The sequence below is a fragment of the Hyalella azteca genome, unplaced genomic scaffold (assembly GCF_000764305.2).
Source record: "Hyalella azteca isolate HAZT.00-mixed unplaced genomic scaffold, Hazt_2.0.2 contig17993, whole genome shotgun sequence".
NCBI lineage: Eukaryota > Metazoa > Arthropoda > Malacostraca > Amphipoda > Hyalellidae > Hyalella > Hyalella azteca.
Window position 1 is genome coordinate 64,557 of NW_025947752.1, and position 144,179 is coordinate 208,735.

The following is a 144,179-nucleotide window of genomic DNA, read 5'->3' on the forward strand; positions in this document are numbered from 1 at the left end:
TTTTGATGATGACGTTGCGTTCACTATAGTGCTCTCATCAGCTGCTCACTCAAGAACCGAGATATGCAAATTCAAAACAACATACTTCAATAAATAATTATGATAATGACAGGTTAACATGTAACTGTCGCGAAATAGAAATCTAGTGACGCACGGTAGTACGTGTTGCAATAGCTGATTGAGTACTGATACAAGTATTTAGATGTGGTTAACTCTCTACTGCAAGGTGGCGGCAATGCTCGAAGAGCCTACAAATTTCGTGGCTGCAACTGCAAGAGATGTATCGATAACTCGAGAGCCCGTCACATCAAATTTTGCATTTTATTTTAGCTTGGATCTATTGTGATCGTAGTTGAATCTTCTCTATCAACGTAATTAATCGAATGTAGTTTACCATAAATACATATGAACCAAAAGCTAAGCCTCAGAACTGCAGTTATTTAATAAGATGCCAAAAAATATCCCTCCATTGCCATTGTAGGAGAAATACTGCGCAAAATATAGCGCCACGAAGAAAGCTTAAAATTGAAGGCATCATCACTACGCAGGGGCCTCAGAAAGCATGAAATCCTTTATGCGTACAATAAAAAAAAATATAACTTAGTACTCACTGCAGTGAGTGAAAGAGAGCGCATTTTCTCATTGACGAAAAAACTTGAGGTCAGGGACGGACAGACAGACGGACATGGCGAGCACAATAGTGCATTTTTTCATAAATGAGAAAATGCGCTAAAAAGACTTTTTATACTTCGGAGCTGAAAAATATTTCAGAACAGTTAAAAAACTTGAAAAAAAAAAACAGAAGCAACCAACCTGCGAGGGTAGCGGTGTGCCTGAAAGCTCGCACTTGGGAGTCGGACAAACCAGTGAGCAGAGAGATGACGTTGTCCATGAGATATTGGTCGTAGATGATGGAATACTGACATTGTTTCACCAGCACCTGGGAACAATCAAAACAAAACTTCAATAACATAAAATAATGAATATAAAGTTAATGCGCAAGTTTATTAAAGAATAGATTGCGACCGTGCACTATTGACTTAAATGTTCACATCATTCAGAAATCAATTAGAGCCATCAATAAATCAAGCATGACCTCAAGATCACCCCCCCCCCCAGGTAACATATGCCCTAAGTTTGTTTTTATGGAACAACACAAGGCCATGCCAAAGCACAACCCTCGACGGCTACCAGCGCCCCCCACAAACGAGACCGAGAGATGAACTGAGCCACGACTTAGATTAGCCACGCCACACTTGTATTAGCCACGCCACACTTTAATTAGCCACGCCACACTTGACTTAGAGACGTCACACTTGGATTAGAAACGTCCGGACTTGGACGCAACTTTTCATTCATGACAACATAGGGCAATACAACCAAGAATTGATTCAAATAAGTGCATCACCCACTTGTACATATAATTTCACCACCCACTTGCACAAATAAGACCAGCACTCACTTGCACAAATTCACAGAAGTTGCTGCGGAACTTCTTCCACATTTGGCCGGTCTGGATGAGGGGATATTCGCCGCTCTCTTCCTCAAACNTCAGTAACTGGCTAAAACTAATAGAACAATTCATTTTCTAATAAATACATTTTGCATCTCTGTTATAGGTACTGTTCTAGTTTGACTCAACTGTTTGACTTTGAGCATAGCAATTTGAAGTTAAGTCTTGACTCTTGAGTCATGAGTTGGCAGAGTAGCCCAATATATCCTACCTACCTATTCTGGCTATTCACGGTTCTGTAACTTCTGTTATTCTCAAATTTTTAAAACTAACAAGAGTAACAACCAATAAGTCTATATCCCATTAATTAGCCTATGTGGCATTATGGCATAGGGCCATAGGCTATAGTATAAAGTATTTTGAGTATAGACTACTATAGAAGTATAGAATAATTCAAAAAATAATCCAGACATAAAACATTACCAACTTACGCTTACCAAAAACTGTTGCTCAGATTTAAAGATTTGAATCACATATGCACGCTTTGGAAAAACGGATTTTTATTCTACCAAAGCATTTATATTATTCTTAAATACAGAGGTACTTGAAATAAAACACAATATTCCTAAGAATAAGCATATAGTACCTACAATCCGTCACAGATAAAGTCAAAACTCAAACGATCGCTTCTGTAAAGTGTAAACAAGCTTTCGGCGGGACCAAAAATATAGCATCTTAACATGGAAACATATCGATGTGACCAAGGTTGAGTTAATAGAAAAATTTTCAGACGAATTTTCAGGGCAAATATTTCACGCATAACTTTTTCAAATGGAAACCGATCTTTAACAAATTTAAAACGAATCAATTTAGTCACACTACGCTTCAGCCAGTATAATCTTCACGGAGGCTATACCAATTATTTACCAAAGCATGCTCTTACCTCCCCACTTTGCTTAATTAAGCCATGGTTGAAATTATACATTTGTATTAATTCAACCACGGCTAAAGCCAATGAGGTTAGGTACAGGTCCAGATATGTTCGTTTGGGAGGAGAATCGGGGTAAGTTTGGAGGTAGGCGCATGCCGGGGTGCAGCCTCCTTGAATACTATACTGGCTGGAGCATTGGCTACACTCGATCGACAATTCTACGGACTCGCCAGCGGACTCGCCTGCGGACTCGCGCAACTGGGCCACTCATAATTCCTTAAATACTTAACGGATCTGTATGAATTTTGGAATATGAGTATTAATTATCGATACGCTGGCGCAGGAATTATTACAGATTTTTACATGAATTATTTTTAATTAAAACCAATAAACGTATTTTTTCAGCAACTGGGCTACTCATAATTCCTTCAATACTTAACGGATCTGCATGAAGTTTGGAATGTGAGTATTAATTATCGATACGCTGCCGTAGGAATTATTACAGATTTTTGCATGAATTATTTCCTAACCTAACCTAACTTAACCTAACCTAATAATAAGTCATGTAAAAATCTGTAATAATTCCTGCGGCAGCGTATCGATAATTAATACTCACATTCCAAACTTCATGCAGATCCGTTAAGTATTGAAGGAATTATGAGTGGCCCAGTTGCTTAAAAAATACGTTTATTGGTTTTAATTAAAAAATAATTCATGTAAAAATCTGTAATAATTCCTGCGGCAGCGTATCGATAATTAATGCTCACATTCCAAAATTCATACAGATCCGTTGAGTATTAAATGAATTATGAATGGCCCAGTTGCGCGAGTCCGCAGGCGAGTCCGCTGGCGAGTCCGTAGAATTGTCGATTGAGTATTGGCTACGGACTTGCGGCGTCTGTGGATTCAAGCACATAACTTTGTAGACTACTTTACAAAGTAGAGCTATTTTATTGTCTCATATCATTGACTCATATTGGCACACTTGGAAAATCACTTATGCAAATGAGATCTGAACTGGTTCAATCTTTGTATTATACATTATCATCATTGTATGTAATTCAAATGAGTACTTATGCCAATATTCCTTGACATGTTTGAAGAGCCACTAGTAGAAAACAATTAGGTTTTTCAAACGAATGAGTTAATATTTTTTGAACATAATTTTAGATTACGCCTGCTGACGCTTTAACGCACAAGGCTAATGCCGACGATAGCGACGCAACGCAACAATTTCTTCATTTTTATGAATCATTCATCTTATAAATTGACAAATAAAATCGCTGCATTTATTATTAATGGGAATTTGTTACGTAAAACGTAATATAGGTTGACAATACGACTTTAACCCGCACAGTAAGGAGACCAGATATTAAGAATGTCGAAAAGTTGTGGTGGTTTTAGTGCATGGTTTTAGTGCATACAGTAGTTCGAAATCCGTATTTTATTAATATGAACCAAACCCCAATAAATTGTGCCAAACTTTTTTGTTACTATTCAATTTATTGATATTGGAAATGACAATAAATAAAATGCAAGTGATGTTTGTTTATCATTCCCAACAAACGCAACATTAATAGTAGCCAAGGTTTTGGATGTTAGCAGGAACGAATGTTCAGTTTTCGTTGTTGACATTTTCAAAGGATTCTCGTCAGAATAGCAAACTTTAAAAATAAATTGGCCCTGATCTATGAGATAAGTTTACGTTTAGATTTTCTTGATATTTTATTTTTTAATACTATTCGAATTTGCGAGAGCGAATGTGTACTTGCTGCAGTCACGTTTAAGTAGAGGTTACGGTAAAGTTCAATAATATATAGGGTGTATTACTATTAGTAATTGATCGCTTTAAAATATGTACTGCGTTTATGCTGACACAGCCACCGTTTAATTTAATGCCTTGCACAAAAATAGGTTCATCAATGATTAGTTAATGTAGGAGGTCTTCACAGAGGCACAAGTGAGTATAAACAGTTTGTCGTAAGTGGCTGCGACTTCATCGGGGTTTTGTTCGTTCTGTTTGCGACTTGACTACCTACATAGGCACAGTGACGCTTGTCAATAGAAAATTCGTTCATCTTATTAATTGCAGTCTCTGCCATGAGAATAGCGATAATGATTTTTCTGCATTGACAAACATAAAATTCAAGATATCTCTAGACTGTCGTTTCATTTAAGCAGGAAGGCCTTTAATACCTTTCATTGTGACGTTAAAAATTAATTTCATTCGAGTACGTTCCTGAAATAATCAAGCAAGTATGAACTTATTTGAATATTCAAAGAAACTTATACAGAAGGCTTATACAACCCATCTGAGGCGTTTAATAGCTTTTATTGTGAAATTAAATGCACGTTTTATAAGAGTATGTTCTTAAATAATAAAGTAAACAAATCCACAATAAATTTTACACAACCTTAGAGAATTACGAACATTTTCATCCACCTCTTCGTACAAGTCATGTTTACAAACCCATCCCTCATTCATCACCTTACGTCAAATGAAGGCGCGTATTTAGAGCCTCGGCCTCGAGTAGATTTGATAGGCAGGGGCCTGATGAAATATTTTGCATAACTGCAAAATTATATTTGTCGACCACACGCATATTTGGCGCGCATGCGTGTGGTCGTCCGCTACGGGCCCACGGCGCGCTTGGCAAGCTGCTGGTCCCAGTGATAATTGCTGTCCCGGCACCGCCAGAGCTGAGCAAACATCGGCCATTCGAGAGAGACGAATGTCTCCTGATTACACGTCATCCTTCACAGCAGCCACCGACCAGCAGCCATTAGGACACAGCAGCCTTCATCTTCCATATCTACTATCATATCACATCTACTTATTGAAAAATGCCAGGAAGTGATTGCAAACCCATAAATCTGCTCAGAAGGTGATGAAAACCCTAATTCGATTTGAATGCACCAGTACATGTAATGCAAATTTGTTTTGTGGACTAATATTATTCAGTAAATGATAAAATTGTCACCGTATTTAGAGAACCAAGATGCTATTACAATTGCAGCAACCTAACAACTGACTGGCTTCTTACAAATTCAATGGGCAAGTCTCTAAGAAAGTATCTTTCAGACTAACTCATTTTCGTTTATAAGTAAATTTCGTTCACCGGGCGATGCTTTTGCGGTTTGTCATATTTTATGTTTGAACAACTTTATTTCAATCCTACTTCCGATCGGCTAATTCTTTACTACCAGTTTCGATAAAACTTACGTTGCCCTGTACTGTTTTTCATTATCTGAAACGCTTTGTTCGGCGGTCATTAAAGGCCAGGCTGTCGATGTAAAGTAGCAGTAAATTCAATTTATTGCTTCATTTAAATCGGAATGTCTGCATTGCCTCAATATTTACCTAATTTACTGTTTTACTTCTCTGTATTGCACAACTAACATTGCGTTTTGCGTAATACAGAAAAGCCTCACCGTTTTAATCTTTATAGTGTGGTCTGCTTTCACTGTTTTAATGACGTACAATGAACATTGCGCAGTACGCCACATATAGGAACGTTTCATCCATTTCTATATAAAGTGATTTGCTTTCACTGCTATGTTGCACAATGAACTTTGCGTTGCACGAAATATGTAAGAACGTTGCATCTACATATTTCTACATACCGTGTTCATATTAGCCTAATAAGCCAACAAGACCGATCAGTCCGACAGAAATGAGATTATTCTACGAGCATACATAAATATTTGTAACTAGCAAGGTGGCAAAATGAACTGTCGTCATATACATGAGGTGTTTAGCTCACGGCGTGACAAAAAAATGTTATTTGGTACCGCGCGTGTCGCCCATATTACGGTGCTGCTTCCATCCACACCTAACTCGTAACTCACTTTATCTACTGAGCGACGTGCGTTGCCTGAGCTTGCGAGGTGATGGTATCTTAGCAGACTCGACCTACGGTTTAGTTAGGTTAGGTATGTTTTTTTTCATTTTACGGAGGAAAATATTTTCCCCTTGGAAGGAGTACGCAGAAATTATTTCTGATTTGCTGTGAAATTTAAGTTCACATGAAATGAATTATTGGTAATGGTTTGTTGATAACGAAGCTTGTTGATTCGCTAAGCTCAAGTTGTGAACGACCAAAGCAAGCCGAGTGGCTGCAGATAGTTGCCAGTGACAGGCGCTTCTATCGCACCTCGAGCGTGCCAAATTGCTCACGTCGACGCTTGTAAGTCTGCTAAATATTCTGCAGGCTTTTTATAATGTACTACAACTCTACAAGACGTCGTTACTGGCCGAGCTGTAGGTTGTCATAAGCGGCTTGAAGACGTGCAAACTTTTCGCAACCATGTTTTGTTTTGCATGGCAAACTAGGAAAAAATATAACTCAGTACTCACTGCAGTGAGTGACAGATAGCGCATTTTCTCGTCGACGAAAACTTGAGGTCACGGACGGACGGACAGACGGACGGACAGACAGACGGACATGGCGAGCACAATAGTGCATTTTTTCCATAAAGGAGAAAATGCGCTAAAAATAATGAAGACCGTTCGTTCACAGAGTTACGTGAATTGCAGTTGTTCTTCTATTCGCATTGGTGTTTCTTACTGCGTCTTTATTTAAAATTATCTTGTATTGAAATGGCAATATACATACCTACCTTTGCTAGGTGTGAATTTGTTTAATTAGGTAAGTTCTGTCTCGTATTTCTCTCCCTTGTTGTCCTCACCATTTTTACTTAGAACGAGTCCATATGCTGAACTCTTCGGAATAGTATTTTATTAAACATTATTTCTGTAATGACAGTCTCTTTTTAGAAATATATCATATTCTCCCTCAATCTTATTTTTTAATTAAACAAAAACAGCTAATTTTAGAGACCAATAAAGGTAAAGATTGGCCCCGAAGACAATTAATTAAGAGGAGTGCAAACTTTAATTCCGATGCTCCGCAGACCGTGAAACTTAGAATAAGAAAAAATTTAACTGATTTTTGCAGCGTAACGGCATAAAAAAACGATCCCATGAATTTAGCTGACGACAAGCGTACTTCCACTTATCGATTACTTAGGAGCACAGTCATCTGCGTAACATAATATGAATTATTGAACGAAAAGCGCAGCTATTCAAATAAGTTCGACAATACTCAAGTAAAAAAATCATCCGGTTGACATTTGACGAGTCCAATTGAAAACTTGAGCCATTTTATTCCTCATCTGAATCAAATGAAATTGAATGAATCGATACAGCTTAATTTGGACACAAATTTCATCGGTAATACAGGTCTCGGACAAATTTACGGCCGGACTCACGGCCAATCTCAAAATTCAGTAACCAAGGAATATAGAAGTAAAATTTGAACTTCAATTATTTGTCAAAAATATGCTTGCTTTTCATAATTTATTGGAAACTGAGCATAAACATAATCATATTTATGATGACAAACACAGTGTCTTTAAAATGATGCGCAGTTTGTATGAATCATATTTTTAAGTGGCATCTAACCATGCAACATAATCTTTTGTCCATGTTATACAAAAAGTAATGTAGACAATCATGGCATAATGAAAAGTCAGGAGGTGAAGGTTGTCAAATCTTCCATAAGATCCTCGTTCATTGAAGGCTGCGTCATATCTTCCATAAGATCCTCGTTCATTGAAGACTGCGTCATATCTTCCATAAGATCCTCGTTCATTGAAGACTGCGTCATATCTTCCATAAGATCCTCGTTCATTGAAGACTGGAAGTCTTCACAAGTCTATGGCGATCAAATACGCAAGGCATCAACGGATGAAGGTTATTCTCCAGCTCATCCCCATACTTATTTATCTCTTCTAAAAGCCTTTCAGTAATGTCGTCCTAAAATAATTTTAGGACACGCAACGTCGAAAGATCTTGATGCGTTCATGCCTTGTGCCATTCGGCTCTGATGAAATCTTCTGCAATTGCAGACTGAAGGAGCCAGGCAAGATTTAAGAGGTTCAACTTTATAGCGCCATTAATTTGGTTATAAACTAACGTAGTGCTAAATGACAGTATCACTTCCTCCCATGAACTAAGCATTAATTTTTTGATAAGCTAATGAGGTGGCGCCATTACACGATTAACTCCGAGGCACAAATTATTTTTTAGTTGCTCAAACTTGTCCAAGTAAATTAAAAGAGATTATTTTGTGATTAAAGTACCTATATATATGTACATCGGAAGGCTTTGTGATTACGTATGCTTCCTTGCAATCTGGCGAGTAAAAGAATATTCTTAAACATGATTTATAAACTTGACAAAATTCTAATATTAAACCATTAATTAAGTTACAACTTATGTCTGAACACACAATAGAATTGAATTAAGTTTATTTAGCGCTATGTAACGTCCAAGTCCAATTCCGCAACCTATAGGTCTGACGGGCAAGTGTGGGAAAAGAAATTTTATAGTATTTTTTAGTATTTTACAGTAAAAAATTAGTTTTTGTGTAACATACAGAAATTTGTAACAACGATTGCACTTTTTGACATTATAAAGGCAATTCCATATAAGGTATTTTTTTCTAAACTCTTTATTATACGTTATGATTATATTGTCCATACCCTTAGAGTACTGAAATATAACCTGCCAATAAATTACGATAAAAATAAATCAATCAATCAATATATCACATAATAGATTCAAGTCGTTGAGAAAGTTGTCCAATGTGAGTCGGGTTCGCAAATTTATTCCTGATAACCATTCATGACATAAAGCTTCTGAATGTATGTAGCTTTGAAATCATACACGGTAGCTACGTGAAATGATTGCAGGCAAACGATCACTGAAGCAAAGACGAGCGACTTTGCCATTCAGATTATCACCCCGTGGCTGCACTGCTTCGCAGTCGCTGCCTCTTTATGTATAGCTGCTTAATAGCAGGCCGTCGATATTCATTGGTCTAACTGCTCAGCAGGCTGTCGCTATTCCTTGGTCTCACTGCTTAGCAGGCCGTCGCTATTCCTTGGTCTCACTGCTTAGCAGGCCGTCGACTGCTACTCCGTCTCACTGCTTAGCAGGCCGTTGCTTCTCCCTGGTCTCCTTAGCAGGTGGTCGCTGCTCATAGCTGCACTTAAGCCTGACAATGCCCGAGCACGAGCTCCGTCCACCCGGGACGATGACCTGCAATTCATGATGTGCGCACTCGCTGGTCTGCCGCGTCATAACTCGAAGGCTTACGTGACTCACGGCACGACACACCAAGCGTCAGCACCCTGCTGTGTATCTCAGGCGTACTGCTGGTCACTCCTCAGTACGGTTGTGATTTATAAAGTGATTCTAAATGTGTTTGATGGGACACATCAATAGTCTGAAGGACTGCAGTGATGATCGCAATAATAGATCAGAGTCAATAAAAATTATTTAAAATGCTTTAACCTGATCAGAGTGCGATTTATAAATGATATTAGATGAACTCAATACAAGGCCGCTGCTAATTGGAGGTCACTCCTCAAGGAGATTAGGTCAATACCCGTCAATATGTTTCAGCGAGTTTTACGGAACTTCAAAAATCGACAAACTGAATGCATTGACAATAGGAGCCGTCATTTGTCCTGACATCTTTAAAACTAAGCGATACAAAAATTCAGGTAACGTCTTTTAAAATTGAATTATAATGTTATGATACCTTTACTAGTTCTTTTTTTGTTGAGCTTTCAAATCAAGAAATTTCCGTGAATCACCCTGAGGCTGTATTTTATATTAGCCTACAGAGACTTGATACAGATACACAAAGCCGTCGCCGAGCAGATTGCTTTGCAGGCTTGAATCATTTAAAATAAAATGTCAAGTATATTCCCATTCGAAAAAATTTGAACGCACATTTTTTTTAAATTCATGGCAAATTATTGAAACTTTACTGCAACTTTACTTTTTTATGCGAAGCGATGAACATTTTCATGAGAACATGGTTGGATAGACAAAAAGAATTGAAAATCTTTTACTTCGAAATGAAATTTTGAAACAAAATTGAAAATCGAATCATGGTCAATATTTTCTTCGCTTTGTTCATGGGCAGCCAGCTCTGCAACGTACATGGCTATTGCATTGACGACTTCTCGAACTGACACCCAAAAGCACTCAGCAAGCACAAGCCTGACGCAAACGTCTCACAACAGTTCGTTGAGAACTAGGCTGTCAGCAGATAAGATGAGTTGCATCAGAAAGACTGTAGTCGAAATACGATTGCTAGACTGCGCTAGACGGCTTTTGCTAGACTACTCTTGAAGTAGCCGTCTTGCTAGACTGCGCTGAATCTACGGCTACTTCAACTAATGTCCCATGGTTGAACTATATAAGGTTGACCTACGTGGATTTCAGTCTTTCAGTTCAGCTTACTTGTTACGTCACCGAGATCGAGAAACGTAAACAATCCCGTCATTCCCATGACGAATTGGTTGACATGTTTGATCGCATTTCGGTGAATGGTTTCTATGTTTATGGATCTATGTTATGATCTCAAGACGTGACGTCACTGAGATCAGTGACGTCACAAGCGAACAACGAACTACATCCGCAAAAATGAGCTTCTCATGGGTCAACCAATACAACCATATACCAATTCAACCATGTCGTGTCCAATGTTAAAATAGGATGCGGATGAGTGTCAAGTCATGTTCGACCTGGACCGTTAGGATTTTGTTTTCGCACAAAATTTGTAGCGAAACCGAGTCATCTTCACGTTGCTATTCTTTACAAGCAAATCTGAAAGCGTGCGAAGCCACTTGCGTCGGAAGTGGAAGCACTACCGCTCAAGTGCTTCATGACTCTCCCGAAGCTTCTCAGGGAAATTCTATTTATGGATCTATGTTATGATCTCAAGACGTGACGTCACTGAGATCAGTGACGTCACAGGTGAACAATGAACTACATCCGCAAAAATGAGTTTCTCATGGGTCAACCATATACTAATTCAACCATGTCGTGTCCAATGTTAAAATAGGATGCGGATGAGTGTCAAGTCATGTTCGACCTGAACCGTTAGAATTTTGTTTACACAAATTTTGTGACGAAACCAAGTCATCATCACGTTGCTATTCTTTGCAAGCAAATCTGAAAGCGTATGAAGCCACTTGCGTCGGAAGTGGGAGCACTATACCGTTGAAGTGCTTCATGACTCTCCTGAAGCTTCTTCAGGGAAATTCTCACTTCTTACACTGCTAAGAATTTCCTGTTGTACTCAGGTGAAAGAAGAGCTTCGTTAAGTGAGAGGTAATCTTCCTCTCGGCCACTACTTCGTATCAGAACTATCGGTGCTTCTGTTGATTGTTGAACAGAAAGCTCAAGCAACGCTTGAGCTTTCTAAAATATCTTTAATGAGGAAAAAGATGGCTCAGCTGAGTCAAGTACTAACCTGAAATGTAGGAAGAACGTCGTTTATATTATGCCATCTCGAATGTTGTATTTTTCAGGAATATTTAAATTCGATCCCACCAACATACCTATTTGTGTTGTCTTTGTATCCGCGTGGTTCAAACTACAACTTGGAATTGGTACACACATACTAATCTAGAGTTAGTTCAGTCACGAGGAAAACTCGGGGGTACAGAGTGAAAAATGCCGTGGGAGTTCGTACTAATGGGACTTCAACTTCTTTCACTACCATAAATCTAATGTCTAAACGCGAGCATACTAACTACCAAGGAGCACATCCAGAGAGAAGAAAATGTTTCCTTCAGAGGCGTGTGGGTTGGAATTCGTTGTGCTGTGAAGTAAAATGTAAAAGTGCAAGCTGGTACAGTCGCTGTTCATCGTCCAATAATGACTCAGGCTGCTTAGCATTCGACTATTGAAATACGAGTGTCCGATTGATAATCACAATGCCATTCTAGAAGATTGTTCATACGACATGAATTGGTTGACAAATAGATTATTTGCAATTCTTCTTCGAAAGAAACGGTGCACATTGCACAATTAATGTTTCGGCCGCTGACGGCCCTTCAACAAAGGTTTACCTTTGCTGTGGTGTTAATTAATTAAATTGGTTTCACAATTTTTACAGGCAGATGCAATTTACCAAATACTTTTTTATGTGTACTTCGCATATTCCATGAACTATTCACTTTGTTAGTGAAATACTCACAGCGTGATTCAGTTGTTTCCACAACAATATATATGTTTTTGGTCACGGTGGGCTTTCTTTCTGAAGTTTTCTTATCAACATTTTAAAAAATATATCTTATTCTCCAAATTTTAGTTTAACATATTAATTGAAAAATTCATTTGCTTCTTAAGCGACCCAAATTCGAAATAAATAGAAAAAACTTGCTTCATTGTGGATAAAAAAACGAAGCAGTTGTCTATACGCTAAATAATTTCTGATGCGGTGGCGTGCAAAAGATCTTGGCAGGCTTAGCGGCGCAGGGTGACTGAGGCCCCAAGGCGATTGATTAAAAAGGGACATGGGGGACAACCCCACATCCTCAATAAACAAATAATAATGATTGATTAAATAGCGTGATAGTAAGCATTTTCTCATTTATTCAAGTTGCTGTTAGCATGATACAATGGCTGCTGACAGATTAATAATGTACACTTATGCCGGTTTTTCTTGGAGAACGTAAAAATTAACGAGTTTTTCCCCTTCAACTATTTCGTTGTTACTGGGAAGTTTACATCGATTACAATTCTGAGCTTCGTCGTTAGTACCTTAAAAGTTGCCGTTGGAGACTTGCGAAGATATAATAGGCAACGGCAGTCGGCATACGATCAGCCAGCTATCGTAGTTTACGTAGGAATTGGCGCCAAATGTTGCAGTTTACGCTTGCGGCTGCAGCAACGTGGACTACCGTACAAGAGACAGACTCCCGTCAAAACCGCAGTTAACGCTTGCGGCTGAAGCAGCGTATAGGCTAGAGAGACTCTTGTCAATGCCGCCTGTAGTGCAGTGTTTAGTCCACATTTCTATTCCGCAGCAACAATTGAGAGATCTGTTCACAGAGATATATATCTGTTCCCGAAGAGTACTTATATAACTGGATTATAAAGCATCTGTTTAGAAACCGATTAAATGACTGTGAACTGCATTACATGCATTGTTAAATACATTATATTCGTGAAACGAGTGTTTTTATTGATAATTTAGTCAATATTTACTGGGTGGGCTTTACTGTATTTATGATCAGGATTCAAGCATAGTCGCATTATTATTACTATATACTTTATTTTATGATTAGGATTCAGATATAGTCGCATTATTTTCACATTATCTTTTAGAGCAGCAATGTTTTGGGACAACAAGAATTACAAAACAAATACTATCGTCTGCCTAAGCTAGGATGATGCTGTTTCTTGTAGCGTTCCTACTATTGGGAGTATGACATAAAAAGTTACTAATATTGCTTCGTGGTGCGATGCGATATCGGGCCTTGAGAAACGAGACAGCCCTGGTATTGTGCACACCGTAATTGACGTCTATTATATTTCACCTATATGCTCAAACATTTACATAGCGGCTTCCAACGCGGGCGTACGTTGAATGCGGCCAACAACTGGGTTTAGCTTCTCATGTGGAAAATTCAACCGTTCCTATGCAAATGTGTCTTCTAATCGAGACTTGCAGGAAAAATATATTGCCTCAAATAACACCGTTAGCTACTGAATTGAATTTAAATCGGATATTCCGATGCTGTATTACTGGTATGTAAGAGAAATTGTAAGTTAGCGGGTTAATTTTTATAGAGTACTGATAATGAGTTGCTATGGCTCTTGTTGAGAATTAATGGGCACTATATTTCATCTCCGCTCCCGTTCTTTTAGAGATAGATGGCAACTTACTTTAAAGTTTCAGGCTACAATACTGCGCTGCGTTTCTGCTTTGTACAATTATCAAAACTAGAGGTTTTAAATCAGTAATAAAATGTAAAATAGTGATTTATTCAGATGAGTGATTTCTCCCATGAACGAACGAATCGAGTATGGATATTTATTATCACCATACATTTTTATACATGTTTAGTTTTGCTCTAGATATATGAGGATGAACTCTAATGTTGCCAAGTTCCCTGAATAGTGAAACTTCTTAGATCAATTGTGCATTTCGAACCCTTTGTTTTCTTATTCGACATTTTTTCGTAACTAATTCCATTCAGGACGCATCCTTAGAGTCGATTTCTGATCGCGTAGGTTTTCCATTCCACGGTTGTGGACTAATTTTACCGATGAATATCTGATAAAAGCGGCCTCTCATTGTTCTAAGGTTTATAAAGTTAATTTTTTCCTCTTTAAAATTAAAGAAAACTGGTAAATGATTGTGCATAAAATGTGTCGTAACATATTTCAGTTCTGAGTGGAGATTTACGTGGTATAGTATTCTCTCTCACGAATATTGTAATTTTAAAATGCTCTCCATAACCGAGCGTTCTAAAGTTCTTTACTGATCTATAACTGTCCAGCGATGAAAAAGATAGCAGCTGAAGGCCCTTCTAATAGCAGGTGTTACACTCAAAAATCGCCATTGTTTCTTGGACCATGGTCTTCTGGAGATGATACTGCCGCGATAGCTTTATTAGTAAAGTCTTCTGTTGCCTGGCGCGAATAAACGCTGTGTAGACTTGTCGAGAAAAACCAAACTATTTGATAGACCAACAATAAGGATTTGATTGTCGATAGAACATCTTGTTAGGATTGATTTTGCAAAGAGAAGACCTACTTTACATCTCATTATTGAAGTGAACCTCTCTTCACACTGCTCTGCATCGAGCCCACCAAGCTCAGCTCCTACCTTGCTATGGTTTTTGAACACGCAATAAAAGCCGCTCCTTTGATCTTCGTGCCTTGGCTTGGGCCATTAACGTGCGCTCTAAAATTCCCTCTGATTTGCGCCCTTTATTTCTGCTATTCTTGACCATGTTGAGCCGTTGTCATGCTTCTGATTGTCACTTTTTTTCAGATCCAAAACTTGAAGGAATCCAAAGGAATCAGGTGGGGAATTAATTTTTTTACAACGATGTTATGTACGGTAGTAACATTTTTCGACACAAAAAATAACTGGGAATAAACCTCTTCCGATAAACTCGTAGTGATATATGAGTATTTTACATAATCTGTTTTCATGTAGTATTTTGAAAACATTTTCTGCTGTTTGCATAACACAAGAAAGTCCATGTGTCGGATTATTCCTGTGTTTTTATTCAACGTATTTTCGCTAATATAAACCACACTGTAGTCGAGAATAACTTCGCAGAAAATGATATGGGGTCGTGCTTTCTGAATTACGTGTGAACTGTACACTGTACAGGCAAAACCTTGAATGTATTCTTCACTGATAGCGCTTAATACAGATAATGTAAAACGTCTATTGATTATTGTATAATTTTAAATAGTTTTGAAGATTACACCTAATAATTTATTCTATTGCAATTTAATCTATTTATATATGAATACATTCAAAATGCAATAATTATTTCTCTATGTTGCACGAGATTCTAGACAAGTCCCAGAAGTGTGTTTGAATTTTATTGTACCCACTTCTGTGACTCGAACAGACCAAAATGGCAACTCCTATCAACGCGATGACTTACACCCTTCTGAGTGGAACTCATTTGAGTGCAGGGCCAGGTTTTACGACTTTAGAAGTGAGTAGTAACATTTGGATAATGTATTGTATTAAAAGGTTTACCTGTTCACACAACCACAGCTTTTATTCTTTTAGGAAAATGCATGTGTTTTCTAGGTAACATTCAAACTGCTTGCTGATATACTGTCACAAAAATCAGACTGAAGTGTTGTAATAAAAAGATTCTGATTTGCACGGGATGTTTCTCTCAACCTTATCAAAATTTGACTATTTCAGCTCAAAGGATTAATAGAGTATACAGAATGGATCAACTCATATACGATGCTTTGAAATTTATTTCGAGTGAACAGAATCTTCAAGGATTTTCTTTATATTAATAATATGAGTAGAAAATCAACAAAAAATAATCAACAATCTTCTCTATAATGAAACTGTAACTATTAATATCCAGTAACTTTCGACAAAAATATTTTGGGTAAAAGGATATATTTAGTTTCTTACAGCTATCATGGACCTCACTGTACTTACTGCTGCTAATATGTGCTAAGTACTGACTACTGACTACCTTAGGAGTTAGGACTACAGCAGTAACAGCACGAGCAGTTTTTTTTTTAAGCACGATAGCACGACTAAGCACGTTGAAAATTCAGTTGCTGTTCTGCTGGTTCGTCGTGAGGTTGTGAGACGCGCTGCTCCATAAAGCTCCTGCGGGCGGCTGCTTGGCCGCGGTGATCACGCGCGTAATTTAAAGAACAAAATTTATTGTTCACGTTGAACTTCTACGTCGTCTTACCTTATTGATTTTTATTCGCATACTGCTCAATAAAACTTGATTATTCACAATATATTTGGAATCGATTTTTGCCATTCAATTTTGAATTGAAGTGCGCACTGTGCCGAGTGGACTGTGTCAGTGAGTGAGGAATCGGATGGCAAAACCTTTGATGTACGTACCGTACCTTCTAGTAAACCATCTTTGAGTTAGGGTTCCTCACTAGATCTGATCCAATAATAGCTACTCTTCTAAGAACACGTAGAAAGTTGTTTCAGCACAGAAGCGCTCAACCGACAAAACATACATGAAGTTGAATAAACTTGAAGCGAAGATCTCAAGTAGCCTATTAGAATAAATTAGCTATCTTGTGAAGCCTGCATTTGAGTAATATCTTCTAAGCCCTAAACTGGTTAAAAAACCTCCAATTTATCATCAAAGCGGTCTTTTAATCGAATGTCAGCAATAAAGTGTTGAAGCATCAAACTTCTTTTAACACTATTGAGAATGAAACGTTTATTGGTAACAGCTAAATCGACACTTCTACGAACGGACCCGTCAACTCGTCTGCGGAATCCAAGTCAAACGCAAACGCTACTTCTGCGCAACCGGTCAGCTCACAAGTCACAACTTCACAAGTCCTTCCATTCTAAATGGATATTCTTGACATTTAGAACACAAATAATCATCAGTAAAACGCCACGGTAGCCTAGAAAGTATTACAGATTAATTCGTTATTTAGTTTTCAAACAAGACGATTAGGTATGAGGACGATACCCAGCAACTGTTGATTAACTGAACACTCAACAGGCAAGGATTCGAATAGCTAATTGTGAATCTGCATGAAATTCAAAACATAACTAATAACTACCTTGATTGAGTTTAGAGAAATGTTGATTCCGTCAGGTAACGGGGTATGTATCAAAGAAACGAAGAAGCCAATGTCTAAAGTTTTACATTTCCGAATAGGTACCCAATTGATCACTAACCTTCCCCGACGTTTCTGCCTTGCTGACTTCTTTCTTTAAAGTTTAAACAAAAAATTGTTGAGATTTATTCCCTTTTTTTCTGAGGGTCTGAACACAAACTAAGTAGGAATAATTTATCTGCGATCAATTTCAATGCCTGTTTAATTAAATATGGTTTAGCATCTATTTCTTAGTAAGCTAAACGTTTATAAATGCTATTATTATGAATAAATTAGTTTCGAGTCTCATTTCGATGAGCTTTCGATTAGCATACATTGAAAACGGCTTTACATGAACGTTTCTGCCAATAATTATTACTAAATATCTCAATTATGAGAGCATCATGTAAATTACCGTCCATAGCCTATAATCCTCTCTAGGCATGAACAAATATTGCAGAATTAAATTAATCGCGGCTTAGCTTCGACGGGATGCGTGTGTTGACCATTAGGCATTACTGGCATTAGTGTTTTGTTTGTGGCTACGCCTCTACGTAGGCAACGCCTCATGCGGCGTGCGCTACCGCGATATTGGTTAGGTTGTCTTTCTGGAAGCTTGCTTTGTCGCTCAACAGTTGCTGCCTGTTCGCGTACATATCCTATCAAACTTATTTTAATCCAAATATATAAAATGGTTACCGTATCCACTACCGGTATATATCACGAATCAACCATATTTTCGTATTTGTTTCTTGTTATGATTGTTAGTATTTGTATTGAATGAAATATCATTTCATTTTTGAAAAGATACCTCCTACGTAAATTTTGATTATGCTGTGTATTTCACCATCTTCGATTCGAATTTAGTTAGGTACATTAAGAAATTTTTCGGTGGGTAGAAATTAGCTGAATGTTGAAGGGAGCATGTTGTGTAGTGGGAGGTAAACAGAGGCTCCAATTTACCTCAAGATGGCACCCCTAATCAATTCTTTAATATACTTGAATTTAGAGTCTTCAGTGGAAAACCCCCAATTGTATTAGTTGTCCTTGAATTTTTTGGTGACTCCATCAAGGTGTAAAATTTTGTTTTTATGAGATTTTGGATATTAATTTATTTTCTATTATTGACAGCGCCTCTTTCAATTCTACCGCAAATTTTGCCACATAATGCGTGCAATAACGACAGTCTACGACCAACGACATCTCAACTTATTTCGAACACAAATGCTAATCCATCTTCTGCTTTAGGTCTCGCTAAATGAGTTTAAGCTCGAGTTCGATGAAAAAAGTTGGCTACTAAATTGGCTGGTGATGGCAATCTCAAGGCGAATACGAGCTCTGGTTTATGAGGTGTCCACGCCATGTGTCCTTTGGGCATGTCCGACCATCACCGAGGCATGCATGTCTGCTGATAACAAAAGCCCTGAACAGTTTTATCTTTGCAACACATCACTGTCAAGACGCGTGGTGCTGACAGACCCGTGCTCAGCGCACCGCTGCCAGACCCGTGCTCAGCTCACCGCTGCCAGACCCGTGCTCAGCTCACCGCTGCCAGACCCGTGCTCAGCTCACCGCTGCCAGACCCGTGCTCACTGCATTCAGACAAATTAAACCAAGGTGTCTTGTTAAATTTTTGGGCATGCGTTAGCTAGATCAGATTAATTTCGAATATCAAGTTCGTATGGGAAAATCGAATTTCCCTTGTAGACATTTATTCATTTGTCTTTAGCTTGTGGAAACTGAATAGGTCAAAATTGTTGAATTTTTTTAGAGATTTCAAGGCAGCATAGAAAACGATTAGAGTTTTTCATAATTACATTACTTCAATAGTTGTGAACTCATATTTATCTCATATTATTCATTAGAACTTAGCTGTGGAAGATCCGATTTGAAAACGTGTTGCCCATCGTGGATGCATTTTTCTCTTCGTGCTTGCTCAGTACTCCGATCAAGTTTCGTCAGTAAAATTTTTGCTTGAGGCATAAAAACTCGTATGATGGTTCTAGTTTGTTGTTGTTGTCTGATGAATTTTTTTAATTATCGTAATATGAGATTCGCATCAAGAGATAAGTTCCACTCAGCATTCTAAAATGCATCATTAGGACTCGCCAATCAATGGAAATCTGCGAACCGCCCAGACACATTATAAATTTTTAAAAGTCATTTAAAAGAGAAATATACAATACCGGTAACTTCTAAAAAACGCAAGCTCTGGTCAAAAGCATGAAAGGGATTTTTCTTTTATGCCAGTTGACAGAACGTGGCTGATGGACTGTCTGGCAGCGGAGCTATCCACCGACAATCAGCCTGCTGCCGTTACAAAAAATTGCTTGAATTTCGGGGCGAAGTTCCGTACTGTTGTGAAAGGAATTTCGAAAAAATAATGACATATCTGAAGAAACATAGTAGATTGGTTGCAAGCGATTGATTAATTTTTTGGCAAAATCCCAATTCAAATTCGAAATTTAAGAAAAATTTCCTTTGTGACTTTTTTGGACTTGTGATATATTGCAATTGATTTCATTATAGCACTTATATTTACATTCTTAGGCCTCTTCGTAAAATTTGCACTCTAAAGTTAACGCAATTTGTTATCAGATGCTCATGTCGTTAATTGAATATTGTTGAGTTTCGTTATGCATTGGCGTTTCAGGGGGAATAATATTGTTAATTTGAAGGTGCCATGAAATTAGGTTACACACAATATCATGGTGAAATTCTATTTTTTCAAACAAAGTAATGTTTCGTGAAGAAATTTTGTCGGAGTTATAATAATATTAGCTTTCTAGTGAATTTCGGCTCATGTCCCATGCACATAATGGTCTCGTAGCAAGCGGGCTTTCGTTTCGAGATCTGTATGCACTATATCACTGCTAAAACTTACACCTGGTATTTAGATCTCAAGTTTTGAGCTCCGCAATTTTCGTGATCATAAGCACTGCAGAACACTTGTCGAATTTGGTCAGTAGAACGTTTCTTCTTTGATGCTACGTATCATCTCTTTTGTCAGCCTGACCTCTGATTAGATCTTATCATCCAGCTTTTGTTCCTGAATCATTTGAAAAATGCGTCCAAGAAAGGCGTCATTTTTCTTTTCATTGTAATGCCCGAGCATTGCTTGCAACTTCGAGATGTAAATGAGCGCTGTGCCTCAATTACAAATTCTTTAACGTTGCTGCCATAGTGCTTAAAGTTTGCTGTCATTTTATTGCTTCAATATACATAAGCTTAGAAATCAGATAGCGCTTACAGCTGCTCTGCTGCTCGGATCGAAATTCCGCTCTTTATGAATGAGAAACATTTCTTCCTTTAAAGCTATATACGGCGTCTTATGAGTGGGGTTTTAGTTCATGCGAAAAGAGATATTTTGTTTGCTTGTTAGGAACACGATTAAATTCTTCTCAATATGAATTACAGCTGAATTTCTCATAGAGTTCCATAGAAGATGCTCCAGAGAAAACCATGATCCAAGCTCAATTCATTGCCTCGCAAAGTATAGTCAATGTAAGAAATAATACATTGCACAACAATACGCGTGTGAAACCTTTTTTTTCTGATGCGGCTCCATATGCTATGAACGCCTTAAATATATAGGCTCTCTTCCTTCCTATATTAGAATTGCTCAATGCGACCATAAATGGGCGTGTTGAGAGATGCCGCCCCTCTAAAATATACCTTTGTAGTAACTTCTCTATTTTCCACTGTCAAGATCTTGTCATGTCGACGAAAACATGAAAACAGGACCATTGACTTGTATTAGCTTGAATGCTTACATTTCTGTGAGCTGGTTTTTATGATCAAAAGATTAATTATGGACATGATCACGCAATAATTATCGCACGAGTATAATTATGAACATGCTATAATAATTTTTTCGTTCAGTCGGAAGGTGACTCCATTCCTTTTTTTAGGCCTACTTCTGTGTTTCTAAATTATAATTTATTTGATCTCAATAAGGACGTCTGCTGAAAATTCCAATCGAACGTGTGTAACTCATAATACGTGGTGATCCTGAATTCGTGTTCATTTGGTAAATGGTACGTTTTCCATAAAGCAAATAATTCAGAATTACTATGGTTAATTAGATTCTATTTTCTGCACCACCTTTAGTTTTGCACTCACTCATTTGTAGGCATTATTGATTCACCAAGCACCCACTCATGAGAATTCAAGATCTCATGCTAAAATTTTTCGTCTAATGGCATGTATTTTTAGCGCATTTTCTCATTTATGGAAAAAATGCACTATTGTGCTCGCCATGTCCGTCTGTCTGTCTGTCAGTCCGTCTGTCCGTGACCTCAAGTTTTCGTCGACGAGAAAATGCGCTCTCTGTCACTCACTGCTGTGAGTACTGAGTTATATTTTTTTTAATATATGGACGTGATCATTCATGATGTGCATGGTCTTTCGTTATCATTATCGAACACGTACGTGTGTTGGCGGTGACCTCAAGCAATGACTTCCACTGCTGTGTTCAGCTATAGCGGGGTTCAGTTATTTTAGTTTTGTTGAGCATTGCTTCACACGCTCGAAGTGATTACTGTTCGATTTTTATTGTTATTTGGGCTAAAGGATATTGAAACATATATATCATTCTTTATCTTATTGAAAAAAAATTAATCTAAAATTATGAAAACGATGTCCTTTTTATTTTCATCCAGTGTAATCGGTACTATTTTTAATGCATGTCTATGAAATTTGCATAACGTCCCGCATGAAAATCAAGGTAGAAATATCATTAAATAATTCGAACTTTAACTGTATTAGAGGTCGGAAATTTTCTAATTTGTTACATTTCGCTAGTTGCATTTCGCTCAATTTTGAAATGGATTTTAATGAAGCCTTATTCATTCATATACCTATTATTAATTTCCCTCAATTTGTCCCTATCTCGTTGGACGCAAAAAATTACGCTAGTTTACGCCACATCAAGGTCAATATCCTTAGGAGAACCCACATCGCAAAACTTTGCACCTCTCTTTGCACTCCGAGTGCAGATGTCTACCCATGAGCCTCTTGTAGGACCCATAAGAGGATGAGCGTTTGTAGAAGTAATTAATGCACCGGTTCATAATTATACCTCATCTCTGAGGCTCGTCCTACGGCTGTCTTGCTGCTATACATACTTTCATTGCTAGAGAGCGCCTTCTTTTCATTATGGGCCATTAGATTCATATAAATTAATATAAAATATTAATTCATATATAATATATAATTTATCTCTGAGGCTCGTCATACGGCTATATAGCTGCTATACATACTTTCATTGCTAGAGAGCGCCTTCTTTTTATTATGGGTCATTAGATTCATATAAATTTTTATTAACCTTGGCATGACAGAGACGCGGTTTTAACGACCAACGTTTATTTTGATGAGTGACATGCAGACACCTCCAGGCTGGGTAATTCATTTCTTAATGCTCATTACCATGGTTTATTTTTTGATTTATTGTTTAACAAATTATTCGGAGTTTCAAATTTGAATTTGATGTAAGGGTACCTCGGCTTATTACCAACTTTGGCGACTTATTACCGATATATTCGTGCTCAATATTGTAAAATATATCATACGTCTCATACTTTAGAGCAAATCAATCCAAAACAAAAGCAGCGAATTGGATTTTTTGAATCTCGAGTGTTAAAACTAGAAACTTGATAATAGAAGAACAACGAGGGACATGGAGCTTCAGTGCAGTTTCGATTTTTTAGATTAACCTAAGTGTAAGTTAGCGATTCGCATGGCAGGTATATGTCTCTCACCCGCAAGGATTATTTTTTCTGTGTCTAGCCCGCTAATATATAGCAGGTTTTCAATAGAACTGGTATTTATTTGATCCTGCGCATTTGCTACCAGCTCGAATTCATCGTCCTTATTTATCATCTTATCGATGATTCGGAATATTTAATGATTCGAAAAACTAGATAGCATTCAAAGTCAACCGAAATAAAAATGATATCAAGCCACATTTGATAGTGCAATTTGAAGCTCCAGTACATTTTGCAATGATGCAAGAACTAGTCTCGCATTTGTCGTCGATAGTTTTTTCTGGAAGTGATACTACGTACGACTCCCACGTGTGCTGCATGCCTCTCATGATTCTATATTGTGCGTCAACTCGCGAGTTTTCAATCCACTATGCATTGTTAATCAAGCCAAAGCTATCCATTACTGCGTTGGGTTATTTGTTAAAATTTTCAGATTTAGTACATATTCTGAGCTTGTACGGTATTTGTTCAAAAAATTAAATAATCGAAAAAAATGAGTTGGTGGCGCTTCTGGTGCTGCGTGCTTCCAGTTAGGCATGGGGCAACGGAGGCTGTATTCGAAAAAGTGAATGAGTCATATTGTCCAAATAATGACTTACTTCCTACATGTAGCATTGATACGTCTTTTTGCTGGGCAAAACTGGTCAGTTTGGACTGCATCGCTATTTGGAAAAAGTCTCTCTATTTTGTTGAGTGTCATGCGACTGCGAGAGAAGTGGACTAAGGACCATTTGCGACCACAAATTACGAACTAAATTACTCCTGGGAAGTTCTTGTCAAAATAGTTACCCTAAAATTATGCTAATTATACTAATAACCCTAAATTCTTGGAATTATACTAATTACCCTAAAAATATAGAATTATACTAATTTTACAACTACATTTATGAGGTTTTACAACCTCAATCAACTATTTATTTTTCAAGCGGTTAGTTTGAAAAATTAGGTTCTTGCCTGTAACATTAAGAACGCATGTAAGAATAAATGTATCAGAATAGAATATTATGTTGAAGAAAAGAAGAAATTATTTATGTGTTGATTTAAATTACAAATAATTTTGTTTTATGAAGCTCACTATTTTCTTGTGCTCCACTGAAGCTATGGTACTTATTAGGTAAAGATCTATTACACTATTTTCTCCACTAAGTAAAAGATGCTTACCCTGTTTACCTTCGCTTCAGGGAACTTTTAGAAAACTGTCATGAATTACTTGCTTCATGGACGGTGAAGAATATTTTTAGCAGTGTTCGATACTAAAATCATACTTATCATCTGCAACTGTTGAGGTTAATTTAGGGATTGAGTAGCTACAAATAACAAGATCTGCTTTTATAACAAGCGCGTTTGCGTTTAACACCATTGGTTGCATGCTCGTCTGGGTATTATGTACTTGGGTTCGTAGGAAGCGTCGCTTCTGAACAATAAACATTCTTCACTTGAATTAAAAATGAATAATAAGCACCTTTTCTAACGTATTTTCTCTAGCACCGTTTAACTCATTACAAGACAACTACAAGAAAGATTTTTTGTCTGATTATTTGGCACGCAATTACAGCTCTAGTTTGAATATGTTAGTGAGTTAAGGCTGTTCTAGGTTTAGCGTGTGCTCAACAATTGTTTTTAGAAGTTTACGAGCTCCCTAAGTTAATATGTGTGTGGTTTGGAACTGCACTCTTAAGAAATAGGAATTAGAAACAACAGAGACGGCAATAATATATTTATTTAAAGCTTACGTTTAATAATATTTCTCATCAACACATCTATGTTTTGTAGTCGCGACATTTTCAAATGAAAAAAGACTTCAGTAGCTGAAAATTTTGCAAGCAACTCGAGGAACTCGTTAAAGAGTTCTGTGCCGCATGGAAACTTTATGCTCCGAACAAATATTTATCATGGCAGAAGACAAGGAATTCAATTTATGTTACTGTAATGAAGTGCGATTATGCCTTCATGGCCTCGAGGAGCATGTTTCATGTGCTTTATGAATTCAATTTTCAGAATAACTGATGCACCGCTGTTAGCCGACACCACGTGTTGCAGTAACTTACAATGGTTTCATTCATTACGAAGTTTAGTCGAGTGGTTAATGAACATTCTCATAATTATTTAAGTGACACTTCTTGTTATCAAAAGAACACTTTTTATTTCACAATTTTGATATCGATCTTGAAGCGGAAAAATTAATGCTGTCATCGAAATGGCTGCAATTAACAACTTGATGTTATTCATATTTCTTCATATTACTTCAGTCATCGCCGGTGATGAAACTTTTAGTGAAATTTCTATACCTGACGAAGCCCATTCAGCTCATCTGCTCGTTAATCCCCAAATAGCTCCTAATTATTCAGATGACTTCCCAAACAACGATCTTGGAATAGACTACCAAGCGAAAAGAAATTCTCCTCAAGCTTCTGAATTTTCCAATAGTGTCCATTTCGGTAACTTGGAGAACAATTTGAATCTTAGACCCGATTCATACTCTTCAAAAGCAAGCAAAACGGTTGAAGATTTGCATTTCAATCATGGCCAATCGAGTGGAAATGATCACATAGCATCCGAGACCGAGTCTCGGTCACCCGAACCTAGTCAATTTGCTCCGAATCGACCGATCGACAGCCTGAAACTAGACCCCGACTCCTCAACAACTCAGCCCAAGAACCCGAACCTCGATTTGTCATCGAGTTTGCGTCGTTCGCGCCGATCAGGTGATAGATGGGCGACGAGTATGTCGGATACAGACGACCGTTTCGAGCGCGCCGCCATATCCAGTCACCCGTCCGACAACCAACTACACCGACAGCGCACCAAGAACAGAGGTCAGTAACTTCTCTTTAATATCTACTCGATTAATATCTTGTAATTGTCGTCTTTATGACCATTGACTTGATATGAATTTTTGTTAATTGTAATCTTATCGACACTCTCTTACTACAATAGCACTCATTGCATTTTGAGTGTTTAGGAAATGGCATTCACTTCCGACACAACATCACATCCGCTATGATTAGGGAATTTTTAATATTTCATTTCAAATTTGTACAATAAATTGAATAACAAGTCTTTTTAGCGCATTTTCTCATTTATGGAAAAAATGCCCTATTGTGCTCGTCATGTCCGTCTGTCTGTCTGTGACCTCACGTTTTCGTCGAGAAAATGCGCTCTGTCACTCACTGCATTGAGCACTGAGTTATATTTTTTCAAATTGTATGTATTAAAACCAAAAATGAGGAAATTGAGCATGCAATTAAACTTCGCTGATTAAAATGTATATTTTAAGAATGTATGTTTAAAGAATCTTTATTTTGAGAACGCCAATATATGTATTTTAAAATTAATATTTTAAATAGATATATTTATAACACATTTAAAAAATTTATAGTTAAAAATGTATCGCCAACTGAACTGTTCAAACATAAGGATCTGGCTTAACTAACCTCCACCAAACATAAACCTGAAATGCTCTTGGATTTACACTTTTTATATTATAATTTTATTCGATGTTAATTTTTTTAAATATCTTCAATCAGAAGAATTTGTGATGATATTTTGTCCAGCGCTGACTCACACACGTGGTACAGTGTAATTTTTATTACTACGACACTTAGTTTTTAAATAGATGTGGATCAAGCTTTATAAAATTTTGCCGTTTTGTATGAATGAATTTTTTGTGTTACGTATGACAAAATTTTGCCTTCACGTGGGAGTGTTGTTGCGTATAATGCACATTTTCTGCTACATTCGATCTCTTTATACAATTTTGAGTGATCAAATTGCAATACAGCACTTAACATGGAGATGCAATATACAATATGAGTGAAAATAATGAACTGAGAACAGAAAACAACATTTTTCCCCTGTTAAATGGGTGCCTATGACATTTTGCAAACTTTGCATTAACTTTGTGTTTATGTTCAGTTAGACCGAAAAACTAGTCTCGACCTTGAGATCATTACCTTCGTATACAAATGAAGAGAACCGACGAGCAGCAGTTTGTCAGGAGCATATGATTGTTTATATAACAAGCAGCGAGTTGTGTAAACCTTCATGCAGGGTACGACCGCCCAAAATTGAACTGACAGGAAGCATGCATGGCATCACTTGAACCACTATCTGTGCCACTCTTCGTTAGACTCTTTGGTTTTGTTAGAATAGACAGATGTTATTTAACACACGTTATGCATTATTATGAATGAAGTTCTGCTCGGCCTTGTGTTGGCTCAATAGCTCCTCATAGGCCAATAATACCGAGTATTTATCTAAACGCTTTATGAGCTCTGTTGCCGTGACCGCATGTCTCCAACTCCAAGAGGTGCTACGATAACCGTGCCTGAGTTCCCAATAGGCAGTGCGCGTTGCAGTCTTAAACTGCGCGTGTCAAAGGTCCTCGCTAACAAATAATAATAATAGCACTCATAAAAAATTAAGAGTGCTCATCATGAAAAATTTTCTACAGACATGGAAACAAACTTCCTAAGTTCATCGCAGTACACATCGTCAGTTTATGCGTAGTCAATATCTAATAAATTCTCACTATAGAATTTGAACGGTTGAAATCTTGTGATACTTCACAGAATTGATATTGAATGATTTTGGACAAGTTTGTTATTTCTTTTGTTAACGCCTCTGATTTCATTATTGTTATAATTAAAATTGACATTCCAAATAAAATGTTACGATATTTTACAAGTTGAATGGTGTCCAAGGTTTTTCGTTTTTAGCTTGATTTGTAATAATGAATCAGCCACGTTTATCCAAGGCTCGAGTTCCAAGGGAACTAATCAAGCAGTAGCGCTCAATTAGTTTTCAACTAACCGCGCTTATTTAGTGGTAGTTCCACAGCGTGATGTGAAAAAATCATCCTTGACATCCTTAGCGAAACGTAAATAACTATAATACGTATTGAAAAAAATGTGATCTTAAAACTTTCCTTGAATTACTGAGATCAATCAATTAAATCATCCGCTATCATACGCATTATAAAAAGTAGTCATTCCACGTGTATTAGGTGCAGCGCTTTATTAGCGTTGTCAAAGAGCTGATTCGTCTGTAGGCATTTGATAAGTCAATCTTTAACGTTATTATTATAGTTCAGCCGTACTGATTCATTGATTCATTACCTTGTCGGTGTCTAACTAACTTATATCTCATGAAACATTGAAGATCTCGACAAACATAACACTAATATACAATGTACATACCTCATGAAAAATCGGTCACCTCATCTCGATCGTTGCTAGCGTAAGTTAGCCTCGGAAAATACTTCTCAGCCTTGAGCGGCTATCTTGCTATTCTGCCACCACCTGAAAATCGTTCCTGTCATTATAGTAGCCCTTGGCTGAGTCTACGTTCAGGGGCTGCGGGTCTCTCTATACAAAGTGAACATTATTGACGTAGTGGGAATTTCTGTCACGTCTCAAAGCTCGCTTCCCCTCAGGGGGGACTTCTGACGCGTGTCTGTGTGCGTCAGAAGTCCTGTGGGATTTCGCGTTCCTAGGGGGATTGTTCCTGAGCGCCCATGAGATGCTAACGCTGCTTCTTTCGAGCCAGCTTCAGCGGGCTGGACATTTGAGACCTTCCGCCCCTTGTGGGTGATGAATAATTGAGACCTTCCACCTCTATGGTTGATGTTCATCATGATTTTCGGTGCGAGATAGCTAAATAGCTGAAGCGCTAGTAAACATTTGGCCACTAAACTAACTAACTAACTCAAAGCTCGCTAGCATCTCACTGAATGGTGGTTGAGCTCCTGCCGCGCGCATATCATGCTCTATGCCATTTAATTAATAATTTAATTCAGTTTGTAACCTCCATGTATGCAATGTGGAGTTCTGTGTGCGCATATTTGTATGGCATGATCCCATTCTGCTGCTTTCATCGTGAATTACACGACCACTATGTAGACCTGCTCGCGTGGTAGCCATGATCGTTTATACAAGACAGCCGTAAACATCAATTATTTAGTGATGGAACGTGAGCGTCACGCTGCCATAAAGCTCTCGCCAATTGCAAAAATTTATCCTGCGTAGTGAAGCAACTTGGCGGCTGGTAATTGATGCGGGCTCTACGAGGTATTGATGCCGGCAGCGGGTAAAGTAATGTTGATCGATATTGTTGCGCAGATTTCCTGATTCTTAACGCTTGCATCTGCAAGCAAGCAATTTAATTGCATAAATTCACACTCTGTTTGTGGCTTCAGCTTTAGAGGTTTGTGAACTACAAACACGTTTGAGTACAGAGTCTGCGGCTGATCTTGATGCAGAATTGCATGTGTTGCAAATTGGAGCAATGACTACAGCGAGTCGTTGAAGCCATGTTTGCTTTCACATGCCTGCCTCTTGTCACGAGCTCAGACTCAAGGTACACATGCCTATAAAGAACCTGAGTGCCCCTCTGATAGAGCCACTCTCATTTCTAACTCTGGTTTCAATTTATTGGGAACGATTTCACGTCTTGAATGACCCCCGTCGGAGTGTGCGTCGTGGCTGCGTGAAAAAAAAACATACGTCGATAACTTGGTGCATTTAACGTGGAGCGACCGAGGACCACGTTATGTCGATAATCGAAAATATTTTTGTGATGTAACGTTAGTTGATTTGTTTCAGCGCTGATTACGATTGTCTCTTTCTATGATTTGCTCTTTAGGAGTGCGTTATCATTAGTACCTGTTGGTAACAGGGAGCTGGTAAGTCGAAGGCAGTTCAGTGATATATTGATGTCTAGTAAAAGCTCGTTAGTACCAACTCCATTTGAATCGGACATTTTATTTGTTGAGTCTCTTATGAGTTGTCGAGATATTACAAAATTTATTGTTTATTTTTAGTTAGAAGTCGGTCAAGATTTCAAATCTGACAGGTAAGCTGCTATTTAATTCGATCTTCACTAACGTAATAAAGTTCAACAATCTACCCCAAAGCATCGGTTTCCAGCATCATTTTACATATAACACTAACATCCACTTGCTTATGAAAAGTTAGGTGGCGAAAGGGCTTAAAGATAGAAAATATTTTTAAATTTTACATATAGAATCTTTTTTGTATATTCAGTTTAATGGCATAAATTGATCAGACCAAGTCGCAAAATTCCTCTAACTCGTTTAGAGGAAGAGGTTTACAGCTTTGATTGTTAATTATCCAAGTTTTTTATATTGGTCTCGCACGTTACTCATAGCATAGATCTACCGATCTATGCTATGTTCGAATTTTATTTGCTGAATAGCATTTAATTTAATATATCAAAAACAAGAGTCTAGCTTTGTGAACCATCGGATTTATTGAAGAGTTGACTATGAAATGAAAAATTTGCTGCAGAGTTTTAAACTTTGCAAGCATCGAAAGATTCACTAGGAAAATGTTGACTTTTCTCCTAATTTATTGATCACAAATTAGTTCTTCGTTCGTCAGGTCAGTAATATGTATGATCGCGCTTAACTACCTTCTTGTAAATTTATTACGTTTTTGGTACAGTTAAGTCTCATATTTTACCCTGCGTGTTCAAAGCACGTCTGTTTACGTGGCATTTGCTACACTTTCCTAAATCTCCCTTTTCGTGAGGCGCGCCCGCTTATTTTTGTGAGACCTCAAAATATTTTCGTTGGGGAATGTAAACAAGATATTGGGGCAGCCTTGATCGAGGTAATGAGCGGTGCAAAGCCTCGTTAATTGAAGGGTCTTGACGCCTATACCAAATTTGTGGAATTTGTGCCGTTTAGGCTGCGTGTGTGAAAAATTGAGCTTAAACAACAGAAAATGTCGTTCATTAATTTTCTTATTACCGCCAATAACTGTATGTTAATTATTTTTAATTGAGGCTCTGATCACGCTCATGTATATTATGGAATGCAGTAAAAAAAAAAAATCTTCAATACGTTTAATTTCAACGATTTTGCTACTTCTTAAGCTCTGTTAGAATTTTTTTAAATGGGGTGAATTTTTTTCACGTATTAATTCTAGTTTCCGCGTTTTATGAATGTATACTCAGGTTAATCATGGATATCTTAACGGTAACAAAATCATGACTGATTTTTCGCGTTTATCATTACATGACTTATGTTCACTTAGAGCTAATCTTTTGTGTGTGTGCCGATGGTACTAGTGAATTCTATAGGAATTATTTTTACGAGTCACTTGGAAAGGTCACTTGATCTTCCTTCGATCTATTCGATGACCTTGCCATTAATTTTATGGGAACCCAGGAAAAAAATGTATACAGCCGTTAAAACTTTGACAAATATCTTTTTCATTTGTCGTCGACTAACTTGAAATCGGGAAAGGGATAAGTTAACCCTTCTCTTCCTTAATTATATAGGCGCGACACTCGCTTGCTTCCTTCGAAATATTTCATAATGTTAGTAGCTCTTATTTAATTTATTGCTATTGTTGTCATTACGTCTGTTATTACCAGAAGTTCTCGACGTCAGCGCACAAAAAATTCCTTCTGAATTTTCTCTGGATTTTCATCGCAACACAATGATGAATTTATTCAGTATTAATAAATTCCCGATGCAGTCAGTATTAATAAATTCCCGATACCGGGTATTCTGTATCGCCATTACTTTTGTTATTACCTTGTCCGCAGGTTAATAACCCTTTATTCCAGGATGCGAGGGATACAATACAGGGTTAACAACCATTACGCATTCATTTCAAATTGCGGTATTTGAAAGATCTTCATTTGAATATGTACACGAAATTCAGTGCCATTAGAGCATGAATGGATGAGGGTTGAATGGATGAGGGATGAATGAATGAGGGATGAATGGAAAAGGTATGAATGGATGAGGCATGAATGGATGAGGCATGAATGGATGAGGCATGAATGGATGAGGCGTGAATGGATGAGGCATGAATGGATGAGACATGAATTAATGGATGAGACATGAATTTATGGGGCTGGATGGATGAGGTATGATGCATGAATGGATGAGGCATGGATGGATGAGGCATGAGACATGAATGGATGAGGCATGAATGGTTGAGGCATGAACGGATGATATATAATTCGAGAAATGTGAATCAACGAGGTACCAATCGACGAGTTACGAATGGATGTTATTATACGAGTATCATATACAACATTATATATTAATGTAACTATATGTTATGTAATCTACTTCATAGTTCGTAGCTTATGTTATGGTGTAATGTTATATGCCAACAGACAATTTAAATAAACTTACCCAACGGAATTCGGTGATTGTTAACTTCGTGAAATCAATTCCATCAGCATTCACTTAAAGATCGTCTTGTCATACTTGGCCATTATCCACATTTCAAAAGCGTTTCCATGCATAACTAACTTCGTTTATATTGCATTTCAAATGCACGTTCAAATTTCTAACGCTTATTTTGCTGAATATACATCCAGTAATGGTCCTAAATTTGATGCATTTCTACACGAGGGTCGAGATTTGCTAGCATGATGCGGCAGCTCCGTGTCGTGCCTTAGGCCATAATTCTATTAGAGTAATGAGAGGCTCCGTCTCCCAGGCGCCCACTCAAGACAGACCATAATAGCAGCGGCTCGTATCCATGCATGGCAAGCTCTCTACTCTGTACCTATGTTATCTGCTCGTCCTGGGTTTACGGTTCACGACTCGTGATTGACAGCATTATTGGGGAACATTTTGTTCAGAGGGTGTGAGTGACAGGGTTAATAGGAAAACCTTGTTTTCGGGTGCTGTGATTGACAGGATTATTGGGAATTGGGAAAAACTTTTTTTCGGGTGATGTGACAGGCAGGATTATTGGGGAACATTTTGTTCAGAGGGTGTGAGTGACAGGGTTGATAGGAAAACCTTGTTTTCGGGTGCTGTGAGTGACAGGATTATTGGGAAAACCTTTTTTTTGGGTGATGTGATTGAAAAGATTATTGGGGAACATTTTGTTCAGAGGGTGTGAGTGACAGGATTAATAGGAAGACCTTGTTTTCGGGTGCTGTGATTGACAGGATTAATAGAAAAACCTTTTTTTTTCTAGTGATGTGATTGACCAGATTATTGGGAAAACATTTTGATCAGGTGGTGTGATAAACAGAATTATTGGGTAAAAAAATTCACTCTGGTGGTGTTATTACACGTATTATTGTGAAAATTTTTTGTTCGGGTGGTGTGATTTACAGAATTATTAGAGAAAAAAAATATTCATCACTTGTAATTGACATGATTATTCTGAAACATTTTGTATTAGTGGTTGATTGGGATAAGTGTAGCATCAATGTAATTTATAATGATGAATATAAGAAATTTATGTATAATTATGCAGGATTAATAGGTTTTGATTAAGAAACGGATAAATGCATGTGTTAAGCAGACGCCTTTCACGAAGAGCATTTAATTATCAAAAAGTTACTTTGCACGCTTTCAATTTTTTCAATAACACTACTTATGACAGGATTATTGGGGAACATTTTGTTCAGAGGGTGTGAGTGACAGGATTATTGGGGAACATTTTGTTCAGAGGGTGTGAGTGATGGGATTAATCGGAAAACTTTTTTTTGGGGTGATGCGATTGACAGGATTATCGTGAAAACCTTTTTATCCAGGTGGTGTGATAGGCTGAATTATTGGTGGAAAATTCCCTCTGATGGTGTGATTAAAAGAATTATTTATGTGAAAATTTTTTGTTCGGTGTGATTCACAGAATTAAAAGAGAAAAAAGTTTGTTCAGCTGGTATGACTGAGAGAATTATCGTGAAGACATGTTGATCTAGTGTTGTGATAGACGTGATTATTCTGAAACATTTTTGTTGCTGGATGATTGGGACAAGTAAAGCATCGATGTAATTTATACTGATGAATATAAGAAATTTATGTATACTTATAATAAATTTTGATTAAGAAACAGATAAATGCATGTGTTAAGTAGACTCCTTTCTCGATGAGCGTTGAATTACACCAAAAAGGCAATTTGGACGCTTTAATTTTTTTTTGCAATAAAACTACTTTGACAATTTATTGAAGCCAGAACTTATCGCCAATGAAAAAAAAAATACAAAAATTTTCACAATAAATTGTGATAATTTCGGTCCAGAAATTTTCATCGTTATCTTATCTTACGCTAAATGCCTTATTTACATAAGCACATATATAAGACCTCAATGATGAAAGACTGGAGAACCAAGAGGGAAATGAAAAGTATGACCTGCGATTCACGCATCAGAGTGTCCAGGTTAGCTAACTGTTTAAAAAATTTTTACAATTTTAATTTAGTGAACCGTGTTTGGTACTAATTATTTCTTTGGGCTAACAAAGATTTATCACGAGTATGATCTGAAATAAGAATATAACATGATTTTTTTCCCGTGCTGCACAAAACGCACCATGTTCAATTGTATTCTCGGTGATATTTTTCCAACAATAACATTATTTATAAGTGTTTAAATTTGGACAGACTATAGTTCGAGTATATGTTTACCGGCATGCACATATGATTCTTCTTTCTTCATTAGCCACTATTCATCAAATGTGTCCTAAGGTGTTTTATGACTTTCCAACTGTAATCTATTAATCAAACATTCTATAATGTGCCTTTCTTCATTTATTTCGTGTCTTGAATTGCGTGTATTTTTTTAACGTTCGTCACCCTGCCCATGTTCAAACAATTTCAATACCATTTCGTATTGTAACAACTATAAATTTTTCATAGGAACATGATTGTTTGATCTGCTCTGTTTGATATAGGCTCAAACTTTTTGTTTTTCTGGCAGGTATCGTCGTTATTTTATCTTTTTACGTAATGCTCGTCTAATATAATTATTTAATTATTAACTAACAATCGTTTTTTACTGAAATTGGCAGGCACTACTACTTCTCAATGTTATTGAGGACCTGTTCTCTCGTGTCTGTTTTATGACTTAAATCTGTTTGCGTCCGTTGGCATCTGGAAATGTTTCGTTTTTAGTATTTCTTTTATTTCTCACTCCTTACTATGAATCGGTTGCGCAAATCCTCAGTCTATTTTATCGACTATGGACTTTTAAAAATGAAATGTTCACACTTTGCTTAAAACAATACATCTATGTTTTTTTACTCATTCTCCTCAGTACACTCGTCTCATCATCTCAACTCCATCTTATTTATTAACGCTGATAAATGTCTCCTCTCATTATGTCCTTTACAGTCTCGCTCAACAGAGCACCGCTGATGGTATCACTTCAAGCGAAAGCCTCCATAAAATATCTGTTCTTTACTTGAGAGGCTAATTGTGCATATCGGCGAGCAGTTCGCCGCACCATCGCGGGCCTTCTTATGCCTCAGCCAGATGATATCGACGCAATTTAGTGCTTATCTTCACGCTTTCTTGCGCATTCAACGCATTTAAATCAGCCAGACACACGAGTGGGTTGCTTTACAGTCTCAAGGCTTCTGTAATGCCTAACTCGTTAGTTAAATTTTGTAAATTAAATAAAACATTGTTTACGATTCAGTCGTCATCTTTCACAAAATTTTAATTGGAAATAACAGGAAGATAAAGTAGAGTTAGATAGATTTTTAATGTGAAATTTTTTCCGAATCTAAACGATCTAAACTCACAAGTGAATGTGGATCCAAGTACAATTGTGCATTGTTCAATGGTAAAACAAATTTGCTTCAATTTTTCTTTCACTTCTTAAATAATATATTTTTTTATATGAGATGTAAAAAATCCTACCTATTCTTCATCTGATTATAAAAATTTAATAACATTAATTTCATAGAGTAATCGAGTAATTTAATCAATCAGAATGCTAAAAATTAATTGTCAAACTAATTATTTCTGCTACAACTTTCATGATAGTAGTTGATGCGGATATAATATGTGAATGTTGCATTTTTAAAATTAAACGTTGCATGGTTGGACATAATCATCTGTTGCTACTCGTTCACTAAATCAAAACGTATCTTATCCCGAAACGATGAGTTGATAACATTGGTGCAAACAAGGTTCCTTATAACGATGAGTTGATAACATTGGTGAAAGAAGTTTCGAAAATGAGCAATGCAACGGCATATTTTAAGTATAACAAACCTTTTATCCAGATGAAGAGCCGCACGTCATTTGCACGAGTGAGACCTAAGCATTTTAAATGTACACTGTAGCTTATTACATGAAAGTATAGGGAACCTGATGTAAAATGCCGATTATCCGAGTTTTTTTGGAGAGAGCAACATTTTTTTCAGATTCTGATTTGCTGAAATGATATTGCTTTGATATCCAATGCATCAATTTAACCCATTTCCGTTGTAGTTTTTATTATTTCTGACATATATTGTGCATTTATATCAGTTGCTAAATCTCCTGCTAAGATTGAAGTAAGTTTCATTCGTTCTTGATTTTTCTGGATACGTACAATTGGCTCATTTGTGTGCACACTTTGTTGCGAAGCGAGTTTTTGTTATTTTTGAGTGCGACAAAATGTACTAGACATTCGTGTCATTAAGACGTCTGAAGAAGAATCGAGATGCAGATTTTGAAATGAATGATCTAAAATTTGCGTATCTAATTTCAAATTGGTCTGAGATGAAGGCACTTGCTGAAGTTATTAGCCTGTACGCCTACAATTGGACTTTAGTTAGGGAAAAATTGGCGTCTCACTGGAACTTGAATGTAAGCCATGCAAGATAATCGCTTGCTTGCGTGCAAGCTCCAGATCCGCTTGGTGGCTACGATATCAAGATTTTTGTCTCTGCTAAGAATTCTATTTTATTTCACAGCGATTTTTCTATTGGTTCGTTTAAAGTGCAAACTAATGGAATGGTTTGTTATGCAATCGTTTAATCAGGACATAAAAAACTTATATATATTATAATCTATTATTATTGTTATCAAATTTCACGATAAAATCCCACTAAAGCTGCTGCATGTAAGGTTCGCGGCTTAAGCTAACGTATACACGGGGGCAGCTACAATATCGACGGCTATAACTAGCCGCCTCTAATTTTACGGCAAGTAAGCTTATTCACGAAGCAATTAATAGCTGTCAGTATTTTCTCATTAGAAGCCGCTTGCGAGTGTCTTTAAAGGTCACAAAAAAGGACTAATTAGGGGACAAGTTCAGTAATTGTCATTATACTTTCGCGGAACAGCAACTCCGGTTTCTTCTTTCACTCCTGAACAGGCCAATGAATCATTACTAGGTCATTAGTAGATAATATCCGTTATCAAGCAAGCATTACATCCTGTAATTCTTGCTCGCTGACGGTAACATGTTGCACTATAGCGTATATGTATTACGCTATATAAGGTATATAACGTATGGATGTGGATGGTTAGGGTTCACCTTCACTTATTAAACACAAGCTGCAAAATGGGCTATTATATAATATGTGAAAACTCGTTGACATGCCAATGATTTTTGCGTAGAAATGTTGTATGTGTGTATAACTTGCGCATGTGTAACATTGTGTGAGCAGGCCCCGCAGGGTTGAGTTTCTTTTTAGAATACAAGAGACGGCCGTATCAAGGCCACTGTCTAACTGATACTGATTAGGTTCAATCTACCGTCTCTGGAGCGCGGCATGTCATTAGAATCCTTGATATGAGTTTCGGACGCAGTAGTCCCAAGTCCTATACTTTCAAAAAAGTTAAGAAATCGTAAGTTCATCAGCCAATCATTGACGGCCTGTCGAGCAAAATCCACCAATCATAGACAAGAAAATAGAGCGTAAGTACTTACGTTCACTTGCGAGTTTCGGACGTAGTAGTCCCAGGTCACGCTGGACAGCACCGCGCCGATGGCGCTCGCTGCCTGTACAACTGTGCAGTCGAGACGCAGCATGTTTACCTGCATGGTCTTAATCTTGTTCCTCTTTATAGCGCATTTTCTCATTTATAGAAAAAAAAGGTTCAATCTACCGTCTCTGGAGCGCGGCATGTCATTAGTATCATTGATATGCGTTTCGGACGTAGTAGTCCCAGGTCCTATACTTTCAAAAAAGTTAAGAAATCGTAAGTTCATCAGCCAATCATTGACGGCCTGTCGAGCAAAATCCACCAATCATAGACAAGAAAATAGAGCGTAAGTACTTACGTTCACTTAGCGAGTTTCGGACGTAGTAGTCCCAGGTCACGCTGGACAGCACCGCGCCGATGGCGCTCGCTGCCTGTACAACTGTGCAGTCGAGACGCAGCATGTTTACCTGCATGGTCTTAATCTTGTTCCTCTTTATAGCGCATTTTCTCATTTATAGAAAAAAATGCACTATTGTGCTCGTCATGTCCGTCTGTCTGTCCGTGACTTCATGTTTTCCATTTTTATTCGAACACTGTTTATGTTATGCAAATAGAATAGTTAAGCCTAGTCTTCTTCCTCTTTTTTCAACGCCGTTTTTATTCGCATTGATAATACTTATTATGCAAATAGAATAATTAAGGAGCTTCATGGAATGCTTTTCACGAAACTTTTGTACTTACTTGGTACGATAAACTACGCACATTGCACAGCATCTACCATGTTCGCATTTACCGTGTTTATGCTACCGACGCGAAAAAATGCTAATGAGTTAGGCAACAACAAAACAAAGTCATCTTTTTCACAGCATTATTTACCCAGGTAGTCCCTTAAGACATTCATGGGAGCCAACGTTAATGAATTCCGCTCATTGGTTGTGTATCTTTATTAATTTCCGAACAAAGACGGGGACTGACACTCGTAAATCCATTTTAGTTGCCAGCCTTCAATATACAAACTCTAAATCCGATCCTCAAATTAAGATTATCATGCGTGTCAAGACTGTCACATAAGTTCATGCGATGCAAAAACATCGATATTAGGCAACTACTAACTTGATCTTGATCTTATAGTTTAAGTATGATTTCTATATCAATGTTCTCGTATTATTTCTCTGGAATTGAATGCAACACCAAATTTTCTCTTGAAAGAGGTTTGCGCGTATGTAGATAGGGAATTGTATGGTTGAGGTTTCTTGTATTTGTTGTAGTTGGTAGCCAAGTGATCATGATCTTTTCTTACAGTCGTTCGCATTTTCTGATTCTTTCAAACGAAAATCCATTGTGCAGAAATGTATATAAAACATCTTTCCTATGATTAACTTCAAATTCTTCCAGTTAAAAAGCTTTAGACGTTTTCAATTTAGTGAAATCCATCGCTAGAATAATGATCGTACAAGCGCCGTCAAAATATAAGAGTAAGAACCGACCTGTCAGTCTTCTTATCGTTTTCATGAAGAATAAAGTAGTGAGCATAGCGATTACTGTACCCTTGAAGACCTATTATGCTGTCGGTACATCTCAATCCCTTCTTAATTCTATTTGATCGCATTTTTCGCTAGAGCTCCGCGATCAGCAAAAACCGTCGTCTGGAGGACCGAGTGATAACAACGAGGCTGCTAGCGCTGAGTACTGTTTGTCAGCTCCCTTGTTTGAAGCTTAAATAAAAAAAAAAATTATTCAACGTGCGCGTTTGACGCGGGAAGCAATATGTGAACAATTCCCTATACCGTTAATTTGCACTCTTGTTCTAGGAAATAAAAATTTTTCTTAAGATAATATCACAAATACAGACAGGTACTTACGAATTTTTTTTTTCAGGTTAGTTCAGTCATCATCGGAAAAACGGCTTGATAGCTCCTAGATGCTAAATGTCAACTGTCGTTATCAAAATGTTAATATCTTGTAGGTATATAAATATTATCAACTCGGCATTTCATTTGTCGAGATGAACAGTAAAAAATTTGCTTTCGAAACTGAGAAATGAAATGATAAAGTTATCTTAATATAGTTGAACAATGATCATCATGTTATTATCTTCTTTTTGGCCATCCTCATATATCTCATCCAAATTTATAAAGTTTATTATATATAATTATTAAACACATTTAAATTTAACTTGAGTCTGCTACTTTAAGAACATATACCTAACATAAATTTTACAACGTCGAAGAACCACATCTCGATTGGACACTGTCAAAGTATACGAAATAGTGTGTACATAAATCTTGTGTCGCGTAAGAAATGTGAGGTACACGTCACATTATATTTTTAATTGAGCTTAATTGGGCGTAAATCTCTAAGACCGAATTCCGATGCTTCTTAGAATAAGACGCTAGCAGCCCCCATAGATTGGCATTGTCAGAGCGCTGCTTATGAAGCCTTAACTTATCTTGTTTCTTCTTGAAGAGGAAAACTGGATTGCTGGTTAATGGAGTTTCACTCCACACTGATCTGTGGTGGCTGAACGCAGCTGATATGTTAGTCGCTTTATCGCTGCAAGAATGTTTCACTTTGCACAGTAGGTTATTTTAAATAATCTCAGGTTATACCTCTCATTCACTTGCAACACTATGCGACTGCCATCAAGTGTAAATACCATCAATATCGCATCAAGTGTGATACATTTATACTACCTATAAAGAAAGTCATAACAATTTTATTTTCCATTTATTCGCGATGCAAAAATTATTGGGTGAACGGTATAATATATTGTTTGAAGAATTCGAAGAACATCTTGGCCGCAGCTCGTGATGAAGAAATGAAAAGCGTTTATAGAAAGAGGAGATCAGTTACTTTGCTTGGTTTGTGCTAATATTTTACAGGATCGCGTAAAAGTGACCTCGTAGTGCTTCAAGTAATTCGTTGTGCTCACTGGCCAATGCGATCGTCGTTCTGAAGCTGAGACGCATTCTGTTCGTATAAGGCATTCTTGTGTTGTGAATAATGTATGGATAAAAGATAATGAAAAAATTTTGTGCTACGATAACATCGCATATAAATGCTGAGACTCGTCTTATGTAAAGTCTTATGCAATGTTCGCTAATAAACGTTCTAAGCATGATCTTGATTAGAAACAAGCATTTCATTGTAACCTTCAAATTGTTATGTTCCATGTTAGAAATTTCAGAATTTTCAGGATTAAATCTAATTTTTTACTTTTAATAAGATCTGAACGCCAACCACTTGCTTAACGGCAGCACAGCGCGCAGAATCGTTAGACATGACCCTGATGTTAGTAGCTACTTAATTTATGTGCGGTGCACTGAAAAGTGTAGTTTCGTCAGGCAAACTGCCGTTCTCTGGTGGTGCTTGGTCATTTTTAGACGTTTTGTGTTGGCATCAAAAGTCAAAATTTAGTTTGAATATATTAGCACAAAACAAAACTGGTTCAATATTTCTGTGGTGTTTGTCGAGCAGTTTGTAGCATGATGTGTACATATAACTCGTAGTTAGGGTGCTGGATCATGTATTATGGGAACACAGTCTAGGAGTATTAAATTTACTCAGAAGTGCATTCGATACAACCGCAGAACATCGGACCGCTCTTGTCAAGTACCTAGAGAGTGAAGAGATCAGATCAGACACGTGCATGGCGTGTGATTAGCCATCCTTTGCCAGAATATTGTCCACACGATTGATGTCGGTTGAGTTATAGGATGCCTCGTACCTGGGGGAGCCGAATTCGAAGGAATTTTCAGATAGCCATTTATGAGATTGCGAGTGCGCTGCAGCGTTCTAGGTGCCGCGCCGTTTGCCGTCTCGCTCGACTTGTATATCAGATACACGCCTACGCAGGCTGCTTTAGGTTCCTAGCAGAAATGTGCACTTCACAGAGGGATGCATCTAACACTTGGGAAAATGAACGGGTAATAGTGTCCAAAAACTGGCACTTTGCCGTTGTAGGCTACTTAAAAAACTGGCACTAATACGCCACTTTATCCGGGCCTAACTGGGTCAAGATACTACACACAAGCGCAAAAAAGTGCATCGCTAATTGGTCAATTTCTCACTAATTTCTCTGAGTGTATTGATCTGATTGTGTTATTGTCCGCAGAAAATGAAGACTTCGTAAGAATGTGATAATTAAATCAGGAATTATTATTAGATCATCATTCCTGATCTAATGATAAATGATGCGCAATTGATTTTTTTGCTGATATGCAAGAAGAAAGATTTTGAGCGTTTGCGAATCCCCCTGTAGTTTGTAAACGATCACCCTTACAAAGCAATGAAACGATTATGTAATTATAATATTTGATTTCAATAGATTTTAATGATCTAGAGTTGCTGCATCCCGCTAAAACCTTGAGGATGTTGTCCCCAATTGTGTTCGCTACAGATTAAGTACTTATATTATAATGAGGCAAAGGCAACTTGACCAGACTATATATATAGTGGGATATGACTTTGCACTTGAAATTAATTATTATCAATATAAGATCACTGCATGGGAAGTATATAGCGGTTAAAAATCAACGAACGGTGTCGTTCCGAGAGCCCGTCTTCTTCCCACCATGTAATGCCTGCCATTCAAAAGATATTCGGCTTTTATACGCTGATCAATTTTCACTTAGTTTTCAAAATTTTCTTCCAGAGTTAAAATTTTTTTTGAGTTTCAAATCAGTTTCTGATTGTTTTGATTTTTGTCTAAACTGTTAGTCCAAGCAGCAAAAATTTTTCGACAAGCTCAAATTAACGAGCTATATTCTACTTAAGCCCTGTCTATTAATTTTTTTCGTACTATAAAAATTTTTATGAGTGTCTAATTGATGAATATCTGCCCAATTTTAATTTGTTGAGGCCTGATGATTATTGGTTTTCAGACCAGTTATGTGTATACTTGAATCAAAGAAAGCCAAGACAAAGCTTATTTAGCAACATGCAATCGTGAATAATCAGCAACAATCTAACCTTTAATGATGAAATTTGCTCAATCATCTCGTGGTAGTCGGGCAGTGTGCCACCGTTCATCACAATTTCACTGCTCGATCATCAGCGACTGGAGCCAGCTGCGGACCTGCAGGGCATATACTTTCAAAAAAAGTTAAGAGATCGTAAGTTTATCAGCCAATCATTGACGGTCTTTTAAGCAAAATCCACCAATCAGACAAGAAAATAGAGCGTAAATACTTACGTTCACTTAGCGAATTTTAAAAGTATAGGCCACGTTTCCTTGCGAGCCTACGAGGGCTACAAACTCTTCGCTTGTACTGGATATCTATAGTGATTTATTTTGAAATATTAATTTGTTGATGAGCGAAAGAAATAGGGCGATTGTTTCATGTACAGAAGCCATTTCTTGGTTAAGCATGCTGTTGACTGTCGGTTTCGGGATTTTAAATTCTTGTATATCTTGGTTTTTTGAAAGAAAATCCTATAATCGTACATGTTGATATTTGCTTTTAACATTCGGAGTTGTGGCATCTTTCTACTATAGATCCAAGTTTTTGTTGACTGAACACTTGAGATTCCTTGAATTTAATGTTCCATCGTAAAGCCAGGGTCGTGGTCTCGGAAGGAGTAAAACGTTTCGTACTGTGCTCAGGATAAATGGAGAGGTACAGCAGCAGCGATATGCTCTCAGATTCGTCTGCTAATTTGCATTTGTTTGGGGATTATGAATGCTTTGAATAGTGGAGATGGCTTCACGTTTTGTAGAGCCACGTGCATGGTATCGATGTGTGGAGCAACTATGAAGGAAACCACTGACTGAATAAAAAGTTATTGCGTACTGACTTGAATATATAACCACGTTCGTTTCGGTCTAATTCTTCTGTTGATTGGTGAAAATATTTATTTTTGTATACTCTCGAACAACTTTTATGTTTTTTATGCATCTAATTCCTGCATTTATTGCATCTGCATTTTTTACGTTGTCAGAACTTGTGTTACTCAATAGCGTCTAAAGCGGATCAGACATTCCCGAGACCCTCACAGGGCATTCGTACTCATGCATATTTATGAGCTTGTTTGACGGCAAGGGACAAATTATTATCTTGAAAACATTCGAAGCATCTTCATGCCATCCGAAATATGTCAATAAAATATGCGACAAAGACGTTCCCATATTTTATTTTGGAACACACAATTAGGTGAAATGTTTACATACTAAAAAATCCCGAAACTGAAACAGCGACTGATGTTACATATCCAGGTGCAAAAATTGGAAGAACTTCAGGTTAAATGTCAGGAGCACACGGATTTGAGTCTTAGAAGCTTCCAAGAAATGCAATAATTGCCCAGGGGGCACCGTTCCAGTTTTGATTGACCTTCAGATTTAACGCCTCGAATATCAAGTGATTGATGCGCGTGCACAACGCAGTGACGAAATTGCCAACATCTTTCCTATGATGTTGTTTTGAAAGCTATAAAATCCTGCAAACTAGGTTATTGGTGTACATATATAGGCTGGCTTTCTGCATCAGTGGATCTCGCGAGATAATATCTATAGAATGTAGATCAAATTTCGAAGCAATTTTTAGGCTTTATTGTCTTGACATAGATTCGTAGAGGATTGAAAATCATGGTCCATAATAATCTTGACGCGTAGAATTATGCGCATAATAATATGAATAATAATGATAAAAATAATATTAATTTGATTTTAAACCGTTTTTGCAAAGATTAGGTAAAAGTTTTTTATTTGTGTGACAAGCGAGCTAGCGGCGGTGCTCGCACTATACCTCGTGAATGACCAAGAATGTTAATTATATAGTACATATCGAGGCAGAGAATATTTATCGTTTATCATCACAGATAAAATATCATGTTACATTAGATAAAATTATTTGTTGGTAGTGCCACTGCATGTAGTACCAAATTTACGAAATTCATCCATGCTTATCGAATAACTTGTTTATAGATTATATAATTAAAATTGACCTGAATAGGATGCGTGCTTGGTCCGTATATGAGACGTAATTAGCGATGCTTTTCAAGTTCTGAACAAGTGTAGGAATTTTAATGAGCAAGCGCCGCACTATTGTGACTGCATGATTGCCTCGATGCGCTGTTTTTTATGCCTCAAATTAATTTGATATTGGCTGTTTTGTTGGGAGGATAATTACTCGGCGCCTTTCGATCGCTCTTACTTTTTGGGTGAAGGTTGCATAAAACTCGGTACTCGTTTGCATACAAATCGAGCATTAATTGCTTACGATTTTTGCGCTGGTATTCGACTTGACGTCGTAGTTAACGGGTCTATTCAGTCAAAGCAATCGCTTCTTATAACCTGAGCTAATTGAACTTCACTCTTGTGGCGCAAGGAGGATTGGGTGTAAAAAGAGTGACGATCTCAACGAGTGGTTTTTAAATGTTGTGTCATAATTCTTTTCGATTAACGTTAATNAGAGTGACGATCTCAACGAGTGCTTTTTAAATGTTGTGTCATAATTCTTTTCGCTTAACAGTAATCACGATGCAGGCAAATCGCAACAAATACAGACTTTTGTCTCTTATCAATCGAATTTTCAATTCCTGCATCGTGATTCGTACATTCTATACGTTTTTATCCAAGTAAAATTCGACAATGTGTAATCGTTCTTACGTTGATCTCTCTTCTTCATTGACCTTTCGAACGGGATCTAAGATACTATGTGACGGGATATAAGATACTGTGTGACGAGATATAAGATACTGTGTGACGGGATATAAGATACTGTGTGACGGATCTAAGATACTGTGTGACGGGATATAAGATACTGTGTGACGGATATAAGATACTGTGTGATGGATATAAGATACTGTGTGACGGGATCTAAGATACTGTGTGACGGGATACCCTATCAAGAAGTTGTCTCATACGAGTGCAAACTAGATCATTAATTCAACTAATGTTCAACAATTTAAAGTAATTGCTTGATAGTTATCGTTTGAAACGCTTTGGATGTTAATTGCCTCTTAAGTCTTGAATCCAATAATGTCAGCTTGACTATAATGACTGTAAGATTATGTCGATAATTATATATATCACCTTATGATATCTTAGTTGATCTTGTATATACAAGTGGTATACGGTATCTTGTTAATCGGTTCTTCAGTCGAAGTCTCTCATCTCTACAATTGAGTACTTGAAAAGAATTCAATATTTGATTTATTTTTTTCCTACACGAGTTTTCTGCCCTCATCAAATCATAATGTTTTGAGTTAAGTGTATTGCTAGCATTTTACAATAAGTTAACGATTCATTTCAATCTGCACAGTGGGGAGTTAACGATTATTGTAATCACTTTTATAATAAATGTCCCAGAATTTTAGGTGTTATTTTTTAGCTTTCTTGCTCAAGTTTCCAAATGGGTCATAAGTTTATTTAATTTGTAACACCTTTCACTTGAATATTAGATATTTTTACGTAGATTCCTGGCATGGTTAAATGTTGCTCGTGTTCATTTCTTGTAGGTATAACTCTTAAGTAAAAATAACTTGTGAATAGACAGATATTATTACGCAAGCAATATGGAATAATTATCGAGTGTCTTCAGTTTTTCTCCAGTAGAGGAGCAATCATCATTACAAAAACGAGTATAGTAGAATAAAATACATGAATATTCACGCCGAAATATTTTGCAGCGCCGCCTACTGAATAACTCAAGGTTATACTCCTAAAAATCATGGCCATGTTCGAAGGTGCTGAAGTTTTTACCATCATGTACAAATGCTGGTGATTGGATGGTCGGCAGCGACTCTGCCTGACTCATTGAGCGGCCATCCATCAGTGCTTTAGAACGAATAGATCACAGACTCACTCCATGTAGCCGCGGTCGACAGCCGGCCGCGCGATCCCATGATTTACGGCATTCGCTGCTCTAATTAATCTCCAGCCGGATTGCTTCCTTGCCAATTAGGAGTCATCACTTCTGAGTGCGTTCAGAAAAAATAGTTTGCTATTGTGCTTGAATCTGCGCCTTTGAAATTAGGCCTGGAAAATTTGAGTGGGGATCTGCGTTTTATCCAGCCACTACAGTTTTTTTTGTACTCCAATTCGCTGCGACTAGATGCTTGAATTATGTTTTAAATTGTTGTGTGTCTTTGATTTCACGTCTATTCATTCGTGGTTTTTCTTCCCTGTTTTTAAACGGTTAAAAACAGGGAAGTCTTAACCAGTGTTTTTAAATTGGTTCAACTAGTTAAAATTTATTCTGAGCCCTCCTACGTCGACATATTTTGATACTAATTAACTTATAATTTACAAGCTAAACATATTTTTAAAAATAAATTTATAGGTTGAATAAATCTATAAATGAATTTGATAATCTTATAATGAAATTCAACAGTAGCACAGTCTTAAACTGTAGGTATTATTATCGAATACTTCTTTATTAATGCTATTGTAAGGTTCTGATCTGTATGAAGAGGGTAGCCTTTGCCGCGGGCACCTCTGAAGGCGTTCAGAGCGCGTCTCGCTTGCTAATCCCCTATTTAAGTTATATCTTATATCTTGTAAGCCACAAGGCATACAAACGTTCACACATCTAGTGGCGCAATCACACAAAAATCAAATGATTTCAATCGTGTGAAAACGCAGATTTGTTTGTATGCATACAGATGATCTCACACGTGACGTGTGAGATCATCGTGTATTTGTATTAGTGTATTTACACAAATACACATCGTGTATTTGTACGTCTATTTGCTATTCTGCCAATGCATTATTGGTTTAAAAGAAATGTTTTAAGCAAGCTGGAACTTAAATCCATCATAACGGCCTGTAATTGGCTCGAAAGAAGTAAATGCTATTAAAATTAAATTTAAGTTATATAACTTCAAAAATGTTATTTATGGGTGAGGATGTACAGATGTATTGCAAGATCAACGAATTATCGATCGCAGAACTTTTTGATTAAATTACGATACTTCAACAACAACACCGTCACGATTTTTTTTATCATTGATATTCATTGCTGCATTTTCAGTAAGCACGAATGAACTCCAAACTGAATAAAACTAACAATATTTAATTTCTATCAAATAATAGTCGCAAATCTCGATATATTAATAGAATTTTTTTGAAAATGTTGTATTTCGTTTAATTAAGTAAAATTTATGTACAAAATTAAACTCAGCTTGTATAAAATCGAAAAATTGAAATGAAAATTGCAATGAATTTTTTTCTCATGTGTTACCGACAATGTACTGCTGCTATAATACAAAATATATTATTCTATGATATTTCGTACAGATTTTGTCCAATTAATTGTTCCTCTTGCATTTCTATATATTTTAAAGACAATATACAGTAAAGGCTTTTTCAAAAAATTTATAAATTGGGAATTACAAGATTTTCCGCTCAAGTTGTACGACTTGATCACCTTTCAATTATGATGCCCTCATTCCCGATTCAGAGTAATATTCTATCGTATGGTCGAACTTCTAATTTCAGCATTACAAATCCCCTAAACGCACCCAGTTTTTTTTTGGACTTTTGTAAATTAAAGTTGCTATATTTAAATCTAAAATAATACTTGCGCTTTGTTGTTTATTAATTAATGGTTATTGATTATTATAATTAATTGTATTGTTTATGAACGTCCCCGGCAGACGCGCGACGCCGCAAAGTCCGCGTGACGGAGGTAGAGGACCTCGTGAAGGAAGCCATCGCGGCCACGGTGAGCTCTGCTCTTCGTCAGGAGCTCGAGCCTCTCCACACCGCCCTCAGGATCGTCAAGCTCGACACCTTCACCGAGGGCATCGTCAGGCAGGTCCGTAGGACTTCTGCATGTTTATGATACTAGCTGAATAACATTATTTTTACAATGGTCATTTATTAAATGTTAGCCGAATACCACGCTATTAACTCTGGTCATTTACCATAAAGCTGGCCGAATACCATGTTATTAAACTAATACTGGTCATTTAACATTCAGTTTCCATTGTTTATAGTTACAATTAAGCCTAATTTCCGTTAATAGTTAACGCGTTGCAACTTACGACGAATGCTTTCAGTGAAATGAGCACGTCGAAATTTCTTGACTGTAGGACAAACTTCGATCTTATAGCATAATATATCAGTAGATGGAGAAATGCTTTCAGTGAAATGAGCCCGTTGAAATTTCTTGACTGTAGGACAAACTTCGATCTTATAGCATAATATATCAGTAGATGGAGATTTTTATTACTTAATAGGAGAGACATATGAGGCTAATCTTTTGTAACAATCTTAGAATTGAATCCGATTAACTTTTCAATAAATGAAATTTAGACGTATACTGACTGTTACTATATAGCTGCATGTGAAGATTGTGAAGAGAGCATGATTCGCTTGTGTATATTCGTATCGGACAACTCAGAATGTTTATGATAATTGAACCTTACAATTATTATTATGTATTCTGGTGTTAATGTCGACTTAATGGGTTACAAGTTTTTTTTCAAAATTTGCAGGTTTCTTTACAAGCATGTACTAATTTTTTGTAGTTGTTTAGAAGCTCAGCTCGACTTTGTTCATACGTGGGACGGTGTTATTTATTGATTCTAAAATTCGCTCTGTATGATTTGTACAAGCCTCGTGAATATATGCTTGCACCAGCCAGCAAGCGAAGTAAGCTTCTTACCATCATAATTTTTCAATTTAAGCTTTGCTGCAGGCACACAGCATCGCTTTCTTCCAATTCTTTTATCACATTTGCTTTGTGTTTTTCTTCTGTTGAGTGATAATATTTCGTCAGCCTTCCTCCCATCTTCTTCGTTGTGGGTTTGCAATAGAGTACAACTTGACTATACGCTTTGGCAAGGCTTTCTTTAATCTATTGATTTAAATTCACATCAACTAAACTAACTGTACCATCATTTAAATTCGCCATAGTCTCCATCGTTAAGACGTCTCAGTGTAGTATTGTTACAGCAGACACCATATTTATATACCCCGACATTATTTCAACGTGATAGTGATACTGCTAATAATATATGAATAATGCTTGTATATTGATAACAGCTGAGCACACTAGAGCACATACAGAGCAAGCTGCTCACGGAGTATGGTGAGATGAGGGAGGCCGTCTCCCAGGCGTCCAGAAACGCTCAGGAGCTCGGTAAGTGTACAAGGATAGAAGTGATATATGCCTTCAAGGGATATAAATGAGATAAATATTCTTATCATAAAGTCCTAAAACTCCTAAGGAAATCAGAATCCCTTAATGATAAAATTATATAAAATAAGATATTAAAATTAAATTTAATATATCGAATACTATATAAAATGAGATAAAAATTCATATCCATACAATCATGAAATTCCTAAGGAAATCAGAATCCCTTAATATTAAAATATATTTTAAATAATTTATTAAAATTAAATTTAATATATAATTTAATTTTAATTCAATATATAATTCAATATATTAAATAAGTATTAATATTGAAATAAGATATTTGTTGTAGAATCCTTTAATATTAAAAAAATGTTCTCCAGTTTTTACGTATTGTTAGTTATATATACTACTTAGGAATGAGTGTAGGCACCTGGAACGAGCTTACTATAATAGCATAGTTCATTTGCGTGAACATTTTAAATTAGACAAAGAGACCGCACTTTTTTTGAGGTCTGCGCACTTTCAGCAGTTTCATGAAATTAATAATTGCGAGAGATCATAAGTTTATGTCCATGAATTCGATAACATTTTGTTAGTTGAACGGAAATTCATGTAAGGTTATGTAGAATCGTGATTGTTAGTTCCGGATAACTCGTCAAAAATGAGTGAAAGAATTACAACAACTCGTCAAAATTTGTATTTGATTGTTTTTATTTTTATTTTTTTTATGGAAAAAAGTTAATTTTTCTCTCATTGCTCTTTGCTCGTATTTAGAAAAATATATATATTTATCTATTAGTCTATTACTTATTTATTTGTATATTTTTAACGCATTGTTATTATTTTGTTATGGAAATAAGTTAATTTCGCTCGTAGCTTTTTGCTCGTATTTAGACAATAAATATTTATATCAATTACTTAATTAATTTATATATTTGTCACGCATACCCTCGCGAGCAGCGGTTCAGATCATTGGCCTGGAGGCGAAGATAGCCTCGCTGGCGGCCGACGCTGCGAGCAGCAAGTGAGTTGACAATTAACTCCTACATCCCCAGCGTCATGTTTGTACATCAGGTGATAATTCTTCACAATTAACGACAGTACAATGAAGAATAAATCTGCCAAATTTCTCTTTCTAATACTATACCTACGGTACTATTGACTTTATTATATTAAATGTGAAATCAGAAGTCGCAAAAGTGGCTAGTTTTGCGAGTAGTCTAAAGTTTATGACACGAATGAAAGTTTCGGGGATTTGAACCTAATGTTTAGAAATAAATATTCAAGTCAATACGAACTCAGAATGAAATTTCTTATGCTGCCTGCTACAGGAAAGATGAGCCGCCCTCCAGCACCCGCAGCAGCAGCAGCAGCAGCGCTGAGAGCGGCGGAGGCCCGGCCAAAACTGAAGAGCTCAAAGCCGTCCTCATGCAGGCCTCGGCAGCCTTCTCCGCCAGACTCACGGTGCGTGTAGGCTACATGCCGTACTTTATACTTGGCAACATTTTGTCTATTCATTCGTAATTAACGGCTCCACAGCACGAGTAAGGCTGGGTATATTTCTGTTATAATTTTTTTCTCATGTGAACATCGTATAAGATGAATTATGTTGTGGATGTTATATAATATATACGTACACCGTTCAACTATCAAACACTTTTAGATTGTCAGCATTATGCTAGAATCATTTTCTGCAGGGCCACTGAGCCGTTTTTTTATCACGCTCATCTTCATTGCTAATTCCTTTGGCTGAAATGTAAAAACACAAACGAAAAAATATCTTTAGAACCATATGTTCATTTCTTTCAAACTTAATATATGTTCTTTTCACGCGTCAGCTTTCTGATTACCGAGCGACTAATGAAGAGTTATAATAACAATTTTTTTACCTAGCAATCGTCTCTAGTTTTATAGAATTTTTAAGGAGTACAATTATGGTGTTATTCTCACTATCGCAATACCTATAGACAGGAATGTGTTCAGGTAATGAAATGTCGCTCATGGTCCACATTCAAAGAAAACTATGATTAGTCAACTATCATTAACTAATGGCCAGACAATCTGTTACTATTGCATGTAACTATGTGCATGGGTGTCAGATACGGCAAGGAAACAACCTTAAATTTCCTAATTAATCTTTTATTTATTATACGAGTTCTAAAGTTCAGAGTACCATGATTGGAGCAGAGAGGCGCGGGTTCGATCCCAGCTCTGTGCGCCAGTTTCTGGTCAGAATCGGCAAGGAGGCCGGGCGGTTAAGGGGAGCGTCTACCCTAAAATTGAAAATTTTTACTTTTTCGGTTTTTATACTAATTTTAAAGCTGACATTCTGCCCTATCCAACGGTACCACTGCCATCTCTCTACGTTGATCTATGATTTCACGACATTTCATGAAAGGGGGGCGGGTGGGGGAGTTCTTTAAGATTATTAATTAATGGTTATTGATTATTATAATTAATTGCATTGTTGTTGAACGTCCGTGACATACTGGCCATATACTTTGGCCATACTTTGGCTTTGTTGATTAATAAGTAATTATTATTGATCATTATAATTAATTGTATTGTTGTTGAACGTCCCTGACAGACTGGCCATACATTGGCTCTGTTGATTAATAATTAAGTATTGGTTATTGATTATTATAGTTAATTGTATTGTTATTATAGTTAATTGTATAGTGTATGTAAACGTCCCCGGCAGACGCGCGACGCCGCAAAGTCCGCGTAACTGAGGTGGAGGACCTCGTGAAGGAGGCCATCGCGGCGACGGTGAGCTCAGCTCTTCGTCAGGAGCTCGAGCCTCTCCACACCGCCCTCAGGATCGTCAAGCTCGACACCTTCACCGAGGGCATCGTCAGGCAGGTCTGTAGGACTTCCGTATGTTTATGATGATAGCTGAATAACATTATTTTAACACTGATCATTTACCATAAAGCTGGCTGAATACCATGCTACTAACACTGGTCTTTTACCACAAAGCTGGCCGAATACCATGCTATTAACACTGGTCTTTTACCATAAAGCTGGCCGAATACCATGCTACTAAACTAACAATAGTTACTAATAGTTAACGCTATTAACTAACTAATAGTTAACGGGATGCAAATTACGACGGATGCTTTCAGTGAAATGAGCCCGTTGAAATTTCTTGACTGTAGGACAAACTTCGATCTTATAGCATAATATATCAGTAGATGGAGATTTTTATTACTTAATAGGAGAGACATATGAGGCTAATTTTTTAACAATCCTAGAATTGAATCTGATGAACTTCTAGAATGTTTCAGAGAACTTTGAATGTTTCAGATAATTGAAGAATGATTCAACAACTCAAAATGTTTCAGATAATTGAACCTTACAATTATTTTGATGTATTCTGCTGTTAATAACTACTTAATGGGTAACAATGTTTTTTTTCACAATTTGAAGGTTTCTTTACAAGCATCTACTAATTTTTTATAGTTGTTTAGAAGCTCAGCTCGACTTTGTTCATGCGTGTGACGGTGTTTTTATTTACTCCAAAATTCACTCTGTATTTGTTTAACAAGCCTCGTGAATATATGCTTGCACCAGCCAGCAATTAAGCGAAGTACGCTACTCACAACATAATTTCTCAATTTTGGCTTAGCTTCAGGCACACAGCATCGCTTTCTTCCAATTCTTTTATCACATTTGCTTTGTGTTTTTCTTCTGTTGAGTGATAATATTTCGTCAGCCTTCCTCCCATCTTCTTCGTTGTGGGTTTGCAATAGAGTACAACTCGACTATATTATTTGGCGAGGCTTCCTTTAATCTATTGAACTAAATTCACATCAACTAAACTAACTGTACCATCATTTAAATTCGCCATAGTCTCCATCGTTAAGACGTCTCAGTGTAGTATTGTTACAGCAGATACTATATATATATACCCCGACATTATTTCAACGTAATAGTGATACTGCTAATAATATACGAATAATGCTAGTATTGATGACAGCTGAGCACACTAGAGCACATACAGAGCAAGCTGCTCACGGAGTATGGAGAGATGAGGGAGGCCGTCTCCCAGGCGTCCAGAAACGCTCAAGAGCTCGGTAAGTGTGCAAGGATAGAAGTGATATATGCCTTCAAGCGATATAAATGAGATAAATATTCTTATCCATATAGTCCTAAAACTCCTAAAGAAATCAGAATCGCTTAATGATAAAATTATATAAAATAAGATATTAAAATTATATTTAATATATCAAATACTATATAAAAATGAGATAAAAATTCATATCCATACAGTCATAAAATTCCTAAGGAAATCAGAATCCCTTAATATTAAAANCATGCAGGCCTCGGCAGCCTTCTCTGCCAGACTCACGGTGCGTGTAGGCTGCATGCAGGCCTCGGCAGCCTTCTCTGCCAGACTCACGGTGCGTGTAGGCTACATGCAGGCCTCGGCAGCCTTCTCCGCCAGACTCACGGTGCGCGTAGGCTTCATGCCGCACTTAGGAGCATTTTATTCTCACCAAGATTCATTCGTAATTCACGGCTCCACAGCATAAGTAAGGCTGGGTCCGTTTCTGTTATGAATTTTTTTCCCATGTGAACATCGAATTAGATGATGTATGTTGTGGATTTTATGTAGTATGTACGTACACCAGTCAACCGTCAAGCACATATAGATTAGAATCATTATGTTAGGAGATTTTTTGCAGGGCCTCTGAGCTCTTTTGTTTAGCTCGCTCATCTTCATTGCTAATTCAATTGGCTGCAAATGTAAACACACAAAGAAGAAAATGTCTTTAGACCCTTAACATATATTCAACTTTTTTCAGACTTAATATATGTACTCTGCTCACAGCAGCCTTCTGCATGACCGAGCGACTAACGAATAGTTATAACAATAAAATTTTCCAGCAGCCAATATTCTCCAGTTTTATATATTGTTTATGGAGTACAATTATCATGGGGTTATTCTCACTCTTTTTAGCGCATTTTCTCATTTATGGAAAAGAGGCGCTATTGTGCTCGTCATGTCCGTCCGTCCGTCTTTCCGTCCGTCTTTCCGTCCGTCTGTCCGTGACTTTACGTTTTTCGTCGATTTTGAAGAAATGCGCTCTCTGTCACTTACTGCAGTGAGTACTGAGTTATATTTTTTCGCAATACCCTAGACAAGAATGTGCTCAGGTAATGAAATGTCGCTCATGACATGGGTGTCAGATACGGCAAGGAAACAACGTTAAGTTTACCTTATTAATCTTTTATTCATTATTCGAGTTCAATGCAAATTAAATGACGTATACGCGGGTGCAGCGTAACTGGGCTACGAGAGCGGTTACTGGCCAGGGAAGCTCCTGACCAACGCGCGACGTGCTAGCTCTGCTACCAATGAACTCCAACAGTTTCGTTCCGTGCTGCTAAATAAATACCTATACAAATTTGCATTAAAACCGTCAATATCCATAAAAGTAACAAGATTTTAACTATGGATCTATTATCTTTATAAGTTAGCATTCTCCGTTTAATTTGTCGAGATATATGAATATATCTATTTATTATCAATTATGGACCATGCATAAGTTCGGATCCTTTTAAAGGGAAACTTGAAACCGCAAGCCCGCAATACCCCAAAATCGCTATTGTTGTGCCAGGCAATTTATGTAATTAAAATGTAAAGGAGCACGGAAGTTTATGATGGCACGAAAATTATAGTTTTAAGGCTAGTTTAAGTTCACACTATTAGTTTTAGTTCACTATTTTGTTATCTTACGAAATCTAGAATCTAAATATTAACGCCAACCTTAAAACTATGCTATTTTCGACAACATTTTTAAACAGGAAATTGATAGAAATAATTTCTTCTGTTGCAGGCAACAGAAAGACGTTTCAAAGACGATCTTGGCACACTCGAGAGCCGCTTGTCAGAGACCGTGAAGCGCTCACAGTTGGCGCTCGACTCGCGGCTGTTGAGCATCTCATCGGACACATCCAGACTCGTCAATAAGACAAGTCGGGATGTGGTTGACGCTGCGTCTGACAATAAACATGGCCTTTTCAGCGTAGACGATACGTCTGGCCAGTCTACAAAGTTTCCTTTTGGTCCTGGGCGTCCTTTCGGACCTTCGTTTTCATTGCCGAGGGCCTTCCCGAGTCCAAGTGTGTCTCCGCTGCAAGAAAGCAAAGCCACGCGAGACGACTTTCTGCTAGACCAAGCGGGATCCCAAAGCGAGGTACAGTGTAGATCCATGGGACTGCAATCTCTTGTTATTGTAGACACAAATTGCGTCTTACTGATGACTGGAACATACTAAACTTTCTGACTTGAAAATAATGTATTTGTGTCCAGATAGCCTGAATATCTGGGAGTAAAATTATTGGTAGACTGGAAAGGCAATGCTAAATTTTGAATTTTTTCTTTGAATATTTTGCTAATGTGAAAAGTTTAAGTACAAGTTTCGTAAATTCTCACGTATTGAACGCATTCGCCGTCTCGCGCCGCAGAAATAGACAAACAAACAATGTTCCGTCGTTTGATCAGACAAAAAACTTCATGATTTGAATTTGAGTTTGTCGACAGTTCAAGTTCAAGTGAAACAAAGAAGTGAAATTTTTAATCCTCTGAATTAACAGAAATATTTTTGTCCCGTACAATTTCACGGCTTGCTATTGAACTCGATAAGTTTTATTGTGCAGGTGATTGCTCTCGCTAAGCAGTAGACTCTGCTTGTGTTTGAGGCATTTAATTCTTCTCACTTCATCCTAAAAAACTAGGAACGCATTTCGTAGCATCGTGCAATTTTCCTCCTTTTGGGGTTTTTGAATTCAAAACGACCTTCAATTACATGGCGAAAAAATTGGTATTGGAATTGAAAATTCTTCGCAATTGCGCGTACAATAAAGAATAAATCTACTTGATTTCTGTCTCTAACCTAAAATACTCACTATTAATGCAATTACATATAGCAAATAGAAATTTCCCGAAAATTCCTTTTATCTGTGGACATTTTTACCATCTCAGCTGTGATATGTGATTATAAGTTACTGTAACCGTCCTCAGAGTACGGCCAGGACCGACCACCTGACGGACAGCCTCACCCTCCAGCCGTTCCCCTCTTGGGGTCGCGCTGAGATGGTCAACCTCGCGGTCGTCACGAGACTCGCCGCTGAAATTGCCACTAGGATCTCTAAAGACGCGCTAAGTGAGTCCGCATATTCTGATTATATGGATTAAAGTTTAAGTTTTCTTCGCATTTAAAATTATTGCGTTTGAGATCAGTCAAGCCCAAGTTTGGGTCGATAAATTAACAGTTATGACTATATTAATGGAGTCAATTGTGGCTACAAGCAGTTAACCGACTAATATTAATTATGTTAACTATTGTTGCAGTTGGAAACATAATTCTTCCAGTTTATATTAGTTGTTCCAGTTAGAACAAATCTTTATAAGCGTTCGGCACAGCATAAAGATTAACAATTTACTAACTACGTTGAAAATTATCAATTCTCAACTAAATTATTGAAGTTTAAAAAATAATTTTTCCAGTTAATATTAGTTGTTCCAGTTAAAAATCCTTGCAAGCTTTATGCACAGTGTAAGGATAGGTTGAAAAATGAATCCTCCAGTTAAAATTAGTAGTTACAGTTAGAACAAATCCTTGTAAACGCTCGGCAAAGTGTAAACAGAGTTTGGAAAATCAGTTCTCCAGTTAATATTAATAAGACTGCTCCGACATCGCTGCTGGGGGCGAGGCGAAGAGCGGCGTGTACGTCATCCAGCCCGCCGTGTGCTCCTTCAGGGTGGCCGTCAAGGTGGGCATCATCTATAGCACTTACATTGCTTGCTTGGTATTGATCGCTTAGTTAATTTTGCATTAACGATAAACCACACTTACATTGCTTGCTTGGTATTGATCACTTATTTAATTTTGCAAGCAATGACACGTACATTACTTGCTTGGTATTGATCACTTATTTAATTTTGTAAACAATGACACATTATTTGCTTGGTATTGATCACTTATTTAATTTCGCAAACAATGACACATCATTTGCTGGGGTGTTGATCATTTATTTAATTTTGAGAACAGTGACACATTATTTGCTTGGGTATTGATCACTTATTAAATTATTTAATTTTGCAAACAATGACACATTACTTGCTTGGGTATTGATCACTTATTTAATTTTGTAAACAATGACACATTATTTGCTTGGTATTGATCACTTATTTAATTTTGCAAACATGATATATTAATGCACTGTGTATTTCTCTACCAAACTTAAATGAAGATTCCACTTACATGGGTTTTGATCACTCATTTAACCCTTTTCAGATATTAACTCAATATTTCCGTGTATTTCAATCGAATTTGAATAAAGTTTTCTATCTAATGCATGAATCTAAACAATAACTAAAGTACCGATTGTGTGATTTTGTGGAACTGAAATTATTCGTTCACACAATTAAAAACTCGAGGTGATGTCGAGATTGTGTTTGTGAATTTTTTTGGTGTATTGTTGTGTGTTTACCTGATTTTTGTTCATGAGTGAAATTGATGGACTACGATGTAAGGCACGATAGACTGCTCGTAAGTTATAATAACACGTAAGTTATATAATGAAAAATTAATTACAGTATTTAAAAAAAAGCGAGAAGTACGCGTGAAAATGTGTAACACACAAAGAAAAATTCGAACTATTAGCTGAACTAAAGAAGCGATGCTTGAATATAAATTAAGAATGAATTGGCAATGAAAACTGCTAGAGAAATCCCAAGTAATTTGATCGCTGTGCAACCGAGTCGAGAATTATCTTATGAGAAGCAAGCGNTATAAAATGGTATGCACGTTGCTGGAACGGTTATTTCGTTTATATCTATGCTTTTTCTCTATCAATAAAATTAATCACTAACTTTGATCGATCGGATCGAGAGTTCTATTGACCTAAAAAAAATTGATAATCGGGTTTTCATTGCAGAACCGTCCTCCATATTTGAATTACCTATACTGTGTTGTAATTACTTTCCGTTAATTCGATCCCGTTTCCTTGAAATTAATTTTTTACTTGCGTTTTTTTTTTGTACAAAACATAACAGTATTTATGTCATCGAATAATTTAGATGTAGGCGTTCTTCAAACCTAATGAATTGTTGTAAACACATGCTCATGTAATGACCAATATACTCGTCCCTACGTACAATTAACAAGCTACGTGTCTCTACTTGGTGCGTATTTTTACGATGTGTACAGGAAGTAAGCAGGCCTTATGTTAATTTCTTCCTTCATTGCCGCTCGCTGGAAGCTCGTGGTTTTTAAATTTCAATTGCACACTCAATCATGACAAGTGCAAGCCGTATGATTTTCAAATCCTAATCTCAGTAAATTGTTAAAACTGTCTTTTTGTAGCTGACTGGAGTTTAAAACCATTTTCACAAGTCTTTCCTCCAATGAATAACATTGAAATTAGAATGCCATTTTAAAATTGTAATTGTTTTGTTGCACTGCGTGGGACCAACAACTTCTTGTTAGTCTTACGCTTGACGCACTCGGCGGGATCACATGACGACTCGGGCGGGGGTAAACAAGGACGAGCGAGAGTGAATGCACTGTCAAAGCTGCCATCTCACACGTGCCTCGTGTAAACAAAGTTGTCGTAAACGAATTCTGACCATCATTGTGAGCAAGTCCCGATGAATTCTGACCATCATTGGTAACAAGTCCCAGGAAATTCCGACCATCGTTGTGAACAATTTCCTATGAATTCTGACCATCATTGTTAGCAAGTCCCAATGAATTATGACAATCATTGTAAACAAATCCCAATGAATTCTGGCCATCATTGTGAGCAAGTCCCAATGAATTCTGGCCATCATTGTGAGCAAGTCCCAATGAATTCTGGCCAGCATTGTGAGCAAGTCCAAATGAATTCTGACCATCATTGTTAGCAAGTCCCAATGAATTCTGACCATCACTTTGGACAAGTCCCAATGCATCCATTACAAACGCTGGTTCCGTGTCTCGTCTTAGTGAACTCTTACTGCCGCAACTTATTAAGTTATTGTGAGGGATCGCAGAATAAAATGCGTGTTGAACTGGCCTCTGATTTAACTCTCATCGGTTAGAAGGGCTCTCTTTTATGCTAAACTGTTGACTTTTCAGCCCAAAAGTTAATCCTGAAACTATGTTACCTCGAAACAAGTACAGTTTTTAGCTGATTCATTTCGGATATTTTTATTATTGAAGTATGGGCATTTTGTTTAATCAGTTCCTACTTGCTGGCCTTGAGTAGGTTCAATTTTTTATGTCAGGGCTGCATTGTTATTTCCCTGATCTCTTATATTGCTCTTGTGGTTGTGGAGTTCTATTACCAATTTATTATTTTTCTATTTTCACGAAGCTCACATTTTGGTACGGTCGTTCCATCCTTATTGTAAATTACAAAGAAATCTAACTGTGGAATGAGGCGTTTGTTTATTAATTACGCAAATTTGTTTTTTTTAATTAACGCACTAAATTTTTATTACTCAAATTTGATTTTTTTGTTATAAGCTTAATAGTAATGCAGATGGTTCATTTTTTACATGATGCTGTAAAGAAGCAGGTTTTCTACCGTCTAATTCTAAGCAATTTTCGAATATCAATGGTAATCAACTTGCAGATCGGGTATATCAAAGCAAAATGCTAGGAACAATGATATGAATTTCGCAGCTGTTGCAATTTATGCAGCTGCGAGGCGTAATTTAGTTCGAAACTATTCAATTCAATTCATTTTTAAGTAGGTATATTTTTTATGGGCACTTCTTCAGTGTAGAGCTCCTGCACGCCACTAATAATCGGTGATGTACTGTACTAAAAGCATAGATACTTTTAAGCCCCTACTACTGGAATCGCTAAGAATTCAAACATTCAACAAAGAGCGCGTGAATGCATGCATGCTACCGCTTACTTTGATATCGAAGCATTGTAGAGAAAGAAAAACAATGCATGTGCATGCCTGCGGATAATCTGAGGATGCATTGAGACACGTAATGACGGGTTGGTGCTGCGACTTATCATTAGAGTGCCATCTTGACTACCATCTTGACTGCCAGGCACTTCAAACTTATGAGGTTTTGGCCAAATTTTCTCTATAATGAGAACAGTAAATTATTATTCGCCTGAAAATCAATTTACATAAACACTACGTCGATGTACGTTGGCAGAAAATACCACAGAAGGAGTTTCGTGGATTAGAGCGGCCGGTTGCGAGGCAACAGTGTCTTGCAACAAGGTCGTCGCTAGTGGCAAGATTTTGGTTCTTACGCCTGCTTATTTCTCAAAGAAAATGAGTTCGGTTCAGGCTATAATGGTGACACATTAGAACACTTCACGACCTGGGTCACAGTGAATCAACATCGCTCCACTACGTTTTTTATTATACAGATGAAGGACGTATCAATTTTACATTAACTGTAATCACTGGTGCTAATGAATATTTTCACTAGTCGATCTTACAATAAAAAAATTGAAATAACGCAAAAGATAATGTCGAATTATGATAACAAACAAAAGAAGATTGTAAATTTTCAGTCGTAAAAATAGAAAAAAAAACTTCCATGACTGTTTGGAAGTAGACCAATGCACATCTTCAAGTCCAAGTACGGAAAGCAAAGGAAAAACACCAAATTAGTGCTAATCTTGGATATTTCTGTTTTAACCTAATTTTTTGATTAGAAATTACACAATGTGAATAGAAGTAGACAGATCTTGCCAGATATTTTCATTTGTTATCTTTAAAAAAATCCGTTGTATTTTTTGGTTGCTGTTCTTTTGAATGTTTCGTGTTTATTCTTTCAGCCACCAAACATCCTTCGTGCCAATTTTTGGAAGGGTCGCATTCAATGCCGCATCAAGAGTTTTTTTTAGAGACGGGAATGCTAATTACATCAATAAAAATATTTAAGTCGACGGATACTTGCAGCCATGTTAGAACAACACAATTGGGTAGCCCGTGAACAGAGAAACTGAGATCAACCTTCAACGTAATTTCACGTACAGTCACTTTTATCGTCAAATCACAGATGAAATCTAAAGACATGCTCCTGAATTTAGTGCTTATAAAGTTTACAGGAATATCGTAAACAAAGCGTTAGGTCTTTCATCATTTATGAGTGTTAAACTAGTGAGCTTATCTCACTGCTGTCCTTTTATTGCAATAAACGGTGTTGTCGAAGTTAAAGTTTTCATTCAGCACTTGGCTCCCAGAATGCCCCGAATTTGAATAAGTATAAATGAATTGCAGATTCTTAAACATTTTTTCGTATTGCGTGGCTATTTAAATTTTTATTCAAATTATTACATATCCATTTCAGTGATACGATTGATTTTAAAAAATTTTTGCTATACGACGTTATTTGGTCCGCAAGCGGCCAGCCAACTGATTCACTACTGCCCATGCAGTGCAGAGCGCTTTTTAGCGCATTTTCTCATTTATAGAAAAAATGCACTGTTGTGCTCACCTTATCCGTCCATCCGTCCGTCTGTCCATCCGTTTGTCCGTCCGTCCGTCCGTCTGTCCGTCCGTGACTTCACGTTTTCGTCGACGAGAAAATGCGCTCTCTGTCACTCACTGCAGTGAGTACTGAGTTATATTTTTCTTGCAGGTAAACCATACACATTATATTTTCATCGCAATGCGCTCGGCCTCAAACTAAACAACTAAATAGTTTCTAAAATTGTGGACAAGTGCAAAAATTAAATGTCTCCATCTTAACAATGGTAAACATGTTGAAATTCTAAGATTTATCAGAATAAGAGTCAAAGAGTCTTCGTGTGTATGAGAAGATTTTGATAGCAGGAAGACGAGGAGTGGAAATAAACGTCTATTGATATGTGAAAGGATCTCGATAGTTGTATAACAGACGTAAAGTAGTATGTCGTGTCAGGAATTTCGGGATTTTCCTCAATTGGCTTTGCTGTAAAAGCTGATGAAACCCAAAGAAAAAGCACTGTTATTTCTTATGTTGCCTTAGGTGAGAAAAAAATTCATTCCCAACGCTGACCTAAAAGTGAGAATATCAATAGAGATTCATAATTGAGCTTAGTGCACTAATTTATTATTATTTGGATATAATAAATTGAAATTCTTCAGCTTTGAACTCAAGGTACAAATCTCACGTAACCAAAACCGCAAATCGATTCAGAGCGAATGTATTAAAATGAATGTAGTTATTAAAGCGGCGGAGGAAGTATACTCGTTCACATGTTTTGACCTCATCTACAGCCATATCCAATTACGGAGCTTCCTGTTCACTGTTGACTTTTCAAAGAAGACTGCAGCGTCATGTTCCGTCCTGCCGCTGCTGCTGTAACCTCTACTTAATTACATAGGCTTTTATATCATCAACGTATAAGCCGCTGCTGCATATGCATGCATGTAACCTCACTAACCGGTGGTGCCGCGTCGTTCGTACTTAACATCGGCTTTTATATGTCATCAACGTATAATTTTTTTATGCATGGCGTTAGGTGCAATGACGAATACTTCTTGAATTAAATGAAATAGCGACTCTTTAATTTGCCGAGTAAATTATATTTCATATGAGTTCAATTTATGTAATGATATTTTTTTCATTTTTGCCATAACCTACCATTCACTTCAAATGTAAATTGATCATTTTTTAATGGAAGATTTGAAAATTGACCAAGGTATATAATATATTTCATCTACGGAGTTTACGTTACGCGTAGATATGTTGATACATGAGCACCCATTAATTTAAAATCATATTCGTTTACTTTCGATAAAAAGTAATCCTAAACCTATACTCGATAGACATTAACCGGAAACCTTCATGCTCATCCATCACATTCTGCAGAGCGCGTTAACAACAAACATCTGTCCGGAATTGATTCAAACTTTTACTTTCCACTACGTCTGGTGGCCACTGACGGCTTTATTTATATATCATTTATTTATCGAATGGGCCCCGACAATATAATAATGTGCCTCTAGTATTTGCGTTTAATGTGAAAGTGAAACCGCACTTCTGCATTGTGATGGCAATTCCTCAGCCTCGTTCATACTGTATGTTTAGCAACGGAGCTCATCTCTAAAACATTCCCGTCACTACAGTATAAGTTAAACGTAAGTTTGAAGCTCTTGTGTGCCTTATGTATGAACATATAAAAAGTTATTTCGACGTCATTGCAACACCCCTGATATAGATAATCTCAAGCGTTTCTACAGTTTTGGTGTGCTTCATGTATCAACTTAAAGAAGTATTCTGATTCCGACGTTATTGCAATACACCTGATATGGATATTCTATAACATAATTAAGTTGCCGTGTGCCGGCAGGTTTGGTGTGCCTCAAGTCCGAACATAAACTAATGTTCTCATTCAGACGGCACTGTATCACGCAGGATGTAGATATTCTACAGCATAATTAAGTTTCCACCTGCCAGCAGTGCTGGTGTGCCTCGAATGTACGGACATTTATAAGGAAGTGTTCTGATTTCTACGTTGTCGCAATACGTACGATGAAGATATTCTACAGCGCAAGTTGCTGCATGTTTGCAGATCTGGTGTATCTTCAGTACGGACAAAAATAAGTGATCTGATTCAGCCGGCACTTCTATATCAGATATAATATGATATGGATGTTCTTGAGCATAATTCAGTTGCCGTGTCCGGCAGGTTTTCTGTGCCTAATGTACGAACATAAACAAATGTTCTGATTCAGCCGGCATTGCTGCACATGATATAGATATTCTAAAGCATAATTCAGTTGCCATGTCCGGCAGGTTTGGTGCGCCTTATAGTTAGTTAGTTAGTTTAGTGGCCAAATGTTTACTAGCGCTTCAGCTATTTAGCTATCTCGCACCGAAAGTCAAGATGAACATCACCATAGAGATGGAAGGTCTCAATTATTCATCACCCACAAGAGGCGGAAGGTCTCAATTGTCCAGCCCGCTGAAGCTGGCTCGAAAGAAGCAGCGTTAGCATCTCAAAGAGACGANTGACATAGTGTTGCCATGTGCAGGCAACTTGTTGACATATTGTTGCCATGTGCAGGCAACTTGTTGACATATGTTGCCATGTGCAGGCAACTTGCTGACATAATGTTGCCATGTGCAGGCAACTTGTTGACATAGTGTTGCCATGTGCAGGCAACTTGTTGACATATTGTTGCCATGTGCAGGCAACTTGTTGACATAGTGTTGCCATGTGCAGGCAACGTGTTGACATATTGTTGCCATGTGCAGGCAACTTGTTGACATAGTGTTGCCATGTGCAGGCAACGTGTTGACATAATGTTGCCATGTGCAGGCAACTTGTTGACATAGTGTTGCCATGTGCAGGCAACGTGTTGACATAATGTTGCCATGTGCAGGCAACTTCTTGACATAGTGTTGCCATGTGCAGGCAAATTGTTGACATATTTACCGCCCTGTTCAGGCAAATTGTTGACATAGTGTTGCCCTGTGCAGGCAACTTGTTGACATAAGGTTCCTGTGCAGGCAAATTGTTGACATAATGTTGCCATGTGCAGGCAACTTGTTGACATAGTGTTGCCATGTGCAGGCAACTTGTTGACATAATTACCGCCATGTGCAGGCAAATTGTTGACATAATTACCGCCATGTGCAGGCAACTTGTTGACATATTTACCGCCATGTGTAGGCAACTTGTTGACACAGTGTTGCCATGTGCAGGCAACTTGCTGACATAATGTTGCCATGCGCAGGCAACTTGTTGACATAGTGTTGCCATGTGCAGGCAACTTGTTGACATAGTGTTGCCCTGTACAGGCAACGTGTTGACATATGTTGCCATGTGCAGGCAACGTGTTGACACAGTGTTGCCATGTGCAGGCAACATGTTGACAATGTATTCTTTGTATACTTTGAGCTTTTCTTTTCCGAGTGAACTTATGGTAAACTGGACTTAGTTTATTTGTAAATACATTGGATGTTTATAGATTCTTATTATAAGGTAAAGTACTCCTATTGGCAGGGTACTGGATTTGTCATTAATACAGAAAGTCGATTTCATACAACAACTGTTACTTATACTTAACACAGATGGAATTTTTTAATGGCTGGTGATCATGTTTAATCACTTGATACGTGCTTTAAAATGATTATATTTTTGTCACCCGTGTCCATTGCACCAAAACGTAAGATTGATAGTCTTGCTCGTGAACTGGTAGAATTTACGAGGCGAATAGAACTTCAGAAGTCACCACAGTGTAATCCAAGTAATTAAAATTTGTTATATTCATGTTGAAAGACAAAGTCTGAATTTCCTCGTACTGCTCGTTGTGTAGGACATTCCTCGAGGTCTGGTGAACTGATTTGGCATTCAAGTTTGAACATCATATTGGCCGCAACACTTCATTGCGAACAAGAAATTATTCTTTTGGGTCTGAGGGATATCTTTGAAGTTTATAACCAATATATGGCCTTAACTAATAGAGAGATGTTCTTAAAACCTCATATAGAGTCCGAATTCCCGTTGAATTCGTGGGAATTTCATCATTTCCAGTAATGAGCAATGTTTAATTATTTCTTAAAGTTGCTGTGTTCTTCTTTATTTGACTGAACAGTTTGTAAGCGTAAATAATTTGGCAGGAAATGAACACATTCACCAGCTGACGTCTTCAGGCGACTACGTCCTCCGCATCGAGCTGGAGGACTGGGCCGAGGAGCGACGCTGGGCGACCTACGAACATTTCTACCTCACCGGCGAGACTACNTAACAGGAGTCACGGCGTGCCATGAGGTAACGGGAGTCACGGCGTGCCATGAGGTAACAGGAGTCACGGCGTGCCATGAGGTAACAGGAGTCACGACGTGCCATGAGGTAACAGGCGTCACGGCGTGCCATGAGGTAACGGGAGTCACGGCGTGCCATAAGGTAACGGGAGTCACGACGTGCCATGAGATAACAGAAGTCACGGTGTCTGATTGATTTCAAATTATTTTTTGACCCGAACCTGAACAGGAATGGGCCACAGGCATAACTAACAGAGCCAACATTACAGTACTATATCAAAGCCGTTTCCCAGCAACTAATTCTATACCGTAATTTTACGGTTTTTAGAGTATCTACGGTAGTTAGAGGTGTCAGTAGGGTATTTACAGTATTTAGAGATAGTATTTAGAGGATCTGTAATTCTGAATTCAACATATACGGATCAGAAGGCATGGATCAGTAGGCATGGATTAGTATTCAGTATTAACGGATCAATATTCAGTATCAATGAATCAGTATTCAGTACGGTATCAATGAATCAGTATTCAGTATCAATGAATCAGTATTCAGTACGGTATCAATGAATCAGTATTCAGTATCAATGAATCAGTATTCAGTATCTATGGATCATTATTCATTAACTCCTGTTTAATATCGCCCCAATACCCGCCAGTCGCACCTGAACGGCCGCTACCACCGGTCCCCTCACCGCACCTACGGCGACGGCATCAACTGGATGACGTTCAAGGGACTCAATTACTCACACAAGTCCTCCCTCATGATGGTCAGGCCTGCTGCATATTCCGTGGGGCGCGGCGCTCCTGACGGTAGAGTTGCCGGCGACGCGAGGTCCACACTTAACGCTCCCCCGACCACATAACGCGCGCGTTATCTCCCAATAAAAGCTGGTAGAGTTTTAAGTGGCGTTGTAATTGCAGATAAGCACTAGTGTTATTCCTGTCTGAACTACTTAGTGGTTAATGAGCCGAAAATCTCGTTTTGGTTTCATCGCCTCGCCGAGTGGCCCAGTGGTTACAGTTCAGAGTACCGAAACTCGAGCAGTGAGTTGTGGGTTTGAACCCAGCTACCTACTGGGGTAGAAGGGATAGAGGTGTCCGGGCGTTTAAGCACTGCACAATTGTAACAGTGAATTGCTCTTTCGAAACCCGCAACATGCTGTGAATATTCTGCGATGTTAAGAATTGGTGTCAGGTACATAGTACACGCTGTACTATACAACTATGACCAAGTTAAGTGATTACAATTTCTTATTGTCTTAGCGCTCTGTGACACAAGGAATTTCTATTCGAGGTCATGATTGACAGACGTTCTTTTTTCCCGACAAATTCCGCGAATAATTTTTTTCAACTGGGTTGGCCGGATAAAATTTATGATAGGGGTACTTACTATTTAAATTTTAAAAACTGCGAAATAAAAATTGAATTTTTACACCGGAACCTACAAATATAATATTTTTGGCCTTTTCGTTCGAGGACTTGACCGTTTTTTCGCCCCTCTGGCAACCCTGTTCGAGATAATTGTCAAAACTATGTTTGTTAGCTTCGCTGACTCCTGGAAGCCAAGAAATTCATATACATAGTAATTCTGTGTTTAAACTGATCTTTTATAACTGTTCAAATATTAATTATACTGTTAAATAATGTACGAGTATTATAACTATGAACATAAAATATGTTATGCGACGGTGACATTATGTCTTTGCCTATATTTTAAATTTCTTGTAAACAAGCAAATTTAAAGAGTGTTTGAATTGATGAATCTTACAGGTATGATCCTTCAGAAACAGGAAGTTCGTTGTCTAACAGAAGTTACTTAATATATAGTCGAGTCATTGAGCTGCCAAATTTTGGGAAAGGCTTTGGTATTTCCTACATGAAATTCCATACCCTGACGAATTTAAGTAAAGATATTGAATTATTATTTTTTTAACAGCGACTAATTATACAATACGTGCTAACCTGGACACTGAAGTGGTCAAATGCTCTGATATTATTGCACTCATTGTTTCATTGCATTGACATTTATATAATGAAATATGTATAAACCGTCCGTTGAAAATTAATTGAAACTATTCTATTTAGACATACTTAAATTATAAATACTTATAGAGAGCGTGGAATGAGGCGGTTTTGTTCATGTTGAGACGGAGAATGATCGAGGGCTGTCGTAAGCATCAACCGAAGTATCAAGTGTTTCTGAAAATAAGTTTCATTAATAATTTATCCGTAACATTGCAACGCCGTTGATTCGGTAAGAAAGTTGCCCGAGAAGTTCTCGAGTAGTTTGGTTAGTGCTGGGAGGAAGAGACGTTTCGCTCCCGCGGCTCTTTGTTTGAGAAAAATTGTAAGTTATTGAAGAAGGAAAATCTTCTCGTTTACCATCTACCCGTTGAAAAAACAGCACGAATATATTAATATTGATAATTATTATATTTGAAGAGCATGTCTCTCTTGAATATCAAGAGGGAAGAGTTCATCTTTGTTGTGGACTTGTTTGTAAATTTATTTCGTTACAAACGATTGTGTTCAGTAAAAATATTGTATGATTATAAATGTCAAAAGATAAAAATAATATTAAATTGGCTGGGCGAATTGAGTTACTTTTGAGAAATGACTCGGGTTAGGAAGTAACTTCTTAATATCTTTAAATTTTACATCAGTTCTCTTATTGTTTATCTTTGATTTCATTTATTGATATCGTCTTTCATATTCGAGCGCCGGCATGTTGAGGCATGCTCGTGAATCTTGTTCTAAGTGGCGGTGCTTAGAACTTGTGAATACAAAAAGCTGCTCTTCTATATTTCCAATAACAGCTAAACATTAATGAGGCATCAAATGCAGATGCCTGAATAACCTGTAAATACTTGACGTGTTTCGTAGCGTGATGTACATGTACGGTAGAGCGCGCGATCATATATGTACATACGTTATATCAGTGACATATTGTAACCATGACAATGTTTATCGACTCTTATACTTAGTGTGTGAATGATGGTGAGTGATGTAATCATCAATTTTTCTATTGGTATCACAAGTAGTTTGGAGCTTTAGTACCTTAAAACTGAATGGCCCGACTCCTACACATCGCTATTTCTGACCTTTGGGAAAGCGTTTCGGATGGAGGAAATCTGAAATTGTATCGTTTTGGGCCACTTGTCGTATGAATGTTAGAATGTTGAAGATTATCTTTCAATAATTTTTAATTTGTACTCCAAGTTCCTACGTCAATTATCCGGAAAAATTTAAACATTTTGTTAATTGTTAAAAATTATTGATGTTATTTTATGAAATATATCTCTTGTTGACTGAACAAATTCTCGAAAACAATAAATCTATAAATAAATAAATCTAAGTCTCGATTCGAATATGTAAATAGACGAGGTAATCCAGTTAGCAATTTCTCCTAAACCCAGTATATTTCATGTGAACTGTTTGTTGTTCGTTGAAAGTCACGCTTATATGTTATAATAAACTAAACATATAAAATGTATCTAAAACATCTTTCCATTCCTGCTCAGTAAACATGATATCACGACCAGTGAAAATATGTCACAAATAATTTATTCAGAGCATTCCTGGAAACAAAAGGGACTCATTACGTACTGTGAAAAATATTGTCTTGTCGAAAGATTTGTATTGTTTTCATTGTACCATCGTTCATACAACCTGATTTATTGGAGGCGAGAAAATGAGATGTTATTCCCTTAAACTATATCAGGTGTTGCCATATATACCTGATATGATATCATATGATAGAGAATATGATAGAGAATATAAGACAAATATAACACATTTCCAAAGTTTATTCGATGCCTAAAACATTCGTGGCTTTTAACCCCTACATTGCCTATGAAGCCTTATATGTTCTGCTTCACGAACATCAAGTCTATGGTGATGTTGACTCAAAATATAAGAAAAGTATCTATACGCTTTTCCATCTATACTCACATTTTGCGAAATAACTAGGGGTGAAGAAGTAACTTCTTTTTATTACGTTAAAATTTTACATCAGTTTACTTCTTGTTTTTCTTTGATGAACTTCTTGTTTCTTTTCTTTGCAAATAATATTTTGCAGACTTGAAGGAAGGAGCCTGTGCTCTCCTCGCCGAATTTGTGCAGGATTTGAACTTGTTACTCTACACGAAGGATTCTCGTCCAGAGATCAGGGTAAAGGAAGCAAGGACTTTTAGTAAGTTTCGAGTGAAATGTATTTACCATCGAGCTACATTATTATTTCAATAAGATCAGCAACTAAAAGATTCAACAACTAATGGCACGACATTTAGAAAGGATAGTATTATAGAAATGTTGAATCACGCGTTTTCTAACATTTATAATTTTCTGGACATTTGAAAAAAATTCATTCAAGTCTTATCAGTCCGAAGTGCCAGAGAGTAAGCATAGAACAGAATAGAAGTGTCGGCACTTCAAAAAATAAAATACATAACATAAAATATTACCACCCCAAGGTCGAAGTTATAAAAAGTAAAAATTAGGAGTATTTTTTTGATCGTTAGTATGTCGCCATTTGTAATTAAGCCTTGAACTCGAAGCTTCTAGGCAGATTTTTTGAGAACTTGCATGGATGCGTAGGGCGGTATTCATTTGTCATCCAACAATCCGCCTATGGAAGGAGTAGCAGCTCGTAGCATATCTCGATCTTTAGTTTTGGACATCGTATATATAATTATATACGATGAATTAGTCCATATATGAAAATTATAATTATAATTATAATTTTCATGTTGTATCCTATTTACTTGTATCATGTACTTATCTCTCTTATAAAATTTCTGTATTCAATGCTTCCTGTAACTTGAAAATGAATGTTGTTACATTCGAAACGTCGTTAATAAAGTGATATTACTCCCTTGAACCTGCATTTTGATCAACTAATGTCATCTGAAGAATATTTTTCGACCCTGAAAAATTAAATTGACGAATTCTCTGGCCATTAACCACCCGTGTTGAAACAAGCTTGTTCTGCCTTCTGATCCTAACATATAATTATATATATATGAATATTGCAAACGAATATTATTTTAAGTAAATTGGGTGCCATCGATTGCTGTCTTTAACAATACGAGGTTGTTAAATCAAATCATGTTCATTTCGTTGCCATGTGATCATAAGAAAAAAATATAGTTTTATCCACCAGCAATATAATGCTCATGCAAAATCAGAAGCAACATTAACATGTCAAACTCTTAAGAGTATTCATGATCAAGCGCCGTTTGTACAACAAATCGGAACCATGCAGCCGTCTCGGCGAACTTCAGTATAACAATTAGACGGACAGACTGGACGAGCGTGTACCATACATTTTCTGTTACTGGCTCCGTGATGATGTGAACTGTGTCCCGAGCTCTCCATTTGATGCCGAGGTTCCACTTGGCCGTCATCTCCTACATCGTCGAAGTCATCAATGAAGACATCATCGGACCCTGAGCCCTCAACCGCTGTCGACTGCTGCTGTGTCAGGCTTCCGTCTTTCAATAAACGGGTTGGAGTGACAGCGGTTCTTGCAGAGCTTGGTGGTTGTTCCGCGACTCGGAGCGGAATTTGAATCGGGATTTTAGACTTCAAATGATCATCGTCCAGAAAATTTAACTCGGCAAGTTTTTGTTCCTGCGAAGAGAAAAATTTCTTTAGTTTTTACCATTGTATATAGGCGGAGAAGCTCGAAAAAAAGTTTGCAATAACATTGACTGATCGATAACTAGGTATCAATATTGCAGAGCTCAAGATAATTTATAACCATGAAAATTTTTTTGACCAAACCTTTCTCAATGAATTACGTATTACGTATAAATAGTTAAGGATTTGTAGTTATTTTATCAGGCTGCTCGAAATCACTCACCACAGCTTTTTTGAATTCCAGCAGTTGTGCCAGCTGAAAGAACAAAACGATGTAAATCAGGATATTATGCGATAAAAATAATCTCAATTAGTTAGTTGAAGTCTATTTTTTTAATAAAATTTCTTTCTGCACTATAAAGAACTTTCGCAGGATAAACTTTCATATCTGTTCATCTATAAAGATTGTATTGACAGGCGTACAAGTCAAAGTAAAAATTTGACTACTAATACACTTGGGGAAATTTTATTTTATTATAACTAAAAATGGCCATTGAGGACGTTTACCTCCAAAAGTTAAGCTTTGTCTCAGTGTTTCGATGCAATAGCTGTGGATTGGTTTATTTTAAAGGTTGGCGTTCTTATTTTTGCGAAAAATACAAGATTATGCACCACGATGTTCGAAAAATTATGAAGCAAACAATGTATGTGGCCGAGTCAGTAATTGGACCAAATAACCTTTCACCAAATCCAAGATGAAAAATTTAGCAAAGACTTTAATGTGGCCTGGTGACGCAAGCGACAGTTCATTGTGCCATCTTTGAGATCCGAAAATAACGAAAAGCTCGTAAATAGAGAAAATTCTGCCACATTCTCTCCGCTCTCACGTCATGTAGGCTGTTAAATGACGAATCCATGTAATTTCTGCCAGTACACGACGGTCTTCCACGACATAGACACCTGGGTGCTCCCAAATACATCATGACTTTACTTCAAGCATACCACGGGCATTATCAAGCATCACTATGTCTCTTGAAGCAAATTATAAGATTTTCTTAGATCACACCATGAAGTTTTTTCATGCATAGCACGGATTTTCGTCACTCCACCATTGGATTTATGCGACACTCCTCGCCAGATTTCGTTCAGCCGCGCTCGCGACGAATTTGGACATAGATGAAAGACAGCCTCCAGCACGAGCGTTTACGCTGCTGCATCATTGTATTTGTATCTGTATTTGTATCACTTTGGACTCAACAGAAAACAAAAAAAAATTCATGTATCAATATATGTGGCAAAGGTGAGTTGAGTGAAATGAATGAAATGCGGCTACGAGCAACATACAGCGTATGTTGTTCAGAAAATGAAGAATCGTTTCCAGCGAACAGGCTGACTGCTACAATTCAAACATCGATTTTTATGTAGGATGCCCTAACTTTTTGTTACCCTTGAATCTCTAGGTTGTCAATATTATTTCATTGATAAACATTCAAATGGGCGTGCAATAAAAACAAAACCCCGGAACGCAAGTTGTTTGTGATGTCATTTCGCACCTCCAGCGAGAAGCAACGCTGGAAAGACGCGATGGAGTTAGCCAGGGCTCAAATTTAGAAAATTAAGTAAAACAATTTTCTATGTAAACTTCGATCTTGTTTGCCTGCTATACTTCCATGCATTGTTAACTTTCAACTGTTTAGGAAATTTCATTATGTGTTTGCCAAGTTGCTCTCCGCTCATTTCAATTTTCTCACAATTACTAAATTAAAATATTAAATAAAATAATCATTGTAACAACGCCATGCACCACCATGTTGCCGCACCAGAGTTAATTATTCAGAAAGAATAAATCGACGCAATCGTAAGTTTTAGCGGGAGTGTTAGGATTAACAAAACTCTGGTTTTCACTATGTTGTTTCTTTCTTCGCATAAATATACTGTGATCTTATAAACATGAGCCACATTACATTTATCCTTACCGTTGCAGTGGTGTTTGAGTTAGCTGCCAGCAAGGCCGCCATGTCCGCGCAACAGTCTCCAGATTTTACCTCTTGAGTTATCTGTAGAATGAGAAACTCAGTTTGAAATTAATGATCAGTTAATAATTGAGTCAATTGAAAAGATCAGTTGAAATTAATTCTTATAGGACAACCAAACCAATTGAAAATGCTGAGGGGCAGGAAAGAGCAGGAATGTATGTGTTGGAAAATTCCGAATCGATAAAATATGATGACATTCATGAAAAAAATTATATCAGTACTCACTGCAGTGAGTGACAGAGAGCGCATTTTCTCAGTCACGGACGGACGGATATGACGAGAACAATAGCGCCTTTTTTATAAATGAAAAATATGCACAAAAAATATTTTGAATTCTGTGAAAATTAACGAATAACCCATTTTCCGTGAATATGAGCTCTGGTATCTAGTAAAGGATGAAATAATTATAAAATTAGGAATGTACAGTTCCACATTGAATTTGCCATTATTTTTCCACATTGAATATGCAGTTAATTCTAAAAACATTGTGATTTTTAATACTGTCCTCGGCAGCACACAAAATCCCGGAACTAAGTGCGTTCACAAGCATAACACAAAGAAAGTGCGTTGGGACGCAAACTTATGAGGGGATCAAAAAAATCCTTATCTTTTCCGTTGCCTGATGGAATGTGTGATAAGCCACTTGAGATCGTTCATAGGATGTTAACAGCCGGGTACAACGTCAACCTTTTGTACCTAGCAAGTCATCACATTGGACAGCTTGATTTCTCTAATAAATGGACCACCAAATGAAAAACGGATGTTGGAGACAGGAAATATGAATTGGGGCGGTGTCTTTATCACCGATATAGCGCTAAGGGGATTGGCATTCAACATTATGATAAAAAAGATAGGCGGGATTCACAGCATTGAATACAGTCACACAAATAAAAAATTCTTGCTGGTGTCGGCTTTACATTATGTCAAATATAGTATGAAAAGAATAAAAAATCTACAACATCTTTCCAAAATCAAGGAATAAGTTGATAAGTGGCTTGTCGTGATTCAAATCTGCTAATTAGCGATTCCTCAATGAAAATGATTTAAATTGAAACTTCTTGTCGAAATTTAAGATCATAAGCTGATTAATCATAACTGCAAACAAATACTCACGTTTTCACCGCCTGCTTCGACTGGATTCTTCTGCATCTTCTGCAAATGATAGTAATCAATCAAAATAACGAGTAAAATTGAGAGCCAAATTTTATCTACGTCATTTCTTAAAATGATCCAAATTATTGTTCGATAGGAATTTATGGGCAAGTTTTCACACATTATAAAATGTCGTTTTATATTTTTTGTAAAGCAAGCGTTGTTTGTGTAACGACCAGAAATCTTTTTACCAAAAAATTTTTACCAATTTTTCAACATGAGCGGCAGGGAAATATTTCTCGATTGGGGTAAAAGAAGTACTAACATAATCGAGGTAGAATAACACTAAACAGGCAACCAGGCTGACGATGCAGACTATTTCCAATAAATGCAGAAAGATGAAGCATTTTGAAGCCTTGCGCGCTGCGTTCTTTTCCATTCTTGGCGGCTCAGAGTCGGTGAAATTCCTCTGTAAATGGGTAAACAACAATTAATTGCTAAGCAGGTAGAGGAGAAGCTATTTAAAATGGTAGAAGCTGTGTACTAAACCAATCGCAGCGAAAAAATACGAGAAATTCGAATAGAAGCTATTTGAAATGGTAGAAGCTATGTGCTAAAAAATCGCAGCGAAAAATTTCGAGAAATTCAAATATTTTTGACATAAAAATTTTGGAAACTGCACATGTCATGTAAAGTTTCAGTCGGTGTGATACTATTCCTGACACACGAAATGAAGAGGCATACTTTCCACACGGGCAACATGACTCAGTTCTATAAGGCAAAAAAAAAATTATTAGAAATTTCATTAGGTTTTTGAGCATACGAAGCTTCTTCGGTATGTTGGAAAATTTAAAATATTCATAAGCGCAGGATAATTTAGGAGCGTTTGATAACATATCTGTGTTAAGCGCGCTAAATGATAACTTCGGTAATAGAATTTCAAATATTTATAAGATGAGTTTGCGTTCAAGTTCAGTGTTACTTTGTTTACCTGTTGGATAAGAGCCTTCTGCTGACATTTATCGTTTTCAGTTGGCAAACTCATAGGGTGTGTCGATGGAACAGAACAAGGAGGAACGCGAGGGTTACACAGACCGATCGTTACTAATGCGATGAGCTCTTCAGAACGCTAGCTTGCTTATCTCTGGAGAGATAAGAGCCACGACTATTGCAATCTATACAAGGGAGATCAAATAAATGGAAATATAGGCTTTGAGTCTAGACTTTAGTAGCAATAAGAACTGCCCACGGGACTATCGAGTTGAGAAACCACTTCATATGCTGCTTTATTGAGTATTTTATTGCTGACTCTTGCTGGATATCGGTATCGACTTCATTTAATGAAGCTTGAATGTTGCAATCTTTTTATAATACTGATGCCATAGCAAATGGTGAAGAGCTGCTGTGGAATAGCTTTAGCAACAGAAAACTGTTGGCTAAATCTGAACCAATTTAGATTGACGGATTCTTAATACTCAAATACATTTCTTATAGAATATGTTTGCATGTGGCATGCGTGTCACGCACATTGTATGACTTGTATCTATATATGCATCTCTTTTATAAGGCTAAACCCTTTCGTGCGAAGGAACGGGCATCAACGCATGTACGAAATTTTGAGTCCGAACTCTATAAAATCGGGAAACATTGTGCTTGTGTGTCTGTTCAGACAGTGAATAATGCAGATATTCCTGCCTCTGTTGTGATGCTGTGAGCTCTGGAAGACGACTTTCACGCCGAGAACGCTCCCTCGAGCCTACAGGTTTGATCAAAACAAAATGGCATTTCCCCACAACATGCATGGTGATTAAACAACAGGGAACGCAGCCTTACACCACCAATTTTGTGCACCAATAAGCCCTGAATCGAACGCCTTGGATCTCTCCGGACATCCACCAATCAGCCGTGAACCACTCGGCTTTGTCTTCCTACGGTCTCGCATAGAACCTACCCTGCACGGAAGCGCAGCAGTGCACCACCAATTTTGTGCACTAATAAGCGCTGAATCGAACGCCTTGGATCTCTCCGGACATCCACCAATCAGCCGTGAACCACTCGGCTTTGTCTTCCTCCGATCTCGCATAGAACCTGCCGTGCACCACCAGGCCGCGGATCGAATCTGACTTCCGGGCAGTGGTGGGCACAGTTCCGCTAATCCGCTAACCGCTAATTAGCGAAGCTAACTTTTTCCTTATCGGATTAGATGTTCAGCTAACTTTGAAAATCTTTAGCGGACCAATTAGCTTCCGCTAAATTTAGTTCCGCTAACTGGCAGTCCGCTAAAAATGTTTAAAAATCTCTGATTTAATGCTAAGCATCGTAAGCCGTGTGCCACGCCCACACTGACGGCTGACTACGTCATCAAATGTTCGTCAGCCAATCACGTCTTGTGTTACTGGCAGTAACACAAGACGTCCTGTACTGCAGTCCTCTGGTGGACGCAATGCTGGCAGGCATCACGAAAAGGTTTGGGTCCTTCCTAGAAAATAAGGAGTGCCAGCTGGCAGATGCCTTCCACCCTAAGTTTCGCCTGTTCTGGCTAGAACATAATCATAGCCATCTCAGCAGGGTACAGAAGGCCATGGAGACCGCCGTGGAGACAGCCCTGAGGGAGACCGTTGAGGAGGGCAGCACTTCGGCAGGCAACCCAAACAACAGCCGTTTCTGCGGGAATGGAATTTGCAGACATTCGATAGCTCCGACGTGACGGAATATAAAATTTTATTACTGATATTCGAGAAGATGATAGGAACCAGATGTTTAGATCATTCCTACAGGCTATCGTACCTCGTACAGTAAACATCGGGTAAAGCTCAGAAGCCGATCAAAAGCTTCGTCAACGATCATGCAGATATTTCTTTCGGTTAGGCTCGAGCCCAACTCGGCGAGGAATTCGGGAGTGAATTTAAGGCCACTGGTCACCATCCCTGGAGAGTTACGAATGTTATGAATCACCAACTGATGATGTGTATGAAGGAAGTTGCCAGGGAAGCAATTTGGAGGACCAAAAAAAAAATGGAGGCATAAGTCGAAGAAAAATTAGGAAATTCGGACGAATGTGAAGAGGTGGCATGAGGTGTAAAAAAATCAATGGCATGGAGACAATGCATGCATGCGGACCAACAGAGGAGAAGAAAATTCATCACACGAAACTCTGTTGTGGATTAGGAGCGAAGCAGATGAAATTAATTAACAGTGAATGGACTATAACGTGCACGTGAATGGATTGTATTCCTCAGGGTAAAGACAGGATAAGGGGCAGAAAAAGACTGCTTGGGGCTGTGAAGAAATTGATGCGATGAATGATTTATTTACGCAAGTCAAAAATTTTTTCTTCAGAACGCAAAGGTTTGAATGGTATAGACGAAGAAATTACAGAAGAGAGAGTGAAATAAGGGGTAAAAAGACTGAAGAATTATAAGGCAGCTGGAAGGCTTAGATACCGCACGAGATGTACTAGTATGGAGGTGGGAGTGCATTCAGCCGACTGACTGAACCACATTGTGTGGACAAATGAGTGTGTCCCTGATACGTGGAATGAAAGCTGGGTAATATTACTTCACAATGGAGGCCACAAGAGCAAGAAAGAACTCAAGAATTACAGACCGATTGCTCCTGCTAACGCTGGGGGTGAGATTTTCTGCGCGGTTATGAATGAGCGGATGCAACGATGCATGAGAGATGAAAGAGTGCATCGCGAAGAGCAGAATTGTTTTAGGTGTGGCAGGAGAGCAGAAGATAGTATATTTTATGTGAATGAACTGATCGGGAGAACGAAATGAGATGTAAAGCAAGTGTATTAGGCGTTTCTAGATGTAGATAGAGCACATGATCGGGTTGACAGAGAACTGCTATGTCAGAGGCTTGCAACAATTGGATTGAGTAAAAAAATATCTGAGGATCGTGAAAAGTATTTAGGTAAATTCTAAAGCAAAATTTAGACTGGGGTATGTTGAGACGGACTGGGTGAGGAGCAGGAGGGGCGTACGACAAGTATACACCCTGTCTCCGCTTGTCTTTAATCTTTACACAGAAAAGATAGTTGCGAAGGTGAGGAGAATGGATGCTGGTATGCGTGTGGGCGGCGAGAGGTTAGAAATGCTGTGATTACGAGTGAAAATAGTAAATAAGTAAAATAACACGAGTAAGCTGGACTGAGTAACTAATATGGTATACTTTAAAGTGCTGCACAAGTGCAAGCAAATCAGTAATGAAGTACTAAGGGAAGTGTATAAGGGTGTGGCAGTTCACAGTTTGATGTATGGATTGTATGTATTAACATATAGTGATGGTAAGCTAGATAAACTGGAAGTGATGAAGAATATAATGGTGAGATTGGCACTAGGAGCCCTCAGGTGGACGGCGGTTGAGGCCCTGATAGGTGACTGGGGTGGGGATAATCTTTAAGGAAAAAAATAATAGAATAGAAGTGTCGGCATTGAAGAAATTGGCCCATGGCCTGCTGCTGATTCATGTAATTTTCGTGACTGGATTCACAAGGAATCCGGCCTTTGGAACCTGATCTTTTCATAACTGACGATTGAAATAATGAACTGATGGTGAACGTTGGGAACGAAAGGTATACTCGTACACGTGGAACATAAGGGCGTGCAAATGGGCACGTATATTTCGTGCATTGGTGCGCGTTTGGTCTGCATGAGGCGTTGGTAAGCCAGGGGACCGTTGGGCCAACAGACAAACAGGAGGGCTTATACAGCGCACAGCTGAAATAGAATGGGATGAAATGGATAAAAAACGGCATAAATAAGAGAGTTTACGCATATGGGTTGAAGCTGTGGAAGCATTTATTGGGAAGAAATGAATCTCTCAAACTATATTAAATGAAAGGCTTGAAAGCAGTGCCAAAGTATAAATAAATGAATTATAGAAGTAGAGGTAGGGACCTACTGTTTTGTGTGAAGGAAGGGGCGCTGGGTGCGAATAGAAGAAAGGTACAAGTGGAATGAGAGGATGGAGGACCAATATTTACAGGATGAGAAGGAACTGCGGGGCACTTAGTGGTGGTATGTGAGGCGTAAGCGAGAAAACGACATTCTATGATGACCTCCTGGACAAAGCAGATCAACGCGTTTCCAATTCCAATCTGTTCGGTGATACCTAGGAGAGTTACATTATAAATACGAGCAGAGAGTTGCGTATTCAAGACAGCAACAACCAACAAGTTGTGAATATTTTACTACGTTTAGAACGGCACATATCTCATCATATCATGTTGATTGATTCCAAACTTGATGGACTCAGGAGTTCTATATTATTTATTTGAATCATATATAATAAATAAGCTAAACATAATTTCAATCCTGTTGTAAAATTTGCAAGAAATCTGAGTCGATAATTTAGTTTAAATAGTTCGAACACATCTACTTCCAATGAAAAAAAATCAAATTGAAGATAGATAATCAAGCATTATAGTGGAAAAATTCGTATGATTACTGCAAAAAATCGTAATAAAATTGTATCAGGTTTCAGCATTTTTACTCCTCGATTTTCTAATCTGTTTCTGCGGAAGTGAAGGCTGCTCATTTGTTTTTAGACGAAAAACGGAAACAATACCCAAGGTTCAGTTTCGACAGTTCTTCACTCGCGTCAAGAAATTTACTTAGTGATAAGTGGAAGTCTCGAATGGACTGTTGGACACTGGACAGTGATAGTCAGTGGCCAATCATAAACCTATCTCCTGCATTGAAACCGGTGATTCCAAGTTGTCTTTCAAATCAGAGTGTGCAATTCAGGCAATAGACTCACTTGAAAAACTGTTAACTGGGTTTATGTTTATCTAACGCCAACGGGTTCTAAGCTTCTAACCTTGTAGAAAAGTGAATACCTAACATGAAAAAGGCACGGCGGTCTTGCTGGGACTTGACTAATCCCGGAGCTGACTCAACAATAGAAATCTCAAATTCAGGGTGGAATATGGGAGGGGTATTTCATAAATGTGTGCTGCTGTGCATTTATCATTGGGCCTGGCCTGGCCAGGAGTCCAGGACGGTAGGACCCAGGGGCCAGGGCCTGCCGGGGCAGCCGGGCCAGGGTGCAAAGGTAAGGGTGCAAGCCCAAGCAGCATTGCCAACATGCCAAGATATGGTTTTTCAGCCACAAGCGTCACCGGCCATTTTCAAGATCTGTTGCGGGCGTTGCCAGGTAATTTTTAATAAGAAAGTGCTGCAAGCAACATTAATATTATATCCTTTACTAACCACGCATTGAAACACTTACAAAGTTTTACACAACGTAACTGATTTCCGGACAAGTTTCACTGCATCCCTTGGTCAGGAAGATGTGCCAGGTGTGCGGGAATTTATTTTGTCATTTTAACGACCTGCGCAGTGCGCCGTACTATGCTGGTAAAAAAATGTGCCATCATGCCGCCATGCGCCGTACTTTAGAAAGCGAAAATAGTTTAAATATGGACGTGCGCCACACTCAGGAAGATGTATATAAACGGGGAAATTTATCACGTAAATCAATCTAATTATATTTTTTATTGGAAACCATTATTGCTCAAATGAAGCAAAAATAAACGACAGACCATTGACTTATCTTGCAAATATATATATTCATATTATGTATCACATAGCGTAATTACGCTCTGTAATTATGCCATATTGACCTAATTTGTATAGTCCATTTACGCGCATTGTTATTAGGTATTGATCGTGTCGATTTTGCCGGCCGGGAGGATCATACTGTTGACATAGGTACAGGTTCATACCCTACTGCCGCAAGTGCAACCAGTCCAGTCATTCATTAGAAGGCACCGATGGCACATCTATAAAGCCATGTTGCCTTCTTTAGTTCTGTAATTCATGTCCGATTGAATTGTGATCTATGAATGAATATTCATTACTGTGCTGACTCTTAGAACCTGAGTCCTGAGTTGACGCGTTAGCAATCTAGTTAACTCGTATCCAACCACAACACAGTGCGGATTCACGTTTGTGTGTACGGTCAGTGTGATTACGTAATTTGCATTGCCGCGCGTCCATATTTAAACTATTTTAGCTTTCTAAAAGTACGGCGCTGTTGGCGCACGGCGCATTTTTTTACCGGCATAGTACGGCGCACCGCGCAGGTCGTTAAAATGGCAATATAAATTCCCGCGCACCTGGCACATCTTCCTGACCATGGGACGTGCGGCAACACAAATTACGCAATCTCACTGACCGTACACAAAAGTGTGTAGGTATCCGCATTGTGTTGTGGTTGGATATGAGTTAACTAGATTGCTAATGCATCAACTCAGGTTCTAAGAGTCAGCACAGTTATGAATATTCATTCATAGATCACAATTCAATCGGACACAAATTACAAAACTAAAGAAGGCAACATGGCTCTAGATGTGCCATCGGTGCCTTCTAATGAATGACTGGAGTCTGGACTGGTTGCGGCAAGTAGGGTATGAGTCAACAGTACGAACCTGCATGCCAATGTTGGGACTACATTCCCGACATCCTCCCGGCCGGCAAAATTGACACGATCAATACCTAATAACAATGCGCATAAATGGACTATACAAATTAGGTCAATATGGCATAATTTCAAAGCGTTATTAAACTATGCGATACAAAATATGACTACAGAACTATGCAATATTGAATGGCATTATTCATGCAAATCTGTATCTATTAGACTTTTACATTTTAAGATCTGATCATTCTGATGGAAGCAGCGAGCGTCCCTAGCAATACAAGGATGTATATAAAAACATTGATGATCTAGAAGCGGGCTTCGAAAAAAAAAAACATTTCAACGTGGTTCTAATTAAATAAAGATCATTAGGTACTTTTAGTATAATAAACATGAAGTCTCCCTATTAAAAAGTTATATTTCATTGGTCATCAAAGATCACAGTTTATATTAACTACGTGAGTCAAACTGACAATAATAAAATGATGTAAGACATGTCCGGGTTACTTCTGACTCTTCCGCTTGTCGGATACGGAACATACGGTAATCGTAAACTGCGGCTATTATACATACGAAATGTAAACAGACGGTGTTCAGTGTTGCCATATGACTTTGGAGAAAATTTATCGGAATTTTCCGGAAACCTTACTGTGTGCGCTTGCAGTTCTTCAGATTTCCAGTAATTTTGAAGTTATTTCTCATATGCAATAATTTCAATCCATATGTGTCGGCAAGATCTTCAGAACCAGGGTGCAGAACGTGGAAGCAGCGTTGCCAATATATGGGTTTTTAAGCCCAAAGCGCCGCCAACCATTTTCAAGATTTGTCGCCAGCCTGCCAGGTAATTTTTGATGAAAAGTCATTTATGCTGAGTAATGAAAAACTATTTACAAACCACGAACTTATTTACAAGGTTAGATGCACGTGTTACCCTAAATAACTGATTTTACCCTAAAATCTGTCCAATTGTACAATTGTCAATTGTCCAATTGTCAACTGAACATGTGATGATGCAGTCTGACCGCTGCCTCTAATGTGACCGCAACTACATTTTGTTTACATTTTTTTGGCGGGAACTCATCGCAACCAATTTCCGGGCAAGCTTTACTGCATCCTGATCCATCCAACGTCCAGAAACCTTACTTTTTTCTAAATAGTTGGCTGAAGACTGACAAATATATTAAATGCAAGAATTTCAATCTAAATGTGTTGGCAAGATCTTCTGAAGGCATAAATTTTGCTACTGAAGCGTCGCCAAAGATCTTGCAATATTCATCCACTCTCTGTGCAGTGGCTTCAGAATGCGTAAATTTTGCTGCTGATGCATTGCCAAAGATCTTGCGATATTCACCCACTTTCTGCACAGTGGAATTCATTGGATCTAAAAAATGTGTAATTAAATTTTACTGTATATTTAGTTGATATTTTAGAAGTTTAGAACTGATCATGATAGGGTAAGCACACCATGTTCCAACACCTTAAGGATGTAGCAAGAAATAAATGGCTATAAATAGATCACCGCATGCGCAACTTGAGTTCTGATTGGTTTATTTCACTCTCAAAACACCACACTATGCGCCAGCAATGATGAAACGTTGCAAACTGTTGCCATATTTATTTGAAAGCCTTTGCCCTTTAGAATTCAAATCTACAAAATCACTGAATTCTGACACTGTGTGTGACTAAATGTGGCATATTGTGAGACTAATTCTGACAGCACTTCAAAATTATAATTCGTAATTCTGACACCCTGTGTCAGAATACGACACCCTGTGTGTCTAAAACCATCTCTTGAATCAATCATCTATTAATTTATTGGTACCACTTAAAATCAGCAAATATAAGTATACTTAAAGGATTCCTAATATATTCACAGACTTATTTAAAAGTCTCAGACCATAATATTCTTTCTACACAAACAGTTTATCACTATTTAGTAAAGCAAGGTCAACTATCAACTTTCAAACGTGTTTCGATGTTCTCACTACTCTGACTTGGACTTTTGCTCTGCGGATTTAACATTTTCCGCTAGACCTAGTATTTTGCAGAAATCTTGCGCACAATAGTATGACATCACTATTTCAACCATCTACGCATGCGTGGAATTAAGACCAAGCTTAATATAGAGGAAAAAGTTGAGGGGTGTTGGAATTACCCACAGTGTCGGAATATGGTGTGTTTACCCTACTAGGCTGGATCTATCTTGAAATTTGAATAAATAAAACCACATTCCCAGAATTTCACCCTGAATTTAAGGTCAAAGATAACAATTTCATTGATGCAAAGACACCAAACCTTCATCAAGGCAGACAGCGGTTCCCAAATGTGCTTCTCCGTTGGCTGCAATTTATAATTGAAATGGCCAATGCACAATAATTGCCATGGACAGATGCACTTTACAATCAATCATTATGGTCAATGTGCAGTGATTAAACTAACAACATATTTGGGAAAGTAATTTTAAACTGATAATTTATTTTTATACTAATTTAATGTTGCACTTTTTAATTTACAGAAACAACATATTAAACAGGTAGGATTAAGTATTTATTTAGAACAGAGGTTTTTATTTGTGATGCATGATTTGTTATTTAACATTCTTATTCCAACAGAAAAACCTGAAATATAATGTAGAAAATCTTATATATGAAAACATATTTAATGCTTCTTGAAGTTTATGATGTTAATACAATGAGAAACTGAAATTGTTAATGAAAGTGTTAGTGCTGCTCATAAATAAAACCAGATGTCATTTTTATTGTGCAATTATGTTCAGTTGAAGCAAAAAGCATGTAAAAGTGAAAGCGAAGAAAATAGAATAAATAATTAAGTCTACACATGTCACATGACTCGCATCATCTGGCCAAGGTTTTTCATCAAGCTGTTAGTACTCTAACAATAAAATGGAAACTCCTGAAAGTTCTTCTGCTTCTTCCATCAGCTCTGAATCAATTTCAGCTGAAAATGATGTTTCTGATGACGTGTTAAACAAAGAAATGCTCTCACAAGAGCTCAACTCTTCCTCCAGTCCCTCAAAACTTCCAGAATTGCAACATGCAATGAAAAATTTCACCACCGATGGAGGACTTGTGAATGGTTATGTCAGTTCCATTCTTCATGATAAATTTATCAAGAATAATTCTGATAATAGCAATAATTATAAGTTTGACATTGCAAATTCCATAATAAATCATAAATCTGCTGATCTTATGAGACTCCTGAAAACTGCTGCTTTGCAACTCAATGACCCACAGACATCGGACCCAATGAAAGTTGCAGTTGTATTTGCTCTGGAAAATGTTCTTGTGAAATTCTTCAATGATTGTGAGTCAATTCATTCTGAGCCTTCTTTCATTGAACTCTTAATCAATGTTTATGAGGAAGTGCTTGGTTTGGAACCCTGCATACCATCAGATTTAATATCAGTTTTAACATGCCCCTTCAAAAAAGTTTTGCATCCCATCTTGGAAATGCCCAACATGATGGAACATGAACCTGATAGCACTCTTTCTGCCATTAATTTTTGTAAATTTAAAGAGTTCAGTGAACGAATCATGTTGAACAGTGATTCTATTTGTGTCAAAGAAGAAAAGGAAGAAAGTCCACAAAATTTGCAGTTCAATCGAGAATCAATTATTCCTCTTCTTGATAGTGTTAGTGCAGTATTCACTCAATTTTTCCCTAGTCTTTACGGGCAAAATGGCAAAGACTGTGGTAGTGTTCATGATTATCTTTCAAGTATATCATCTTTGCCATGCAATAATGAAGTCATTTGGAGCCAGCTACCCATAGTGTCTGAGTCATGCCCTATATTCAATGGTCAAGACATTAATTCAGTTGAGATGCAATCATCTGGACATAAGAAAACCAAGAAAATTAAAGTTCCTTGGAAATCGTTTGCTCAAAAGGTATTTTGATATTTAATTTTGCATGTATGAAAAGTTATGGGAACATTGGTAAAATTAGGCTTGCCAATTGCTTTGTTATTACAATCAATTTGTGCTGATCACAAATTAAAATTGATTTGTGCTGAACTTGCTTTCCAAAAAAATTATTTGCTTTTTCATGTTATGCATGCACTGTTTAATTGAAAATTCCTTTTATCACTTTCATTTTATTGTTGAAAATGAAATAAAATGTAATGTAAGCAAATATGTGAGTAAAATATTGAGATTATTAAATGGATGATCAGTACTGGTACGGTACTTTAGATACGAGATCAGTGTTGTGACTATTATTGATGAACTAAGAAACCAGTGTTGGTCAAGATACTAATACAGCTATGGTATCTAAGATTCATCACACATTGCTTAACTATACACTGATGTTCTTTCCTAAAATTTATGATGTGGTTCACAGGATACTGATGATCAGCTAGTCAACAATGAGAATGGAGATGCACAAGAGAAGTTGTTGCTTGATATGGCAGCTTTTCCTATGTGAGTTAAGTTGTCTTTAATTTTGAAAATCAATAACATAGGAAGACTTTTTCCCATAGGTTATCCTTACAGTTTACTTTACTGCAACTGACAAGATATCTTAACACATTGACTCTGAAGTGATACATATGCGTACCCCAAAATGTATTTCTCCAGGACGTACCGGTAGTGGTACATAAATCAGGCTGCCTAAGATCAGCCAAATCTGAGAACAAAAAAGGCTGATAACTCAATATACTGGTATACTAATTTATTTGTAGGTTCCACTATAAAAATTCCATTTTTTTCAGTATTTAAAATTTCATTAGTGAGTACCCCTATCATAAATTTTAGCCAGCCAACGCAATTTAGAAAAAATAAATCACGGAATTTGTCCGGAAAAAATGACCATCTGGTAACCCTGTTTAAAAGCAGTACCTACAAAAAATGAAATAATAGTACAAGATGAAGCAATCGGAGTCAAAGTGTTAAGCTTTGCAGAAAGCTAATGCATTGATATTTGTGACAGATAAATACGATCTTGTTTCTCTAACAAATTAATTGTCCAGACATTGGCATATGTACTGTACATAGGTACCATAAATCTTATAGGTAAGCATTGGCTAAATACCTACTTCTGCCTTCTGCTGTATTTCTAGTGGATGATTTTAATTAACTCATGTAGTACTACTAGATAAAATGAGGTTCATTTCACTAAAACTCTTGTCAAGCATTAACCATAATTTAAGAAATTTTAGGTAGACAAATTTCACTGATATTGTGCAGCCTAAAAAAAAATTTTTTTTAGAGCTCAAATTTATCTCTCTTGCTTCCTACAAATGGTCACGCTGTTGGATGTCCCTAGTACAAAACTGACATTTTTTACCATTAAAAAGTGGATAACACAAATCTTAGTTTTATGATTGCACAGTTAGTGCATAAATTAACAAAAAATCATGCTTCTCTAACTATGATTTTGGTAACAGAGTAACCTCTCATAATGTCTCCCGAGCCAATTGGTCATAAACCTTTCTGGTCTTGTTCTCAACTGGCTTCTGGGAAGCTTTACCAGCTACATGTTCGGCTCGTCATCACAGCTGATGAATGATTACATAATTTCACTTTTTATTTGAGTACATTGTGCATGGTTAGTTCCATATTTCATGATCTCTAATAGATTGAGATAGATATTATCCCTAAGAGATTTGTGTGCACTGAAATGATGTCAGAGAAGTCTCTGTCGCATAGAAAAAATTATCTTAGGCATTAGTGAGATGTTGGGACGATTTGGAACTTTTAATGGTTTTATTTTCCAGGAGAGGTAATGGCCTTACATGTGATAGCCCCTTCACCAGTGACAGTCGAAGTTGCTGCGCCTTTGGCTGCTCCAGTCCCGTGATACATCAAGATCCTCACAATACCTGTGCTGCCCACGCTACCTGCTCCCTCACGCTCGTGTTCACGCCTTGTTCATCATGCCTTGAATTGGCTACTAAAGTAGCGTCTGCTCCATCGGCGGTGTGGAAGGGCATTCTCTCATTTCGCTTTAATCAATTAAAATGCCTAAGAAAATCTAATGGGTTCAACTTTGATATAGCGTTTTCTAGTGATGCCGTCAAATATTTTTTTGAGATATTTGACTCGGCACTTAAATTTGATGAATTGACTTTTAAGCTACGACTCAGCGAATTGATTTTCCGGAATATTTTCTCGGCATCAAGCGAGCAGCACCACAATTCTGAGGCGGGAGTTTTATCGACGCTGTACAATGGCTGCGGAAGTGAAGCACCTCTACCCACTGCATCTCATAGTCGTCCATCTTCGCAGACTGCCGTGAGCATATACGTTATACTGAAACATTCCTTTTTTTATTTGTTGAAAAGATAGACGAAGCTACATTAATGTTGATCCTCCCATGATCTAGAAGTACTACCTCATTTGTCGTTAGAAGCGATTAAAAAAAATTTTGGTTAGGTTTAGCTTTTAACCGCTGCTTGAAATAACCGTATCATCCGTATCACTTCTTGATATGTAAGGATCTGTAATGGCTTAATATTACCGTAGCACTCACAGTGCTTAATGCTACAGCAGATTACTGCTACTGCAACAATGCTTGATGTCACCGTGGTTAATGCCACAGTGCTTAATGCCACAGCATCACTGCCATAGCATAGCACTTCCTCATAGCGCTTTATATTTGAATTAAATAATAAATTACCACATTTCTATGTGAGTCTAGGTACCCAATATTAAAGTTCTAAGTACCAGTTGCTTTGTTTCAGATTCTCAATGGCGCTGCGATTCACTCTCGCCTCAAACTAAAAAAGACTTCTGTTCCACGAAGGAAAAGTAAAGACTCCAGACATATATCTGCCGAATTCAGTGCAGCCGTAAGTAAAATATATACTTATATTTCGTACCAAATATAATATTTTACACCTAAAATTGTCTATTTGTATTGTCATCATAGTTTAATTGAAGCTGTACTTGAATTTACATAAAATAATTTTACTTATTGCAAAAGCGTGAGCTTATTTTGATTGTGTCTTGTACGGTGATAAACTCCCGCCGCAACCGCTCCTAAGACCGCCAGTGAGGCACAATAAATAAACTTCTATCGTCTCAGAACCATTGAGTAAATTTAATCAGCTCTAGATAACTATAACGACAATCAAAAACAACCATTACCGTACCTACTTTGCTCGCCCTCAACTTAGAGTTTATTTTTTCCCGGAGAAAAAGCCCAGCTACTACCTATAAGGTCTCTTGAAATATTCGATCACTCGATCATATCACTAAAGACTCGAGGGCCACCTTATAGGCAATTCGAGAATTTTCCGCCATTGGGATCGCACTGTAATCGATTAATTAGCTGTTTTGTCTCAGCTATGCGTGGACGCAGCACAACGTCTGCCTCATGTCAGATTCAGATTCATTCTGAGATATATTACTGAATAAAGACTGCGAGTGTGTTCATTTACGCTGCAGTTGCAAGAGAGGATTCGCGGAGCTAAATTCTTTTGACTCTTCGCTCTCCTATGAATAACTTATAATAGCGAACACAATTATCACCGCCCTTTATGTATCGCGAACGAGAACACTTGCTATTCAGCTTGTGTATGAAGATGTCCGAGCAGATCCATTCTTATGCATTGAATTTAGAATTTTCCACCATGATATACATTTTTGTGTAACTTCACAGCTTGACCTTGAAGTCATTTGTAGTAGTAGTAATTTTCTAATATTATAATGCTATTGCTTACTCATAGAAGCGTCGTGTTTTTTTCATGATCTGAAGACTGACGTCTGAGCACAATACGACTGCTGCACCATATTTGCTGAGTAATTTTTTTAAATGGGCAATCGCTCATTGTGTGTGTATAACCTCGCTTTAGAAGCTTATAAGAACCCTAACTTGAATGTGCATGTGTGCAACTGAGCAAAAATAAATTAGTCAACGTTGTCTTAACCAGGCTGACGGAGATGTGCCCAACGGAGCTGCATCGTGTTCCGGCAAATCTTTGGACTGCGTGGGCTCTCCAGACCTGGCGAAGATGGTGGTTCCTAGTGAGGACCCTGCCATTAAGCAGTCCCTGCAGCAGCTGCTGGCAGTCGACACGAATAACGTGAACATGTGTGACGCGCCTGACGAGTCTCGCCTGAGCCGCATGCTGTTATCTGACCCCAGGTCCTGGGATACAAGTCTTATTGTGGCGGCCATCAGGGCAAGGAAGGGCATCTTCAAGGAAGAAAAGGCGTCCAAAGCTGTCTTGAAGTGAGTTTAAGGACATCTAGCTTCTGTTGTTTTTTGAATATTTTTTCTTTTTTAAAATGCGTTAAATGGTCAATTGTTTTAATATGTTCTGAAACCTTGCGTCTCATCTTACTGCGCACTCCATTAGTCAAGTCCTGACCTTGCTTTAATGGTAGGTATCAAACATTTAGACATGACACTTGTGAATAGAAATGCCAAGTTTCTGATCCCGAATCTTTCTGATCGCAAATATTTAGATTTGCCGAGTTTCTGATCGCAAGTATTGAGGAGTGAGGCGAAATACGAGAAGAATTCAAAGACAACATTGGAGCGTGTAGTCTGTGTAGAGTAATATCTGAGTTGTAAATAATAATGTAATAATGGCGTGTAATATAATCTAATATCTGGGCAGTAGGTTGTTCTAAGGTGGCCGATGAATGAACTGCGGTCATTTAGAGCTTATTAGCTCTGGCCGTTAGCTGGTTATCTTTTTTTCATGGCCGGAAGATTGACCATAAGAACCCTCGAGCAAGAAACAGCTGAGTAGTTATTTACGACGTCTGTCTTCCTTCATTCTTTCCACAACGCCCCCATCGAGATTTTCACTCCACATGCGAGCATGATCGTTTTTGAATAGTTTTTTTGCGACAAAAATTAACAACATGAATACAAAAGATGAATATCGGTTAGGGATCAGGGAGAATTAGTAGTAAAATCCATTAAAACCTCAAAAAATGTATGTATGCCTAGACAATTCATGAATATTAATGTGCACAATTTTCTTTCACCATAACTGTTTGGATACAAAGGTAACATATTTTTTTGTTACAGTCCAGAGACAGCAAATACAATAGCTGAATAAGCATTAAAAAATTCATATTGGTATCTCATTCACGAGTGGAATTATGGTGAACCTTCTTAGTGAAAAAGTATAGGAACCTGCCAAACATTTCTGAGTTCTCGCGGCTCTCAATACACACAGACGATACACACTCACAACACACTCTCACCATACAAACTCACCATACACACTCACCATACACACTCACCACACACTCACCACACACTCACCACACACTCACAACACGCACTCACAACACTCACAACAAACACTCGCAACACACTCTCACAACACACACTGACAACACACACTCACAATACACACTCACAATGCGCACTCACAATACACTCTCACCATACACACTCACAACACACCCTCATAACACACCCTCACAATACACACTCACAGCAGCCTCATACCCTGAGCAGATACGTGCGCGCGAGCCTCTGCAAGTCCCACCACGAGGCGACATGTCTGGCGGAAATCTTGGTCAGCGACCACCCGCGTCTGGAGATCGTGAGTTTCTTGCATCGTCGCCTTTACTGTAATATTATGACTAGTTACCATTATAAATAAAATAATTTAATATTATTGGTAATAGAATTATTGAAAGTAATAGTATAAAGTATCAAATGTAACGCTGTTATCCAGTCCTGCAAGGTAAGGACCGAATATCAGGAATAAATTCAATTAACAAAGAAGTTTTTAGTTTTTGGAGCGATTAAATGCTTTTTGTTGGTTTAACATTTTGTTCTCCACTTTTATACTTTTCCAAGTCTATTTAAAATTGCTTCCAATTTCACATTTTATAAATTGCCATAAACTGCATAAACGTAGTGTACCTATTACCTGCCTTGATAGTATTGACTGTTGAAAAATTCCACCTTAACTATTACCTTTTTCAAGTAAAATGTCTCTGGAAATAGGTCCATAAATTCAGCATAGTCAACCTAAACAATGGTTTCGGCGAAATCTACGATTAAAATTCAATATCTAAATAATCAAAACGAAGGAAAAAATAGATTGAAAAACACTGAAAAACCTAACAAGAGTTCTTTGCCTTGGATACGAGCTGGTGGCGTTATTTATGAGATATTTTGTTCAAAAATTGCTAGGATTTAATAATTCTCAGGCCGAATGTGCCAAAGTTTATGCTAAAACTTGAAAATGAATCTCGATCCTCGGTTTTTTTGCATTGTTCAGCGTAAATGCGACCTGCTGAATGAGGTAAGTGCGCGAGTAGATTTTCAGTACGATAGCTAGAGCTCTGGGGCCACACTTTCAAAACTCGCTAAGTAAACGTAAGTATTTACACACTATTTTCTTGTCTATGATTGGTGGATTTTGCCTAAAAGACCGTCAATGATTGGCTTATGAACTCACGATCTTTTAACTTTTTTTGAAAGCTGGCTGTGTATCTACTCACCTTCTCTGTCGATTTTATACAAATTTCTCTATGACATACCGACGTACGGCGATGTAAAACTACGCTAAACATAAAAAGAATTAGTCCCTACGACTGAACATTTCCAAAAATTGTTGATTAAAATTCGTGATTTTGACATTCAGGATGAATTTCTCGAACTAAGTTTCAATTCTTTTGACATACGGTAGCTTCAGATGCAGGACTTATGTATCGTATTGCAACCTGTCAATTAAGTTTACTGAATTTTCTCTCCACTTGAAGTTATAGCGACCTCGAGACTAAATTATTGAGATGTTGTAATTATTGAGATGTTATAATTTGATGCAGGCACACGCCATGTTGGTGAGCGCACACCTTCGCCTGGGGCTGGAAGAGCAAGCGATGCGCTGCTGCCAACGCTGCATCGCTGTCGTCGCCGATGCTTCCGTCATCAAAGAATTCGTCCTGAACAGGGACTGCCGGCCTGTAAATATATTTATATAATAGAGCGCTTTCAGCGTTAATTAAGCAGTAGACCGGCCGTCGATTCTTAACATTCACACATCTCAGTGTTGATTGTTATTCTTAATTTGCAGTGTTGATTCTTATTCTCAGTGCGGTCTCGAACACGCTTCTCACTGCTCTAATTTTGCTGTGCTTAATCGCCCGACCTCCTCGGCGATTTGACCAGAACTATCACATGTAGCTAGGATTGAACCCACAACTTTCTGTTCCATTCCTGGTGCCCTGGGGTCATACTTTCAAAACTTGCTAAGTGAACGTAAGTACTTACGCTCTATTTTCTTGTCTATGATTGGTGGATTTTGCTTTAAAGGCCGTCAATGATTGGCTGATGAACTTACGATCTCTTAACTTTTTTTGAAAGTATAGGCCCTGAGCTGTAACTACTATGCCATCCTGCCCATGTTCAGCGTAGTGACGTGATGCACTGGATGTTACACTTTACACTCTGCTGCACCCTGTGCAAATTAATGTACGTTCTTTTGTATGATGTTTGTCTTTGTGCAATGATCCTGGTATGGAAGAATCAAGACAGTTGGGGAAACTTTCCTCTGCCTGTTTTAATAGTCAGAAGACATTCCAAATATGTGTTATGCTCGATGGTACGAATATTGCGACTGAAAAAGTTATTCAAACGCATGTGAAAGTTGTTGGCACCAGAAATATAAGCAGAAAGAAATAAGCACACGTGTAGAAATGATTACCTGTGGTAAATGAATTGAAACCTATGCATAAACTATGGTTTTCATTTGATGAATAAGAAATGCATCAATTTATGGGAAATTTATTAGTTATTGTTATCATATCAGACCAAGGCTTGTCACTGCGCGGACGAGTAGCTCGTACTCGGACATACAATACTTCATATGAGCCCTTTGCGCACGAAAGCTTAGCCATGAGTTGTTGATGACTTCAATCTCATATAATTAGATTCAGTTATGTTTTATTTCTGATGAAATAAGTTCCCGCAGAGCACGAGCACTGCAGTGGAGGGCGGGCGTGGGAGCTTCAGCAGCGACGTCTCTGGGGAGCTGGCGACGTCTTCCCTCCAAGACGAAGCTTCCTCCCACGACGTGAGGCTCCCGACCGTTGGGCGTACATGAGCATATAACCACTCCCACTTACTTTGTTTTGTTATGCAAATCCATTTCTAATTACTTTCTTCTTGTGTCTGTTCATTCCCACTTACTTTATCGCTTTGTGCCAGTCCACTCTCACTTTGTCTTCTTGTGTCATTTCATTCCTACTTACTTTCTTCTTGTGTCAGTCCACTCCCACTAACTTTATCTCCTTGTGGTAGTTCACTCCTTCACACCCAGCAGAATCCACTTTGTCCGTGACTAATTGCTATTGCACTTAGCTAATTGCTATTCGGTAGTTTGGCATATGCTTACTCTCATTTTCGTGGTTTCGAAATATTGTTTGCACTCTATGTACTCATGTGTTGTATATGATATTTTTGCGCAGGGTTTCTCGCCAGCACCGGATCGTTGCTGGCGAGGCTCTTCGTATCACATGAAGTCCTGTGATGAGAACCTCTCAACGGCTCGCGCTTCGGACCCCGTTGAACCTGCCGCATCTGATCAAGTCACGAGCCCCTACAGTGCTGGCGCTGTCAATAATAAAGTAAATGCTGTAGTTCTACAGCCATCACTGGCCTCAGCTCGCTGTGCCAAAGGCCCCAACTCGGACCCGAGTACGGCACCTGGAGCTGCCGAGCTGCCCAACGAGCTCATCGCGTCCATAATCCAGCGGTCGTCTGCCATCCAGGAAGACTCGAGTGAACAGCAGCTGAGGGATGACTCGGTGCAGCTTATAAGTGACGAACATCTCGTCGCGCTCAGCGTCCGGCAGCTCAATCAGCTCTTCCGAGGCTTGCCGCCATTTCTCATAAAAATTCTCAAGCAGAGAAGAAGGACGCTCAAAAATCGCGGGTATGCATACAGCTGCCGCCTCAAGCGTAAGAATGAGAGTGAGTCGCTCAGTGTCAAGTGCAGGAAGCTCACAAAAGCTCTGAATGAAGTTATCAAGGAAAATCAGAACCTCAGAGGAGCAAACAAGACTCTACGGAATGGCTATCGGCAACTTCTTCAAAGAGTCATGTCTTACGAAATTGATTTTAAACAAGACGCTGAAGTTGAGAGCTTGATGTCAAAGCCGGATCCACCTCCGTCCTTGATGCCGTTTGCCGACTTCCACACCAGAGAGCAAGACGATGATGAAGATGATGCTGAGAGCGGCGATGATGTTGTATGATGTCGTGTTTCTAACATAATTTTAAACTTAATTATAATCTATCAGCTATCGATGGCTTGAAATCCTTCGCGAGACTACGGTTCGGGAGTTATTTTATTTTATAATCTGTTAATCGATCGTTACAAGAAGTCAACTCATACGGTAGCTCGAGGACTTGTGTGTCAGCATTTGTATCGTCCCAACAAACCTCTTGTGAGAACTAAACATTCGTCTGCTGGGAGTGTAAATTATTATTAATCGACCTTGCTTGATCAATTTTTTTCATAATTTAACGCATCTCTTCGTAGTTATTTCACTAATGTATTTTTGATAGGAATGAAATCGGGCAAAATGTTCTAAAATGTGTCGAGTCTTGAACTTTTTGTCTCTCATAACCTGATGACTATTGGTGTAATAATGCTATAAATATGTTTCAATTTAATGTATTGATTCAGGCAACTGATGTGCTAAATTAATCTTGCAAATTCAATCACAAATTTTGCCTTCAAGTGTGAGATACATATATATAGTTGCTGACGTAGTTTGAATCGTTCATCAATATAATATTTTGTGTAACATGATTAATATAATTTATCTTTAAGGTGCGATTCGTAAATCAGATTTATTGTAATACTTCTAGCTTTAGATTCAATTGTGCCTTAATACATTAAGATTACTAGACATTGCTGTTATAAGTTGTAAGAGCTTCCCTCCGCTGCTAGGCTGTCTGCGTGTACCTCATCGTGAAACTCCAAGCAAACTCGTGTTGAAATTAACGTAAATCTCATACTGGCTTTTATTAGATACGATTTGTTTGCTCTCAATTTGATTTTTATTGCTTTTTTCTTACAAAATTCAAGTAATGTAAATTTTTATTTAAAACATTTCTGAAATTTATATTTATCATCTTGGATTTATCTTTTATTTTTGATGACATTTTAGATTATGCCTAATCTTACACTATTTATAATGAGCATAATGTTCGTAAAGTTTGTCCAGATTCCTCTTCAATTTAACGAACTCCTGGAATGTGCTAGAACGCTCATGATTTGCTGTGTATTAACAGTCATTCATTAGTGAATGTTGCCTTCGTGTCAGATGTTGCTTGCATTTAGATGTCAGATGTTGCTTGCAAAAATTTAAACCAGTTACGATATTTTTATAACCCGATTTTTCCATTTCAAAAACTAAGGTGATGGAAGACAGCTCCATTTTACACCAGATTTTTTTCTGTACTGTTGCGTATCCGAGACATTTTCTGAATGTCCATGTTAATATTTCGTGTTATTGCATCGCCAGGAGTCGCATTAATTGTTTAGTTTGGCCATTGTTTCAACAGCGTCGTCATTGTGAATACAAGCGATCCTTGCGAGACAATGCAAAATTTGAAATGTGCTTTGATCTACGCACTAAATTCTGACCAAAACGGTGCCGAAAGTTCCTCTGTTGCGTTATATATCATGAAAGTGTTGAACGTATGCAGCTTTGATTGTTACCATCGTAACCCGTGCGAACCTGCGCTTCTCTTCGAAGTATATTTACGAGTTAATTAGCATCTTATACTTTGTGTTTATCCACTGTATTTAAATGTTCAATTTCTAGACATGCATCACACCTAATCGTTTTCTGATCGGGATGGATATGTACGGTAATTAGTGAACTGATGTAATGATCAGTTTTGCTTGGAGCGTTAATCAATTATGGATTGCGACTCTAGAGTATTCAAATTCTGTGGATATGGCAAGGGTCAATAAATACTCACAGAATTCCTACAGATTTTCCGTGATCGTAGCCATATTGAGGTCACTACGAATGAGTAATGACTGGTTCTGGTGTTAAGCTAACTCTCTTTTGTTTATTGTTCAAGTTAGTGTTTAACATTGCAAATAATTTGTAGTTTGTGTTTAATATTTGGACTACTTTTAGATATATGTTTTAGTTTAACGTTAAAGTCGATGTTATGTATCACTTGCTGGCCAGTTTTTTTTCCTTGCAGTTGCTTCCTTACTTTATTTGTTTTTAATTTCTAGACTTCCATGGTCTGGCGGCTTTTCTGTTAGAGTGCCAGCATAAATAGCTTGTAGGGCTTCTCCAGATTTTTTTCTCATGAACTTATTTGGCAAGCGTCGAATTTTTGTTGATTGTCAAATAGTCTAAAAAAGTATTATAAAAAAAGAACAAAGGGATAATTTAGGGATTTAATTTGAAGGGATTATCCTAAAAGGGAACACCCGAAATTTCGCTGTCATTTCGCTCCTAAGTTGGGTGCAGCCTATCCAGAGCACACCGGAAATTCTGGACGCTGCCTATCGAGCATATTTTGGAAATTACGGTGCGGTAAATCGAGCTGATATAGGTAGTTCTCATGACTGCTGAACCTGCGTTTGACAATTCAGAGGCTGCAGTGTTTGACAATTCAGAGGCTGCAGTGTTTGACAATTCAGAGGCTGCAGTGTTTGACAATTCAGAGGCTGCAGTGTTTGACTGAGTTTGAAAATTAATTTTGTTTATCTCTAGCAAATTGGTGACTATCTAAGTGCTCTTATAATTATTACTTTAAGAAATAGCTCTATTAAGTAATCTTAACCTCTTCGTCGATGACCGGCTAACCAGATATTATTTGTAATTTCTGAAGTTATATCAAATTCACTTACATCATTTCAATCATGTACTATATTAATATTACCATTTAATTGTTATGGTAAATTAAAAGAGCTAACAAGTTGAAGTTTGAGCCAAAGATAAAAATGTTGACCAAAATACTCCATGTACTGACTGCACAATAATATATTCATTTAAAAACTATTTTTGATAAACTGTAGGGTAATAGAGGACCATTTGTGGGGTAAGACAGGACCATTTGTGGGGTAAGATAGGACTGTTTGTGGGGTAAAACAGGATCATTTAGTGGTCCTGTCTTACCCCATGTCCGGTCCTTTTTTACCCCATTTTATAATACATGTCAGGCAGTGATGGTAGCAGGTAGGAATGTCTAGTATGTCTCAAAAGTTGCTTATTACTTGAGGTTACCTGCCTACATTCACAAACCTGGCCAAATTTTTTTTTGTTATTAGACAGAGCTTATTTCCCAAGCAGGGTTAACTATTTTGTGACCCTTCTTTACGTAGGTTTTCTTTAAAAATTAGTCAGAAATTCATTATTGGCAGAAGAGGGTTGAAACAAGCACTGAAATGACAGGCAATGATTGCTCTTACATATACTTTTGTCAAATTAAATTCAGTGCAATTAGAATGCACGCCATGGGCTGGTCCTTTCTTACCCCATGAAGGCTGCGATCCTGTCTTACCCCATTTGACTATATATATATATACTATATTAATATTACCATTTAATTGTTATGGTGAACATCGCAACTGAAGGAGCCTGCATCGTTTCATGGCCGCTTGAGAACAATCGGCTTTTGACGTGCGATCATTAAACTGTTTTGGCCATACTTCGCTGCCTTGCCATGGCGGATAATTGATCGTCCCCGCGCTGTTCCCGATCGCCTCTAGAGATTCGCGCCGACACAGCGCACGAATTTAGAAGATTTAATGACAATAATAAACTTACTAAATTGCTTCAATCTAATTTCGTTTGGTATGAATACCAAATGGAGAAAATGGCATTCAGAATACGTTAGAATTATTAGTTCCTATTAATTTACTCGCAACAGAACTCGAACCTTTTGTCTAAGCATTACGAACGAACCTAGTTCTTCATTTCACCAAGAAATGAACGTACCAATTTGGCATTAGAAAAAAAAAAAAACATTTAACAGAGCAGTTAAACTTTTGCTGTCCCTCTGATATTATTTTATGTAATGAGTTGTACGGAGCTTGCGTATAAGTATCTTCATTAATCACAAAATACTAATAGAATTTATGAGAATTAATTTAATTGTCTATTGAACGTTGTTGCATAATACGGTTTAAGTCATTCATAGTGAACTAATTTGTAGGTATGTAACTGTTCCTTTTTTTATACCGAAAATTTGCCCTAACTTTCTTACGTACACTTTTATTGCGAACAATAAATTCGTTGCTTCTTGTAATTATGGTTGATTTTCCCTTGTGTTGGCTTGAGAATCTACTATACGCAGCACGTAGAGATTCGCATCAAATGAACGTATTATTGTTATTTGCGCTTTAATTACGCGTTTAAAAGCGTTATGTTGAACGTCTATTTGAAAGTAAGTTCATAGAGTTCAAAGTAATTTGAACGTCTTCTGGCTTAATTTATTTAAAAATGACATGGAAACAGAAGTTGTGACGACATACAACGTAGTATGTCATCACGTCAACACCACACTACTGAAATAAATTAACAGTCTATGTAGCCATCCACCTACCAGATTTATTTTTTAATTGCGCGCTACGAATATTCATGAACATCGGGTGATCTGAACTTGCTAATTAAATAAACCTATAGACAATGATCTTGCTCTTAAGAAAATAACATATTATTGGATGTAATCGCTTTTATTTTCATAAACAAAGAAAAGTGAGCGTGACAATTGTTAGTCTATTAGTTGTGTGGGGCTTCATGACACGTAGTCTGTGGTATCGGCTAAGTCTTCTTATCTTATCAAGCCCAAACGCCCGTGTTTGTGTTTATAGTACGCACGGATTGTTCATTTTTGGAGCGAATCCCAAACTGAAGCTCCGGTTTTTATTTCTCTATAATCAAACAACTGAATATTATTAATGTTGAAGTCATCACACGAACGTATCAGCCAGACAATTAGATTTTGCATAAAGAAATACATGAGGAATGAACACTAATACTGTGATTAAAATGTCCATATTCGATCGCAATCTTTAGCGAAGAAATGACAACTGAAATATAAATGGTATAGTGAAACGGCACCATAATCTTCTCCATTCAGCCCTCCCGTAAAGGTGAATCATTATGACAAACAAGAATTTTTTCTTTGTTATCCGTTTGGCACTTACTTTGCGCCGTATTTATAGATCGATATAAGACTTTTCAGGCCGTTACTTGCCTTGGACGAAGGATATAAAACAAATACAACGTCACGATACAAACTTAACAACTTCGAAAAAAGTCTGGAGAACATAATAGAAATTTAAATAACCACAGAATTTAACATAACATAACATAGTGATGTCGGCGTTAAAGAGTAGGCCTGATGTGGCCTGTCGCCGATTCTTGAACTTTTCGTGACTCTGCACAGATCTAAAATCGTGTCATTTGACCGGATCTTTTCATGCCTGACGATAGTTTGAAATAGCTACTAGACTTCCACTGGGCTCGATATGGTGCTAGGCATTTCAAATCTGAACATATTTTTCCATAGCTTTATCTAGTCTGTTCTTGAACGCGTTCATACTCGGAGCGCCAACGATGTCATCGGGAAGGCTGTTCCACATGTCGGTGATTCGAAGCGAGAAGAAATGTTGTCGCGTGGAGAAGTTGCAGCGCGGTTTTTTTAGTTTACATATAGCCGTGGCCTCTGGTGTGAGTTCTTGTTTCAAATTCTAGTAATCCTTCGGGGACCTTGTATAAACAATGAGTAAACTTGTATACTTCAATGAGGTCCCCACGCAAACGTCGACAACTGAGGCTTGGAAGCTTCATAATCTTAAATCTTTCTTCATAGGACTTGCCCTTCAAGCCTGTAATTATCCTTGTTTCACGTATTTGAACATTCCTTATTAAATTTTTGTCCTTTTCAAATCTCGGTGACCACACAATGTTTCCAAACTCTAGACAGCAACAAACAAGTGCATCATCGCTTCTGCATCTAGGAACTCGTAAGTGCGTCTGATTCGACCAAGAAGTTTGTTGGATGTATTGCTTTCGTTTCAACATGCTTAGAAATTTTAAGCTCAATGTCGACATAAACTCCGAGATTTTTTCCACACTAGACATTTCGATTATTACTCTCTCATTGTAACCATGTCTTCTCATACTGTAATTTTGCTCTTCATTGTTCTTCCCGAGGTGAAGTACTTTACACTTGTCAGCATTAAACCTCAGCTGCCACGTATCAGCCCAGTTAACTAAAATGTCATGATAATCTTGCAATTGCACTTTATTTGACGCATCCTTCACTGTATTATAAACTTTTGTTTCGTCGGCATACATGGAGCATACGCTTGACACTACTTCTTGGAGATCGTTTATAAAAAGAACGAACAAAATAGGCCCAAAAACGCTTCCTTGTGGCACGCCACTGCGCACTGATGCCCAGTCTGACACGGTTCCGTTAATGCTGACACGTTGTCATCTACCTACTAGAAAGTCTCTTATCCATTGGAGTACGTTTCCCTCAATTCCCAAAGACTTTACTTTACGCAACAGCCGCTCATGCGGAACACTGTCAAATGCTTTGCAAAATCGAGGTACAATGCATCCACTGGCTCCCCTTAGTCCAGTAGGCGAGTCCAATCGTTCAACGTAGATAATTAGTTAGTGGTGCAGGATCAACCGGCAATAAACCATGCTGACAATCTGATAGGAGATGGTGAACAGTCAAGTGACTGGATGTAATCGCTTTTATTTTCGCGATTTCGCGCAATCGCGTATTTGTGATCCCTCACAACAAATTCCATTACCTCACAAACAACACTTGTCAGACTGACAGGGCCATAGTTACCGGGGCTACTTCTGTCACCTTTTTTGAACAATGGTGTTACTTGAGCTTCTTTAAAAACCGGACGGCAAAGTTCCTTCGTTCAAGGTTTTCATTCAAGGACATATTAGTAACAGCAACAAATATTCGGAATTTACAATCGTACATCTAGGACTAGTTTTCTCGAAATATACTGCAATAACGAGACGTGACGAGAAATGCCCTGATGAAAATAACGAGAAAAAAAGTGTCCCAGAACGGGACCAAGCTTTTTCGATCGTCTCGTTTCTGACAATTTCGCTGACGCTTAAAATGAAAAATTCTATTTATATGCTCGTCAGAATCGCAGTTGGAAGTTGAATTTTAAAAACAGCTCAAGACGTACCGAAAAACTGAAAATGTTCTCCTGCTGTTGTTTCGAACTGTTCAAGCAGATTCTTAAGTTAGGCTTCGATCCAAATAAGTTTGACTGCGAAATCTTGTCAGATGTCTCAAATAAACCAACGGCGGAGTGACAACTTCTGATGGCTTCACGACAACTGGAATTTGACGCCAGATTTGCACGCACCAAAGTTTGGCAGCGCAAGGTTTAGCGCTTCCAAATTTAGGTTGCTGAAGCCCAGTTTTGAAAATGCGTTGTTTCCCTTAGAAATAAATAAATAAATGAACAAAATAAAAATAAAATAACATTAAAATTCTAAAAAATAAAATGCATAAATAAAATTCTCGTTACAATTTCCCGGTGATTTTTTTTTATTCTATAGCAAGCATCTAAGCAGAGAAATTGGCAAACCTTTTTGCATGGTAGTTGACGTTTTCATTTTTAGTGGGCTTTGTTTTAAATGTATATTATAGCGTCAAATATGAAATAAATTAGAGCTCTTGTTGTTGATCGTTCTATTTTCTCCTGTTTTGCTATTAATGCTTTGGATTTAATCCCAGATGAGCTAAAGAAAACATTTTTTTTCATAGCTGTTACTTCCATATAGTGTTTCTGCGCTGAATAATCCACAGCATTTTCTTTCTCCTTTCACATGAATCCATATTATCTCGTTTTGAAATATATCTGATAATTATTTGCTTGCCATGTAGCGCAGCAAAGCTCTCTAAGTTTTTTTTAATCAGATGTCCAATGATTAAATTTTTTGTTGTTCAGTCACTTGCGTGAGACTCGTAGTCACTTCTCAGTTGTAGCCGAGTATGCGGAACGGACGCGGGAGCACTCTAGCTACAGTGAGGCGCGGAGTGTGGCGGCCATATTTGTGGCACGCGCAAATTAGTCTGTCACTAGTGCAATTAGGTAGCGTTACCGCAGAGATCTATTGGGCTGCCGCGAGAAATATCGTCTCTCTATACGGGCCCTAGACACGCTGTAGCTTGTGACGCGTAGGTCTTTGGGTACAACTAAAATTAATAAACGAAAGAAATTAATTAAGCAAAATTAAATTGAAACAAAATTTAAATAGTATATTCTGGTAATTGCAATGAAGGAAATATTTGTGTTATTTTTGATTAGCGATGCCGACTGCCTGACAGGATTCATGGAAAGTGCAGGTCCGAGGTTAGCATAGCTCAGCAGGTTTACGTACCTCGCCAATCAAAAATTTGCATCAAAATTTGTATTTTTGGCCAGAGTTTAACTGATGTTTTGTTTTGGTTCACCGTTCATTTTTTCAATAACTAACTCAAGCATTAAGGTGGTCAAGTTGACTCATATCGCATGAAATGCAACTACGTTGAGCTTCATTTGATTTTGTTTTCTAATACACATTACTTTTTAGGCTTGACAAGTTTGAAGTGAGTTGTTACCAAGAAGTGTCGAAAATTGCACGCATCAGAATTGATAGCCTTTAATGCAGCAATCGCTCAAAAGAAATTCAGCAACCAAAAGACCGATTTTTTTAGTTGATCTTAACCACCATTTGAAACATTAAAGGGATTTTATTGCATAGTGCCTAATGATAATTATGCGTAATTATATTGAGTTGAGAATAGCCTGATGATTTGCTACCTATACTTTCCCCTTGCCCTTGACATGAGAGTCAAGGTTCCCTGAGCTGTAATGGTGACATTATAGCAGCGGGTGACCTCTTACATGCCCTGGTTGTCAATAGCGAGGATCAACCAGCGAGCGATCGAAAAGTCTTTTATCAATCAACTTCGATGGAAGCAGCGCACCGCATGAATGTCGTTTCCATTCTTCAGATCTTGAAGATTTCTTAGCTGCGCGTTTCACTGTTACTTTCATTATTAATTCGAGTTTTGTACCAGAGAAAACATTTTCTCTTTCGACGAGTTGGGTGATATTGCGATGAATTTGGCGAATTCAATGCATTAACCCCACGCTGAGACTCATAATGTATCGTCGATGCATTCGAAGCTGTTATAATGAGAGATTCAATGCCTTTTATGATCCTGTTTAGAGGTATTGAAGGCAATTTGAGTGCTCAGATCAAGGTTACAATATGCAATTGAAGATTTTTTTCATTTAAACCTAATTTAGTTTAAAATTATTCAATTAAAAACAGGCTTTGTTGTTAGACTGATTGACTGATTACTCAATAGCGCTAGGAACATTGAGAACGGATACCTAATTCTTGAACTCAAAGACCCCAGGTGTTGCTATTGGTGCCCCTATTTTATTATTATTATTAATAACATTTTATTATTATTTATGATGCATTTTATCATTATTTTTAGTTATTTTCCATCGCCCGTTTAAACAAAACTCGAAAACTTGTAAATTTAAATTGTAGCAGTGAATTGTGACTTCGAAACCGAATAATGCTGTGAATGTTCTGCGATGTTAAGAATCGGCGACAGGCCTACGGCCTACTAAACGCTGAAACCGCTATTATCTGGCAGTTACTGGGCACGAGTAAGTGAGTCATCACGTAAGTTTTTCACAGTAGGCTATAGATCGATAGGAGAAGTGTGTGAAAGATTCGGTTTTGACAATTCGAACAAATATTCTATGGGAAGTACACTAAGAAGTTAAAGAAACACACGTGCATGCAAATGCGAGCTTTATATCTCGACATAAATGGAATCAATAATGAGTTGATGTTAATGCAGGTGCTTACAGGTTGCGCAGAAAAAAGTTTTGTCGCAATGCAGAAGCATATATGTTCGATTGACTAGTAAAAACTATTCTCATTTTAGTTTTTTCGAGCGAAAATAAATGAGCGCAATCGTACTTCAGGTAAAAAGTAAATATACATATTACTATAGCACTCTTTTTGAAAATAATTACGCTCATCATACATTTCTGTGCAGGGAACAAATATAAGAACCTGTTTTTACATGATTTAATACAAATTACGTCAGCTATTGTGCCTTTGACAAATAAATAAATAAGTAAAAATATGACCGCAAATAGCCATTTTCACATAATCGTATGGTACGGTTAGGAAAGGTACTTTACCTTGCAATATTGATACCAATAAGTGGGAAACATTTCTCTCTGCATTTCTTCAACAAAAATTAAAATTTTCTTAACCAAATGCAATCCAAATGTGAAAGCTGCAGGAGAGTAACTTATTTTCCCCTGTTCACCTGAATGGGCAGTTGTCTCTCCCATCCAGTGACATTCATATTATCTAGTTTATCATATGTACATTAGAGGCAGACGCAATCAAAAATAACTTAAAATGCTGAGTAAATTTGTGGAATATAATCTCTATATCCTCACATTAAATCTTTGACTTTTTAGATGCATATTTAGGACTAATCAACACTAGGATAGATGAATGCTTGCATTTTCGAGTAGTGGCCATTCCGTCTTCACGTAATATTGAAAATGCAATTGATTTTTATTAATTTATATTTCGAAATGAACACATAAATCGAAATTGATTATTACTCGTTGAACCGATTGGGGACTGTTTTTAGGTATAAACCGTTTCTTGGCTCCATATGTACACATGCCACCACACTGCCGATCGTTAATAAACAGAAGTGTTCATGGAACTCTAGGCTACATCAGTGATCGGTAATAAACAGAAAGTGTTCATGGAACTCTAGACTACATCAGTGATCGTTAATGAACAGAAGTGTTCATGGAACTCTAGGCTGCATCAGCGATCGTTAATAAACAGAAGTGTTCATGGAACTCTAGACTACATCNGATGTGTATAAGAGACAGGTAATGAACAGAAGTGTTCTGACAACACCAGCCATGCTGACAAGATTCATGGATGTCCATTCGTGCCAAAGAACCGTTCACTCTGTGTTACCTGAAGAAATTAGCCTAGTTTATTATGGCAAGGCTAAGTGAACAATATGGCTAGGAAAGTCACGCATGTGACAGCTCCTCACGCTAACAAATTAGTGAGAGTGCAATTCTGTATGGATCTCTTCGCGTCACGTCCGTGTAGCATTATTGGCACTGAAGCACTTCATTCTCCATGCAATCAATTGCATGTTGCTACTCGGAATTAATTGAAATTGTTATTCTTAATCGATTCAAATGTATTTATTTAGTTTTAATTCATAACATTAGAAAATCGGTTGGATTAAATTGATTAAGGAAAATATGAGTTGTTAATTGTCGTTACACTAGATTTAATAGAATGTATCAGAGACACTATCACGGTTGAGGCGTGATTGCTTCTAACGTATCGTGTTTTTATCGTATCTATAATATCCATATATCTAGTTGACAGTCATACGCAAACAGGGAATTACAATTCGAAGAAAAAAATACAACTAGTTTATTAATGTTGGAATGAGATTAAAAAATGAGGAGGAAAACATTTTTTTGCCATCGCTTCATTGCCGACGACTCGTTTGATCGATATTACTGAAAGGAAACATTCTCGTTATACGAAACTCGAACGAGAACTTAGATATAAATAAATTAAAGCATCATTGTGCAAGCTCATACTTTCAATAGTTCTTTTACATTTAAAAAAGCTGTTCTGGATTAAACATATTTTTTTTCTCTGAAACATCATCATAACGGAAATTGTAAATGTAAACGAAATGGGATTACACCAAGTCTGCTCTATGGAGTCTAGGATCATAGCTGCCATGTTCAGGTTCAGGTAGTGGTACGTTTACGTTCTCTTGATAGGAATACGCGTTCTTCTCGTATTCTTGGGGGTAATAGTTCTGTCCTTCTTGATAGTATTCCATGTTGGGATGATGGCGAGACGCATTTGCCTGCGACGGATGTCGACCTCCCGTTGAGTAACCATCTTCACTCCATTGGTCGTACGGCACTGGATTTTGAGTCGCATGATGATCGTGTCGCCTGGAATGACTCAAAGTGGCCGCCCGGTCGACTTCCATAACCGGGTGTGGCTGGTGCACAGGGCGGCAGCTGCTCCTGACAACACTATTTGCGTCAACTGTAGGGTTTTTGATTTGAGAATAAGGCACTCGCCGGAAGTTCCCATCATTTGGAGGAGGATGGCTACTGACGATGTGGCTCTCGGGCGGTTCGTAACCTTTCTTCTTCGGTTTCGGTGGCGCTGATGGTCCAGCGTTCGTGCGCTGAGACTGGCGTACTGAATGTTCAATGACAGCTTGAGTGGTAGTGTAGTGCTTGCTGCGAGCCCCTTGACCGTTATCCGATAACACCAGTTGTTTCATTGATGGAGCAAGCTGTTCACCGTCTTGAGACGCTCCTGACCAATCATTTGATTTAAATGCTTGTTTCTCTGGAACCCCAAATCTGTCTAGATCGTCGGAACTTGCGTTGGTTGCAGTGCGCTGTCTAGCATAATCCAATGTGTTGGCTCTACTATCAGAGTTAGGCGTCATGCTACCGCCATACTCGAGTCGATATCGCTCTTCTTCTTTCCTCCTTCTATCAGCTGCAAGCTTTTCTTTTCGTTCTAGCTCTTGTTTTACCTTTAGTTCCAGAAAAATTGATCGTGCCTTTTGCTTTCGTTCTTCTTCGCGTTCTCTCACTGATGAAACTGAATCAGTTCTGTAGTTTATGTCGGCATCGTGAGCAGCGTTTAACATGTCAACGCTTTTAAATCGCTTACTCAGTTTAACTTCTTTGCGGCCAAGATTTTCATCGTCTGACTGAACATCCTCCGCCGCTTTAATTTGCTTACTTTTTGATGCAGATTTAGATTTGTTTGACCTCGTTGAAGAACGAACATTTTTAGACTTCTTCTTCCGCTGCTTAATTTCAATATTGCTTCTGGTGCTCCGATTCTTGGCTTGTTTCCGAGCATTTGCCTTCGCAAATTCATCACTTTCGCTATCAAATGATGAATGCAGCTGCTTGTTGCTGGACTGAGCGACGCGGAGACTTGCCGAGTCGTCAGAGCTTTCCCGACGAGTGGACTGGCGCTTGGACGGCCGGGCAGCGGCAACCGGAATTTGGCGGTCGCTTTCATCGTCAGAGGCCTCGGAAGGACGCGAGTGTACAGTACCACTAGGAGCCTTCTTTTTCTGACGGCTTTTTGAACTCCATTTGAGGAAGATATCCACAGTGCTGATCATCTTGCCCCCACTGTTTTATTCTCTCTAGCACAATGCCGCGTCTGATCTGCTGAAAAAAGCAGGGTGAGTGAAATTATTAAAATGGTAAATATTGTAAATCTTTATCAGGACTACCGCACATACTTCTATATCCTTGTAATTTCATGGGTAATGTACTGAATAATTTGATAACACAAATTTAGTTGTCTTAAGTTTTTATGTTACCCCTAAAAATGGTAAAATTTAATCCAACTTATGTGATTGTTTACTTTAAATTTAGATTACTGTTTTAATTCGTTAGTGACTAAGAGAATCATTTCATTAATTAATCAATGGTGCGAATTTTGGTCGTGCGTAATCTTTGATCAATTTACAGACGCGAATGTTTGGTCGTACTTCTGTCCTCTTGTAAATTAGAGCAATCTCTAGTGCGCAAAACATCACCTTTATAAATTCCGTCAATTTAGGTGTAATTAAATACTGGGGAATTTTGTTACAAAAAAAGGGTGACTCGGAAGGGTTCCCACAAACAGAATTTTTCCAAGTTATTGGAATGTTGTGCGTTATTTCAGGCTTAATTTAGTGGGCTTCACTACGAGAGAAGTTTTACATTGCGCACATGAGGTACATGATATATATATTTTCACTAAACCTTATTCAGCCAAATTGCAAACTACTTATTTTGTACGTATAATTTGATGCCTTTAACGTCTTGAAGAATCCACTTCATGTTCAATAAATTTTTATAGTTGTGCAGTTGCAAATACACTGAGTCTTTTTAAAACAAGTAAAAGAGCATTACTTTTTTGTCCGTTTCTTATATGCGCAATTTGCTCCATAATAAAGAAAAACTGGGTCGACCGTAGAGCAGAAGGTTATTAATGATTATGCGTGGTTGAAAGTTTTCCAGCTGTTTCTAATAAGAATTTAGATTTAATATCCTTCACTTTTTGTGCATCTTAGATCATTGATGATATTCACAGCAAAGATATTCCCAATGGTTTCACGGTTAACTGAATTTATCAATGTTTTAAAAATTTACTATAGATCTAACTCTAATAATATGATCTCCAATTTACCTGATTTTCTTCGCAATTGGTGAAAAGTCCGAATGATTTTTTAGTACTTAATAACGATATATGTGCTGTTAAAACACACTGCAGCTCAGTTACTGATCGCCACGGCACAGACTGCCACAGGAATATACGTTATTTAAGTGCGGAGTTGCCTGAGCAGTACGTAGATAACTCGTTGATAAGCCTCCGATAAAGTCAGATAACGAGCTGATAGTTCTGTCGTACCTGAACATTACTCACCAAGCTTGAACCGGATCTTGAATACAAAATAATATCATCGAGGCTCTACTTAAGCCACGGCTGTGATGAAGTTTTAATGGTGACTCGTCATTAGATGATTTAATCATCGAAGATCTAATGAGGATTCGGGTAAATGTCTTTATACAAAGCGTCCATTAGGTCTGTCTATTTCTTTGATAGATATTCATTGTCGATTAATTTTTAATGATTGAACATGAGTTAGATATGATAATATTTTAGCAGAAAAAAATTATCGGCGGTTTTCGTTCTTTTACGAAGACTTTTTAAACTACTTAATTTTCGGTCCTTTCATGTACTTTGAATATTATTTTGTCTATGTAGCATGATTTCATGAACATAGAAATACTTAACCATTTCTGAATATTACTAAAGATTGTTTCAGATTTTTTGCCAATCGTTGATTTGTTAAATCTAAAACTAGTTTAGACGATGCGCGAGTGTTTTTTTCGAATTTTTACCCTATTTTTACATCATTACATGATATCAGTAAATTCTAGACATTAAGGGACAGTCCTTTAGCTTTGCTTGAATTGTGCACGCATGTTTTTTTCTTAATGTTTCAAATGGGAGTTTAACATCTGCTGCTTAACTTGGTTATTTCACGAAGCGAGTTAAAATTCATAAAATTCACGGGACATGTGCTTTGAAATATTTTGAATTTCTTCAAAATTTTCAAGCAAGGCATGCTCATCCTATGTTCCTACTCTCGATGATGGAGATCCAGAAGTGGCAGTTGCGTTACAATTAATGCTTATGTATAGCTAACCTGTGACACAAATCAAACTAGAAGAAGTTAAGCAATCAAAGTTGTTCAACTTGAAGAAAATTCCTTATCCATTGTAGTAATTGTTGGGATCAATAATAATACACTTAAAAATTGTGTTTATTTTTTCAGATAAGATTTTTGTTCAGTCTATTTGCATTTCCGCAGCGTTGAACGTCTGACTATGAAAAAATCATCAAAACATATAGCACTTGTTGTGCTACATGTTTTGATGATTTTTTATAATACGACCCCTGGTAAGTGAAGCGTTGAAAGTGCGTATCTGTAGTACTGAGTAAAGAACTTGACTCACCGAACACCGGAACACTTGATGACTTCATGTTAGCTGATGCATATAATAATACTAGTCGATTCCCGTTAAGCAAACTACATCGAGATGCGAATGTTTTGGTCCCTATAACAGTTTGATTTGATTTACCTACCTTTTTCAACAAGACGGAATGTCATGTGTTTTAGAAATGATTTAACCAAGATAACTGCATTCAGAGGAAAATAATATTTTGGGGATTGAAAAAATGAGTAGCTGCCATGTCGTGCATGGGCTACAGTCCTGTGTGAGCCGCTTGAAACGGCTGTAGCTCCTGCTTTGAGGGCTGCAGATAATAAATTTTCTAGCGTGCATTTCATTCAATAAAAAAATTATTTGCGTTCGATATGATCAAGGAGAAAGTGTAGAAGTGTATAATTGTTACTGCAAAGTACAAATAATTGTCATGACATTATTTGTACTATGGAAATTTTCACATTCAATCTGCCGACCTTGAACCTATATAAGCGTCGTGCAAGGTCAGAAAACTACACTTATAGCAGCGGTGTTTAAAGCACAAATTTACAGATAAACATTAAACTTTACACCATAGATGAAGTAATATTAATAACACTTAAAACAACCATATCACAATGACCATAACATTACCGTATGACAATGACCATACCTTGACCATATATATCACAATGACCATAACTTGACCATATCAGAATGACCATAACTTGACTGTATTCGTTTTTAGGTAGGGTTGTTACTGCTTTGTTGAATATCATTTTTAGTCGCCATGCTAGTTATTCTTATATCAGTTTTACTAAAGGTTAGTTTTTATCAGGATGTTTCCAATTTAGTCACTTTTAGTTCCCTTTTGTCTTATCCCATCGTCATTATATGTTATTGTTATTGTTTTGTAATAATAAGCCGCTACGTGTACTTAGGCCGCTACGTGTACTTGGGCCGCTATGTGTACTTAGGCCGCTACGTGCACTTAGGCCACTACGCGTGTACTTAGGCCGCTACGTGTACTTAGGCCGCTACGTGCACTTAAGCCGTCGCTACGTTCACCTATGCAAGTTTTGATAGTGCGACACTCAGTGGAGAGTTGGAAGTGCGTATCTGTGATACTGAGTAAAGATCTTGACTTACCGACCACAGGAACACTTGATGACTTCATGTTAACTAATGCATATAATAATCCCAGTCGATTCCCGTTTAGCAAACTACATCGAGATGCGATTGTTTTGGTCCTGGTAACAGTCCGATTAACATATCTTCTACAACGAGACGGAATGGCATGTGTTTTTGAAACGATGTAACCGAGATGACTGCATTCAGAGGATAAAGTAGCTGCCATGTTGTGGGCTACACTCCAGTGCAAGCCCCTTCAAATAACTGTAGCTCGTGCGTTGAGGGCTGGAAATAATACATACATTTCCTGGTATGCATTGTTTTAATTCAAAGAAAAAATATGTTATATGTGTTAAATTTGATCAGAAGGAAGTGTGAATCTGTATATTTGTTACTGCATGTAAGGTTTATTCATTCACGAAGGATTTGAAAACGCGAGATTCCTTGCACTTCTTATTAAAATCGGTTTCTGTAAAAAAGCATACATTGATAAAAATAATCGCTTATAAATTATAGTAGTCCACATAACATAAATAAGACAAGAAAAAAGTTTATTTCGAACAAAACACATTAAGAACTTGAAGCGAGTGTGATTAAACAGAACGAGATCCCTAGCTAAAACGCGTACGTAGGTACCAAATATTCCCTTCATCCAGGCAAGTCGAGAGCCAGCATGGACCTAAAATAAACACGTAGTTTAAAATCGACTTTAACTAAGTTGCGTATGACACATACGCAAAAAGCGGAAAATTTATTAAAAAAGGTACTTGTAAGAACCTATATATATGTATAATTTACATGCCATTATTAATATTTTGTACTTTGGAAATTATCACATTCAATCTACCGAGCATGAACTTACGTAAACGTCGTATAAAGTCGGAATATTACACTTAGCAGCGTTTTAATCGCAAAGTCACAGATACCAATTAAACTTTACACGCATCGTAAATGAATTAATATTACTAACTATTAAAATAACCATACCACAACGGCCATTACTTGACCATATCACACAACTAACAACTCTCGATGTTCCAATCATTCGCCGTCCCTACTCACTTGTCTCTTGAAGCGATCGATAATTTGACAAGATTTTTCAGAACAGAATCTAATTAAAGTTTTATTAATTGATTGAGTCCCAAATACACACTTTTTTGGCTACGGGAAGTGAATTAATATGTACAATAATTCAGCAAAATCATGGCGAGTGGAGAGACGCAATCGTTGGCTCGGCGAGCCCTGGAAATTTGTTGTAGTCCGCCCACGGAACAAGAAGAACCAAGCCCAGCTTTAGGCCGCCCAATTAAAGATAACCTGAAACGAGCCACAAGATTCTCCTTTTTTTAAAATAACAATGATTTCACGATGCATATTGCTTCACAATTCAGATGTGTAAGATATAGAGGGAGCATTATGAAAGTAATGAGTATTTTCTGGCAAATAACATTTATTGATCGTAATTTGTACAAATGTTCAATAATCTTCAAAATAAATTCCTCCTGTATCAATACACTTAATTGCGGAGACGTTTTTGCCACGCCTGAAAGGCACCCTGAAACTCCTCGACGGGAATGCCTCTCAGGAACGTTGTAATATGGTGTTGCATGTGGAAAAGGCTGAGTTTACAGTTTGTCCTTGCGGTACAAACTCACAATAAATATTCCTCGGATGTCAAAGAAGACAATGATCATCGTTTTGATCGCAAAACTTCGCGCACACGATCCGCGTTCTCTTCAGTTTGGGTTGTTGTTGGGCGTCCAGAACGGGGTTCGTCGGCGACCTCCTCCCGGCCCTCCTTGTGCCACTTCCCAGATTGTGATGTTGAAATGCAATCGTCCTTGAAGGCTTCTTGCAGCATCTGGAATGTTTCGGTTGCATTTCTTCCAAGCCTCACGCAAAACTTTATGGCGTATCGTTGTTCCAGCGAACGCTCCATCGCTCTATGTTACAAAAGTCGTCAACACATTTCACGCGGAGGCTCGTTCCCCCTCTCATACTGTTCGAACTCAACTGACAACCGGATACACTCATTACCCTGAAGGGGTATATCCCCCATGCACCGCATTCCCCAGCCCGTTTGACCGCGCTGCCATCTATCGTCGCGTCACAATAACATCATGTTCATTACTTTCATAATGGACTCTGTACATTTTCCTGCACAACATTCAATTTTATAGTTGAATTTTCTTTCTTGCATTTTATTATTGAACCCAAATTATGAATATAGAATAATATATATTCATTTTATCTAGCAGGCAGAAGCGGATGTGAAGATTCTTATGTAATGCTCGAATCTAAATTAATTATTAATGTAAATTAATGATTTAGTAAAATATATTTAGCTGATAAAAATTCGATAAATGGTTTGGCAATATGCCAAATTCATTTGAAGATATTTGATTAAATTGAATTACGAAAAAAAATTTAATTTCACGTATGATAGCCATTCAAATTGGATAGCAGAAATTTGTGTCCTATAAATGGAATTGCGCCAAATCTTAATTCCCAGTGTGATAACTACAATAATAATGTTTAAGTGAAGGACAATTTAACTTATTTCATTGTGAAAATATTCCGTGAAGACAGAAAGCATCGAATAACTTATTATTTGCTTAATAATAATCACCGGTCAAGTTTCAAAAAAGCCAATCCAGTAATTCTGGTACTGCCTTTTTTGGAATATACTTTGTCATTCCACGACTAAGACGAACCTTATGCCTTCCCACACGTGGACTTCGGGGAGAAGAAAGTATCTAGCCACGAAGAATTTAATCGCCATTTAATCAATTATTAGCAACAATTAATCAATAATTATTTATCCTGCATCAGAAGCAGCAATCTGAGGCACGACCAGCAGGGGATTAATATTCTTTAAACAATATAGAAGGCAATCTCAGAGATAAGATTATTAGCGGAATAAAATATCTAATAAAATATCATTTTTCATCGTAAGTTTCTAGGAGCGGTAAGTTTAGCATTAGTGGCACCGAAGCACTTCATTCTTCATGCAAGCAATTTTATGTTTTACGCGGAATTAATTAAATTGTTATTCTTAAGCAATTTTTATCTAGTTCTAATTCTAGTTCTAATTCATAAAGTTAAAAAAATCGGACGGCTTAAACTGATTAAGGTTAATCTTAGTAATTCATTGAAGTTACATTGGAATATATCTGAGAAACCATCAGGGTTGAGGCATGATAGCTTCTATCGTATCGAGTTTTTATGATATTTCCATTATCTATACTTATAATTAACAATCATATGAAAACAGAGAATTCCAATTCGATGAAAAAAGTGTAGACTTTTTCTGAGTAGAAATGATTGCAACATGTATTTTACTATGGGACCATAATTGAAAAATGTACGTCGTATCTTTTCACTTACAAGCCTTTATTTTCTTGTCTATTCATTTGCGAACCAAGTACAATATCGGTCCAATTTAAACGCAACCATGTAAACAACCTGAATTCAACTTCAACGCTATACAGAAAAAAAAATTTCATCAATAATGTGATATTTTTTTGGTAATGATTCCAGCCGTTAATTCATCTACTATTGAATAATTTATCAACAATATATTTTATTTATTTAATGCTTCTTACTAACTTCTCAGTGAATTATGTTTAACAATTCTCATTGGGATTTCGTTGCACTTTGATGCTAAACCAACTAGCTTATTAATGCTGGAATGAGATTAAAACATGAGGAGGAAAATATTCCTTTGCTATCGCTTTATTACCTACGTGTCACTCATTTGATCGATGTTACTGAAATGAAACATTCTCGTTGTACGGAACTCTAACGAGAATTTACATATAAATAAATTAAAGCATCATTGTGCAAGCTCATGCTCTCAATAGTTCTTTTACATTTACCAAAGCTGTTCTGGATTAAACAGCGGAAACGGTAAACTTAAACGGAACGGGATCACACCAAGTCGGCTCTATGGAGTCTAGGGTCATAGCTGCCATGTTCAGGCAGTGGTACGTTTACGTTCTCTTGATAGGAATACGCGTTCTTCTCGTATTCTTGGGGGTAATAGTTCTGTCCTTCTTGATAGTATTCCATGTTGGGATGATGGCGAGACGCATTTGCCTGCGACGGATGTCGACCTCCCGTTGAGTAACCATCTTCACTCCATTGGTCGTACGGCACTGGATTTTGAGTCGCATGATGATCGTGTCGCCTGGAATGACTCAAAGTGGCCGCCCGGTCGACTTCCATAACCGGGTGTGGCTGGTGCACAGGGCGGCAGCTGCTCCTGACAACACTATTTGCGTCAACTGTAGGGTTTTTGATTTGAGAATAAGGCACTCGCCGGAAGTTCCCATCATTTGGAGGAGGATGGCTAATGACGATGTGGCTCTCGGGCGGTTCGTAACCTTTCTTCTTCGGTTTCGGTGGCGCTGATGGTCCAGCGTTCGTGCGCTGAGACTGGCGTACTGAATGTTCAATGACAGCTTGAGTGGTAGTGTAGTGCTTGCTGCGAGCCCCTTGACTTCATACGCAAACAGGGAATTACAATTCGAAGAAAAAAATAAAGGCTTTTACGATAATAAATGATTAAAACATGATTTTACTAGGCAACCATAATTAAAAAATCTACGTCGTATCTTTTCACTTCCAAGCCTGTTTTCTTCTTATCTATTCATTCAAAAACCAAGCACAATACCGGTCTAACTTAAACGCGTCGCTGTAAACACCCTAAATTAAATTTCAACTCCATACAGAAAAATTTATGATATTTATAAAAAATATAAAAAATTATAAATTATAAAAATTATTATGATATTTTTCTGTTGATTCAGCCGTTAGTTAGTTCAGCCGTTAATTCATTCACTATTGAATCATTTATCTACAAAACAATAATTTATTGCTTATTAGTAATAAGCAATAAATTTACTAATTTAGTTATTACTAACTAATAATAATAATTTAGTTATTAATTATTATTATTAATATAATAATTAATAATTATTATATTAATAATAAATTTANTTCTAACACACTGCAGCTCAGTTACTGATCGCCACGGCACAGACTGCCACAGGAATATACGTTATTTAAGTGCGGAGTTGCCTGAGCAGTACGTAGATAACTCGTTGATAAGCCTCCGATAAAGTCAGATAACAAGCTGATAGTTCTGTCGTACCTGAACATTACTCACAAAGCTTGAACCGGATCTTGAAAATAAAATAATATCATCGAGGAAGCTTCACTTAAGCCATGGCTGTGAAGTAGTTTTAATAATGACTCGTCATTAGATGATTTAATCATCGAAGATCTAATGAGGATTCGGGTAAATGTCTTTATACAAAGCGTCCATTAGGTCTGTCTATTTCTTTGATAGATATTCATTGTCGATTAATTTTTAATGATTGAACATGAGTTAGATATGATAATATTTTAGCAGAAAAAAATTATCGGCGGTTTTCGTTCTTTTACGAAGACTTTTTAAACTACTTAATTTTCGGTCCTTTCATGTACTTTGAATATTATTTTGTCTATGTAGCATGATTTCATGAACATAGAAATACTTAACCATTTCTGAATATTACTAAAGATTGTTTCAGATTTTTTGCCAATCGTTGATTTGTTAAATCTAAAACTAGTTTAGACGATGCGCGAGTGTTTTTTTCGAATTTTTACCCTATTTTTACATCATTACATGATATCAGTAAATTCTAGACATTAAGGGACAGTCCTTTAGCTTTGCTTGAATTGTGCACGCATGTTTTTTTCTTAATGTTTCAAATGGGAGTTTAACATCTGCTGCTTAACTTGGTTATTTCACGAAGCGAGTTAAAATTCATAAAATTCACGGGACATGTGCTTTGAAATATTTTGAATTTCTTCAAAATTTTCAAGCAAGGCATGCTCATCCTATGTTCCTACTCTCGATGATGGAGATCCAGAAGTGGCAGTTGCGTTACAATTAATGCTTATGTATAGCTAACCTGTGACACAAATCAAACTAGAAGAAGTTAAGCAATCAAAGTTGTTCAACTTGAAGAAAATTCCTTATCCATTGTAGTAATTGTTGGGATCAATAATAATACACTTAAAAATTGTGTTTATTTTTTCAGATAAGATTTTTGTTCAGTCTATTTGCATTTCCGCAGCGTTGAACGTCTGGGTTCTGCCTCACTTGTTATGCTATGTTATGATGCCTTTTTATAATACGACACCTCAGCTGGTCAGTGGAGCGTTGGAAGTGCGTATCTGTGATACTGAGTAAAGAACTTGACTTACCGAACACCGGAACACTTGATGACTTCATGTTAGCTGATGCATATAATAATACTAGTCGATTTCCGTTAATTAAGCAAGCTACATCGAGATGCGAATGTTTTGGTCCCTATAACAGTTTGATTTGATTTACCTACCTTCTTCAACAAGATGGAATGGTACGTGTTTTTGAAATGATTTAACCGAAACAACTGCATTCAGAGGAAAAAATGTTTTGTGGAATTGAAAAAATATGTAGCTGCCATGTCGTGGGCTACAGTCCTGTGCAAGCCGTTTGAAATGGCTGTAGCGCGTGCATTGAGGGCTGGAAATAATAAATTTTCAAAGTATGAATTTCTTTCAATTCAAAGAAAAAACATGTTATTTGCGCTTAATTATGAGCAAGAAGAAAGTTTGAAAGTATATAATTGTTACTGACTTTCATGCCTTTACTTGGCTTCTATGTATATATAATTGCCATGACATTATTTGTACTTTGGAAATTAACAAATTCAATCTACAGAGATTGAACCCATATAAACGTCGTGTTAGGTCGGAAAATTGCACTTAGCAGCGTTTCAACCGCAAGTTACTTATACAAATTAAACTTTGCACACATAAATGAATTAATGTTACTAACTTTTATAATGATCATATCACAATGACTATAACTTCACCGTATCACACAACTAACCACTCTCGATTTTCAAATCATTCGTTGTCACTGCGCACTTTTCTCCTTAAACGATTGATAATTTGACAGGATTTTTCAGAACAGAATGTAATTATATTTTTATTAATTAATTGAGTTCAAAACATACTCTTTTTGGCTACAGGAAGCTAATGAATATGCATAACAATTCACAAAGATCATGGCGAGTGGAGAGACGAAATCGTGGATCCTCCCGTGCAATGCATCGCCAATTTCTCTTCCATCATTTCGAGGAATCGTTGGCCCGGCGAGCGCTAGAAATTTGGTGTAGTCTGCCCACGGAACGAGAAGAACCAAACTCAGCCTTTGTCCCAATTAAAGATAACCTGAAGCGAGCCACAAGATTCCCGTTTTTTAAAATAACTATAATTCTACGATGCGTATTGCTTCACTATTCAGATGTGCAAGACATAAATTTTTTTACACACATTCAATTTTATAGTTAAATTAATCTAGTCGGAAAATTGTAAAGAAATGAGGCTTTTTTATTTTATTTTATTCCCGAATTCATATTTTCATTCTAAAATGATATATATTCATTTAATCTAGCAGGCAGAAGCGGATGTGATTCTTATGTTATATTCGAATTTAAATAAATTGTCGAATTAATGATTTAATAAAGAGAATTTAGCAGATGAAAATTCGGCTAATGATTTGTAAAATGCAAAATTAATTGTGAGATAGTCGATTAAATTGAATTACGAAAAATTTTAATTTAGCGAATGAAAATCATTCGATTTGGAGCTACAAGTTTGTATCCCATAAATGGAATTGCCCCAAACCCTAATTCCCTTTGTGATAACTATAATAATAAGGTTTAAGTGAATGACAATTTAGCCTAAGTTACTTCAATCTGAAATTATCTCGTAAAGACAGAAAGTCTCGAATCATTAATTATTTTTTTAATGATAATCACCAGACAAGTTTCGAAAAGACCAATCCAGTAATTTTGGAAGACATTTTGAAATAAAATTTTTCATTCCACTTTTAAGATAAACTTCACGCAATCCCGCACGTGGACTCCGGTGAGAAGAGAGAATCTAACTACGAAGAATTCAACCATCATTTAATAAATTATTAGTAACAACTAATCAATATTCATTTATCCTGTATCACAAGCGACAAACTCATTCGCGAGCCACGAACAGAAGGGGATTAATATTCTTGAAACTGTCCGGAAGTCAATTTCAGGGATAAGATTTTCAGCGGAATAAAATAATTTATAAAATATTATTAAACTTTTTCACTCCCATTCCCAGCGTTGCAATTAAAACAGCAATTATCTTAAAGAAACCGTCAGGAGTTTTCTCCAGCTGTCCCTGACGTGCGATCCTCCCCGTAAAGTTGGATTTCTAATCACAGTGTGGAATTTTAAGGGCGATACCGCAAGCTCACCGTAGTTTCATTTTACATCGTCACCGTCTTTCTCGAGGTCTTTAATTCAGATGTGCTCCAAGTTCCATTTCAGTTCATTTCAATGGAGCTAAGTTAGTTGGCTGCGTTAATGTAACAAGTTTCATGCAATGTGTGTTAGCGAGACTCAATTTGAATGTAATGACATTTCCGTCAGTTATTGGTGGCATTTAGTCCATACTTAGAACATAGAAGTACCAATTGTTCTAGAAGTAGGTATATCGAGCAGGATTTCCATATGATAGCGAAATTGTAAATCTTTTGTGAGCTGTGTGAATTACCTCGTATCAATTTAGGGCAGAGATAAAATACTGATAGATAAAATACACTCACAAGGAAGAATCCAATTTCAGATTTACTATTATGTACATTTTAGGCTTCCTGAATTAATTGACGTTAGTCATGCAAGAAAATTGTTCTTCAGTTATGGTTCTGTGGCGCTACACATGCGAGTTTTATAGATTAATTAGAAAATGTATGAACCTACCTTAAATTTGTATCAATTCAGTGATTTTTGCTCCACATTTCCCAAAAAGAATCCCTCACAATAGTTGCTGTTTTAATACCAAACTCGCCCAGAAAAGCCCTCTAGAATGTTATTGCGAGGTTGATGTTTTCAAATGGAAAATTCATTTGCCATTTGAAGCCGAGTTTTAGAGATCAAGTGACTTGTATGGCTACGATCAAATTCCACGTTAACGCTCCAATTATTACTTTGTTTTGTTCGACACTGGAGCTGATAGTCTCAATTATTTAACGCTGCTTGTTGTATCAGAAATTTTATTTACGGGTTTGAACTAGAAGTGTTTTCAAAACTATGTAGCGCTGGGTCCAGGCAATCAGATAGCTTACGCGGCGATTGTTTGAGAAAACAGAGCGTTCGCAATCCCAGGGTTTCAGATCGATTATTGAACATCTGTTCTCACAAGGATCGGTTAATCAGACGAATTCGGTGATTAAGTGAAAGATTGAGTTGATAAATTGAATTAAAAATTGTATTTTTTTGTTTTTAACTTCTTGCACACCTGCAAAATCCATTTCTTTCATGATACTAATTGCGCTTGCATTTCATTGGACAAATGTTGTTGCACTTAATATCAATAAATGGGTTTATGTTTAGTATAAAAATTGGTACGGTTGGTATTAATTTCACCTGAGTCAATGAAGAAAAGTACATGAACGTACGCAAATGTACGAGATGCAAATATATTTTTTGCGCTCGCTAAACTAGTGCGTAAAAAATTTTAATATGAGAGACAGTACACAATATAATTCATTTTAAAATTTCAGAGACTCAGAAATTTCTCAAATTCAGTAGACCATGAACGACACGGGAGGAACTGAATAGGGCCTAACTGCAGGCGGGTAATGTATGGCTGCTATAACAGAATCAACAAAAGCTAATTTTTGCTACAATGAGATAATGCCCTCAGGGGCAGCGCAACTAAATATTTAGATGGCGCTTCAGCTTCTCTTCGCTGTTGTATTTTTTATTTTCTATTTTCTTACTTGAAATATGGAAACCCTGAAGTATTTAAGATATACAAAATAATAACCGAGCTACTCTGTGAGACTGAAAATTAGACCGAAGCGTAATTACGTTTAGTTTTAAAAGTTTTTAGAAACTTTTTTTTAAAACAAAAACTTTTGCGCCGATGAATGCGCGATAAATACATAGCTATATTGAATGTCTAACTTATTTTATTTTCTGAAACGATTCATCTAAGATTGTTCTCATTACTTTGGGAAAAATAAGGTCAGCAACCTTGCTTTGATTTAATTACCATAGTTGGAATAAAAGGAGCATGAATTTAATAGTGAAAGAGAGTATTTTTGACAATGGGCTTGTAAACAATGACGACGAGGGAGCTCTTTAATGACTATGAGGGAGCTCTCGAATGTGACCGAGGGAACTCTCGAATGTGAAGTAACTCTCAAATTACTGAGTATGAAATAACTCTCGAATGACTATGAAGGAACTCTCCAAAGATTTTTAGGAAACTCTCCTGCAGGTGATAATAAGTAAAGAATTTCAAAGATCGGATATTCAAGATAAAAGATCTTAGATAACCGGGCAATCGATCAATACCTCGGTAAAAGATAACAAGCCAGGAAAGCCGTCATAATAACTGTAAGACCAATAGTGGGCAGTTATTACAATGGCTGTAAAACCGATAGTGGGCAGCTCTTATAACGGCTGTAAGACCAAAAGTGGGCAGTTATTTCAAAGGCTGTAAAACCGATAGTGGGCAGTTCTTGTAACGGCTGTAAAACCGATAGTGGGCAGTTCCTATAACGGCTGTAAGACCAATAGTGGGCAGTTATCACAAAGGCTGTAAAACTGATAGTGGGCAGTTCTTATAACGGTATTACGACCTATAGTGGACAGGTATTATAACGGCTGTAAGTGGGGCAGGGGTAAGATTACATCCTAATCTTTCACTTCCTTGGTCCAGCAACTTCCAAAACCACCTCATAGTTCTGCAACACGATGCCCGGGTAATATTTCTTGGTCAGCCTTCAGGATCTTATCGATTTTTGTATCGGAATTCGCTTTACTGATCAACAGGACAAAGGCTTGGATAGGAGACCGCAAACACGCCGACAACCCAAGGGATCTTTGTCCACCTACTGAACTATTGCACTCCTTGATCGCTGCTTTCCAAGGGTGGGCAAAACTGGGAGCATTTTTCACTGGCAATGAAGCATTAAAACCTTATAAATAATGACACAAGTGCCGCTGAGTTCAGGGTGATTGATGAGGCTGTATGTTGCGTGACCACAATACATGGTTGTGTCGGGCGAGGCAGCCAAATCGTTTGAAATCGACATAATAACCTGGACTCTGAATTGCCTGAATTATGCACGTGCTAGATTGCATGAATTATTCAACGATTGCCGATGCCTGATTACCGCGTTATTTGGGTAGCTGGACGGATCCCTGTATACATGTGATCAGTTTTTAGATTCATCTTCGTAATCTTTTGCGTCGCAATGTGCATAACATTTTTAACAAAACAATTTATGCCGTTCTTTCAAACTTTTTCTTTTTATATTGATTTATGAAAATCATTGATATGAATAAAAAAATAACACAAGAAAGAAATAAATAAAACGTAAAACGTTGCACGAGCTACAGTAATTAAGCCTGAATGCTTCTTTTTCTGTCTGAATTGCAGTCTGAAATTCAGAATATGTAATATATCAAAGGTAGGAAATTAACCGGATATATATACATAGTTTGTGAGCTCACATATTTGGATAAATACAATACATTCCTTTATAAGCCAAATGAATGCAAGGCAAGATCATATCATTAATTTTCAATGGACTTTCTCGCATTATATGACAAGCGACCAACAGCTTACAAGTGACTTTAAAATAATCTTAATTTTTAATTACATGCGAGTTCATCTGGAAATTAATTAATTGATTATACGTGCATTTTGATTAAGTAAGCATACCTCGGTGTTGTCGACTTGATGTAAGCAAACTCAAAAACGGATCGATGAAGTGGCTTAGTTTAGGGTTACTCAATCAATGGTCATTATAGGTTCGAGCAAACAAATGAGTTTTATTTGATTCCTAAAAATTCAATATACAAACTAAAAATGCTCTTGCCACCTCAACTTGATTTGAAATATTTGAGACAAGACGGAAAAATTGGTAGAAAAATTATGCATCGAAATGATTACACTGTTAGGTCATGGGATTGTGATTTGAAGTCTCTCATGAATTATAAATGAAAAATTTAAATTCATTCATCGCATTCATTTGAATTGCATTGTGTTAACCTGACGAATCCTGAACAAATTTATTGTTTGCTGTTGAAATTAAGTGTTGCAAATAAGCATCACTGAGTTACGATAATATTATTGCAAGACCTTTCAAATTTACACCCTGCTAGTAAAAAACATAATTTCCCATAAATTCAGATAAAAAAATTCAGTATTGTTCAAAATATAATTGTTGTGAATTTTATTATTGTAAAGAACATTAATATTGCAGAGAACTTTTTTGTTGTATATAACTTTTTCATTATATAGAACTTTATTATTGTACAGAACTTTATTACTAAAGAGAACTTCTTTATTGTAGACAACAGTAGTATCGTAGAGAACTTTATTATTAATTTTATTCAGTATTATAAAGAACATTGTTGCTTTCTACCACAAGGGACCAGCGCTGGAGTTCTCGATGTCCTCGGAGTCTAGTCCGGGAAGTTAGGTGGTCGAGCTGCCTGGATTTAATCAATTACTCCGTTTTTTGAAAAGCTTCCGAAATTAATTGTCCGGTCTGGTCTACGGCAACCATTTGGCTGATTAAGGAAAACTCGGAACCGAAGAGCGGGCCGCCCGTGGAGACCGGCCCGATCTGTGTAGCTCTTCGTGCATTAGCCCATGCAGTGAACGCAGGGTCTGCGTATCAGCCCATGCAATGAACGCAGGGTCTGCGTATCAGCCCGTGCAGTGAACGCAGAGTCTGCGTATCAGCCCATGCAGTGAACGCAGGGTCTGCGTATCAGCCCATGCAGTGAACGCAGGGTCTGCGTATCAGCCCGTGCAGTGAACGCAGGGTCTGCGTATCAACCCATGCAGTGAAACGAAGGTAAGCTGAAACGCGAGGTGATAAGCGTTCATTGCAATAATCATTAATGTCATAGTAAAGAAATAATAAATATTAGCAGTTTGCTTTTAAAGTTATTAAAAATTAACCATGCCAACCCAATAAGATGTTAAAATAAATGCTTGTTAAATGAAAAGATCTGTGTCAACCGCCTATGCTAACTCTAAGGGAAATGGTTTCAAAATAATTTGGTTTCTTACTGCCCGGAATATTAGTTCGTGGTACAGAGATGGTCACTCACAACGATTTTTGTTTTATTTATTTCTTGCGTTATTTTTTTATTAATATCAATAATTTTCATAAGTCAATAATAAGAAAGAGAAAGTTTGAAAGAACGGCATAAATTGTTTTGTTAAAAATGTTTTGCATCTTGCCACGCAATAGGCGGGGCTCGGTGACGGAGAATGAATTTTCTCGGTTGATAACAAAAATTTTCATTAGACCCGTTCTTGGATTTCAATTTCCGCAATAATTTTAACATGTAATTTTTAAATTCGTTCAAATTTCACGGGCGTGATTCACACCTATCATATAAGCTTATAACATCAGCGTAATTTATGTCGTACTCTTTATGTTCATTTAAAATTAATTTTAATTTATCAGTGAACAGCATGATTCAAGCCTGTGATACAAACTTCCTTTGACCAGCAAGTTGCATGATTCGTGTCTCTCTTGAATTCTTCATTTATCACTGTTTTGAATAATTTATACCTCTCATGTGGTCCTAGCATTTAAAAGTCTTCCTTAATAATCAGTAATTTCTAACTCATCGTTGAGTGTCTGTTTTCAAGTAAAATCCCAGCAATTTTTTAGGTGAATGTGAAATAATTTTCACAGTGCTTGTGATTTGCGATCACATTGATTTGCTGTCGACGCCTGGTTTTGCACTTTGATGCATTCGAGGCCGCGCTTCAGTGCTGCGGTGACGGTGATGGGGTGAGGATGTGGCTGCTGAGCTCCATGGTCGCGTGCCGCGGGCATGTTCTTGCTCGCCTCACTCGCGCTTTGAAACTTTGGAAATAAATATGAAATTCATTCTGCATTCAGGCCGTTTTGGAGAGCGAATGATTTGTGTGGTCTGCTTTTAGTGGAACAAAGAAGCCGGAAGTTTAGCTCGACGCGTAACAATAATCTATTCATTTCCGATTGGAAACAAATAAATCTAAATTTGCGATATCTTTTGAATTGCACCAATTGAAAAATGATGCAAACTCTCTCAATTTTTATCGAATTATTATGATCATTTTCAACACCTACACAAATAATGAAATGAAATTCTTGCCCTGAAATCTTGGTTGTCAAAATTCATTCCATTTGTGAATGAAAAAAAAAACATTACGGAAACGGAACAAAGTTCAAAATTAAATTCTGTAACTAATTATGGATTTCATATACATATATTTTTGTGGTAATATTTTGCCTGTGAAAGGCGCTTTAAACTCGAAGCACTGCGAATTCTTAGGCTGGACATGATCCTGACTTTGAAATGAAAGTTGCATGCCGCGGCCGCCGTATGCGGAAATTGCAGCCGAAAACCTCAACCTTCCCTCGTCTTGTGGTACCGGTGAGGGTGCGACATACGTTCTGTAGTTAATAGAGGGGAAATTTATTACAATGTTGGTCGTTGTGCTTAAAAAAATATGTGAGATCAAATTGACCGTCTCAAATTTACCATTGAAAATTGCTATTCATTTATACTACCACTTCAATATTTCAGGAAATGAATTTTATCAGCCACCTTGGAAGTTAAAAGTTAATGGCGAATGAAGAATGAATAGATATTCGAAAAATAACAATTTTAACAAGATTCTTCATTCCGAGTAACTTCACTTTTAACTAATTTCTTTCGAGTAACTAATTTTTCATTCAAACATTTACTAATTTTTCAATCACAGCAAATTTAAAGGGTAATTTTCCAATATTTACAGTAGAGCTAAATATCAGGAATATATATTCTAAGAAAATTTTCAATAACTAAAAGTTTTTTGCTCAATCTCATTTGTTGGATAATCTCGTGCTCTGATTCTTGTTTCTTTTACTTTCCAGTTTTTTCCTCAAACATTTTTTTTATATTCGACTCCTGATTTTGGAACCACATTTTTATAGTAAAAATTATTTCTTTAATCACTCTTCTCTTAATCACTTCACATTTTAGTTGCGGTTCCTCATACTATAGGACCATAACTGTGGTAATTAGCCGTACATAATTTTAATGCTAATTTCACCAGAAATAATTTGCTTACCATGCTTCTATGTAAGAGCAATTTCAAGTAAAATGAACATCTCAACTTTCAATATCCATCTATGTCACACCACAAAATTAGTTGTTATCTAAATGCTTTTAAATGAAGTTAGTTTTTTAAAATTTTGTGGAAGAAATGTCTATTAAAGTTTCATTGGTAAATTTATTTAATACCACGTGTATATTCTGTGAATCTTCTCTGCATGCAGTTACTTCAAAACATGCGTGTAGAACCTTTCCAAATCAGATTTAAATAACCCACTAAAGATCAAAGTTGCATTGGCAGTGCATAAGATTTATCGAGGGTTGATGAAACCGTGAACTTGAATTTCAAAACACAAAATATCCATTCATGATTTATAGAAATTATGTTCATATTAATTTGAATAGACCGTTAGCATTAAGCAAAAAGCATGGTCTTAAAAATGGCCCTAAATCAGCAAACTAATTCCTCGTTGTAATGAAACAAAGCAATGCGGCCCATAATTCTGCCCCAGAAACTCAGTTGACAGACCAACGCTTTCTGCGTCGGCAGTAAAAATATAGAGTCGTTTATACCGGTCTGCCTAGGAGTTAAAGATGGCTTCCTTTGCTAGGAAAATTTAGAATTTTCTTGCTGATCGCGTGTGTTACGAGCGGGCAACGGCGCTTAGGTTTGCCGGTAAGATGTGCGGGTCATGAGTTTCAAGATCGTCTGTGAAAATGAACTCTGAACATTTTTTTGCTATCTATTGAAACATGTTATATGTTTTAACTGCCGTGTGCCAGCAGTCTATGGCTGCTATACATGTGAAATACGTGTTTGGCTGGTTTTGTATTTCAATATGTAGTGACTAGAAGCAAGTAAAAAACTTATTTGTCCCTGAAAGCATATTAATTTCTCATTCTATTAAATATAATTGAAATCAATTAAAGTAAACTGTTTACTTAATAATTAATTGAATGTGCTGTAAGCTCACGAAAAGGTGCTTAGCGCACAAAGCTTTCGTTAAAATAATTCTCCGTGAATAGGGCTGAAGTAAATTGAATCTTGGTTTCAAGAACCGTAGAGTTTTTTATGCAGTGGCGCGAAGCGGTTCTTCATTTAAATCTTGACATTAGTTTCCTTATCAAACTTTATTTAATGGGAGTAGAAATATTCCCAGTCTCACCAGTAACAATTTTTCGATCCTAGAGAATGTGGGAGAAAAATCCTGCCGAGCGGATATGTCCCAGGCTGTGCCATAAACATGTCTACTAGTGAAGGCATATTAAGGCTTTTACAGGCCTAGTGCTTCTGGCCGAAGAGCGGTGCACATCAGGGTCTAATTATGCAAAATTTTCCGGTATATAATGGTCTCAGGGCTCCAACGTACGCAAAGTATGGAGCTCTTTGGGTGTAGTGAACGTCCGATGCAGAAAACTAGTTGTTTAATGCTTGAGAATTGAATTATTTGTCTCCGTAGAAGTGCCTTGCTCTCACTGTAACAGTGGTCTGCTATCACTGTAACAAAGTCTACTGTCACTGTAACAGTGGTCTGCTGTCACTGTAACAGTGGTCTGCTGTCACTGTAACAGTGCCATGCTGTCACTGTAACAGTGGTCTGCTGTCACTGTACGTGTCTTGCTGTCACTGTAACAGTGGTCTGCTGTCACTGTACGTGTCTTGCTGCCACTGTAACAGTGGTCTGCTGCCACTGTAACAGTGGTCTGCTGTCACTGTAACAGTGCACGACTTACAATCGAGTGAATTTTTCTCAAAAAAATAACTGCAAAAGAAAATAAGCAAATGAAGATATAAAAAATTAGCAAATAGTTAATTGGAATAAATTAAGATGCTTGAGTTTATATTTTTAAGTAATTTTTTAGCTTAAATTTTGACGATTGGTAAAATATGATCAGCATGGATAGATGGGGCGAATTATGCATTCGAATGGGGTCAAATCTCATCAAGTTAATTAAATAGACAATTTTCCATTGAAGCTTTCGTCCAGTTCATATCGTGCTACCTTTCACCTAGACAAGTAATTATTACCCAATTAAATTTGTCTTCTTTAACTTTTTTCTTCACATCATTACGTAAACGCGCTAAAATGGATAGTTATATATAAATAGGGTTCAAATCAAATTTTCTCAGTGAACTTTCTCATCTCTTAAAAAGTTGCTGAAGTAAAAATGTTGAGTAATTGTTTTTCTGAATAGAGCTAATAAGTTCTGCATCTGTGAAAATTGTGGAAAAATATGAGTGTTACTAACTAGCATGAGTAAAACAATCTTGTGAATACGTGTAACCGTCTAGAGAAGTTGTGGAGAATTTCAAGTGAATTTTGAAATTTTCCACAACTTCCCAAAAGGGTTACACGAATTTTGCCGTAAAAGAAATGGCCACAACTAATCAATGTGTTATGTATACGGGAATGGGCGAGACATTCTGATGCTATCCTAGTACCCATATTGTTATTAAAAACTAAAGTTGATAAAAAACGGTGATTCGTTGATGTGTTTGTAAAATATTATTGATTCATTAGCAACTGATCAAAAACAATAATTTTTTATGAATATTTGTATATAATGAATAATAAATGAAAATGAAATATATTGATACTCAATGAAAACGTTAGTTTAAATGAATTTAAGTACCTGTTTTATTTTTAAACTCGGTTGTTTTCGAAATAAATGTCTTTCGGAAATTGAAATTTAGTAAATTCGTTCTAAAAACTTGTCTTGTTGTTTTTCAGTTGCTAAATATAAGCAGGAATGTTTTGTTTCGTTGAGAATCTAAGTCTGAAGTGAGTCAGGAAAAAGATCCTGTCTTGATCCTATTCTATCTTATCTTGAAAAAATTTAAGCCGGTTGCTTATTTAACGGCTTACGCTAAGAAGACAATGAGTTTTCTTGAGTGCGGATTGCTGCATAAGATGGACTCAAACTGAATTTCTATAGAGCAAACATATATGTTGAATGATCGTAAACTGATCCTGTCGTCCAAATGCAGAATTCTGAGAACAAATAAACGTGTTATTATTCATGACTGCATATGAAATGAAAAAAAAAAAACTCGACAGAAACTTAAAACCTGAAATTGTTCATCAATAAACTAGTAACAAACTATTTGGTAACTAATTTAAGTAAAAATTATATAAAAATCACGGCCTAATTTGATAATGACTGTAAATCAGAACAATTTAATTATGTAAAATAGTAATTTCATGGTAAATAAAAAATATGCACAAAATTTGAATATTGTCTAACGCTTACGAGCTCAATGAGCTTCGGTTTCGTCTAATGTGATGTCTAATCAGCTATATACGCTAACAGTTTCTCGATATCGTAATTAGAGCGTCCAACAGCCGTGATTGTTTACCAATAAACTGATCATTGGCTTCACGTGCGCTATCTTCTATTGAAGGAAGAGGCCGTCATTAAGAGGCTTCAATGGCTGGCCGAGCGGCACTCAATCATGCCACACGCTCATGCTACACACACTCATGCTGCGTCACGCTCATGCTACACACGTTCATGCTGCGTCACACGTGCTCAGGCTACACACGCTCATGCTGCGTCACCCACTCACGCTACACCACCCACTCATACTATGCACATGCTACACGATTGATCTCCAGTTGTTATCCGGCGAGTTCGAAATTCCGTCAGTTCGTTGTCATGAGGATCGAATTACGCTCTATTGAAACTCACTCCATTTATTGTAGAGTAATTTGGCTCACATCGCCCATAGAATCAATGGAACGAACAACATTGTCCTGGTTTCATTGATGTCATTTCAATGATATCAATTAATACGATTCTTGTCAACTGTCACTAAATAATTTCAGTTAATTCGATTTTAACAAACTGCCATAGGTGTGATTTGGCTACACGATTTGAGGATTTATATAAATTTTTCCTCTATTTAATATTCATTCTATATGAGTCGCTCATTTTTGGTCTCATTGAATCTTATAGTGTATACCATAAAAAAGACATGCTAGAGTATTTTTCATTCCGAATTAATTAAAATGTATCACTTGATCGATAAAAATGTTTACATGCTTTAGGCTACTTATTATTAAATTTGTTTGATTATCTAAATTGACCTTTCGTTGCTCTAATGCTGGCTATTGACCTCACATGCAATGTTGTAAGATTATTCAATGCACTATTTGAACAGATTCGAGCGTATAGAGAAACTGCATCGATAGCTTCTCGGATAGAAAAAAAGATAGATTTTTATCCGATTAGCAACGGTAATTTCTTCTATAACTGTTAGAAATAGTTTAAATGTAGTTTTCTTCAATATTCAACAGTTTAAACTGCAGATTTTAATATGTAAATAACAGTTGTTACTCAGTTTGTGTAGACAAATCTTTACTATTTGATGAACGATGGTTTTTAGTTAGAGTTAAACGATCCCATTTATTAAATTCATTCATTTCATAATATCTTTTTGAAAATAGCTTATGTTTTTTGGCAAGTTACAGTTCATAAAACTTAATGTTGTGGTAAACTACCACCAACCACAAAATAATCAGTCATTACGCAGGGAGCTTTTCTCAGTAGATGCGCTAATGCATCATAATCAATCATTTGCGGACGTCTCCTCTACAGATTATAGCCAAGAAACAATACGCCAGCTACTACAGCAGATCAGAAATAGTGGCTACGAGCAGGCATTTTGGATCTCTCAAAAAATGAAAATAATATTGCAAGGGTATTTAAAGGTCTCAAAATTCATGGAAGTTTTATATTTGGCTACACTTTTACGAGATAAATCATCCCTTGTTAATCGTTATAATTTTGACTTAATTCCCTTCTTATGTCAAGAAACGATTTCAATTTACAAACCTGAGCAGATGAATTCAACTGATTGTAATACTACCCTGCCGTGGTTTTCGTTTCGCTTGATGTTTCTTTTATTTGAGATTGATGACATAGTTTCATTATTACACCGACTAAGGAAGGCATTATGTCCAAACATCAACACATTATGTCCGACCCATAGGCCCACTGCCCGATAACTCTTATCAAGTTGTGGGCATCTATCGGCCTTCTCTGCTTCTACGCTGTGCCTGAGACTCCCTTCGACAGGGCAAGATAGCTCGGCCTGCAAATCGAAATTCGTAAATATAAATTTGTAGCAATCGTCTTTCAGATAAAATACAAGGCGAAAATTATTTTGAATTTATAGTAATGCCATTTTAAATGAGCTCAATAAATCACTTAAAAATGTTTTCAGTATTGTCCTTAGGTTACGAAAATGAAGGGATTGAAAAATAAAACTGGCACATTACAGAGTGAAGCAAATCATGGATAAATGAGAATTGACAAAAAATGACGCATGATTCAGTTTGCTTTGAAATCTGTTATTCAAAGGCAAACTCCAGAACTGAATAGTAACCTTCGAGAATTCGAAGAGGAAAAAAAACTTTATGTCTAATCAGCTATATACGCTAACAGTTTCTCGATATCGTAATTAGAGCGTCCAACAGCCGTGATTGTTTACCAATAAACTGATCATTGGCTTCACGTGCGCTATCTTCTATTGAGGGAAGAGGCCGTCATTAAGAGGCTTCAATGGCTGGCCGAGCGGCACTCAATCATGCCACACGCTCATGCTACACACACTCATGCTGCGTCACGCTCATGCTACACACGTTCATGCTGCGTCACACATGCTCAGGCTACACACGCTCATGCTGCGTCACCCACTCACGCTACACCACCCACTCATACTATGCACATGCTACACGATTGATCTCCAGTTGTTATCCGGCGAGTTCGAAATTCCGTCAGTTCGTTGTCATGAGGATCGAATTACGCTCTATTGAAACTCACTCCATTTATTGTAGAGTAATTTGGCTCACATCGCCCATAGAATCAATGGAACGAACAACATTGTCCTGGTTTCATTGATGTTATTTCAATATCAATTAATACGATTCTTGTCAACTGTCACTAAATAATTTCAGTTAATTCGATTTTAACAAACTGCCATAGGTGTGATTTGGCTACACGATTTGAGGATTTATATAAATTTTTCCTCTATTTAATATTCATTCTATATGAGTCGCTCATTTTTGGTCTCATTGAATCTTATAGTGTATACCATAAAAAAGACATGCTAGAGTATTTTTCATTCCGAATTAATTAAAAATTATCACTTTGATCAATAAAAACGTTTACATGCCTTGGGCTACTTATTATTAAATCTGTTTGATCGTCTAAATTGATCTATCGTTGCTCTAATGCTGGCTATTGACCTCACATGCAATGTTGTAAGATTATTCAATGCACTATTTGAACAGATTCGAGCGTATAGAGAAACTGCATCGATAGCTTCTCGGATAGAAAAAAAGATAGATTTTTATCCGATTAGCAACGGTAATTTCTTCTATAACTGTTAGAAATAGTTTAAATGTAGTTTTCTTCAATATTCAACAGTTTAAACTGCAGATTTTAATATGTAAATAACAGTTGTTACTCAGTTTGTGTAGACAAATCTTTACTATTTGATGAACGATGGTTTTTAGTTAGAGTTAAACGATCCCATTTATTAAATTCATTCATTTCATAATATCTTTTTGAAAATAGCTTATGTTTTTTGGCAAGTTACAGTTCATAAAACTTAATGTTGTGGTAAACTACCACCAACCACAAAATAATCAGTCATTACGCAGGGAGCTTTTCTCAGTAGATGCGCTAATGCATCATAATCAATCATTTGCGGACGTCTCCTCTACAGATTATAGCCAAGAAACAATACGCCAGCTACTACAGCAGATCAGAAATAGTGGCTACGAGCAGGCATTTTGGATCTCTCAAAAAATGAAAATAATATTGCAAGGGTATTTAAAGGTCTCAAAATTCATGGAACTTTTATTATTTTGCTACACTTTTACGAGATATATCATCCCATGTTAATCGTTATAATTTTGACTAAATTCCCTTCTTATGTCAAGAAACGATTTCAATTTACAAACCTGAGCAGATGAATTCAACTGATTGTAATACTACCCTGCCGTGGTTTTCGTTTCGCTTGATGTTTCTTTTATTTGAGATTGATGACATAGTTTCATTATTACACCGACTAAGGTAGTCATTATGTCCAAACATCAACACATTATGTCCGACCCATAAGCCCACTGCCCGATAACTCTTATCAAGTTGTGGGCATCTATCGGGCTTCTCTGCTGCTACGCTGCGCCTGAGACTCCCTTCGAAAGCCCTAGATGGCAGGACGTGCAAAAAATAATTTTTAAATATAAATTCGTTGCAATCGTCTTTTAGATGATAAAATCAGTCGAAAATTATTCTGAATTTTTATGAAAGAAATTTAAAGATGAGCTCAGTAAATCACAAAATATTTTTGTATACGTCCATACACTACGTAAATGAACTGATTGAAAAATAAAACTAGCACACTACAGTGTGAATAAGATTGAGAAAATAAGAATTGACAAAAAATAGCACATGATTCAGTTTGCTTTGAAATCAGTTATTCAAAGGCAAACTCCCGAACTGAATAGAAACCTTCGAGAATTCGAAGAGGAAAAAAAACTTTCTAACAAACGCTGGTGCGGAACGCGTCAACAAGGCCTCTATTACGCAGGAAAGACAATGTATTTAATGAGCTGGAGGCGATGCAGTCTCTCCAGCCTGGAGAGAAAAAACTGCCACTTTATGCTCTAATTGGGCAGGCGTGTTTGAGCGCCTTAATTGTGAGAACAAGTACAGGCGAAATGAATTTCTATTCACTTTGAAGCTTAAAATAATAGTGTCAGAGATGTCTTGTTTTTTTCTTTTAATACATACAGGGTTTGGGAAATGCATACCATAATTGAAAGCAAATTAGACATGATCGTTTTTTGCCTGGTTCTTTAAATTTTTATATTAATGACAACTGAAAAATACACCAATGGTTGATTCTAAATACGTATCAAAACATTCGTTGAGATTCATTCTGCATAGATTTTTTTGTTTCGAATTTTCAGCGCACAATCGACACCAATGAGTTGAAAAACCCTATTCTCAAGTGTCAAGTACAGATAAATTGGCTTTCCTATGTTTCCTCAACTATCAGCACACAAATTATCTCTCACTAGTGAACAAAATTTAAGTAAGTTTAATAAAAACATAAAAATATTTATTTGTTGCGCATAAGTTTTTGAAAACTTCGCACATAATTGGATCACTCCACATTCTGTCCCAGATTTTTCTTTTCAACAGAACTTTACTGCATCACAAAAATATAACTGTCCCGCACTGTATTCGGCTGCAGCGTCTGTAGAAAAATATTCGCAGATTTTAGTGAGAGATCTTGATCAAATTTCTATCCCATCACCAGTCCATTGATCGGCTGCGCAGTGTTGACCAAAGCTTTCGAACGGAGCGAAGCTTTGAGTGCACCAATAAATTCACTTGCATATTTATTTTGGGTCGTACTTTTTTCACTCATGGTAGCAGTAGAAGCAGTGTGTCAATTTGACAGACATCTAAGCTGAATTGGATTGCGACTATTGAACGAATATTAACTTTTAACTCTAAATTGTCCAATAAGAGATACGTATTGAAAAAAGTATAAGTATAGAATTTTGTTGACGTAATTTTGCGATTTCCTCCTTAAATTCTATATTTGTTTTGTTCCAAAATGTTACATGAAATAACAGGTGGCAATTATATCAAATAGTAGTGACACTTAGAAAAAAATGAACACATGATTTTACAGGAAATATCGTGTGTAACTAAATTCTCTACCTTCATTTATATTGTGAGCCAGTTGCTTAATTCTCAAGTTCAACAATTAATTAATATCTGCAGACAGTATGTATGAAGTGTTGAAATATTCTGTAACGGCTTTCACCAAAGGCCACGACCAGCTTTTATTTTTCGAATATTATACGTAGATATCACAAGTTTTTCTTCATATAAATTAATTAATATCTGTATAATTAATATCTAATATAATTGAATTATATTAGTTTAAAAATAATTGATTGAATTAAATTGGTTGAATTCTTAAAAAATCTCAAATCTCGTAGTCTCTAATTGATGGAGAATCTAAGCGCTAAGCCAACTCTTGCACTCTTACTTGAGTAATTTAATTTTCCTCGAGCGTGGCATTCATTGAGAAGGTTTTTCGCCGACATGGCTGCTACGCTATGCTTGGTTTGAAAGCCCCAGCAATTGTTAGAAATCATGTTGGCGATGGTTACAGAAAACTCTTCTGCTCAATAATCAACGTGCGTATCGAGCTTCAGATATTATATTAGTGATTTTATTTCTTGTAGCTACTATGAGATTATGCTCTTTGAAATCGTGATCTACGAACCAGTGAATTATTTTGGACATGCAGGAGAAAGATGAAGATGAGAAAATGTAAAATAGAAAAATGCAAAGTGACAAAAGAAACAACAATGACTAAAATGTTTACCAAAAATTAAATAATTGTGAATTGTTGCGTAAAGTTTGTATTTATTCGTGAAAAACATAATATTTAGAATGTTGATTCATAAAATTAGAAAAAATCGATTTATGAACATCAAAATTGATCTAAATTAATAGTTGAAAAAAGAAACACATTTGAATGATCAAGACGTGAAACGAAAAGATTCAAATTCGAGAAAAACAAAGCGGTATAATTCTAGACAATTTTACGTGGAAGAAAGTAACGACGTATGAAGAAATGATGATGTTCATCGCAAAGCCTTTGTTGAGTCTGCACCTGCTCGTCCTGCTGCTGCAATATGCAAGAGGTGAGTTCATTTCTCGACGCAAATTGTAGCCTTTCAGTTATATAAAATTCAATACACATGTGCGATTTTGTGTCGTTGGTAATAATTCAACATGAAGAATCGAACTATCAGAGGTAGTTAGAAAATTGTCAAAATCAGATTTATAAATCTTTACTGACAATTGAACAGATTTTGTTTTCTGCCAAATTACTTGTTGTATTCGAATATAATTTACGCTTAAATGTTTTATACGGGTAACTATATATAGCCAGAAACTTTACATAACAATTTTTTAACTCGCAAGTTCCCTTTGAGAAGTTGTGAATATTCAACCAAGATTAAAAAATGGACCTCACTGTTTGCCTGTAAATAATTTATTGAAATGAACTCAGTGCCTCACATCAATCATCGCACATCAATGCCTTTTGTTGACGACGTTGCCGTCAGAAAATAATCAGAGAAGTTCGTTCAATTGCTATTTGGAATTAGAATAAAATATTGCATCGTTCTCTTTCCTATATATATTTTTTCCTAAGGTGCACAGTAGTCTTTGATTTTTTATTACACCCTTTATAATTCGAGAGAACTATTTCCTTTTGTAGCCAATCATGTTCGTCAACTGCTCACAAAGGGAAACTTTTAAAGTTACTTTAAAATAATTACATATTGATCCTTCAAGACGACGTAGACTGATTATCCTCTCTCTTTGCTACTCAGGTACAAAGTTGTCTCTGAAGTGAAAATTAATTTAAAGCGATTATAATTGCGAGTAATAATACTTCAGACGATCAGAATTTAATTTCGTCTCTGTCCGTTTCAGTTGTTTTGGAATAATAACATGCATGCTTATAACCATACCAATATTCATATCAGTTCTTTGCGCATTGAACAGTAGTGAAAGACGAAGTTGACTTCTTGAATAATTTTTAAATTCTTCACATTTTTTTGCTACGACTTTTCAGTGTCGAAATGTACCTTGGAAACCCGCCGTTTTGCAATCATGATTAAAACAATTAATCATGATATCATAATAAAGTAATAACATTCGAATTACATCTTAGTAATTAACTAACAGTTTGATGGTTGAGTTAATCAATCATCATTATCAATCATCCGATTAATTTATATCGGATTAATTAATTCACTTGAACATTTGAGTTCAATTTCAGTTAAATCCCGTTAAACGATTGTTAGATTCTGAAGAAAACGGGAGATGCTCGGATCCGAATTCAGAATAAAAATATAACTAGTTTCAAGGAAGCTCAAATACGGGAATCTTGAGTCATTCTGTTCGCAAACGAACAGTAAAGTCTTGCAAGTTGTCCAGGAAATATTTCTTTCGTGACTTTTTTAAGCACGCTTGTTTTCAGTAACCATGCACTGCTTCACATACACCTGGATAGCAATATTTAATATTTAAAGGCTTTAGTAAGTTAAATCCCTTAGACCACTTTTGCTCTAATGCAAAAGAATTAAACAAAATCAAATTAAAAACTCGACTATATAATTACACGAATGCATACATTTAAGGGAAAACAAATTTAGAATAATATCAATAAAATTTAGAAAGTGATTATTTCGACACATGAAATTAAACTGTCTTGTTTTTATTCAGTGTTGCCTAGATTCTGAAATGATCTTATATTATCGGTTAAAGTAATGAACTTTTATGCACATTATGTTATTATATCGCTTTTAATAAAAGCGATATACTAACGTGCGGCCATAATTACCAATCATTCTTATGGACCTGAAATGGAAGTCGCGGTCTGATGAAAGTGGTCCCAGGTAACGTCATTATCTCCTCGCTCGGCTTTTGTTGGCTCATAAAAAGAATTCGCCTGAGATTCACTCTCTTACTTAGGCTGTAAAATTTAAAAATTGTTTCAAATGAACAGGAAAGTTATTCTTACGTAAGTAATGCAAGTTTTCTTCCCGTTATTAGTAAGCGGCTAAATTACATAAAAAGATTTCCTTGAAACTAGTTTTAAATATTTTTTGATTAATTACAATAAAAGGAAGAGCTTGCGGGTACGCAGAATAACTAAAGTTATTCGATAATGATTTGAAGTGCATTGAATAAAAAATATTAATTTTTCTTAAAAACAGGTGGTGTTAGTGCATCAAATCGTCAAATTTCACCTGACCTGGATTTTCAAGATCACTTTAGTTCCAAAAATGAAATAATGACAAACGACCATCATCATCTAGACGGAAATAGTTTACATTCGCAGCAGGACTCCAAAACTGGAATTATTATTCGTGAGCCTGATCGATCCTCTTCCAACACAACCGCCTCAACGTTGTCGTACGGTCTCCCTTTCAAACCGACTGCCGGTTTAATGTTTCAAAAGAAGAAGTCATCGAACGACGCTAACAGTTCCAAGTTTTCCCGGCCTCTTTCAATGGCAGCAACTGAGCCAAAATTTTATTTCACAAATCAAAATGTGTTGAAGGAGCCATGCTTAGGCACAGCAAGCACAGTCAGGTGCATGAAAAGCTCTTCTAACGTCAGCGGAAGCCTCGAACGAAGCATCAATCAAGCTCTGCCAAAGAACATCAAAAAGCGCGAGCACACCTCAGATCCACACCAAAGAGAACACGCGAGGTACAAATCAGCAAAGAGCGGCCGTAGAATATCTCGCAATGCTGCTGGAGGACCTTTTTTCGACCCAAAGTCTCCTGAAGAAGTGAAGGTGGCTATTGGAACCACGGCCCACGTGCCGTGCATGGTACGCAACATTGGGACGAAGCAGGTAAGCGGGTATTAATTGAAGGTCTTTGCTTATACAGATAATTTATGTGTAACCATAACAGTTTGCAAACACTAATCCTGCGTATTTAATATCCACAGTAGTTTTTTTACGAGTCAAACACCATTTAATTGAGACATGCAAACTTGATCTAGAATGTAATTACAATAATAATGGGTTGCGAATCTCACCGATAAAATGGCAAAATTTTTTTCGACATAAGAATGTCTTAATATGCGCATCTGTATTATAAATTGCTTGAGCGTTTGTACAGCTGGGCATGGGATCTATGATTCCCGCAATTCTGGAATCTAGTTTATTAGAATAAAATTAATCTAAGATAATTAAAGTAAGACCCGTTCTAACTTGCGTTTAACATTTTCAATAGCATTACCACTTGACTCTCTCGCTTAAAATTAAAAAAAAATCGTTTGATTTTTTAAAATCAATATTTATGCACTAATAGAAGAATAAATTTTTTTTATTTTATCTTTTCCTCCTAGTGCTACAATGCCTTAATAATTTTAAAAGTGCGTGCAAATTTTCACGACCTCTTAATGCCGCTATTCGATAACTATTGTGGATTCGATCTCGAACAGTCACCATACATTCAAGGCTTCAACTACAAACACACAAACAAACTTCGACAAATAAAATAAGACTTGATCGGCTTTTACCAGGTATCCTGGATTCGGAACCGCGACTTGCACGTTCTCACGGTAGGCGCCTTCACGTTCACAACCGACGATCGGTTCAGCGCGCACAGAGATACAATCACCAAAGACTGGGTGCTGATCATCCAGCACACAGACATCCAAGACTCCGGCCTGTACGAGTGCCAGGTGCCGACCAAACCTGTCACATCCCATACTGTGCAGCTCAAGGTGCTCGGTGAGTCTCTATTGATGAGTGAAATAGAATTTCTGTTAATTACTTAGCCGATTGAAGGGTTGGGTATGCTAAATAAAAGTAGCTTAGAGTATAAAAAATTAAAGGTAACGTTAAATTACGGACGACAGCACTCAAGATTTATGACTTAATAATAATCTTAGAAAAATGGTCAATAATTTTAAGACGTTTTGATAGCTGGGCGAATAAATAACCCATTTACTCATGAGCACCAATGTATACAATTAAGCAAATATACTGGCTATGCTTGAAATTCTCGAAGAATGCATAGCGCAGTGCAAAGAAATGTCTTCCCATCATTCATATATTTTAATGATATCGTTTATGGATTACTTCAGTTCTACCGTACATGTGCTTTATGCAAGAAAACAATGTAACTGAGTTGGTACCATAACTGCTTGTAGTGTTTGTATCGGTAGCATGTAATACCAATTCTTGATGAGAATAAAGAAATGCGGCGGGCGGGTGAGAGTTCGTCGATTATTCACCGGAGCATAAACAATATAATAAGAAATGATTTTATTTTAAAACAACACCGACGCCCGTTTTTAGCGCATTTTTTCACTTATGGAAAAAATGTACTATTGTGTTCGCCATGTCCGTCCGTCCGTTTGTCCGTCCGTGACTTCGCGTTTCCGTCGACGAGAAAATGCGCTCTCTGTCACTCACTGAGTTATATTTTTATTTACCTATAGTGCCCCGCACCGAGCTGGTGGGAACCTCAGAGGTTCACTTGGAACGCGGCTCATCGTTGAACCTGACTTGTCTGGTTCACGACTCGCCGTCTGCACCAGAGTTCATCCTTTGGTACCACAAGGACAAGGTAATTGAAAAAAAAAATTATAAACCGATAACAAACCTTGTAGATATCGCAGTACTTAGCATACAAGAAAGCATTTCCGATTATTATGTTCATAATACTTGAACGTGCAGGCAGTTCTTCAGATTGAAATATCTTCGTGCCGGTCTAGGGCTAGAGGTGAAGGTATTTACTTATTGTCGTCATAACTTGCTGGATTCTGATTGCTCTTGATACTTTGTATTCTCTATTTGAATAGGCTCGTTTCATAGATATAAAAGTGGATATACTGATTTAATTGAATATATATAATACAAAAAAATCCTTTTAATCTGAGCTATATATTCGAAGTGACGGTGATTCATTCAACTAAAGTAATACATGAATATTTCATTCAAGTAACAAACTTTCCTATCATAAACCGGATGTATATAGCTATCATAAACTTGTAACCAATGCTCCTGACTTGCACGGCTTGCGTTTCCGTTCTGCTCATCGACCAGCTTGTGAACTACAGCGCGAGCAGCGGCTCCATCAGCAGCGGCCGGGGCTCCATGGGCGCTGAAGGGGGCCGTGTCAGGGTACAGACAAGCCACACCAAAGACACGTCCAGGTCATCGCTGCTCGTCAGTAACGCCACCACACGAGACTCTGGACGCTATCACTGCGAGCCTTCAAACGCACCTAAGGCGGTCGCGCTCGTGCATGTCATTCCAAGTGAGTGCTTCACTTACCATGTCTTCTAATACTGTTGATACGCGGAAAGAAATCGTTGTGAAATCTGAATTAAGCCAGCTACAGATCGTAGTCAAAGTGAATGAAATGATGATAAGCAAAACTGCAATGAATTGAAATAAAAAATTGTTATGATAAAAAAGTAAATATAAGCACTAGCTTCAAAATTTATCATGGTTACCAATAATACGCGAAACAATTGCACATAATTTCAATTTGCGGCTCAGTTTCTACTGTCCTTTATCGCTCATATATAAAATAATTTAATTGAATTTTGCAAATACAAGCAGTCAAAATTCGAGTGTTTATTTCTCCGAGTGTTTATGCTGAGTAATATTTTTTTTTGTTACACCAATTCCGGTTTCGTACCGTGATTTCGTAAATTTTAAATTGTTTTCTCACGTCTGAGTTCCATATATAATTTGTTGCAGGCGAAGACCCAGCAGCCATGCAGACGACCAATTCTGTGGACGCCAACGAAGCGTCCGGTATGCTTCTGCTGCTGACAGCTCTGCTGGCCATCATGCTTAAGTCGGTCCTCCGTGTCTGCCGGCAATGTCCACCAACTCAGTGTCGGTCGTGGGCTCAAACTTACAGCATTGCGAGGCACTTACAGAAAATTGACTCCACTCATAAACACGAATCGCCTTATTTCTCAGGGTTCACTGATACTGATCTTTGTTGTGCAAAAATCGTTGTGGACCGAAAGAAATCTGTGGACCAGGCTCATCGAGATGATAAATTCAAAACGTTGTCTCGTCCAAAAGTTATTTTCTTCGAAAATCAGCGTACTGCACATGTCGATCGCAGTATGACTGTAAAGATGGGGACAGCGTCGACGACGTTGAGCAGCCCGAGTAAGTTCATTATTCATGAACTTGACTCAAAGGTTGCACATCCTCAGAAATATTATATGAGCGTGAGATAAGGCACTGATTCCAGTTGTGTTCAAGCTCCTAATAAAAGATGTGAATATTGCTGATAACCGAGAATAGTATACCCTGTCTAATATTCTTCGACTATAATGAATCAAACACAGACGATGATGCGTCTTTTGCTACGCCATTTGCATGCTTTCATGTTAAAATAATTCAAATGATAAAGTAAATTAGTTTAAACTTGTATGAACAATGAGATTATCACGTGATCTTTTAATTAAAGAAACAATTCTAGCGTTTTCATGGAGTATTTTTGAATGCGGAGTCTAGAACCAAGTGAAAAAATGTTTTTAAGTGTTTCTATGTTGAGATTACTAATACTGGTTAAGGGCCACTTTGATTCTATTTTACCCTAAATCGCAGATTTTAAGCTTTTTTCAAAGAAGCCGCGCAAGCAAACTTTCACGACTGTTTTGAAGCGAACACAATGGAATTCTTTCGTTGTGTAGTTGAAAGCTATACT

The 144,179-nt window shown here is 37.2% G+C and overlaps 5 protein-coding genes across 6 annotated transcripts in view; 3 read left to right on the top strand and 2 right to left on the bottom strand.

Moving 5' to 3' along the window:
• Positions 1–25,173: 25,173 nt before the first annotated feature.
• LOC108672001 lies at positions 25,174–66,774 on the top strand. Its single transcript, XM_047885478.1, has 8 exons — positions 25,174–26,143; positions 48,572–48,732; positions 49,965–50,061; positions 51,022–51,085; positions 51,393–51,525; positions 55,905–56,264; positions 57,092–57,233; positions 66,647–66,774. The coding sequence occupies exons 1-8, from the start codon at positions 25,525–25,527 to the stop codon at positions 66,772–66,774; spliced, it is 1,704 nt and encodes a 567-aa protein (XP_047741434.1). The 5' UTR covers positions 25,174–25,524.
• Positions 66,775–71,718: 4,944 nt separating this feature from the next.
• Positions 71,719–76,611, bottom strand: LOC108672003. The gene is made up of 6 exons (XM_018159615.2): positions 76,487–76,611; positions 75,821–75,964; positions 75,517–75,555; positions 74,344–74,424; positions 72,651–72,683; positions 71,719–72,418 (listed from the first exon to the last, which is right to left on the bottom strand). Exons 1-6 carry the CDS (start codon positions 76,538–76,540, stop codon positions 72,014–72,016), a joined length of 756 nt encoding a protein of 251 aa, XP_018015104.1. The 5' UTR covers positions 76,541–76,611; the 3' UTR covers positions 71,719–72,013.
• An 8,926-nt stretch (positions 76,612–85,537) lies between these two features.
• LOC108672009 lies at positions 85,538–96,942 on the top strand. The gene is made up of 9 exons (XM_018159622.2): positions 85,538–86,831; positions 87,283–87,362; positions 88,658–89,174; positions 89,624–89,731; positions 90,815–91,116; positions 92,365–92,452; positions 93,690–93,827; positions 94,835–94,936; positions 95,331–96,942. Exons 1-9 carry the CDS (start codon positions 85,827–85,829, stop codon positions 96,117–96,119), a joined length of 3,129 nt encoding a protein of 1,042 aa, XP_018015111.1. The 5' UTR covers positions 85,538–85,826; the 3' UTR covers positions 96,120–96,942.
• Positions 96,943–107,401: 10,459 nt separating this feature from the next.
• On the bottom strand, positions 107,402–110,322 carry LOC108672010 (protein snwA). Of its 2 annotated transcripts, none has more exons than XM_018159624.2 (2): positions 110,217–110,322; positions 107,402–109,204 (listed from the first exon to the last, which is right to left on the bottom strand). In XM_018159624.2, exon 2 carries the CDS (start codon positions 109,156–109,158, stop codon positions 107,686–107,688), a length of 1,473 nt encoding a protein of 490 aa, XP_018015113.1. In that variant the 5' UTR covers positions 109,159–109,204; positions 110,217–110,322; the 3' UTR covers positions 107,402–107,685. The 2 variants fall into 2 exon arrangements, with proteins under 2 accessions (XP_018015113.1, XP_018015112.1); XM_018159623.2 differs by having other exon boundaries at positions 107,402–109,207.
• Positions 110,323–137,261: 26,939 nt separating this feature from the next.
• The window catches only part of LOC108672004, a 7,455-nt gene continuing 537 nt past the window's right edge, over positions 137,262–144,179 (top strand). The window contains exons 1-6 of the mRNA XM_018159616.2: positions 137,262–137,603; positions 139,692–140,338; positions 141,016–141,226; positions 141,940–142,067; positions 142,547–142,760; positions 143,210–144,179. The exon at positions 143,210–144,179 is cut by the window's right edge and continues 537 nt beyond it. Of these exons, the coding sequence (XP_018015105.1) occupies positions 137,534–137,603; positions 139,692–140,338; positions 141,016–141,226; positions 141,940–142,067; positions 142,547–142,760; positions 143,210–143,706 (1,767 nt within the window). The 5' untranslated portion in view covers positions 137,262–137,533 and the 3' untranslated portion in view covers positions 143,707–144,179. The remainder of the gene's footprint in view (positions 137,604–139,691; positions 140,339–141,015; positions 141,227–141,939; positions 142,068–142,546; positions 142,761–143,209) is intronic.

Coding starts and splice junctions, on each gene's coding strand:
- LOC108672003 (XM_018159615.2), bottom strand. CDS start 76,540: ATGAGTTTGCCAACTGAAAACGATAAATGTCAGCAGAAGGCTCTTATC. Junction 75,965..76,486: donor AGAAGGCTCTTATCCAACAG/GTAAACAAAGTA, acceptor ACCCATTTACAG/AGGAATTTCACCGACTCTGA. Junction 74,425..75,516: donor TCGAAGCAGGCGGTGAAAAC/GTGAGTATTTGT, acceptor CTCATTCTACAG/ATAACTCAAGAGGTAAAATC.
- LOC108672009 (XM_018159622.2), top strand. CDS start 85,827: ATGGAAACTCCTGAAAGTTCTTCTGCTTCTTCCATCAGCTCTGAATCA. Junction 91,117..92,364: donor GCGTCCAAAGCTGTCTTGAA/GTGAGTTTAAGG, acceptor TACCCTGAGCAG/ATACGTGCGCGCGAGCCTCT. Junction 92,453..93,689: donor ACCACCCGCGTCTGGAGATC/GTGAGTTTCTTG, acceptor AATTTGATGCAG/GCACACGCCATGTTGGTGAG.
- LOC108672010 (XM_018159624.2), bottom strand. CDS start 109,158: ATGATCAGCACTGTGGATATCTTCCTCAAATGGAGTTCAAAAAGCCGT.